Below are 144,179 nucleotides of genomic sequence, written 5' to 3' on the forward strand. Positions count from 1 at the left end.
AGTCTCAACAAAAAGCAAAATGTTTTATTTTCAAGACTTCACAGTAAATCAAAATTAATTCTCTTAAAGCAGAATACAAAAATAGCATAACACCATTGGTGAGTTAAATCCCTAGTTTTTTTCTCTTGCAACCACAACAACACATCACACACAAGTCCGCTGCGATGAGAATTATTTTGGGTTTTTTTTGACCAAAGAAAAAAAAATGCCAAAAGACAGAATTTACTTGAGAAATAATTTCTCCCAGAGAGCCACTTCCAATTGAAAATTTAATATTTTCAGTGGAAACCTAATTGTCTGAAAATAGAAACAGCTCTGTTGGGAAATCCTGCTGTATAGTAAAGACAGCTTAGCTCCCAGTTCTCTGTTCTCCAGAGGCAAGATACCCAGCATGACTGCGTATCTCATGATGCAGCCTGAGGCTGAAGTTGATCATCTGCTGTGTGGGAATTCTCTGTCACAGTAGAAGGTGCTATGGGAGATACAGTCTAGCCATGGAATTAGTCTGGCACTGCAAAAATATCAAATAATGAAGTTTTCTTTAGTGCCTATGAAGTGATCATTGCTGGGGAGTGCTGGCAAATGTTTTTGTCTAGACAGAGCTATTTTACAAGTGCCATGTTTCTAGTCAGTGGCAGAAAGGGAGTAACTGTGGGACACAGCTGGCCTCTTGCCTCTGTGGCACATAGGGCAGGAAGAAATGTTACTTCTGTAAATTTACCAAAACCTTAACAGTGTTTGTGTATATGAGATGTCATTTGCTCGCCAGTCAGCTGAAGTCTTTAGACTCTCTCCCCCAGTAAATGGATTAATTTTGTGTGCAGCACTAATTACAATATTATTAATTGCTAACAATGACAGTAATGTCTTTATTGCTGTAAATCCTTTATTTATACACCTGAAGTAAGTATTTTAACCTTTGAGGACCCCAAACACTCCTAAGCTTTCAGAAAACATGATTTGCTTGAGTCTTCACTGCTGCAGTGCCTGTTCTTTCATTTATTCATTTGCCTGTGTTCTCATGAATGAATTATTTCTTCAAGTCAGCTTTGTGAGGGGAAACTGCAGCCTGTCTTTTCAAACCATGTATACATTGCTTAGTGTGAGCAACATTCCTGGATGCAAATTAGCTGCTGTTCAGCTACTACCGCTGAAACCTTATTGGAAGTGTGACTCCAAGGTGCACTCAAGTATCAATAGGGCTGCTCAGCAGCAGAACGCATCAGGTAGCAAACTCTACAAAACATATACAAAGCACAATGAGAAGATCCAATTTTAAGGCAGAGGGTCAGAACCCCCCTGCTATAGGCTGGCAAGGTATTACAGCAGTCTTCCTGAAGTGACTTAGTCCCTTAAGTAACCAACAGCTCCTGTAGAGACTATACAGCCCATATGTGTCAGACCATACATGTTTCCTTCCCCTAAATATCAGGACATGGGGGAAGCAAGGAAGGGGATAGTACATATCCTTCTTATATCACTGTTGGGGTGGCTGGGACAATCCCGGTTCACCCAGTTTAAAAGACAGAAGGATGAAACCACGGTCCCCGTTATCTAAAGAGGAATTAGGCACTTAAGAGGACTTCTTCATTAGGTACTCACATAAACCTGAGTGCTTACAGTAATCTGAGATGAAAGACATCTGTTCTAAAGATATTTCATATTCACAACCTGCAGGTGGATACCAGTTTGCCGCTCCTGCTGAAAAATGGCTATCATTGCAATGGAAAAGGGCAGCTCTTTAACATCTTACAGTAATTCTATTTAGCAGGAGAGAGGGCAAGGCAGGGGATAAGGTCCTTTGGTGTATCCACCAGAAATTCCAGTTGGACTTTAGGTTGGTGAAATGGAGTCGCTTGGACTGGAGCTGTGACAAGACTCCCAGATTAGCATGCTGAGCCGGATTGAAGGATCATATTTCCCACAAGGAACTGGCATTTCAGTCAACACTTTGGAGGCAGAGCCGCTATGTTCTGTGCTCAGATCTGCTATCAGGAGTAAATACTTAATGATGACATTGCCAGGTCCAAGAAAAAAGCTTGCCTGTCTCAGCTTGCCAGTACCAGCAGGTCTGTTCCCTTTGCTAACATGTCCATCAGAAAGATAAAGTGGGCATGGAGGACGGTGTAAATCAGATTCTTTTTACCCCCAGGGCCAACTGGCTGCTTTAGGCGAGCTTATATTCTTGCTATACTTAAAATTGATTCATTAGAGGGCGAGCTCTCTTTGGCAGTCCTTGATTCTGGTATAATTTTGATATAAGCAGCAAGACAGGGAGACAGGATGCTGCAACTGTCATCCCATCACCACAGGCACATTCCTGCTCTACCCAGGGCAGCTAGTGAAGGGCAAACGAACTATACTCTCCAAAGGTCCCAGCAGTAAAGCAGCCAGCAGATAATACACCATGAGACTAAGTGTTATAGTTTGCTTTCCTAATAAAAAACTATTTTATAAGGTATTAGGAATTGGATATTTCACATACTTTGTTCAGAGAAAGTTCGACAAAAAGAAAAACACAGAAAGGACTGAAAGAAGATCTGAGTTTTGAAAAGACCTGAGCAGGACTGAAAAAAAAAATCCTTTAACTCTGTATCCCCCTTTCTTCTACCTAAGCTTCTTAGAACTTCATCTGAATCCCTAACAAAGATGTGTTTCTAACAAAAGCTACGGGTTCAGTGGGCTGCTTTTCATTTATGTTGTCTCCCCCTGATGATTTGGTTCTGTCAACTTTGCTCATACATCCATTGCTGTGAGGGAAGAAATACGTGTGAAGCCACAGATATCAGAACTTCAGTGAAATAGCAGGTGACAGAACTTTGTTCTTGTCAGGCCCCCATCAAACATTAAACACCTTCCCCTTCCTTCACTCACTGATCTCCTCAAGTGCTGCACGTGGCTGAGATTAAAGCCATTTCCCTGGATTAATGTGCTCCGCACACAGCGTTGCACAAAGGACTTACCCAAAGAACAATTAAAGCGCCTGGTCATTATCCCCCACATTCAAAATTTTTCAGAACAAAACAATTGAAAGCAAGTAAGAGCAAAGAGAACCACTCAATTACATTTCTGAGTGAGCAGAGGAACTCCAGCTGGTACGTAGCAATCAGAGGAACTGTAATGATTGTTGTTACCTACTTGCAGGAATGCAGAGAAAGGAAAATGTAGAAATGCATCTGTTAACAACTAACTTTCTGGGCATTTATCAAATATTCTGGGTGGAGGGACTGATAGATTAGTTAGGAAAGATCAGGAGTCTGAGAATGGAAATCTGAAAGTTTCTGCTTACTCTAGTGATCACTGCGAAATGAGAGTGGAACAGGGAAGTGGAAACTCCTTGTTTTCATAGCTAACCTTGACATGTCATCTTTATTCATTGAGTAGTTTTATTGGTAAATGCCCCATTGTTTAAGAATACATGCAGTGCACCTTCTAGAAACATACTATGCCTGGGGACAGCAGCAACTTTGCTAACTCCTGCAACATGGAATTTCACATGCAAGACAGACAGTAATACTGTGTTTATTTGGGCCCAACAGGAAACATACCCTGGTAAATATTAGCTAAGACATAGTCGGGTTACCTTCGCTGATTTAAACTGAAAGGACTTTAAGTGCTGTATTATATAACTCACTTTATATAATGTCCTCTAGACAGTCTGTGATATACTCACAGCATGCTTATACAGGAGGGAATTTTTCTCCTGCCGAAGCAAATCAACACACTTCAGTTGTGTGTGGGAGCAAGAAAGATTTGTTGAAGAGAGAATTCCTTTGTCATCCTGCCTGAAGAAGGGTGTAATTCTTCTACTGCTTTGATCTGCTTGGGGGTAGCTTAATCAGGGCTTGTAAAACAGTCTCTGAAGAGGGCATGTAAGATTTAAAGAGGCAGGAAAAGAATGGTACAGTTGGGGATCTATTTTCAAGGTTCCAGTCTGATGACCATGCTGATTAGCTTGCTGTCATCTCTTCTGTGATTATTATCTGTTGAACTGTATGTCCAGATCCTTGGTCAAATTTCCAAAAGTTCCAGTGAAGGCTGAATCAGACCTACCGCAATTGTGATAGCAATTTATCATGACCCCTAGCATGAGAAGACGGGCAGCTTAGAAACCAGACGTTTTCTTCAGTTTTCTCCCCTTCACATCTGTTCAGTAGGTTAGGAGCACATCTGCTGTAGCTCACCTATGCCAAAGGTATGCACGTGCAGCTTATGATGGACAGGGTGAGGCATCCAGCATTTCACACACTATTCTGGTAATGACAGTCAATGTTCACATTATTGCAGAAAAGGACAAAATGAAAGCTGATGACAGCCAAAGCTGCATGGTTTTGCACAACAGGGGTGTTAGAAGTTAAATACTGGAAAACTTCTTTGAATAGTGTGTTGCACAGCAATATTTTATTTTTGCTCAAACTATGCATTAACATGAATATATTAAAAGTGCACCAGGAAAATAAAATTTGAGGATTGTTTAGAAAGTGACCTAATTCCTGCCTTCCTCGGATACGTGCTTAAAGTTTAACCTTTGTCAGCTACATTTCCAACCAATATATTCATCAGCAAAAGTTTAAAACAGTGAAAAGCTACATTACAACAAAAGTGACCTTCATTTTTTTCATTGTAATTTTAATGAGCAGGGAGAAAGGTGATTTCTGTCTAAGTGCAGAAAGAAGGCAACTGTATGAGACATAGAAACAAATTCCTTCTCAGGGCTGTTGCTACAAATAAGGACATCAAATAATAGAATTTACTTCTGGCTTTACAAAATGTCATTCATTTTTCCTTAGGCTCCATCACTGATAATTTAGTATTTTCCCTTTGCTATTGATTATCATATCTAAAGGTATTCTCTGGCCCCTGTAACTACGTCTAATGGAAGGATTTCTGTTTTAGCCAATTAAAAGATTAGGCAGCTTCTCTAAGTTAATCTAGATGCCCACAGAGTAAAGGAAAGACTTTGCTAAACAGTTCTTTCCTTCATAAAACAATTGTGGTGACAAGTGGACCCTCAGAGGGTGCATATGCTTCCTTTAGTGTCAGTTAGGAGTCAGCTGCACAACTGTCATAGGCAATTATCTAACATTTAAATGGCTGAAGTTAAATGAGACAGATTTCACACTAAGTAACTCACATCAGTATGTCTAATCCACTACATGCCTATGGATTATCCCCATTTTAGATATATGAAATTAGGGCCTAAGGGAGCTAAACAACTCTTGCCACAGATATTTAAGCACATTATTACCCCCTGCAATCAAGCAAAATTTGGGCAGTCCATTTGACAACCATTTGAGCCTAAGCATTTTGCTCCTAGACAAAAAGGGAAGCCAGGGTGGGACAGTGATATGATACAGGGTTTCAGGTAAGTGTTGTAGCGTCTTTAGCTTGCCTCTCGAAAAATCATTCCTAAGCATTGCTTTAGGGTCACCTTCTATTGGGAAGGGTAATGCAGCAGTAAAGTAACAGTAGCAAACAATTACAATGGCCCCAGTATCTCCTGCTCAGAGATGCACTCTCCAAGTCCAGGTCCTTCTAAAGAAAACATCATCCATAGCAGCTGCAGGTCCCCAGAACCTGCAGTTCAGGTCTCCGTGTGGCTGGGGACACTATGTCCTCAGAGACACAGTTAACTCTGAACATCCTTTGTGTGAGTCAGCATTGAGAATATTTTCCCCTCAAGTTCTTAATTTTTTTCAGTTGCTTTTAAGCTGAAGCATTTTGCCCCCAAGAAATATTATCACAGTACACAGTTAAACTCAGCTACATGAGATGAATTTTGTCTAACAAAGGCTAAATAAATAGGCACACAAGGGTATGCTTTCAGGGTGGGTTAGCACTGTTCACTAATCTAACACATCCTCTCTGGCAACAAAACACATTTTATGCTTGAAGGGTGATCAATTCTGAAATCAATTATTTCTAAGAACATTCCTAAGTTTTGGGTCAAAATCAGAGCCTAGATCTGTCTATGAACATAACAGGCAAGCTCTAACTCTACAATGGATCAACTGCCTCCCACATTCGCATGTCTGAATAACTCCAAGACTGGGAATTTTCCAAATGTAGGTTGATCCAAATTCCAGTCTGAACACATCTGTAGTATTTTCTCCATCAATGACTCTTGTTGCCTGGGTCTCTTGTTAACACAGCCAATCATAAAGGACAAAATTAACAGGGAAGCAGAGCCACCCTTTCCTTTAAGAATGGATTTCTGAACCTGATCCTTTAGTATTAGTATTACCTTTGTGGTGAGCAAGCATCCAATTCTCCTGCTGCTGAAATTTAATCTTTTCTTTTATTCTCACCTAAGAGTCCTATTTGAGATGCTTTTGGGATTCCAGAGTTTGAAACTAACACCCTCAAACCCAGCCTATAACTATGCTAAAATAACTGCATATCTGGCTTAACTATGCCTTTTGCATCTACTCTCATTTCTTCCTAAATTCACTATCCACATCACACCCGGGTTCTCCTAATGCTGATGTACACACACACACATTTGCATAGACAGGCCGCACTTTATCTTCTAAAAGGCAGAAAAACCTCCTCAAAACCCAACCACTCCCCACCAGTTTTCCCAGCGTATGTCCACGATGAAGTTACCTGCTTCTCTATGCCTCCACTCGTTCAACTAAGCAGAGGACAATATTAACAGTTGACTGATTCAAAGTTTACTGAGCAAGCCAAAATGATTATTTTTTGCTGGAATGCTCCTTAGGCAAGAATCTGTTAGTTTCCTCATATACTTACTGGAACTTTTCCCCACCAGCTGAGGGAAAATATGCAAATTATATAACTTTTTCCTAAACAAGTGTCTTGAGACTTCGTCAGAATTTACTTCTCGCCTGCAGGTATAAACAAAACCTGCATTACCCATAATGTTTATTATTTCTTACTCTCCAGAACACTATCAGCAGAGGGAATGTTCAACTACCTCCGGAAACGCTTTACCAGCCACATCAGAGAACGTAGCCGGCGAAGAGCAAGGCTTGTCTCTAAAGATGGAAGGTGTAACATAGAGTTTGGCAATGTAGAACAGTCAAGGTTTGTCTTTTTGATTGATATATGGACAACTATCCTGGATCTCAGATGGAGATACAAAATGACTATCTTCATTTCAGCATTCTTAGGCAGCTGGTTTCTCTTTGGTCTCCTCTGGTATGTTGTGGCATATATACACAAAGATCTTCCAGAATTCAATCCTTCCATAAATCACACTCCCTGTGTTGAGAATATCAACGGCCTGACTTCAGCTTTCCTGTTCTCCTTGGAGACCCAGGTAACCATCGGTTATGGCTTCAGATGTGTCACAGAACAATGTGCCACTGCCATTTTCCTGCTCATCTTCCAGTCCATCTTGGGGGTAATCATCAATTCTTTTATGTGTGGTGCCATCTTGGCCAAGATATCAAGGTCCAAAAACCGGGCTAAGACCATCACCTTCAGCAAGAATGCTGTCATCAGCAAACGTGGTGGGAAGCTCTGCCTCCTCATTCGGGTGGCAAACCTGAGGAAGAGTCTGCTGATTGGGAGTCATATCTATGGAAAACTTCTGAAGACCACCATCACCCCAGAAGGAGAGACAATCATTTTGGACCAGGTCAACATAGAATTTGTAGTTGATGCTGGCAATGAGAATCTCTTCTTCATTTCCCCATTAACTATTTATCATATCATAGATAAGAACAGCCCATTCTTCCACATGGCAGCAGAAACCATTCTGCAGCAAGATTTTGAATTGGTGGTGTTTTTAGATGGCACTGTTGAAGCCACTAGCGCTACTTGTCAAGTGAGGACATCCTACATCCCAGAAGAGGTGCTCTGGGGTTATCGCTTTGCTCCCATTGTGTCCAAGACCAAAGAAGGGAAATACAGAGTAGACTTCCAGAATTTCAGCAAGACAGTGGCTGTGGAGACTCCCCACTGTGCCTTCTGCCTCTGCAATGAGAAAGAAGCTAAAGCCAAAGAGAAGAAAGGTTATGACAATCCTGGTTTTGTCTTGTCAGAAGTTAGTGAAACCAGTGACACAAAAATGTAGCTCCAGGTATTCATGGGACTGTATCTTTTTTCATAATTAATTCAATCTTGAGAGGATTAATAACTTAGTAAAACAAAAAAAGAAACACAGGTTTGTTTTAACTCTGAAACAGCATTTATCTTCTCAAAAGCCTCAAATCAAAGAGGAACAGAATATCAGTGATCTCCAGAACACTATTTAACTACACTCTATATATATTTCATAGAAGTTATATTTTTATACCTATGGGACATTTTATGAAGCTGCTATGTTGGAACGTCCAACTCACTTAAGTTCCCAGAGGCATGCAAGTCTGTTAAAAAGCCTGAAAAGATGGAGAAAAACTTTAGGACATGTTGAAGATACAAAGCTGTTGGAATGAGAACATGAAAAGGGGAGACAGAAGGCAAAGCTAAAGAAACCTTAGGAGCCAAAACCTCAGGAGCCAAAACCTCAAAAAAAAAAGTATGTTTCTGGTTGCCAAAGTCCTCTATGAAAGCAGACGCTCTGGCTCTGGAACACTTGAGCACTTCTGAACATTTTGCAACAATTCTTTCTTTCTTTGAGGCTGGTACTTCTACAGAAATGGAGCATTAAGGGATGGTACGTGCTTAGGAAGCTAGAAAAGACAAGGCTTGGGCCATCCTGCTGCACCTAGAACTCTAAAATACGACTCCTCTGCTGTGAAAGCCTTTGATTCCTTTCAGGGAAAAGTAGCCAAATGGGAATGAGAAGTGAAAAACCAAGGAGAAGCAGAGACCCACTGTGTGAGAAGAGGAATTTTGCAGCTTATTCTTAACTGTCTCACCCTTCAGATACTCTTCCACTTCCCCAGGAGCTGGCTAACTGTGAAATTAGGAAACATCTGAAGACAACTGTCCAGAAAGGTGAGCCACAGTGGGGAGATGAAGAACACATTGATTGCTTCACGCCTGGCAGAAAAGCAATCCACTGGGAGAGGAAATTCCCAGCTCTAGATGTATCCTTCAAAAAAATCCAATGCAAACACAGATTATCTTTTCCTTTGAAGCATGAAGGTCTTTTTAAAACAAAAACACAGCATAGGAGCCTCCCACCAACAGTGGACTTCAGATTCAGTTCCAAACCGTTCATCTCACCACAGCAAAATGTGCATCCCTACAGGAAACAAGTTCTGCTCAGTGGTAGCTAAGTAGTGGTGAACATTTTCCGGGTATGATTTTTGACATTTAAGTTTCAAATGCAACAAGAACTTTCAATAACTTTTTGATGAATTTCCACTTTCTCACAGCCTGCCATCCCCCTCCCCCCCCAGTTCTTTTGCTGAGAGTTCAAGTGGCAGACCAAAGAGAGAGGTTTTTGGGGAACTCTTCCCAGTGATGTAATACAGCTCATCAATTTTCAACTCTGGTAAAATGGAAGCATCTTTTTAAAAGCTGCTGGACTGAGCAGTTTTAAAAGAAGGGGAGAATTAAGCAGGTCAAATGATGACATGACAAAGTTATTTTCCAAATGAACATAATGTCAGTATGGAAATCAAACTCTGGGAATCAAGAGTGTTCAGGTCTCAGTCCCAGTGTAGTATCAACCCCTTTGTTGGTTCAGAACAAATCACTTTAGTATGTATCTCAGATTTGCCATCTGTAACACGGGACATAAAGTACTTACACTGTACAAAGAACAATGTTATGAACAATTATGTCACTAAAGCACTTTAAAAGCCAGTTCTCAACTGTCTCAATCTTTCCGCTCTTCAACGCACCACTGTTACACCCTTCTTCACTTCTAGATGGAAAGGTCAGCACAGAAAGTTCTGTTCTCATCACACGTCACAATTACTAAAAATGGCTGCACTGTGGCTAGAACTATGGAATGCTAGAACCACCAGCCAAAACCTTCAAGGTAAAACACTGGGCAATATCTGTGAATTAAGTGCAATGTTTTTGCAACCTTGCAAAATAACATTGTCAATTGTAAAAACATTTTTACGGTCCCAATCAGCACAGCATCTGAGCCCCTCCAACCACTAGTGTGTCTCAGATTGTCTGCTTGGAAGGACAGCTGTTTTATCCTCCACTCCAAATGGCAGACCAAAGCACAAACAGCGAATGATTAGTGGTCATCCGCAGAAATCCAGGAGGGAGCAGGGAAGTGAAATGAAGTCTCAAGAGTCCCAGGCTTGTCTGAACCAAAAAGCTACTGTGCTGCTCAGCCCTTCCGTAGTTGCTTCTACATTTCCTTTATAGGCTTCCTGGACAGTTGCCCTGTGTGTCATTTCCCTAGAAAGCGGTACTGTCGGTATCCAAGGCTTACAAGTTATACCTCTTACCCCTGGGAGAAGAGATGCACCAAGATGCCCTTAATAGAAGTAGAAAGATAGTCTTCGCTGTACAAAAAAAGCAAGTCAATAGGAAATCCATTTAAAAGGTCAAACCCAGCTATGCAATGAGGAGACAGGAAAGATTTCTATTTTGAGTAAAGCTGGTTTGGGATGTTAGTGCTAGGGGGGGAAAAAAAAACAATCAAATACTACACCAGTGCCTGTCCAAGAGGTGGTGTTCATCCTCCAAAGTTTAAAGGGTCCCTAAACAATGCACTTTCAGGCAGGCACTGCTCTTGGGAAGCCAACTCAAAATCCTAAACCTCTACGTTCTTCATGACACAGCTTTTTAACCTTTTGCCCTATGTCTCTACAGCACAAGCGTAAGGAGGCGTTATTCCACGTCTAGAAGTATTAAGTGCTACCACAGATCAAAGACACTTGATCTCACTGCAAGGATGATTACCTATTGTTCACTCTATTCTGACAGTTACACCTGCCTCAAAAGCTAGCTATGCTGCCTACAGTAAGAGAAGGGTGATTGTATTCTTCTGCATGCTTTGGTATCAGAGGGGGGACTGGCTACTGCATGAACAGCGAAGATATGAGGGGGACATAGCCAAAGTTGACAGGGCCATGGCTGAGCTATCAAGCTTACTTAGAGGGGGACCATACTGGGACCTAAATGGGAATCTTGGGCTGAAACCCTCCTCCCACGAGCCTTCTGCTGATTGTCACTTCAGGAAACACCTGCCAGTCCCCGCCTGCCAGCCCTGCACCAAGCAGGAGATAGAGCGCTGTAGTCAGAGCCCAGCAGCAGGAGAACAATGAGTGGAATTTCCTCTTTCTGTCCGGAGAGGGCTGTTTGTCACCAGAGAGATAAAGGCCCAGGGCAGGGAAAAAAGGGTTATCGGGAGACATGCCACGCACAGTGCCACTCAGGACAGACTCCATAGGAAATCTATTTTGGGGGCTGTCACCCCTACTGCCATTAAAAGAAAGTTCAGTTAAGAGGATGAAAATAAATTTAATCTTGCTGAGCAGAAGTGGCCAGAGGGAACCACAGACCTGATACTGGAAAACAAAGACTGGTTTCTTAACCCATGACACTTTCATTTTTACATCTCCATAGCACTCTTCTCAAGCTTTATGGTTCTCTTCTCTCTCCTCATCTGTCCATCCAGTCTGCAGGCTGCCCATACTGCTGCAGCAACAATTAGTCCTTACCACAAAGTGGAACATGCAACTGACGCCAACAGCCTAATCGATACAAAGCAAAGGACTGAAGAGAAAGTCTTGTCTCTTCAGGAGAAGGGATCAGACCACGTACTTACTGCTGGATTAAGGCCTAAAGGATTTAGCTGTGAAAGTGTTAGCCAAGCAGCTAGGCTTGGGAATAATATGTCTGCACTAAACTTAATTTATCTTCTCATTTCACAAACAACATGTTTCTTCTACTGTATTTATTTTAAACATTCATTCAAGCTGTGCATAATATTTCAATCATTTTGAAATAGATTTACCCTCCTGCTGGCAAATGAATAAGGCATCCTGCTGACTGCCGGAGAAAGGGCCATGAATTAAAATAACTGCTTTTAGTAAACTGACATGTGCTAGTTAGCTGTCTCCACACACTCTTTGGTAGTAACTGGTGAAAAGAGACCCCTAAATAACAATAATAATAATAATAATAAAAAAAACCCAAACGCTGGCAAACTGTTTAGATACTTGTACTGACTTGCATTGTTGGAATGTGGCAGACCACTGCTAACTAGCTCACAGCAACTGCCTGGATAACTTCTGCATGTACACGCTTCCTTGTAAACTCAACTACTCACCCATAAACAAGTCAGCAGTGTGCAAAGCCCCGACACAAGTGAGAGCAGCTGAGGTGTCATATCCTCTTTCCTCTCCCCAGGCAGCAAACTGATGTGGTTAGACTCATGCGAATTCAGCTGGGAAGAGCCTTTATTTCCCCTTCCCTTTTATTTTGCCCCTTTCAATTCACCCCCGCCTTGAACTGTCACGGTGCTGGCCCAATTCCTGTTCCCCAAACAAGCAGGGAGAAACCACAGCACAACGCACGGAATGTGAGCAGAGCCCCTGCTGCGCCAGGGACGGGGAAAGCTGAGCAAGTTCCTAAAGCCTCTGGTGAATCTGTGTCTGCAGCTTCTTGCTGCAGCCTGGGGAACCTCTACGGCAACACCGCCACTGGCCCTAAATCACATATAACCCTGTGATGGTGTCACTGGAACAAGAGGGAGGAAGGCTAGAGCCCTCTCTCCATGGCTGCTAGAATACACAATATGTTTCCTGAGGCCAAGTTGACATTCCTGTGGTGGAAGCATCTGCCTGGGGAGGCTTACGACTTGCACAAACTCACTGCTGCACAAGACAGACATAAATTCTCCCTGCTCCAGGGAGGTGGACAAGCAAGGGGAGGCTGGAAATGAGACAATCTCACTTTGCGTCTCGATTTGCATACTGCTGGCCAAAATTAAGTGCGGAAAGTATCAAAGCCCTTGCTCTCCCGGGTGACCGCCTCCCAGGCAAGCTCTGCAGAGGCAAAGTTACCGCATTATTCTGTTATGACAACCCACCACAGAGGCAGGCTAAGATGCTAGAGACCACGCAGGGGTGCTGTCGCAGGGATCCGAGCGATCCCCTAAGTGTCTTCTGTCTTGCTGCCGCTGGATGGCACCCCTTACCTCCAGATCAACTGCACAGCCAGCTCCGATCTCCGTACAGGCAGCAACCCTAAACTTCGCATTGGCAGTGCAGCAAACTTAACAGCGCGAACTATGGCAATCTTGAAAGCGCAAAGCAAGATTTTATTGGGACTGTTCCTTATTTTATTACACGAAGTTTAATGCATTTAGTGACTTATTTTTGGCATGAGCTCTGCTAGCTGGATATATTTAGCCACTTCACAGAAGTGTTGGGAGACTTAATTCACTGCAATGAATTCAGAGGTGATGTGTAAGTGGAGGGTTGGGGGCTGTAAACATCACGTCTGCAGTGGCATCTAAAGCACCCTTAACAGAGTCTACAGTAGGTGGGGTGGGTTAGTAACAGCGGGGCTGGGTCCGGGGAGACCTATATTCCATATGCAACTCTGTTCTGTAACTTCAAGCAAGTCACTGCTCGCCGCTTGAGCCTCAGTTTCCCCAGCTGTTAAAAAAAGAAAAAAGCAACAACACAGGCCACCTCGGGAAAGCTTTGAGTTCTAGCTCTTTGTTAGTTTTGCAACAGTGCCCAAAAGTGTCTGTTCAGCTGAAGCCCCCCTCTGATTTGGAAGTGTTCCTGGTACATTACAGTGCTTACAGAAACTCACGCAAAGGATTCACTGCCACCGTAGCAGTGTTTGTAAAACCGTTGTATCACTCGACAGCGTCTAGAAGTCCAAATTACGGCCCTTTGTGCTCCTGTGCCAGGAGCTCTGCGACCACCACCAAAGGCTCCTTATAGCCCATTAATCCCTACAGGGCTACTCCTCCAAAACACTAAGAGGGCAGACCCCCGGCCCAGCGCCTTTTCCACCCACGCCCAAGCCCAGGCACGCTCGGCCGTGCCGGCACCTTGGCCGCCCTCCACCAGCGCCTCCAGCACCCACGCACCGCTTCAGGCACCCGAGACCCGGCGCACGGCCGCAAATTCATCGCGCCCCACGCCGTCCGCAAGCCACCGGCCTGCGGCAGGGCGGCGGGGTGGCAGACCCGGGGCAGGGCTACCTCACCCCGGGGCGGGTGAGGGGAAGCTCGGGGGGGGTGGCTAGAAGGGACCGGTCACCCTCCACGGTGCCTGGGGGGGGGGCAAAGGGGAGTGGAACGGGGGGCCAAATCCTTCTGGCCGGGGCGGTGCAGTACCTACTCACCGGGGGCGGCGGCGCCTCAGCTCTGAGGGGAGGGCGACCGTTAACGGCGCGCGGGCGACCGTTAACGGCGCGCGGGCGACCGTTAACGGCGCGCGGGCGACCGTTAACGGCGGCGCGCCGGCCCATGGCGGCCGCAGCGAGGGCCGCTCCCTCCTCTTCTCCCTCCCCGGGGACGAAGGCTGCAGCTCCCGCGGCCTCCAGCCCCACGCTGCTCCCCAAATTCCCAATCCCCCACCCCAGCAAGGCGGGGGGCTGCCGATGCCCCTGCGTCCGCAGAGCTGGCTGGGAGGTTGTCGACCGCTGCTGCTGTTCAGCTCCGCGTCAGCCCTGAGCTTCGAGAAACGGAGCTTTAGGGAAAGTTTCAAACCCCTCACAGTAACATCCACCCTAAAGAGAAACCTGACTTATTTAACTTAACGCTGTGGTGTATCAGCCCTACAGGTCTTGAGGGTGACGGAAAAACCCAAGGCTGGGGTTCGGGTTATTACAGGTACCATCTGCCACCGCTCGCAGCACAACCTCCTCCAAGCAGGCACACGGGGAGACTTGGAAAACCGACCTTGCCCTCCCCAAGGGCTGGAGATGCCATTCATCCCCGCGCGTGACCTGCCAGCAGCAGCCAGCACGGGCCCGTAGCAGAGGAGACTCCTTTGGCTTGTGCGCAGGGCTTTGCAGCAGCGGGGAAGGTAAAGTAGATCCAGCATCGGACTTTACAGCTCCAGGAGACAGAAAGTTAAGGAAAAGCCAAAGCAAATAACAAGTTTTCAGCAGTTCCTGGAAAGGAAGAAGCAAGCTCTTGTGTTGAAATAGCTGTGCATCAAACTGCCAGAGTCCCTGGGTCGTTCCTCCTCCTCCAGCAACTACAACTTCAAATAAGAAATACAGATCTTCATCCTTTTCTGCCTGCTCCCAGATAAGGAGCAGCTAGGCTCCCCACTCCCCCAAGAAAACCTCCCCTACCCAAAAAACCTTCCTACTTGTTTGCTGCAGCTATTTATACTGGTTGAAGTGGCTGCTCAGCTGCAAACACCCCTGGCCATCAGTGACACACCTGCTTGCATGGCACCCTGTTAGAAGCAGCTCATTCCCTGCTGTGGAGGCACAGTGTTGATGGGGGATATTGCTGTGGTGGCCTCAAAACTGCTTTTCTTTCTTTTTAGTGGGTTTAGTGTCAGGGTCTGTTTGCTACTCTGGGAGCCTGAAGAGCAGAATATTACCAAGGATCTCTAATTCTCTTCTGATATGATAGAAGAATCCGAGCACGATGTGCAGGGATTTCTACCTCCGTAGAGGAAAAAACCGTAACATACAAGCTAAATTATGTGTTATGTGTCATTCTTAGCATGACCTTAGTTGGAGGTCTCTTAATTCTTTTCTAATAGGATGGAAAAGTCTGCGCTTTATTTGCAACGAGTTCTGCTTTTACAGATGAAAATCATAATATATATGTTATGCTAGGTATTGTGCAAAAGTATACAAATAGGGTCTTTGAAGTGAATTTATAAACCCCAGCCCCCGATGTGCCTCTAGACTACAGCTCTAATTAACACCAAATGCAGCAACACTCAGTCTAATGTGGGAGAACCTACTTTGCTAGGAAGCAGGCTGAAGTCTAACAAACTAATTTCACAGAGGTCATTAAAAATACTGTATCAGAACAGCAAAGCAGCCTGTAAAAAATCTATTATTGTAATAGTATAATAAAGTGAAGCTGGCTCCTTTAACCCAGAATTTACAGACCAATGGCTCTTTTCTTCTGACAGTAGGGGTGGGAAACAGCAGCTGGGTTCATCAGTGCTTTTAATATGAAGCTTCAGGCATAGTCATTTACTGTCATTGTGAACAGTTAAGAAGGCATATGAAATATTACCGGGTAAGTCCAGCTTCACAGCAAATATTCGCACCAACAGGAGTTATGGCAAATTTCCCACGTAGTTAATGTCTCATTAGGACTGGAATACACTTGTTGGGCGGTAGTGTGAGAAATACTTCCTTCTCTTTACTAACGGGAAGGTCTTAGCATGGGGAAATCCCTCTCCCTTGCAATACTATTAGGTGCATGTTAAGAGTCTGCAGTTGTTTAGAATTTCATCCTCGGGGTGGAAATACAATTCTTAGGTATATTAAAGCAGTAAGACGCTTGTGTATACAGAGGATGGGTTCTGGCATATGAGGATTATAGATAGGAGTAATCTCAGTTGCTAAAAGGATTTGCCATCTCCTAATTTAGAGCATCTAACAAGTGCTTCAGCTGGGAGGTCCTTCCTCTAGACTCTAAGCAGTGATTTGGTAGGGATAAAAAGCCTTCTTCAAAATATAGTTAAAAGCAGGTTCTAAACCTGACATCTGTAATTAAGCAGTAAGAATACCTTCTTGTTCTCCCTTTCTCTGATATGCAGACACTGAGGCAGGTACATCTCAAATAGAGAAAAATGTCACAAAGACCCCAGCTAAAGGAGCTGGAGCTCTGAGACTGTAAAGCCATCACTGATTCTACTTAATAGACAAGCTGAGTATCTGTTTATAGAAGGTGAAATGTGCAGCTAATTCTAGTTTGGCATATTTAAGCTAAAGCTCATTCAGTGTTTGAACTGGGGAGTAGAACAGAAATACTGGGTGAATACTAGATCACTAGAAATTAATAGCTAAATTACCACTGATTTCAATGGGAGCTGGGTTTCCTCGTGAGATTTGAATTCTGAACTTTGATGCAGAGAAGATTTTCTGCTGTCCCTGTTGACTCACAACTCACAACCATGTGATCCCAACCATCTGTTTGGTAACCTTTCCGATTTCAGCCTGAAATACTTGACTTCCATCTGCCTGGTCCTCCTGGGAAAAGCAAAAAGTAGCATTAGTACTGTCAAATTCCTTGTTTATTTTCTTTCAGTGTGTCCCAGAAACTTGGACTGGGAGGGGAGATCCCCCTGTTATCACCCCTAGAGCTTCCAACATGGCAAAGTCAGGCTGATATTGGGGGGTACAAATGAGCTACTCTGATTTGTATGTTATTACTTGTTCTTTAGCAGAGGAATGTAAACTAGTAAGATCTTACGAAAATGCTAAAAGGTGCCTGGGAAGTGCCTCACCAGTCCGAGGCTGTCTGACACACTGGTGTGAGATCCCTTTACTCCGAGATCTCTTTATTCCATGGGAATGCAGCCTGCAGTGGGCGGCAAACTATCTAAAGCTAAATATTAGCAAATACTAGCAAAGGTTAATATCAGCATGTACCCCGAAGAGAAGGATGAAAGGAGACAGAAAGGACCTGAGCTGTGGATGCTGCTGATCACCTTCCATCTCAATCTGGGCTCCTTCATGTTGTTGCAAGTTGGACAGCCAGAAACAGATGCTTCTTAAATCGTTGGTTGTTTTCAAAAGCCTTTTTTTCACCAAGGATCCTGCTGGCCGAATTTTGCTATCAAAGACACCTTTGCATTTTGATAACCTTCAGATTCTGCCTTTAGACGTTTTTGTGCAATCTCAGTCTTCAGATTTTCCTATGACTGGCAACTGCGTAGGCACACTCTATTAAATAAAATACTTGATATTTCTATTGATGATGCATAGCCAGAATGAATCTGGATAGCGCTAAAGCGAACAACAATAGAGATAAGCAACAAAACACTCACTCTTATGACTAAATTGAGCAATTATGGTTGAACACACAAAGGGAACAGCCCTGTGGTGGTTGAACACACTAACATCGCTCTTTTTCAGAGCCCAGGCTTGCTAATCAAGCCAGTGAAAGCTATTGTACTAGAAACTTTGCAACAAAAGGTTGTGTGTGGAGGAAGGAAATGGTGTACTTGTGCAGTTATGTATTTCTAAGGGTTTATCAAATCGGCAGAAAGATCAAGCTATCTCTGAGGACCACCGTGTGTCTGCAAAAATACAGGAAGTGCCTTTGCCTGACCTTTATACACAATCAGAAGATTCCTTGGCAGCGCTTGTTTTTGCAGCCTCTTACTCCATCTCAGGAATGCTTTGGAGCACTGGCTTTCCCTGGGGTTTGGGGATAGGTGAGAAACATGAGCAGGCAGGCAGGCTGGTAATACATACAGCATTGCACATATACATTCTGTCAATGACTTCTTGAGTACCCTAAAGAGCAAACAGACGGCGATGCCTGTTGGGTCAGTTATGGCTCTCGCGGGGAGGCTGCGTGTCCTGGCACTCGGCATGGTGCTGTGACCCCATCGCTGGGGCACCAGACCAGGGTCTGCTCCCAGCTCGGCCAGCACCCTCATGTGAGACACTTCACCTCCTCAAGCTTTGGCTACTCTACCACTTTCTCTCTCTCTCTCTCTCTCCATGGACAAAAGACAGAGCCTAGGTTTCTGATTCAGACACTTCAATAACTAAATTAGGTCTGATAAACACCGGCTCCAGAGACACCAATTTTCTGGAATAAGAGGTCAATATTGTTTTGTAGTGATAAGGATTGATTGCCACTACTGTGGAGCTGCTTTGTTTTCCTTTTTAGCTAAATTTAATTTAGAGGCAAAGTTCATGCTTTATCTGCAGGTATGAGAGGGGAGGGAGAGAGTGGGACAATATGATGCCTTAGAGAAGAAAACCACCATTTATTTTGTCACATTTTTTTACATCATTCTCTTCATACAACAGTTTCATTGTAACACTTAATACATTTTTTAAAAAACACCAAGATAGCTTGCAAAATTATATATATTTTAATATCCAAAAAGTACATTGCATATATATAGTAGCAAAAGCCCCATTTCCATGGGTAATTTCTTCATACTTAAATTTTGCGATTATTGCAGTAATGTTACTTATAAACATCCCAAAAGCACTAAGACCTAAACTGATTAGCTTGATCTTGTTTTTCCATTTTGTTAAATAATGGCATCAGTGCTTCTGTTTAAAGTTATGAGCAGACTATAATGTTCTGGTTTCAGGCTCTCATCCTGCAATCAGATGCACATGGACCAAATCTTGCACCCACACAGAGTCCCAGAGGTTATGTCTAGACTAGATATTTGTGATCCTGTTAATTGGTTGCCAGTTAATACAAGTTAGCTAATAGGTTGTACATGTAAGTCTCACCCCCCCCAGACATCTGTTCTAAAATATAAATGCTTGTGGTTTACCCTTCTGTTTATGGCACCAAACCACCATTTGTGGATCATCAAATTAACATGTGCAAAATTAGAGATGGCTGAGAATTTTTGGACGTTTAAAATTTAAATGAAACTCCCCAGCGAAAGTTTTCAAAAAGATGTTATGAGAAGTGTTTGATAATTTTATCTATGAAGTGGTTAAGATCTTTCTAAAGTTCAAGATTTTGGTGAAAAATAATCACAAAATATTTAAATAGTTGCTTTAAAATGCTGGTGCATGTTTTCAATCAGCTTCAATGCAAACATGTTAGCTAAGTGGAGTTAATTTGCAGACAACTATGACAGGCTTATAGAAGCAAAAACTCTACTCTAGACAAACCCAGGGAAATCGGGAAGGTTCCTGGCTACTTTGGGGTTCAATTATGGATCCAATTGCAGGACCAAGGCTACCTCCAACAGATACATTACTCATGTCTTATTTTTTATTTTTTTCTAGCAAAAAGTACAAAGCTACAGCCCAAATGTACAGATTGAAAAGATGTACAAATTATATTAAAAAAACAAAAACAACCCACAAACAACTGAGCTGATAGTAAAAAACAAACCTGCATTTGTGACCGAGGTCAACTCGTTTTATTTAATCTTTCTTTTAAAACTGTGAGATATAGGGAAAAATAACTCTGCATAATTTATACAGTAATTTGCCTTCTGATTTGTTGACCCTTTGGATGACGGTCTGACAAACGCACAGCGTTCGCGAATCGGTAGCATTTAGAGATCCCTAAGACTCTGGCAGAGCTCAGGGGCCTGCTGTCATTTATTTTACTTCACTTTTGCTTTCAAGGAATGTCTGTGCTTGACATTAGGTTACTTTTTGTTCTGGTTTCTGATGTTTCTGGAGTTAATACACAGTCTAATGAAGTTGTACACTCTAGAAAAGTTCCTTCAATGCCCTTTACTTCTTAAAATATACAAGTACATATATATATATGAATATATATATATATATATATATATATTTAATTTCCAGTTGGGTGAAAATCCTCATCTGCCTTAAAGCTAAGATTCCAGTTGCGGTCCCCTGCAGCCCAACGTCCTCCACTTAATGGTCAAATTGCCTACCCTCTCCACAGCAAAAAAAAAAAACCCATGTCATTTTTTCCTACGACCCACAGTTGGATCTATGTCTTGTTAAAAGCCTTTGAATCCTTAAAAATTTCTCTCATCAAAAAGCTAATAATCATTCCAGGTAACGGTGAACAATCTTCATAGTCAATTCCTACAGAGGACATAAGCGTTAAAAACCAAAGAAAATGCAGAGTACTGGCCCAAAGAAGCATCCATCTCTCAGTTCAAGACACAAGAGGCAAAGTTACAAAAGTAAAAGGTTTGATCCAGGAATAGCCAATATCCAGTTTTAATTCTTCCCCAGAAAGGCCACAATTATCCATTAAGGGTCCCCCAAAAAACCATAAAAATCCCAGAAGTAAAGAAAAAGTCCAACCAGACTGATAAAGGCCACTTGAAGATAAAAGCATCTAGTAATAGCTGCCCAAGTGTGGTGATACATGGGCGTTGGGATGGCGAGGGACATTGGGGTTTGGGTAAATGCTTCCTGCAGGGGAGGTCCAATAAGGTGAGGCTGCTCCAAAGAAACTGGATGATGTGACAGGCATAGAAGAAGGGTGCGGGGGTACAAAGTTCACCTTCTGCTGATGGGCATGGTAAGACGGCATGTAGGAGAGATCTGATGGATACTTGTACATTGATGATTCAGTGGGATGAGGTTGAAGAGCCTGGGCAATGCCATGAAAGTCAAATTTGTAGGCATACCTTTTGCCATGCACTTTGGTCATAATGTTCTTATCATAGTAGTATCGGAGGGCTCGGCTCAGCTTGTCATAATTCATGTTGGGCTTGCTTTTGCGTTCTCCCCAGCGCCGTGCCACTTCATCAGGGTCCGTCATCTTGAATTCCCCATTGGTCCCTTCCCACGTGATACAGCTGGCGTTGGAACTGTCCGACAGCAACTCGAGGAGGAACTGCCACAGTTGGATCTGCCCGCTCCCTGCGAGAAGCAAGCCAAAGAGGAAAGGAAATGACATTGTGTTTCCTGCTTAAAAGCAAAGACAAAGGCAGGAAACAGAAGGACTATCTCGATCTTTACTGGGAACTGCTCCTTCAAGCCTTAGAAAGTCTTATGTAGGAATGGATAAACTGTTCCCAGCAAACAAGTTAGTCAACCCTTTGTTCTGTTCATGAGTTTGAGGTCAGATTAGATTTCATAATGGTCGCCTTTGGCCTTAAAATCTTCGGGCTATTCATAAACAGGCTTTTCCCTGAGCATACTGTTCTGCAAAATTTTTCACTGCATAGTTAACACAGTATATTTCAACTCTCATTTCCTTACTGTTTACCATGGATATTGTTTTGGATACCTACAGTTTTCTTTCCAGTTGGTGATCTGAGTTACATAAGATTATTTCTTCACCAGACTAGATGACTCCTAGTTTTATTCGGTGTGGTTATACTAATGGTGAAGAGCCTTATGAGGATGTTTCCTTACAAGCTTTCAATGTACACAAGTTTGTTTAGTTCAAGCAAGATTTACTCCCGGTCTTATTCCCCAAAGTCAGGGATTGTTTTCTGCAGGTGACACGCTAGGGACAGTTATTAGGTGGTGACTTTCAGAGAAGTTTTATGCCTTTCATTTAGCTAATCCATAGCAGACAGTGAAAAATCAACCCATACCGCAAATCTGAGAGACCAGCATTTAAGTCCCCTATAAAACTCTTCTTAGGGAATTCTGGTTTTGGGTAAGAACATTCAGGATGGTGATTTTGTCCTGGCAAAGATGATGTTGCACCACTTCCCTCACTTTCCGGTATCCATTTTTGCAAAAGCACTTGTGAGAGCACAGCTGCTACGGTCAATGGCTCTTACAGCCTACCCCAATGGTAGAGGACAGCAACTACTCATCCAGTACAGACTGGAGCAGCAGATCGGAAGGAAAGCTAACCCCTTTGATAATGGCGGTCAGAAATTTAAAGATGAACTCACCTGGATTGGCAAGACGGCTACTAGTGGGCCCCAGGATTTGATAGGGATCTAAAAAAAACAAACCACCCAACAAAAGATATTTTAAAAAATGTTTCATCAAAAAAGAAACAACAGTTCATTATTGTTTATTCTAGAAACCAGTTCAGATCTTCATTTTGTTTCTTTACTGCCTCTTCTCCTAGGGCCTGGAACAGACGTGATGTGTTTCTTATTTCTTTTTTAGCAAACAACCACCAATTATTTATGGAATCCAAAATGGCACAGTGTTTCTGGCATTGGTTTCAGACTTGCCTGCTTTCACAGTCTGTAATCTCTTTGGACATACCCTACACTTATGTGTCAACTAGAAAACATGAGACATGAAAAAAAGCAGTGTGGGATAGTAGACCAGTAACAAATCAGGAGCAAATATATTTCTCCTAATAAAAAGAGCTGGACAGCAGATGACATTTTCAAATTCACTTGTTAGCAGTTGAGCTTGCTTCCCTCTGAGGTCAATGAAATGTTCACCCAACTCTCCCTTACTGAAGCAAACAGAGCATTAGACAAATGAGAGTAACAGGAGTTTTGTCACTGGCTCCAATGAGGCTGAATGTTTCTTGAAAACTCCGCGATGTATTTATTAGGAATGAATTCCTTCCCTTTTTGTGGGGCCTCCTCAGCCCTAATCTCTACTCTTCTCCTTTGCTTCTCTCTGGTTTTGGTGATTTGGATCTATAGCATTTGCTTGTGGATTGAATCGATGCCAAAAGAACCAAACCCTTAAAAAAAAGGGGGGGGGGGGGGGGATAGAAAGCAGCTGTGCAAAGCAGAAAAGGTGGTATTTAGCTTTTCAAAGGCCCCTTGGGAAACTAGCAGGAAACACTACTGCTTGCTGCCCAACAGGGTTTGCCTTTCTTATTTGGTTTTCTCTGACGCAGGGGAAGCCCTGTTGATTCTGTTTGGAGATACATCCATTGAACATCACTGCAGCAGAGGTGAAGAGGTAACAAGCAGACACTCCACTGCTGCAGCATAAACAGCTCCGTGCCCCTAACTGCTTCAAGACCTATTACATGGCATGTCATGATGCTTCAAAGGAGATGTAACTGATGCTAGGCACTGCATGTGACTCAGCTGAAACAAGGATGTTTCTTTTGAATGGGGAAGGACAATGCAGTAAAATAGAAACAGTTTGGAACAATTAATGTCACTGCTCGGTCACAGTTGACTCATTATTCTGAGACTCTCCTGTAAGGCTCTGCCTGTTTGTCCTGTGCCCGTGGTTGGTGCTGCTCAACGCATTTATTCACCCAATCTAGTACAAATCTAATTACTTAGCAAACGCAGCAGTGACAAAATCAACAGTTACCTGGCTGGGGACGTTGCTGTTCTGTTGTCTTATTCACATTTTGCGTGCTTGCAACAGGAGGGCCTGTAAAGACAGAGAAAGATCTTATATGTACTAGAACAGAAGAGGAGGAATGAACAGAGAACAAGGCAAATACAAGACACATTGAACAGGAACAATAGCAACTGGGGTGGGAGAAGTTTTCTGATCCTAAGAGCTGATATTTTTGAAATTGCACTATAAAATTAAAAGATCTCACTAGAAATTAAAACTTTCACTGTAAAATGAAAATATGCAGATGAGGCAAGAAAAAAATGTCATGTAGATTCTTTATTAATTTTCTGTCTTTTATTGCAACTTAACTTCCATTCTAGTTTACATCCATGTTTTGAACAGAGAATTGGATTATTTAAAATGTATAAATTCTGACCTTCTTCCATGTTGGAACTATTTTCAATATTTTTTGGAAATGTAAATTCTTTTCTAAAGCATCCTTTTTATGCAAAAACTTTTGCATTTATCAAATCAAACATTTTGTTGAAAATATCATGGCCATTTCTCTGAATCACTTCAACATTAACATCTGTTCCTCCTCTTCATATCATTTCTCATAACAGAAAACTATAACTCAAAGAATTGTCTTCACATTTAGAGTGCGCATAGCTCAGAAAGCTCCAAAGCAAAGGAAGTGTAATCTGACAGCCAGGTTCTGCCACATTTATTTGCACCCAGTAGTATCGTTTTGAGAGTCAAATGTGCCCACCTTGCACGGCTGCACAGGGATATGCCCCAGCAGTGGAAGCAGGGGAGAGTGGGGCTCAGTATCAGCTGGTTATGTTAGCCAGAATACAGTCTTTAGGGACAGGGAACTGATATTTTTAATGAGATGTCACCCAGAGTGTACTGTGAATTCAAGGACACTATAAAACCAGTAAAAAACAAGAACAGTTGCACGAGTAGGGCTCGTGCAGTAGGGGCCCTATCTGCCTGCTAGACTTTGTGTAGAATCTTACTTTCTGAAAAGTAGCAAGAAACTCTCAAAATCTGCCCAAGCTGTCTATATCTGTCCCTAAAAAAATGACACTAGACTAGGACTCCAGGCAGGTGGTTAACATGGAGTCTATGTTTGTATGGAGAATCTGCTCCTGGCCCCTTAATCAAATCCTGAAAGTATTAGAGGTTTGTGCTATCATCTTTAATACATGATTCAATAATAAAAATATTTGTGTCAATTTCTATTTATTTTCATAACATAATTCTAGCTCTTATCTTACTGACTATCCCCGAATCTTCCACCCTTCTGATGCTCATAACACAAGCCAGCCATGCCTGTCTTCTCCCACAGTCTCATTTTGATCTTCCTTTGCAGAATTTGTGATTCCCATTGGGAAAACTTACTTCTGGTGAGGCCAGAATTCATATTACTGCCCCATCCTGTTCTCCTGACTGCATCATAGGAGGAATCTAATGACAAAAGACAACAGGCACAGAGGGGTTGAAATCAACTCTTCCCAGAAAAAACTTGCAAGAATCTAGCTTTGTATCTTGGTCTCAGCTAGCTTGGTATTATGCAGATCTATTATTTTTCCTCTCCCATATCTCCTATGCTCTCTTGGCCCTCTCACAAAGGCAAGAGTGTGTAAATACAGCAGTTGGGACTAGCTGTTTGGGCAACGCTTGAGCCTGACACATTCTGATCATGAAGTATAGTCATTGCACTCAATGGGGTTTAGAGTGCAACTCATCCCATCCAAAAGGAGACCCCCTTTCTCTTATCCCAAGATGACAGAAGACCATGGGCAGAAAAGGAGGATGAGATGAACCCTTTTGTTATTTCACAGAAAATAAATGGCGACTTTAAAACCCAGGGAGGCCAAGGACTTGACACGCACAATAAGGAGGCTATTTTAAGGAGGGGGAAAAGGGGAAAAAGCATCCTCTCAAGTGAAATTCAGAATGCTCCTCTGACCATGCCGCTGGAAAGGAGTGAGCACTGCCTCGTGCCCCATTGGGCTGCACAGCACAGTGGGGCTGCGCAGCTCCCTGCGGAAACATCCCAGGCACTTGCACATTCCTCCCGGTGCTGGGAAAGCCGCTGCAGCTTTGAAATTACAGCCTTCTAGTTATTGGCATGAAAAGGAAAACAGAGAAGGGACGGGAGAGGGAAGGGGAGGGGAAGAGAGGGAGAGAAAGAGGAGGAGGGAAGAGAGGGGAATGGGGGGAAAACAGAGCTCATGTAATCTGCCTGTTTTTATTTTTATTTTACTTATTTGTTTTTTCCCTTTTTACTAGAAACCGCAAACCCCACTGCAAATAGATCAGACTGGAAAACAAACTGCTACGGTTTCAGCCTGGTACAAAGAGTGCGAGGGGACATCTCTGAAAGAGGGAGGTGGCAGCCCCAGCCGTGCTGTCCCCAGAAGGGAGCCCTGTCCCCACTCCCGTGGCCGGGCAAGGAGCAGCAGAGCTGGAAACTGGCTTGCAACCTGGTGCTGCCAGGGAACTTTATTCCCAAGCTCAGTCCTCAGCAGTTGTCATCGTTGTAAATAAGATGCTATTTGCACGGGTGGCATTTTCCTTGCTGGAAACCTATCATGCAAATCCTAACTTCATCTGAGTGCACCCAGAGCTTGGGCTGCTGCTCTATGAGTGACTGAAATCAGGAGAGCAGAGATGAGGTCTGAAGTAACCACTGGCTTTTCCCATGTCCTCTTTGCAGCCAGGCTCTGACTTTCATTTCTCCCCTGGGATATCCTTCAGAAGTATTACAACTAGAGCTAGAGCAATGTTTTGAGAAATATTTTGAAAAAAACATGAGAGTTCTGCACTAAGAGAGAAAGGCAGAACCTCAGAAATTTCCACCGATGGAGATGCTAATGTACATTTTGGTTAGCTCAATCAGAAACAGTTTTGCCATTATGTAATTTTAATGGAAATGTCATTTACATGTTGAGCCTGTTAAAAAGAAAGGTAGCAATTAATTTTCCAACAGAAAAATTATTTTCAAATTAGAGAAAAAATTCCTTTACAAAAAGTAGCAGAACTCATTGAAAATTTTCAATTTTCTCTGATTCTTTTGGATCAGATAATTGACCAAAGTGAATCAACTGCTACAAATGGGTTGGTTGATTCAGATGCATCAGCATGTTTTGAGTAAACAAATAGGCCATCATCTGGATAGATGATCATCCTCCTCCTCCAGATGGAGAAACTTTGTCACAGAGGAGGAGCCTGCTCTTCTCACAGTGTCACAGAAAGAGTGTAAAATGCATCTCCTGAGGGTTTTTTTAACCAATAAGTGATACTATTACAATCACATGTGCTGACCAGGCGTGTATTGCTATGGCTGCTTGGGCTTTACAGGATCAAAGCTTGGTTCTCCAGATAACTTTGGCTAAGCCTGGTCAAAATTATTGTTCAAACCCTCTCTGAATGGACTTCCTTGTAGCGTACATTTTAGGATGTAAAACATCAGCTTGGAAGGGCAGTGTGCATGTGACAGCCCAGGTTTAATCCAGGTTTAGCGTACCTCAGATGAGTCCCTTTGCCTCAGTTTTCCCTATATAGTATGGATTATGGAGTAAAGTGTGGGCATATATAGAGGCAGCCATACTTGTGTTTAGGATGAGACTTAGCTCTGAGCGTGACTTTGCAATGGTAAGAAGGGTTAAATATGATAGTTAGCAATACAGGCATTGCTATTGAAATGTGTTCACTCAGCTAGTGCAAATTTCCAACTCTTTCTCTCCCTCTCAAAAAAACCCCAAAAGTCCAAATCCACTAAGCTATTTTTGTTTTGTTTTCACAAAAATCCGTGCAACGTGAAAGAACCACACCAGCCCTCCCAGCTTACAGGCCCAGACTCTAAAGCTGAATGTGTTTAAAACAAAATGGAAAATGCAGAGCCAGGGAACCTATCCAGAGACTCGAGTTTCTGCAAAAACAATATCATTCCCAGGACCTGACGCCCAGTGGCTCGAAGAGATCCTACAGAACTCCAGCCAGACGGTTAGTTACAGGGAGAGTCTTATCTGTCATTAAAACCACTTGGATTTTACACCCAAACTTGCCATGCTATGGAAATTCAATTAAAAAACTTGGACTGAGGTCCTATTCTGGCGTAAATCAGCAAATAGCTACAGTGAAGTTAGGGGCAAATTTATACCAGGTAAGGATCAGGTCCCCAAGTCTGTATTAGACTTAAAAGGCCCAGTGGAACAACAGTCCTATGACAAATGTGTGTTCAATACAAAATGGAATTAAAGAGCAGAAAATAAATCATAGATGCTTTCAAGAAATGTCATTCTGCAGCTGTCTGGTTTATGTCCAGAAATTCCCCAGAATGAATGCATACTCTATTATGAGTAAGGTAAAGGATATTAATAATGCTTTGCACTTTCACAGCACCTTTCAACTAAGGATCTCACAGCTTTGCAAACATTCACACTCACAGCACGCCTGGGAAGAAGGTTAAATATAATTTTATTTATTTACATGCATAAACACATTTTCCTCAGGCTTTAGCTGCCTTTTCCAGATGAAGTGGCTTTCCCAGAAATCAGGCTGTGTGGAACAGACTGCATAGCATTGGTCTCTGCACCCTTTCTATCCTCGGTCTATACTTTCTCACCTCAAAACTCCCTCAGCTCCTACCTCTCCACCCTCTGTGTCATTTGGAAGTTCTCATTCTCTGCTGTGCAACTCCCCTTTCAAAGTCTATTGATTCCTCTGGAATGAGATGTAAATCAGAATTAACACAGTAATAAAACAACCTGCTAGGCTATGTAGAAGGCTGAGAAAAGGCTTAGAACATGGCAAAATTAGCAAGATCAAGACTGGGCATTAGGCAGGCTGTCCCGTAAAGTTCAAGAGATGAGCTAAGTTATCCAAACCTCTGCAGTTTCTTCTGGTCAGACTGTCTGGTGCAACAAAGGAAGGACTTGTTGTGAGGAAGAAACAGAGGAGTGTGTCCCAGGGATCCCCTGAATGAGACTATGTGACATGGAGGAGGAGAACGGCTGCACGTTGTACTTTGTAAGTGTAGGAGGCATGGCATTACAGTCAGGAAGATAAGGCAGGCTCTGCTAAACCACCAGCCCACCTTTACAGACAGCCCCCCCCTCATCTCACAGCTTGAGTGCTACTTCACTCCTGTTCCTCATACCTCTGGATCACATTTAGTCTAAACAGACTAATAGGCTCAAGTATTGCTATGGGCTAGGGGCAGATGGACGGACACGCACAGACTCATTTCCCTAGGAAATCAGGCTTAAAATCCCCAAGCAGATTTCCACACCAAGACGATCCCAGATGCCTCACAGTCCTTTCAGCTTGAATGCAGTCCAATGAACAAGCCATTAGGGAATCTGTGTTTAAAGTATGATGTATTAGAGAGCAAACCCTCTCTGATAAGCTTTAAAAAGTTCTTAAAAAAATTTTTTTTAAATGGTGTTTTATAAATCTGAGAGCTTGGGACAGAGGGGAGAAGCAAAGGGGGGGGATTTCAACTGAACAATAGGCTCACAGTCCCTGTGCTTCCTGAGCCGCTCGGTGAGTGCTGACAGCCCCTTCATCCTGCTCTCTCTGTAGGAGCTTTTTCAGTCAAACCAGATTCAGGCACAGTTTTGTGCTACCAGCCTTGATAAGGCTTTCCAGGAGAAGGATGGGCACTGGGCCTGCAATATCCTCATTTTTCAGGCCTTTTGGTTCTAGGATGGATACAGCGGGGCTGGGTCATTTATGGACTAAATCCTTTATAGGCACTATGGGGGAATCTTACCTGAAATGCCGTCTATGCTGGCATAGTGTTCTTAATTGCAAGCAAGGCTGGGAAGGAATAGCATGGCATATTTATTGTATTCATGGCATCATTGGCAGCAGTAGCAGCTCTTTTCCAGCCAGGCACTGTCTGCTTTATGAACTGTTGGGGCTCACTGTCAAGGTGCAGAGTGACGTTAGCTCTCTCTGTCAGACCCGTGGGCAGTGTCATGCCTGGGTTAACACAATAGCCATGGGACTGCGTGTCCGAATTGAACAGCATCCTGAAATGTAATTCTATACATAACACAGAAGCATCCAAACGCTGAGCTCTGCCTGAGCGAATCGCTATCCCCACCACATTTCCCTTGTGAGGAGCCCTGTCGCAGAGCTAAGCGTGGCTTGAAACCTCCCAAGAAGCTTTCATCCCCTGAGATGGGATTTCTTGCTGCAGTCAGCTTTTGTAGAAGATGTCTGGAGAAACGTATGTGCAGCAAACTTGTGGAGCCATCTAGATTCCCCAGCATGGTAGGTGCTAAGCAATAGAAAGAGCCCGCCAATCTCTGCCTACTGGAGCTGATACCTCCAAGGAGATTAGGCAGCCAGAGGATGGAAAGTGGCTTGTCCTAAGGCTATGGGCTATGAGATCCATGGGATTCTCCACGCAGAACATAGTCTGGTTTTTGCAATGAGTCCTTCCGCTTCAGTAGGAAGAAAGGATCCTGGCTTGGTGGCTGGAATTTAAATTAGCTTCTCTAAATGGGGAAAGCAGAACCAGGTGTCCTAGGGGATCCAGACATGTGATTAATCTAAGTGGTCACTTGGGGTCTATTTTGTGGCAACTACTCTATAGGGAGAGAGAGAAAGGAGGGCACAGGACCTCACCGCTTTTCCTCCCAAAGTGAGGTATGTGTGGTGGCACTATTCTGGTATCTTGGAAAAGTCCCAACGTAGGCGCATGGGAACAAAAAACACTGCTGCTGCAAACCAAACATGTAAGCAAGGCCTGCCAAGCGGCTGAGTGTCCAGCCCTCACACTCCCGTCATTTAACCTCCTGGAGATCGCATTGAAGAGGTGGGGTTGTGTTTAAAGCCAGTTGGAGAGAAGAAACCTAGACTGTGGGTTTCTGGAGGAGCAAGGAAGCCAAAAACACCTCCAACTCCTCCTAGAAACATTAGATGCATTGTTTTAAATGATGGCAGCAAACATAAAGGTTGTAGAGTCTGTAAGGTTCTTCCCAGGCCCACTCTGGCTCCAAGTATACATACTAAATGCTCAATATATACAGTGTAAAACCTTACAATGTCAGCAGCAAGAGATTTGCTTAGATACAGTTTTTCTTAGCACAAAGCTGTGAAGGCTCTGGATGCTATCATTTGTCTGCAGGAGGATTTACAGTGTGTGGCAGAGATAGTGGAATGGGACTAGGAAGCAGAGCAGAGTATGAGGAGTCCTCCGGCCTTTTCAAACCGCTACAAGAGGTGGTTCATGCTAGTTGGCAATTAGCTTCCCTTAACATTTAGCCCTATGGCACACGCCCAGGTATGACTTACATGGGTGTCATAACTGTGTACACTGAGGCCTCGAAATCTCACCCACAGTATCATTTGGTTTGCAACGAATTACTTTTCAATTTACTATTTCTGCAAATTAAAACAATTACTTAGCATGTATGCCATATGTCATGCTGTACGTCATTCATGGCCAGTATTACTATGACCATTCTCATGATTATGTAAGACTTTCCAGTGCCTTCAAGCACTAAACTCATTCATTTCTGCTTCAAGACCACAGTGTCCTGCTCCTTGCACTAAAAAATCACCAGTACAGGGATCATATGTGGAATTAAGTAATTCTAAGTCTCTCCACTAAAAGGAAGCAATCAGCTGAGCGCAGAGTAATTTCAAAGTAACTTCTACTCTACATTATCAGACTATTTGATTATTTCACAATATAAAAAAAAAAAGAATTGTCAAACATCTCTGCATTGCTATTAACCTGTTTTACAGATGAGGAACTGACACAAAGAGCAAAGTCCAGGCTTGGAACAACATTGGTTTTTGACTTGAAGTCAGCACAAACCAAGTGAGAAGGGACTGACTGCTGGGTTCACATAAGAAATCTGTTGCAGAACATGGACATGAAGAACAGGTTTAACTTGGGAAATCTCTGAAAGTAGCTGAGAGCCCTGTTATGCATTGCTATCCTTATGGACACACAGATCAGAGCAATCAAACATTTCCGATTTAACTCCTACTCTAGATCCAGTGTTGGATTAAAGTACTGTGGCCAAAGCCCACTTATTTTCAGCACCAGACACGATGTGGAGCTTAACATAGTGCATGCACAGAACTAGGATTCAGGATTTTAAAAGGGGACTCATTCAGTTTGCACAGACGGGGCGTGCTTAGGGTAGTCCTGGTCCCTTCCGAAGCAGGTCACTCCAGCTTGAGATCTGCGTTCCCTCTCCCTCATTAGACTTAGCCTGGCAGTGTGAGATGAGGGAGCTCCTATGCTCCACAGCTCTAGAGCCTGGAGCTCTGCTCCCCGACTCAGAGGGGGCTCTGGCCCTCAAAATTTGGAGTCACTCCGTGTTTGCTTTGAGCCATAGGCGACAGCCCCCAGTTGTGCGAGCGTGGCTGGAAAAACATCCCAGAGCCATGCAGCGGTGGAACTTCCTGATTCATGTCTGAGTTACCCTGTGCAACGCTTACAAAGACACATTATGAAGAAAAGGAGGAAGTAATGAGAATTTTTTTTGTTGTTGCTTTTTTTAATATCAGCAGCAGAAGTCCCAATGCACAGTGCATGAAGAGTGAAGTATGTGTCCTAAGAATCCCTCGCAGAGCCAGCTTTGAAAAGTAGTCACTTTCCAGTCAACATACATGTTACTGAGCTACGCAGGGCTGCAGACACAAACAGCCACATGCAGACAGGCACGCTACTGAGCAAAAAAGCAGACATACAATTGCATACTCCAAAAGGCACGTTTCTGAGCACCCTTTGCACACATATATCACATTCATCCAAAGCACATATACGAGTGTGCACAAATATGCAAACAGCACTGTGCATATTTTACCCCCCAGCACACAAGGGGGTAAAACCAAACAGTAATGTGCTTGCAGTTTGCACTTATTGAAAAATACGCAAATGCAGAAGTAAAGAAAAAGAAACGCATATTCACGGAGAAAAAAGCTAGACGCAGCAATATACACATATGAGAAAAGGGAAGGGAAGACACACATGCGCAGACATTGCAGCTAGCATTTTTAGAGCATTTGCCCATTTAACACATTACTAGGAAACAAATTTACTCTTGTCTTAGGAAACGGCCAAAGTGCTTCCAAGAGCTTTTCACAGGAGGGACTGCACCCCGGCAAATGTGTAACCCCCCCACATGTGCAATAACATTGCTTGCAGTGCACCCTAGGAAAAAAAATAATAGCTCTTTTGCTGGGAGAAAAGGAAGGATAATGGTTACTTAGAAAGTGCTCCAGACAAGCTGTCAGGTTGAATTCAGAGAACTGGAGTCTACTCTGGGACAGCGCTGGCTCAGGGTGATCCCTTGTGAGTTGGGTTTCCTGCCTGCTACAGCTTAAAGACAACGATTCTTTGTTTCCAGTTTTTCTGGTGAAAAAACACGCGCCTGCCTCCGAAGAGGGTCAGGGAGAAAGCAGACAAAACACTAACTCTGGAATTTCAAAGGAAAACAATTAAAAAAAAAGAAAGAAAAAAAGAAAAATCCAAGAGCGCTAGCTACTGTCTCTCCTGAAATCGTAAATCCCTGGTTTGGCCACACAGTTGAAATAAAAGCAGCACCAAAAAAGCCTCCCCTTTTTCTGCTACAGAGCTAAAAATGGGATATTTCATCACCAGGCACACAAATATCTTCGACAAATGTTTTAGCATGTACAGACAATTAAGAGGGCATAAAGCTGCAACTGCTTTTTCTCTGACACGACTAAGACTGGAGGGTTTATAACCTTTGCTGTGAACAAGGGGCCTTACTGACACACTCAAAAGAAGAGTTGACTGAAACTGGTCAATATTTTTCACATGACAACCTTTTAGACCTGAAAAATAGCCTTTTCAAGAGAAGAATTTTATGCAGGAATTGGAGACCATTTTCCTGTAGGAACCATGCTTATGCAGCCACGCTGCCTGTGGTCTCTTTGCCCCCCTCTCTCCAGTCCCCCAAAACTTTTGAACCCGTCACCCAAAATTGTCACCGAATTTGACAAGTGGGAGACATGAGTTTTAAAGTGTTTCTACCAATTTAAAGGAAACCGCTAGGGAAAGAGGAGAGAGATTGCAGCCCTGATGGCAAGAAAAGCAGCTGCACGGACTCGTATTTTGTTAGGTACCAGGCATCTGTGTGAGAGAGATCTTATTAATGCTCCAAAATCAGGTAACTCTTCCTTAGGGGCTCACAATGAACATGGGTACAAACCCACGGGAAACCACGCTGTGTGCGTTTCAGAGCCCACTGATTTGCTTATCTTCTTAAATTTGCCAACAACTGAACAAAACATAAAGGCAAACACACCTTATACCCAAACATCCTTATTGTTCACACAAACACTTCTATAATGTAAACATAAAAATGGGATGGCCACTGACTACATTCTTAAAATTCACCTCCTATATCCATATTCATGTATTCACATACAAATTTATTCCCCCTTTGAAAATGCAGGTAGCACATCAGTTTTTCCTGTGTTCTGCTTGAATTTACGTTGGATTTATGAGACTTTGGGCTAGTGCTGGTTTACCACTATTCTAAGCTAACTATATTGCCTTAGGCTGAGCCTGACATATGCAGAGGACAGTGCTGGAGGATAAAAACCCGTGCTGAATCCAGCCTTTTAGTCAAGATCATACATAACCTGTAACGTGGAGGCAAACAGCCACACAAAATTGCTCCACTAAATTCTCAGGCGTGATGTGCGGGTGTAGCCCTTATCAGCTGACCCTTCCTTCATCCCACTCTGCCACCTCACTGCACAAATACCCACTTTACTGTGTATCGGCACATACTGCAAAGCACGACATATACCACACCAGACACTCCTACATGCCTGTTTAGACACATGTAATTTTACACATCAACACATCCCGATTCTGCCTCTTTGGAAACTGCCAGCACTATCCTGCTTGGGTTCAAATCCTTCACAGCATTCAGGCCTGTATATTAAACATGAGAGTTATGCAGACCCCAACATACTTAAAAGTAAGCATGGACTTCAAAAATGTGTTGGATTGAGGCCAGGATGCTCACAACCACACGGGACACAGCCCTTTGGCCTCCTAAATGTTGTTGTATGTGAATATACTTTCCATTTCCCTATGGAAACCTACTTAAATGACAACATTCTGAAGGCGAGCAATTTAAAATCTCCATGGACTTGGGCAGATAATGTGGTCTCAGATTCTTCTCCCATGTCTCCGGTACCTACAGTAGGTCAGTCATTGCTCCAAACAGTCACGGAAAATGAAACAGACCGTCTCTCCAGCGGAGCGCTGGGAGTGGGACACAAATCTTTCCATTCAGCAATGAGAGCAACCTCGTTTCATTTTCCAGAAAATTGTTCTCTAGCCAAAAAATACTGGTGATTTTCATTAGAGCAATTTATTTCTCAAAGGCAGCTGAAGACAATTTGTACCAATGACGCTAAATACCATACTTTTGAGTGTTTATGAGGCTGAGAAGCAAAGAAGCTCAGGCAACAAGAGTCCTTTGAACACGACAAGGTTTCTACCTATCTCGTCTGAGAACAAAACGCATATGCTTTGTGCACCAGCTGTATAAGTTTACAGTATCTGTTTCTCCTATGAAAGCAGTTTAACTCTCCTAAAGCAGTGCTACAGGTTCTTCTGTGTGCAGAGCTGGCATTGCAGAAGAGAAGTGAGAGGGCAGAAAATAGAAGGGGAAAAAGGGAGTAAAGTCTGCAGCTGCAACCAGCCAAGGCAGTTCTGTCTCCAGAGCCATGGCGCGAAACCCAGTCCTGTGACAGCAGTGTTGCCCTTGCCAGCGTGGGCCACAGGTCAAGTGGTGCCCTGCGCTCCTGCGTGACATCGTCCTTGCTGTGGCTACAGAGCATGCCCTGCTATGTCTGTAAAGGTTCGGGACAGAGCAGAGCCGTATGCTGCATCTGAAACATCTGCATCTTGCTGTGTTGCAGCTGTACCTTTTTTTGCCATGTAGGTTCTTTTTTACAGTATGTGGATGGAATACATTGTATTAAGCATGGTGTAAGCGTATACAAAGAGCATGCATTTCTCCCTGGAATTTGCATAAGCAGGTTATTTGCATTAGCTATGTGATCTTAGAGAACGTGCAAGAAAAAATACAGGAGGAGTGAAGAAAATAGTGTTTTTTTCCTATCTCTGACATGTATTGTACTATTTCATCACCTCCTCCTGCTTTTGAATCCTCAAGGGAAGGTGGTTAGAAAAATTTGTTTGTATGTTTTTATTCACAGGCATAGAGAGAATAAATGTTTACAGGATTAGTAGGTTCAAGATGCATTAACATAAAGAAAAATGTTTCATCTTTTGAGAAGTTAAGGAAACAAGAAAATACTTATAAAAAATCATTATTTTTAACCTGAAATTCCTTTTCCAAAAGAATATCATCATCTTGAAGCGAGCCCATTAAAAAGCCTTAAAAGGAAGCAAGGAAAATCTTGTTGCCTAACAGGCTAGACCGAGGCTGAGGAATTCCAAGTCCAGTTTTATGTCCATCACGAGTTTCTTCTGTGATATTGGACAAGACACTTCACTCTACTCCTCCAATTCCTTATCAGTCAGCCTGTCATGTTCACATGTCTCTTATCCTGTCATCTTATCTCACGAATAATATTTGGCGCATGAATCAGTTACATTAGGTTGAAGTGGGTCGGTTTATCCTAGAACAGTATTCAGATATCAAATGCATGCAGAGGAAATTTATGCATTGTAGGAAGAAATGTAAGGGGAATAGATGGGATTTCAACATTTCTATGCTAGCTCTTAATTTTTATTTGACTATCCCATGGGTGTGTTTAGTCCTTTATTGACACATGATGAAAGTACCATGTAAAATTAAAAACGCCTAGCTGACAGAAATCAAAGCAAACTTCTGTCAGCTGCACTAAAGAAACACACTCGAGGGCAGTAAAAATGGAGGGGGAGGAACATTTTTTCCCTCAAATTTCTTTCTGCCTGAGTGACTCTAGGCCCAACTTGCAAAGATAAAGGGTATAAAAAATTCAGAGGAGTTCAATTTTACACAGAGCATTTCTCTTTAATAAAAAAAATTGCAGCTTTCTTCCCTTTATTTTTAGCAACCACCTGGCCTGAGACAGAAAGAGCACAGTCTTGGATGCGCATGTACGTTTATGGGGGAAATTGTGGAGGAACACGTGTATGTGTGTCTGCTTTATTCAAATAGGAGCAAGCCTAGCTTTTATTAATTTTAAATAGATGGCTGTTAGTGTCAAAGTAGTCAGTCACAGAAAAGCCTGAATGGCTTTGTCTCTGTAATGTACCATGTTTTATCAACTAATGCCTGTCTCATAAAGAGAGAGCAGCATGCTAGGGAACAGACAGCTCAAATAGATAGTTATATGCTGGACAAAAGAAGCTGCTGTAAAAAACAGCACCGATATTGTGTCCAGGGTCCAAGACAGATGTTGGAGATGAAATGCAGCGTGGTACAATGAGAAAGAAGTGCTGGCTCTAAGAGCAGTGCTAGTCAATGAAGCAGCCAGACGCACCATGCAGAAGCTTGTTAAATGTGTGATCTCAGTTTGCTGTAGCCTTTCAGTGAAATGGGGGGTTTTGTCTCTCTCTCCCCAGCTGCTTAAATAAAAGACTTTCTGCCTTTCCCCACTATTCTTTGAAATGCAAACTTGTGGCTCATCAATGAAGCCATGTTCTCCTGAAAAGCATAGAAATGTTTATATATGAGGTGAGGAAACTGCCTCAGCATGAGAGCAGGCTGCTTCTAGGTGTGTTATCTCATATGGCAGACATGAGATTTCACACTTTTCCTGGAAGTTTTTCAAGTGGAGGAGCTGAACATAGTTCGCTGAACGAAACCAAAGTTCCTGCAGTTACACAAAGGGAAAGGAAGACCAAACTCAAGGCTACTAGTCCTACACAGTAAGTTATAGAGCACTTCAAGGTTTCTAAGCTCTGTATACATGACTAGAATTTCTAATAGATTAAAAATTTGGGGTTATTTGAAAAAGAAAATCAAAATGTTCCAAAATGAAAGTGTCAAAAACATGCAGTTGGTCTTCCTTGTTGGTTGAAACTAGCTAAAAGATTCATGAATGCTTTTGGAAGACCTGACCGGCCTTTATTCAGTAATGGAATTTATTGTGAGAAAATTTTATCTTTCAACTATGAACTAACTCAGAGAGAAATAGTGTCTCAGTCCTTGCTATATATCTGAGATTTCAAACTGTTTCACATAAAGAACAGAAAATATGCCATCAGTTCATCAACTCAGTAATACACAAGTGTGAAAAGGACAGATATACATTTTATGCCACAATGTTGGCTGGACAAGTGGAGATGTGATTTTCAGCATGGATGGGGCTGCAGATTGTGAATTATTCTATTTTAACCATGCTGTGCATGCATAGCAGATCAGAACATTTTCATTCCAAAGATATTACATAAAAGGTTGAGTTTTAACCCAATCAAAAACATTGTGAGAGCACTGGAAGCCAGGACATTTATATGCAAAAGACTGACCTTCTTTGGTGGCAAGACGTGAGGAAGCTTCTGTGTGGGATGGAGTATTGTAGACCAGCAGTGAGCTACCTATAATGAAAAGAAAAGGAGTTATTGCAGTTTGAATTTGCTCTGCCAGTGGGGAACCATGCAGGCAGGTAGAAAACGCTATCGCTAGGATCTAAAGACCAAATTTTTCAGACAATTAGGCACACATGTTCTATGATGGATATGAAATTCTTTTAAAAGCTTGGTAGCTGTATGTCACACATGTGCTACTGTTTCTCCGCTTGCAAACCAAAATAAAGACATTTGCTTCCTTCACTGAGTGCCTTGATGTCCTCCATTGAAAACTGTGATAAAAGGCTGAGGTTGTATAGTACATTTATACAGGTACAATATCTACCACAGCAAAGCCTCTAGAAGTTATTACGGCACAGATTGTATTACAGGATAAGGAAGAAGCTTTTCTCTCTTGCTGTAATAGAGAAATTTCCTGTTTGAGGAACAACATACAGTAGAAGTGACATGAATTGCACTGTCAGGATCTGAACATTTTTAGAGTGTCACATGCTTGGTTTTGGGCCAACAGCTGCAAAAATCTCACTGGTATTCCAGCATCTCCCATGCTTTGTGGAGTTTGAAAGTGGCTTTCTTGGTTCGGAGCGGCCTTTCCATCCAGCCCCACTTGAAACAAAACTATTCAAGAGGAGCACGAAAAAGACCCCATTGGAAGGGTCTTTGTTTTGCACAGTCTACAGTGGAAATGTGCCTTTCTAAGCATTTTACCTTGGTTCTCCTGTAAACTCTTCTGGAAAGGGAGGAAGAGGCCCTGTGAACTCTTGGAAGCCAGCATGTAATACACATTTCATGGTTGTCTAGTTATATGTGTTTATCCTACATAATCTTCCAGGCTCACCTTTCCGATAGCTCTTTGAAAAAGTTTCTACTGCATCAGGTGGTGACATTCCTAACAAAGTAGAGGGTCCTTCTTCGTAGGGACCGATGATGTGAACTGGAGCAGGGCACCAAGCTTGCCATGGATGGGTATGGATGAAAAGTGCTTTTACAGACACTTTCTGCTATTCATACCTACACAGCCCTCTATTCAGTGAGATTCTGTCCCATTTAAGGTACTTGGTCCTAAGCAACACACAGCAAACAGTATAGATTTCTGCATATGCTATGCTGCCCCTGAGCAACCCCAGATTCTTTGGCAGGGCTAAGAATACCTCTTTTGCAGGTACTATAATACTAACTGATTAGGATCTTGTGACTAAGCCATGCAGTCTCCACATTCCTCTAATCCACATGATCCCAAATAACACTGACCTCACTTGCCCCTCAGTAGTACTCATAGTATGTCTCGCTTTCCTGTGAGAGCTGAGGATTAGGCAGTTCACTGCCAGAAGTAATAGCCATTGCAGGTGCTGGATGTTATTGGCCCTGTGTTCCTATGGATTTCTTTTCTTCCCCAAATGCAAACAAAGCCAAAGACGTGCACAAGCCAGCATGTACACAGAGGTAGAAGGTGTTGGAAAACAAAGCCTGCTCACAGGGAGTGGAGTATGGATGCTACCAGATGCTACAAGACAGGGGATGTTTCAAAAGACCAGGATGGATAATGTGGTAAACTAGGAGGCAAAGAGTTCAAAGGGATCCCAAGGGTACCTTGACTGTGAAAGCTGCAGATAGCCAAAGTGATTGGCTCGAATATTTAAAGATTGGCTGGTCTTTTGCTGCTGCTGGAGGAGGAATTACTACAGCTTTGTCCACCTAACTCATGTTTTCATCAGATGGTTTCTGGCTTTGGCTTTTCTCTCTTGAATATCTGTGGGGAAACTCCTGTCCGCCACTCTCTCCTTTTCAGGTTATTTGAAGTAGATCCTGAATGCAACGCCCAGCCTAGCTTGCCCCTGCCAGACAGGGAAGTGCTGGGGAATTCAGAAACACAGTTTTCTATGACTAAATAGGCTGCAAATGCCTGTTTGCACTGACTGGCTGAGGAGGTGGGGGTGGGGTGATGAATAGCACTGAACAAGCCTGTATGATCAACCTATAGCTACTTGATGCTAAAAAATGCAGCCCAAGCCACTGGAAAGGGACGGCGCCTCCCCCGGTTTAATTGCTAAAAGTTCTCACCTTTGCCCGACAGTCTGAGGTTTCTGGTGGGAACACCACAGAAAAGGAAATGTGTTTCCTATTAAGGGTTTTCAATGAAGGAGGAAAAGAGAGAAAGCCAGAGACACAGATCAGGACAGAGAGAAGCAGACAGACAGAGGCCAGGCTGCTCCCTCCCTTACTTGTTCTTGGGCAAAACTTTGGCTGCGATGAATTTTCATTTTGTTTTTATTCCCCCTACCCCTCACAGGGTCAGTGACACCTTAGATTAAATCAGCTTTTTCTGGAAACGCTGGTATTATTAATAAAGTGCAGGGCTATTCTCCTATAATTAATATTAAACATGTTATCTTATGGTTCCCCCCACCTTTTCCTTTCTTCTTTTATTTCCCTTGCATTAACTAGAGGAAGATGGAAAAGGACTGAAAAACAGACCAGGAGAGTTTTTTCCCCATAAAGCCTTCCTTTTCACAAGGCAGCTCATCCTTCTGAGATGCAGGAACATCTTGATTTCACAATCTTGAAGTCTATTTAATCTGGAAGCCTTTTTTTATCCTCACCTTCTGAAGGCCATGTAGCCTTCCCTCCACATCTCCTGGTAGAGTCAGAGTTCTGCTGCTTTTAGCAGTATAGTTTTGTTTGGCATTAATATATGGCCTGAAACCACAAAGCAGTTTTCTGCTTCTCACCACAGTCTCATTCTTTCCCCTTCAGGCTCTTTTCGTTTGTACACGCCACACACAACTGACCCCCCATAACTAGAGAGAAAAAGGACAGGAGGTGACAGTTCAGGCTTCTTTTGATGTTCATCCCAAACATAGCATGAAAACAATTAAAATCTTCCTTCGCACTGCCCATTGGCTGACTGGAGAAGATTCACCAGGCAGACTGTGTTTGAAAAAGGTACTGGCACAGCAGTCATTCAGTCTGGAGTCCGAAGGTGCAGGGCGATGAATGAGAAGAAGAAAAAGCCAAGGCATGGCTTCACAATTTTGGAGAGGAAACTGGAAGAAACACTTAAAGACAGACGATTGTTTGAACAGGATGGACAGTAAGTTCCCTGAAAAAACTACTGGGGAGTGTTTTGAGAGACTCCAAAGGATAGAGTGTGCTGCAGAGCTGGGTTCTGCAAGTCTGAAATCTAAAGATCAGAGACGTCTGAATTCCTGACTGCTTCAATAGGTTACGGAAACAGGAAACAACTGCATGATTCTGATCCAGACCTAAGTTTTGCCTGAAGACTAAAGGTGCTGTGATATGAGTTTGGTTTAGTCTTGACTATATTAAATAGCTCACCTGAACCTTCTGTCTCCAAAACTAAGATTGAGTTTTTGTAGAGGTCTTGCAGATGTTACCAGTTTATTTTTTCAATCTGGACTCAGATGTGCCAAAATAACATACTTTATCAGCAGTTTTAAGAATGCTTTTACCCTGATCAGGGGTGTAAGAAGTTGAAAACCTTCTCAGGCAGCTAATTTTCAGGGGGTCTTCTTGCCTGCCTAGCAAACAGGCTCAGAAAGTTCAGACCACCTTTATTTCTTGGAAAACAAACACCAAAGTTGAGGATTCGCTAGTCATCACATATCCAGTTTAACATCCTGAGAGGACGAATATCTTTCAAGAGAGAGACTGGGCAGATGTAATCTAGCCTATAGATCTGCGATTCCCCAAAGTTCTCCTGTGTTTTGTTGCCATCACGTATTCTCCACTCTAAGCAGGAGCAGAGCTGGATGTCTCTGAAACAAACAACCTTACAAGAGAGGAAAAATCATGAAAAAAGCCCATCTCCCCATGGCACTGAGCTCAGAGGCTCAGCACTAAACATCCGCTGGAAATCAGTCTGGAAAAACAATAAGCTCCTTTCGAAGGCGTTACTCCGTGAGGGAGTTAACCAGCAATCCAGAAACCAGACTGTCATTAGGCAGCGCTAGGAACAGCTGCACAGAAAGGAATGCTCTTCAGAGGCTTCCTGACCTCCACTCAGACAGGAGCTTGCTTTAATAAGGACAGCACTTGCATGACGTCTTAGAACAACCCAAGGGGCTGAACAGAGAAATTTATAATCATAAAAGCTGGGGATGGACTGGGATTGAATTCTCCTTTCGTATGCATCCACGTAAAATAGGAATAACTAATTTGTCTGAATCCAGCAAAGTTGCTTGGGTTTTTTTGCTTAATAGCATAGAAATCATTGTAGGCGTTCCCTGTGCAGAACATTATATGTTTATGATTATTATTCAGCATGCATTGCAGCAGCACTTAAATGTTGCAACTGCATTAGGACTCCATTGTGCTGGATCTTGAGAGACATTAGACACAATCCCTGTTCCACAGATTGGCCATCTCAACAGACAAGACCAACAAGAAGGCAGGATTACTAGCTCCATTTTACAGAAAGTAAAACTGAAGCACAGAGGAACTGAGGAAAAGGTTTATCCCTCCTATTTTCAGGCATTTAAATGCCATGTGTGAACTAAGGGACTACTACCCTGAATTTCAACATGCCCTGTTGCTTTTTTTCTATAAACAGAGACCAGTGTGACCAGACTTCTAATTTAGGGACTTCAGGTATCTAAAGGTAGGTAAGATCAATCAGGAATTTGCTTCTGAACAATTGAATCCAGGGCTTCAGGCTTACACCGTGAGAGCAAGAATGAAATTCCTCTGGTACTCTCTTTGAACACCCCAACTAATGGGACACCTAACACTTGAGACTATCACTGGAGATGCTGTCTGGAGCTAAAGCAACAGAAGAATTCAACTCTTCTGCCAACCTTTTCAAATTCAGCCTGGTTCTTTGATTCAAAAAACATACAACTCCTTCTTCGTCTCTTTCTGTCAATTCTCAAGTCTTATCAATAAGACAATTCAAGAGTCTCACTTGAGTATTTATCTTGTGGGAATTCAAAAACATTTCCGGTTACAAAGCATCTGATTTGCCCAGCCAAAGTCAGCAGGTTTGGCCAAAGCAGCACTGGCTTCACAAAACTGCCTTACGATTTCCTGTAAAAGTGTGTAATTCTGCATGCAAACCTTAGTTAGAAAGTTATTTTGCATCTGCAATAATCTTGAAGTGTTCTGTGAACCAGCAGCTCTTTGCTGATGAAACAGAATGAAATTTGCAAATTATTTTGGATGGGAAATTATTTTATTGTGAAGTGGCAAGGGACAAAAACTGTTCAAATCCAACAGTTCGGTTATTTGTTGTGAATCATTTCCTTGGCTCAACTTCTCAAAAAAACATAAAGGTGGGGCTTACAGAGGCACCCATCTGTGATCTAACTCTTGTCCCACTGTAATCTGTAAAACTCCCACTGATTTTAGCAGAGGCAGGGAGAGACCAGCACCGAACAGCTTTGAAGAAACACCCTAAATAAATGCTGTCTCGCTGCTTTATTGCACTGGCCAGATGGAGACATCTTAAGCTGCCTTTACATCACAATTTGATTTCCCAGTGGAGGAAATATACTTTTTTCTTTCTCTCCCTGCCCTCCCACCTCGCTTTATGGCACCTTCTCCTGATTTTTTCAGTCCTCAATAATTATACTCCTATAAAAGGTGTTCCACTTGAAAAAATATTGGAGCATGTGAGATTTAGCTCCACTTCTCTGGCCTCGTCATAATGCAATTATCCTGAGCGCACCTTTGTGAAGAAAAGAAATGCTTTAACCTCCATTTTATAGCTGAAGAGGAGACATTCAGAAGCTATGGACATGCTCATGGTTGTACATGAAGCCTTAGGAAGGTCTGAATCTAACACTCCCAGCCTCAAGAGTGTGTGCTAACTGTAAGGTGATCATTCCTGTTTGGGCTGCTGCAGTATGCTTCTCTAGAAGTAGCTCAGAAGACTGCTCACAGCTTCTGTCTTAGGGGCTTAATACAGCAAAAAGGAGTATTGGATCCATCACATACTCTAGTGTGGGACAGAGAGTAGCAATGAAGAGGTTCAGGAAAACTTGTTCTTTGAGTACTAGGTCATTTGCACGATGTTTGCTTCAGCACACTTACATTTGGGGAATTAATCTTCTATTTTTTCCTCTTTCCAACAAATCTGGGCTTCCACGAACGTAGAAAATCTCCAACTCTGGCCAGTTGACGGTCCTATTTTGAAGCAGTCTTTACCAGAAGCCTTAGGGGAAAGTGCACAGCCCTCTAACTGCAAAGTTATGGAATAATTTGCCCATGACCCATCAGTTAATGTTTGGTTTAATCTCCACAGCAAATTTATGTATTTTTATCATGTACCCACAGATGTTTTTATTATCTGGAAGACTATCTAATCTTCTTAAGAGTCTTGCTCAGTTCTTCACCTCCCTGATAGCACCACTAACTCCATCTAAGCTAAAATTAACTTTCCAACCCACTTTTTATTCCTCCCTTCCTTGTTTGCTCTCTCTGCTTGCCTTCCCCTGTTCTTTTTCCTTCATCTTTGCTGCTATTTATCCTGCAAGAAGAGCCCTAGAAGTTCAATGCTCATGGCAGCTTATCCTATCAGCATGTCATGCTAGGGCTGGGATGAGTCAGGGCAATACTTACTTTCCCTGAGGTAACTGAGGTGAGACAACAGAACTTCTGTGTTGTAGACGGAGGTGGTTCGGAGGAAGTCTTCCTTGTTCATTTTGCAGAGCTCCTTGCCATCCATATTCTGGAAGATGGTGGTGTCAATCTCCATTAATCCATATTCCTTTATAGCCCATTCCAGCCACTGGCGCACATGTTCCTGGGTCCATAGGGTGGGATCTGGCAGGAAAGCACAAAAGATGGTAACTATATGCAAGCCTCAAGCCTCTAGCACTCACTTTAGCCTAGTCAAAGCATTAACCATTGTTTCCACAACCAAATGTATTTAATTTACTGATTCCAATGCATTTTGCCAAGATGAACAAGTACTCTGCTATAACAAGAGTCAAGGCTCATAAACTGATCACACTGACCCTCTGGCTGGGTGAGTTCTCTTGACTGTCTCCCACCTGCCTGAATCTTATACCTGTGCTTGGGAACAGTATTAGTGACATTTGACTGTGACTTTTCTCCCTCTGGAAAAAAGCTTCCAAAAGCAAACTCATCCCTTTGAAAGAGTATGCTTGTCACAGCTTTGGTTCTGCAATGCTATGTAATTACATCAGTGCTGTATAAGTCACACCATCCCTCACAAGTGCATTACAAAGTTCCAACAGATGGCATTTTAAAGTCTGAGGATGGTGGTATTTATGGTCAGCAAAGGGACTCTGAAAAAAAATATTATTGCTTAAACAGAACAGCTTGCCATGTATCTCTGAGTCACATTTGTTCACCCCGCTGACAAGAACACAATTCTACCTCCGCTAGCCCTGTAAAACCAACACAGCTATTGGAGGGCAATGTGGATTTTATACTGTCTCATGCATCATTATCAACTGTCAGCAAAGCTCCAGCTGTGGAATCTTTATTACTGGCGATGACGTAAGAGAGAGATTGAACCCGGCTGGAGTTTCAGACCCCATGGTGATGGTTTGCTGCATCAGTAGTTAAAAAAAGAAATCATCCTTTGAGTTTTGAAAAGAGCATTAGATCAGAAAGTCCCAGCAAGAATTTGTGCCACGATACCATTTTTACGGAGTCATTTTCAGAGCATATCTGCATTTTCAGATGTTTCCTGTGCTGCTTCTCCCCATGTATCCCATTTGAAAATTTAAGCTGCAAATTCATGTTCCATTGCAGCTGGAGAGGATTGTGAAGGCAAGCCTTAGCTTTGGAGACGTTTGATCTGTCCATCACAGCTGGTACATTCCTCTAAGATAAACCTCAAACACTTCAGGTCCTGAGGCAGTTGAGAAGATGGATCAGAAACATGTAGCCATCGCACAGCTGGTAGCTTGTGCTTTGGGTGGGGACAAGAAATGCCTCTGCCACACATTTTATAGTGTATAATATAATGCCTTGGCCCAGAGCTGTAAACTGTGTGTGCTTGGGCTGCAGGGACCCCTTGACACAAAAGGTCAGGTTGTGGCTGTACCTGGTACATTCCTGGGCAGCTGAGTTGCAGAAAAACAGCATGAAATGGAGAAGTAAGACCAAGGAATACTGAAATTATAACTGTGACATTTCCTCACTGAATTTCTAGTAGGACCAGGTTGCTTAAAGTTGAATTTTAAACGTGGAACTTACAACCCCATATCTTTGCAAGTCTGCTTTGGGAAACAAAGATGGATTTCCTTTAAATTTTGGCAATAGCCAATTTAAAATCTGCTTTCTAAGCACTGGCAAAAGACTGCAAATTTTACAATGCAAGTATTCAGGGGAGGATTCTTTTTTTTTTTTAATTGAAAGAGTTATTTGTCTTGAGTTTTGAAAAAAAACCCCTACATTTAGAGAGCATAGTGAATTTGTGGTCTCCCTTTAAACAAACACTTTTGAATTTCAGATATTCGTTCAGCCTATTTATCACTGCCAAAGACATTGAATGGTCTCTGAAAAACTGCCTTCTTGAAACATGGCTTAGAGTTCGTTATTATTACTATTGCAAGCCTAATGTGACATTATTCTTGCCTATCTTCACCCTAATGCGCTATAAATCTTTACTCTGGATTATATTAAAATTTCCAAATGCCTTTCTTGGATGAATTCGGCCTCATATCCTGCAGCCAGAGATCTGGGATGATGTTCATTATTGTCTTCCAAAGTCTGGTAAATCACTGCTATTTCACAAGTATCTCAAGGTTTTGATTTGTGGATGCTCATGAGGGGAAAAAAGTCCTTTTTTCCACTTTCCTTCAAAGAGGAGATTTTAAACCTTCTCTTCCACTGAGGGCACTAAAAGTCATTTCCCCTATGTCTACAACAACGCTAAATTTTAGCCCACCCTTGGTCTTTTTGAATATGCATAAATAGCATGGTAAAGAGCAGGATAAATGTTTCCTCTTGAATATCTTCAATAATATAATGACTAGCTGGTATCAGCTAACACCTTTCTAGGCAACGTTGACGCTGAAAACATATCTGATGCTGTCACCAATTAGGTTAGCCAGTCTCTCTAAGCAGATCCTAACAACAGCTTTAATGGTACTTTGAGATTTGCTGTCAATCTCTTATTGGCTTTCCTTCACTACATTCAGTTCAAGCTTTTGCTTTTCATCCTAAATGGCAAACAAATGCTTGGGAATTGTCATCTGTTCGTGGTCAAGCCATGATCAGAAAACAGAGCTAAATTCCACGAGTACATTTCTTTCTGCCAACAGTTCATCTGCTTGAATCAGCTACAACCGTTGGTGAAACCCTCACAACACTGGGTGAAAAGCTGCACCCCTTGAAATCAGTGGAAGTTTCGGTACGTAAATTGGGCCAGGGCTTGGCTCATAATATCTCTGCTGCTGGGAAGTTCCTGGACTAGCCTGTTTATATCTATGGTGTTTATAAACTTTGCAGGGAAAAGACTCCCTCTCATTCCAGATTCAGACTTCACCAGTTCACTTGCCTGCCACAGCAGCTCTCATCCTTGACTGTCCAAATGCATCTAATGCATCCTGCCAATTTCAGACAGCAGATGTGGATATCAAATACAAACAGAGAACTGGACAGGAATGTTTCTGTGTAACAGTTTTTGGAAGGATTATGTAGTTCCTGCAAAATATAATTTTTCTGGTTTTCTACTTCTAACAAAAAAATGAAAACAAAATAGCTCATTTTGAATCAATATGACATGAAAGTGCATCTGGATCCTGCAGAACATCATGGGAGTTATAATTTGGGTCCACTTCATGCTTATTCTTGCCTATGAACTGCACTCTTTGATCATACTATGCGTGTCCCAGGAAGCACTGCAGATTCTCCTCTAACACATGACGGGAGATGGATTTGGTTCAACAAACTAAAACAACATTTCATTCCAGAAAAAAAAAAAAAAAAAAAGAGGAAGAAGAAGAACTAATTTTCCACTCCTTATTCTGATTCAAGGTAGAACATACACTGGGACACGGGAAATTCCCACTAGCCAGAAACTCTGATGTTTTCCTTACTTTTTACATGGTTTGTAAGAAAGAAAATTCCTCAGAGAGTGGTTAAACAAGCCTTATCTGTTCAGCTGGATATTTAAGACAGTGCAAGGAAATACGGCACAAAGAATTCGACGGTGGTGGTACCTGCTGGGACAATGACTCTCCTCTCATTGGTGGTCATGTTGGGAGGAGGCCCGTTCTTCTCATCCATGTAGGTGCTGTAACTCATTGGGTTGGACTCTGTGCCTGTTCCGACGAGTTTGCTGCATTTGTTCACACTACAGTCTACAGGGGACTCCCTGAAATGCAAAAGGAAACAGATGACTTGTCATTATTATGCACCTTTCATCCCTGCTGTAGCAGAAGGAGGTTTGGGTTACAGAAATGGCAAATATCCCAAAGGTGAAAAGTTAAGGGGAGTTTCTTTACATGTGGGAGAGGCCAGTCCTGGCCTGTCACATGAATGTCATAAGGTGATCTATGAATCACAAGTCTCATGGAGAGGATCTCTGATAATGAAACCAGTTGGGGGAAAGAGAGTTGGAGGTTCAAAAAAGAGTGACTTTCAGACAAAGGCAATGGTAGCTGTAAGGTCATACTCAATACCTCTGAAATATCAAAACTCAAGAACCAGGTAAAAAGCAAGTGCCTATCACATAGGTCTATTGGTTACACCCCTCACTCCCCTTTCATCTGTTATGGCTCAATTGCATTTTAGCAATCCTTCAGACACAGCTTGATGGTCTAGGAGCCCTTGTTGGACTGTTTCACTCTTGAATTGTGTTAAAAACAACCCTGCACACCATCTTTCTGTTGCAGTGGAGTCTGTTAATTGACAGAAAGGCTGTACTTCTCACCTCATGACCTAAGGCATTTCTGCAGAGCTAATCAGAAATAGATACACCTCCTTTCATTTCATTAACAAAGAACACAAAATTCCCATGCCAAAATGACAGGATAGTCACAAGAGAATACGACAATATTAGCATGGTATCTAAAGAGTCTTATTTATATAGGGCTGAATGTAACTGATCTTGTCTGTTCTTAACAGTTAAAACAGTCCCAGGCTTGTCTACTACTTGGATAGGAAATCTAGAAATCTTAGGTGCCTTAGGCGTGAGTCAAGAACTTCAGACCACAGAAACTGTGTGTGAAAAAGTCTCTGGCTCCAGTTTTACTTCTGAGGTGATGGAGTGATGAGGAGGGAACATTTAGCAACTCAGGTGGCACTGTGCTAAGACCTGGACTACATGCAGACCCTTGGCAAGCAATAGGCTTTCTCTGTCCTGCTCTGGGAGAATTACGAGCCTCCAAACCACAGATAGGGAGCACAGATTTTGTTTTTCTCCAGCTGCAGTAGGAAGTCATGCTTTTAGCTCTAGAGTTCACTTAAAACACCAGTCCAGAGCCTGCCACAGGCACACAGCACATCCCAGCTCCGAAGAATGTACCAGGGAAGGGCAGCATTATTGCCCTCACCTTTACAAGGGTGCGTTAGTGTGCAATCTCTATGCAAAGTGAGCACAGAGCCCATACCCAGCGCAGTTCAGTCCACTGCTTTTAGTTGCGCAGCTGTCCTTCTTCCCTGCAAGAAGCAAAGTCGTCTGGGAGGAAACCGTTCACTGAAGGGTAAGAGCTATGACAGTGCACCAAAGCCCACCCTCCGAGTCCAGCTGGCAAGACTTCCAAGTTTGGACACTAAACAAATTTGTTTCTTAATCTGAATGGTGGGGGAGGGAGAAATTACTGAAATTCAGTTATCATGGCTGGGAGATAAATGCTCCACCGAGATATTCTAAGGCAGATGGTAATTTTTTCCTCATGTCTTACTGAGGGAATGTTACTTGAAAATGGAAATAAGATGTATAACTTACACATGTTCGAATTTAAGGTTTTACTATTTCGCCTACTGTTTTTCCAGGCAGGGAACCAAAATCCGCCTTCAGAGAGGCAAACTGCTGAAGGTTTAATGTCCCCGTGGCAGTCAGAGGAGAGTCTGAGCAACTGCAGGGACACCAGGGTTTTCACAGGGAATGTGATCATTTCTAACTTTCTGTTGAAATACTCTGTGTCAGGTGTTAAATGCTGCCTTTACTGGCAGAGAAAAAGCCCTGAAGCAGCACAAAGGATCTTATTCTTTCCTGAGGTACGGGCTGTCCTGAGAAGACTCGGTGAAACAGCGAGAGCATCCACGCTTCAGGGTGTCAGACTCTGTTCAGCTTAGTGCTCACCGTCCCTGGGAGGTGACCAACCTCCTCGCTCGCCTGGCCTGGAGACCAGGTGCTGACTTTAAATGGTGTGAGCAGCCCAGCTGGTGTGGCAGACCTGAACACACACATCCCCACGTATGGTTTGGGATTAAGTTCTCCCTCCTTCAGACACAACAGTAAAATTTTCTTTGCGTTCCCTGCAGTCAGCAGGTCCCAGGTGCTAGCGGTGCTGGCACAACTACCTGCTGCCTAAGGTCCTTCTTAGGGGTTCACTCCCAGCCCCCTGCTCGGTTGTTAAATTTCCCTGGAAAATAACCCCCACAGCTGAGATACGCGCTATCTGTGGTAAAATAGTTACATATATACTACTCGTACAGAACTATAGGATATATCCAGACTCTCAGATCATAACATCTTCTAAAAAGCTTATCTGCCTAGGAGTATACGTGCTTTCTACTGGCATGAAATGACACCAGTGAAAAGACCACAGGGTCCCTGGCTGTCTCTATTCTCTCTGCTAAGTATCACACACATTCACATGACCGATACAGCAAAGTAACAAAAATAACACCAACACTGTAAGATATCTCCTCGGCGGTTTTGTGATGATTTTTCACTTTGCAGACTCTTGGCTTGGCAGTTAGGACCCTGCCTATCCTCTCTGCCTTGCTCTGTATGTCTCCGCAGTCAAAACTAGACAACCAAGTCTAAGAGACAGATCAGAAAAGAAGTTTAAGTGACTGAGGTGCCCTTACCAACCACTGATTTACCACTGTGGGAAGAGAAGCCACTCTCTTAACCCTGCAGGACGTTAAATGTGCTCCGTGTACCTGACAGGGTTGTGTCCGTGTGGCTGTATAGACACCTCCCTTCCCTCTGAGGAAGTTTTCAGGATGGTTGGATCCAGAGCTAAGCCCAGTGGAAATCTGATAGCGGAAGGACAGACATAACTGGGAATAGCATTACCAAAACTTAGCTGGGCAGGAGACCGAACCGTCCTTATGAAAAACACCACAAAATTTTTAGTGACGGCAAGCAGGAAGATCCTTACTTTTGTGTCCTCTGTAAGCCAGCATTTCCTACCAGATCCAAATGGAGCCTTTTACCGGGAAATGAGACAGCACTACCAGACTGAATTGTCTTCGCAGCTTCTGGATGCCCATTACTGTACTGCCCCAGCCTAAGATGAGGGATTTAACAGTATCCCAGGAGAAGGTAGGTGTAGCTGTGGGCAACACAGAGAAGAATTCAGTGTGGGGAACAACTACAGTATCAAATGAGAACAGGGAGCTGTGAGCCATGAATAGTGTATTCATTGAATATAGCTCCTTTCTTAGTTCATGCATTACCCGCAAGCAGACTTAGATTTATATAAAGATTTCCTCATTATTTGAAATGGTTTGTGCGAGGTGATTTCAGATGCCAGATTAAATCCTTGACTTTTCACAGAGACTTCAGACATTCAAGTGGCCATACATGTTGGACTTGCTCAGGTTCTGGGGCAGAAAACGTTGTAGATCTACTAAGGTAAATGGATATAGGCTGCTTTCACAAGATCTCTTAAGTGTATTCACTGTGGCAGTGACAGAGTCCAAGGAGTATGAAGCAGTACTCATTCCCACTGTCCGTCCAAAGACTCTTCGTTCCAGCAGCTCCAGTAGCAGTCTCTGGGGATGCCAAGAGCTTGGTGTTTTGGGAAAGTTTATGCTAGACTGGCCAAAATGGACAAGCAGCTAGCCTGGCATTGACTAATAAATCCTCTGTACAGCTTCAGCCTGTGTTCCAGATACCTGAAAATAAAGCAATTACTGTCCCAGGGCCTCTGTCTAGGAATCACCTTTGGCTTTCATTGGAAAGAGCAAAATAAGGGATTTCAGTGATTTCTGAACCTGACTCAGCTGCGGTCAGTGTGATATTTCCTCCTTCTTTCTACTCCTTTCTTCCTATCTTTTCATTCCTCCTCTCTTCCCATCTTCTTTTCTTTTTAAATTTGCCACTTTTTGGTTTAAGTCCCCATTTGGTCTTCTCAACTTTAATCTTTACACTTGAAATTAGATATTAATTTTTTTTTTGTTCAGTGAAGGAAATAACAACAGACATACTGTGACTCTGCTTGTGGTTCCCTCTCACAGGCAGGTAACAGAGCTATCAGGGCAGAATCACAGCTCCTCGAAACTCACATCTAACTGCCCTTTAATGCTGCCTCTCCCCCTGCTCTCAGGAATGCCTCAAGAAGAGGTTCACACTGAAAAAGACTAAGTCTGCAGAAAGAAGGGACAGCTGTAAAAAGGATGGAAAAAGACATAGAGGTTACAAAACTCAAACTGCATGAGGAAAGCACAGAGGCTCAGTAGGGTCTAAAAGAATTGTGTATATCACATACAGGTAAATGCAAACAGTAGGTAATTAATTGCACAGTCTGCTGCTCTGGCTGGGGACTAGAACAACACAGCGAATCCCACTAGAGGGCTCACACGCTACTTAAAGGGGCTTTTTATTCTAGACATCATAGATGGTCTCTTTGTTTTGTTTTGAGAAAATTATTGTGGCATAAAAATGTTCTGAGATCCCTGAACCTTGGCATTATTTTAATATTCTGAAGCAAGAGAACATCTCCAAAGCATTTTCAAAGCACTGGCTTCATTATTTCAGCTAGACAAAATTCGTAACATCAGCTGGAATTACATAGTGAAGTTTGCCTGCAATCATGCACACATCCAGCCCATTAGAATATTCTTTCACATTTGAAGATCATACAAATTTTGTAACGTCTTTTTAAAAATCACTCTCTGAGTTTAGCTACGAATGCAGATCTGTAGTAACTCAGTAAATACAGTCAAAATTTGGAACATCTGTTGTTTGGTTTGTTCTTTGCATTTGGAATTTATGTAAAATATAAGGAAAAATCAATTATTAAAATGGACTGTAAATTGGGTTAAACTTTACCCAGCATTTTTCTAAATAATCCTCCTCCTTTATTCATTGGAATTTAAATGTGAAAGATTTTTTTTTTTTTTTAAATATAGATGATTGTATTTATATCACAAAAGCATCTAAAGGTCCCAACAGAAATCCAGGCCTAGTATGTTGGGAACTGTACAAGCACTTTGTAGGAGACAGATCTTTCCGTGAATGGGCTATAAATGAAATAAACAAGAGATACAAACTCAGCAAAGAACAAAGACTGCAAGCCACGCTTCCAGTCCCCAAATGGATGCAGAAAGATGAATGGTACACAGAACATCTTGCAGTAAAACCATGGAAAAGCTGGACTTCTATTTTTTGTGTGTAACAGGTCAGTGCTACATATACAAGACCATTTCCCTTTCCCAATGCCTAAGGGGGTATAAGAAGCACAAGGATTTTAATTTTTCTATGTTGGATTTTAACTACCTTGTGTTTGGACACTAATCACTGCGAAACACAAATGTAGCACTGGGTTTTGTCCTAAGCAAGCAGCTGTCTGTGAAGGCAAGCACAGATTTTGAGGCCATATACTGCCAGGTCTGATAATACTAGAAACTTTCACAAAATTTCTACTTCTGAATCTTGCAGTAATAAGGAAGTCCCATCTTCTCCCCTAAAACACAGATCTCTGCCATTGCCTGAATATCCCCTATACACAGTTAGCATGCTGTTATCTGGGAAACTCTTTCCAGTTTGGGAGTAAACCAGGAAAACCTGCCATGGGGTAGAAGGCTGGTCAGGGTTTCCATGTTGTTTAGCACTTGGAGGGATGGCTCTGCAAAACAGGCTTGGAGAGGTTCTTCAAAGACCCCTTCTCCCACTCTGCTGAGGACCAAACCAACTCATCATGCTATACCTCATGGCAGTCAGACCTGCTTCTGGTTGCTAAGAAAAAGAAGAAAAGCTGGACACTGTCTCTTGCCGTCATCCAGCTCCCTCCACTGTCAGGTTTCCTATAGCTTTATCACTCCCCAGAGTACATAAACCATTCTCTTGACAAGCAGAAAATGCTAGCGCTTCAAGTACAGGTGAAGCACAGAATAAAGGCTGCTCCCTCTAATGAGGCAGCTGGAACCCGGTAAGAGAGTGTGCTTGAAAAACAAGAGAGAGAAGGAGAGGCAGAGAGAGAGGGAGGGGGAATAGGTTTTGTTATTCAGTCCGCAGTTCAAGTTAATTTGTATTGAGATTGGCGTTTGCCGCTCAGATGGTGTGTCAGTTTTGCCAGGCAGCTGATGAGCAGAGGGACAAGCAACTGGAGTGGCCCAACCCGCAACAATGAACTGTGATGGACATATGGGGAAAGGGCAAATTTTTAGCCATGAATAGGAGGAGATGGGTAACTCAGATGAATGTTCCCATTTCTTGGGTGGATTGGATCTCTTGTGCTAATAACTTATCAAAAGGCAAGGCTAGAAGCTATTTCAGAGCTTAGTTTTGACATTCAAAAGAGTGGTTTTTTCCTAACAGGTTGGGAAGTTGTTATGCCTCTTCTAGAGAGACTGAGGACACTTAGTTTCTGCCTAAGAATCTTGTAGTCTTGAGCAAGCCCATAAAGAAGGACTTCCTTTTTGTGCAGAATAAACACTTCTGGAGGGTTTTTTTCTGTGGCTATCAGAGCACTTACAGTTGTTAATGAATCAGTTTGTCAAAGCAGTATTATTTCCCTTTTTTTCTGAGCAGATGAGGAAATTGTAACACAAAGATCACAATGGAAGGACAGCCTGATACAGTTCATTCCAAGTCCATGCAATACACATACAATGAGAATGTTACATAGACTTTTGGACATAGAAGTACAACACATATGCGGAATTCATACAGAACATGTGCTTACAGGATCTGAAAAGCACAAATATGTGCTGCCTGTGGTAGCTCAGCGGGTGCGACAGGACTACTTGCTCCCTTGCCCCTCCAAAATTTGCTAGAGTGAGACAGACAAGTAGCATAATGGGAGGAAACATTCTGTGTTGGTCTGACACTATGGGTGTGAGCAACTGATGCAATGCTACAAAGGGAGTCCTCACATGATCGTGGGAGCGTGTTGCCTGTGCCATATGTGAGGCTGATGCAGCCACCTCAGTTCTCATGACTGGTTCACCTCTCCGCAGGATGGAGAGGTCAGACCTGCACAGCACCATGCACAAGCCTTGCTCGTTCACTCAGGATCCCACTCCGCATTGCCCTCTTGAAGATTTTAGGGATAGCTTAAGAAGACTAGCCTTGGTAGCCAAAGGTAGTCCTTGTGACTATCAAAAAAGCCAAACCTGCTGGTACTTTCAAGATCCATCCTTTTGCCTGTGTTATCCAGGGATGGTGTTTTTCAGGAAATAACTAATTTTCCCATGTTTCAGGCTCAACTCTGAGACTGGAAGCACTAGTGCAAAAATCTGTGTAGTTCTTATGAAGTCCAGAAATGATACCAAGGTACAACTGGGGCAAGATCAAATTCAGTCTACAAATGATCACCATCAAAGACCAACTGACGCAAAGACCTTTATCTTATAGTAAAATCAGCATCTACTGTATACTTACGAGGAAAAAAAACATGCTGCTGTTTGAAGTCTTTAACACCATCATCTCACTACAGAAGTCTGAAAGTGCGAGGCTGCTTTCTGTTTCAAACTCTACACTTTGCTAGGTTCTCAGAAACCAGGAAAATAGGCTGTTACAGAAGCCCTAAACTAATCCTAAAGAAGAACCCCCCTTGATTGTTTAACTGTCCTGTATTAACGTTGTACAAATGTTAGAGATGTTTGTGACTTTGAAATTAAAATCAAATTTAAAATTAATATGAACTCTAAAATGTAATGCTAAAAAATAAAATAGTTTTTCTTTATTGTATATATTTAGAACTGAAAAAAATTGTAATTTCTACACCTAAAGATTTTCTCCAAGAGGTGAAATTTTTTCCTAGGCTTTGGACTTGTAGAAAAGTTTTTCAAAGTGGCAACCTGAGCGGCGATAATAAAAAGTTTTCAAGTCTTTGAATTTCTCATTGAACAGGGAAATGATCCATCTGCCCCAGCTCTAACTACAAATGATGGGGAGCAGGCCTCCTACCTCTTTGGCTAAAAGCTGTAGAGGACACATCACAACCAGTGTCCTTCTGATGGTTAACATCACTGCTCAAATCTACTCCTGAACTCTCTTTTTCACCAGTGGTCGCATATATTCACACAGAAGACCTGGGTATATGCCTTTTGTTTTGTTACACCTCATAGACTGCCAAAAAGGACCTCAGTCTCCTCTTTTTCCCTTCTCCATCAAGCAGCTCTCCAGTTTCATATGGTCGCTTCTGCCTTGATGGAGCACGAATCTAGTTACAGATGCAGTAAGAAGTGCCCTCCAGTGAAGCGCATACAGTCCATTAGTGCAGCTTTCACTAGCTTCACTCCGGAGCACTGGTATAAACACCAACTATTACTGCATGACCGACTCCATCTTCAGGAGCTCCTTGAACCATGGCACATTTGTGGGATGCTGAACTAAGTGATGAAATGTGTAATTTACAACAGTGTTTGCAGCATGAACGCTGTCCTGGCAGTCTCATGTCCCAGTCTGCACAGCGTTCATGGATACTGGTAGATATGAATACCGCAGAACTGCTAGAACAAGATCCTCAGGCCATTGAAAAATGAGTGACAAAGGAACTCCAGGGGCAGCTGGATGGGGTCCTACACAAAGAGTGGAGTTTGTTAATAGGCAGGACAAGAGCACGAATGGAGGATACAGGCTTTGCTTTTATTTAAGATTCAGTAGATGTGGAAAGGGTCTTTCCTTACCTTGATCCATTCATGTGGTCATATTCCCTTTTTACATTGACCCGGACGGGCTGATTAATCCACTCCTGCTGAGGAGGCAAAGGGTTGATTTTGTGCGGCTGGCCATAGTCAGGGTTCCCTGAGGCTGTCATATCTGCCTTGGGGAGGTGAGTGGCAGCGCCGTACGTGGAGTCAAAGAGGGACTGGTCGTCGCTCACCACCGACAGAGCCTCCTGAGGAGAAAAAAAAACAAGTGCTCAGAGTCATGACTAAACTAGTAACTCCACTTTTATTCTCTCTTTGAGCTGGTGAGCACCTGCAAGGGCCCCACAGCTGCCCAGCGCTGTCTGAAATTGCCATCTGCCAGGATTGCAGATTGAATCAGATTCTTTGGGGTCCATTAACCCGTATGCAAAACCAGTGGGTTACTTTGCTAGCTGCTGTGTTGCTCTGGGTGGGGCAAGAATTAAGGTTAACTTGACTTCTGCAAACAGTAAAGGTGGCTGTTGGGTGCTATATCCTTCTTGTTGCTTGCTGTAAGCAGCTTCATCTGGAATTTCATAGTTATCTGCCCACCTGCCTGCACTTGCTGGTCCAAAAACAACCAAAGAGATATGTAGTATGTAACATTTCTGGAGTGTCATTTGAAGGTCTATACATCTTCTTTCAAAGGGTTTTGTGTGGTGTTTATATTTTGAGGTTACTAGTGAAGGAGAAGCAGTCAGTACAGGTCAGAGTTATGGGTGTTAGTGGTGGGATAAAAAATGCATTACTTTACACTTTTTGTTTATTTTGTGGGAAGTGTAGGACTGGTGAGTTACCAAACTGTGCATTTCTAGAAATGCTTAAAAACAGGAAATTGTTATCCTTTTTTTTTTCCTGCTGAAACTCCAAATGTTGACAAAAAGTTTTGACTATCAATTTCCTTGCGTTGATGCGCTTGGGTTTTCTAAATGAAGCATGCCAGGCTCATAAAGGCTTTGGCACAGTCCTGCCTTATTCAAAGTGCATCTGACAAGGTCTGCATGTTCTTTATGGAGCTAAGTTAACCGCACATAACACAGCTGCCATTATGGCTGGCAAGCCAGAAACTGAATGAGGAACCTCCCAAACTAAAAGCACACACTACTTTAACGTGAGTTAATGGAGCAGACCTCTGAAACAAAGGCAGCAACAGACTCACCCACTCTGTGGACCGAGCATTCGAAAGACCCGTAACATTGATGTGTATGCAGCAGTGGGTTACCTGTGAACGTACAGACACTGTCTTTGCTTTGAAAGCTGGTGTGTTGCTAAACCCTCAGTGCTCAAAATACACAGGAGACAGTCCACATCACAAGCTTTGCAATGTAATAAATTACTGCTCTCTCCCTGCCTCCCCCCAGTAGTCGTTTCTGAGGTTAGTTTTGCAAATTCTTCCATAACCAGGGAGAGAAACAGAAATTCTGAAAACTTAGAAAAGTGCAGCTGCTGGAATCCTCCAATTACTCGAGAATCTAAGTGCAAATCAGATATGACCAGGCTCATGATATCATCACAAAAAATGTCAATACTTAGAGTCTACTGGGTAAACATGAGAGTCCCTCTCAGCTTGAAATTAACCCACTTACTTAGAAAGAGTCAGGTCAGTGCTCTGCATTTACAAATATCAGCAATTTTCTATCTCTCATCTCAGATCACGTAACAAAACCAAAGAAGCCTGAGTAGCCTGGAATTTAAGTGGGCCTGACTCAGCTTGAATTCGGAGGAACCCTCAAACATCTGCATAAGTCCTGCTGAAGTTACGGTATTTGCTGTAAAAATTTTGTGAGCAACCTCTCACACTGATCAGCAGAGATGGCTACAGCCTTTCAACAACAAAAATGAGAGCTTTTACCCCACACTGCCTAATGCTGTGTGTTGCAAGGAGCTCAGATTGTGTTCATCCTTTCCAACAGCTTTTTTGTGGTGGATGCACAACCTTTCAAAAATACCCCCTCCCTTTTTCTGCTTTAATTAGAGTAAGCTAGGGAGTGGAAGGTGCCCCTCGGAAGAATTTCCTTGTGGTGCAACCCTGTGTGATCACAGCCTTGTGTCAGAAACTCCTTAAAGGGTTTGAGACTACCTCCAGGCTATAAACTTTGCCTGTGTCGAAAGGTACAAGAACACGAGATCTTCTGGTGACAGCTCTTAGAAGGGAGCAAGCTTTTCCATCACAGGTAAGGATATAGTGACTTGCTGCTTCTCTGATTTACTGAAGTCAGAATGACAGGCAGGGGTTCCTAAATGACACATCTTCTGTAAGTCTCTGCTTCCTCTCAATACAAAAAATGTGGGGTTCCCTACATTATGGCATGAGGTGGTAGGTGAACCGCAAATACCTGGGGTGCTGGACTAATTTATGACTCTCTAGACCCAGTCTCAGCTATGCATCTTACTGGTCAGAGGCAAGGAAACCATGAGTATCACTGCAAATTCATGAAATAAAATTTTTAAATGTTTGGTTTTTGAGATTTCCAGTCTAAAAACATACACAAAGTTGGGATTTTTTAAGGAAACAATATCTGAGGTAATGCTTTTTCTGCCTAAAGCCATTTTTCTTCCAAAGAAAGGTTCTGATGGAAAAAAATTGGAAAGCAGGGATCTTTCTGGCTAACTGCCCCCCCCCCCCCCCCAAAAAAAAAACCCCAAACAAACCCAACAAAAACCCCACCCCAAAGAACTGTGCTAGACTAGGATCAATGATTAGGGCTGCATCCAAGTACAACTATCTTTACATACACAGGCAAGTACACACTTTTCTCTGATATACAGAATATCTGATGGAGAAGCCTGCCTCCTCAGATAAGGATCTTCCTTGAAAGACAAAGCGGCTGCTAGGCCCTGCCTACAGCAGCAACTGGTCTTAACGGGGATCATGATAATCTCACAGGCAGGCAGCAGTTGCACCGAGAAGCTCTGCATTTTGCTGCTTGAATGCATACAAACTGCAAACTCTACCATCTTTAAAACCGTGTCGCACACAGGAAAAGAAATTCAAATGCGATGGCTGCCATCATGGCAGGCCCAAGCAGTTGCTGAACCAGGAATCGTTTGAGCTAAACCCCTGAGTTAGTGACAGCCACAAAAGCTACAGACTCAAGGCTCTGGGGGAACTGAAGACACACAGACCAGATCAGGCAGAGATAGTGGCTTGTAACACCTGCTTACGATCCAGGTCGTGCATGCAAATAGCAAACAAGTATTGCTGATTGCATGCAAGGGAAGTTGGGTGGCATGCTGCCAACCCCTGCTGCAATCAGCTTCTCCCTGGTGTGTACATCTATAGCTTAAGAGAAAAACAAAGGGGTGGCAAGCAACAGGTAGCCCTTAGCTGACAGTGTCAAAGTACAGGGACCACTCAGATAACGTCCAAGCAGCGAGGACTACCTGGGACTCAGTTTAACTCTCTTGGAAGAGGACAGGGCTTGGCTGGCCCTGCCGGAGTTTCAGGCTAGAGAGCCAGATGGGGAATGTGTACAACCTTCCTTGTACTCACTACCAGAGGCTCTGCTTGGCTAGATTCAATTTTGAAGGACTAGTCTGTTCAGGAAGTGTTTGCTTCAGTTCTGGCTGAGGAAGAGATCAACAGCTAAATTGAATACCAGAGGGCAAATTTCTATCCCCTGGAATTGAGAGCTACTTAGCGTTTGGTGACGGGCAACTGGGAAAACACACTGACGCATTAAAGGTGCTAACATAACCTAACCAGACAGGCCGCAGCTCGTCAGGGTTCCCCCCAATGTTGTTGCCTCCTGGGCTGCGTACTTGAGCTGGCCAGACTGAGTCTGAGACAGGGGTCTTGTGTGTATTATTCTGGCATATATGTTACATTATATTGCCTCTGGGAGTAGGCTAGCTTCAGTTTTTCCAGTTTTTAATCACATTCCTGGCATAAATGTGGCAAATCCCATCTACGGCAGCTTGCAGCGCAGTGATAGGCAAATTCAACTCCCTGTGAAGCACAGCCGCAGCCTTTGCAGGGCAGCCCACCGCCGAACTGCCACAAATGAAAGGCTCCCATTGCTATGACTGCTGAAACAGCTCTGCATAGAGCTGGCACACACTTCTGGATCCCTTAGACATGAATATGTGATATGGCTATTATTAATAACCAACCGTTTATAGTTGTAGGAGGTCGAATTTGCAGTTTTTCCTTTTTTTAGATGAGCCATCTAGACCCAGGTCTAAGGGCTACAGTAAGGTGAGGTACACTTTGATTTTGTCCCTACGAGCTGCAGGAAAGCCAGTCTGTTCTTCTGGTCACACAGGTAGCACAGTGGGGAGGGCTGACAGTCCACTTCAAGTTATCCTGATTCCTTACTGCGAAATGGAGATGGCATGCAAGCTTTAGAAAAGTTTTCACTTAGTTAATGAATTGAGCAGGACATTTGAGCCAATATATGGAAGGAATGGGTCTGAGAAACAGCCCCTAGGTAAAAAACAGGGGCAACTGTGCAATGCAGACATATGATGTGAAACATCATCATTTACCTCGATGTTCTTCCGTTCACAGTCGCTGACACAGTCTTTGTTGCACTGATGATTGCACTAATAATAGAGCTAGCCCCAGGATATCCTAATGTCCTCGCTAACCTCTAGAGGTTTGCCTTGGACGAGGCCCCTAAAAGTTCAGGTTTTTAACCTTATCCAAAGTTCACTGGCAAGGAAAGCTCGCTAGAAGTTCCCACTTCCCTGGGTTCAGCTCTAGGAGAAAGGTCATGAAAACAAGAGCTGGTGAGGTGACAGTAGTCAGAGCTTTCATACCAGGTATAACCCAATGTCTACAATAATGGCTCTTTCCAGGTGCATGCAATGAATTTTCACTGAATAATGTCTTTGAGCTCTTTATATTCACTTTTCTGGCCATAACCACATTTAAAAAGCATTGCTAAAGATCAAAGGTTCATCCTCCTCCACGAAGTCTGACTTAGAAGAAAATGCTGAGTACTTGAACCATTATGCCATGCATGGAAAGATTACTTCCACCTCTAGAGGGGTGACTTTTTTCTTTTCATTTTTTTTTCTCCCATAATATACTTTTGCCACTCTTAGTCCTGTGAGAAAATCACTCCTGAAATATTTTTGTAAAGAGAATGTTACCAACACAAACCCACCGTCTGAAGAACCCAGATGTATGATGCGAAGCACCAAAATACAAGGTACCAGCAGCAACTAGCCTTACACATGGCTTGAGGTTAGCACAGAGGATCTATTCCTTGAATAGAAATGACTTTGGCAGTGCAGTTTTACAAGTCAGCACTTCTGCTGCCAACATCTCATACAAGCAGAAAAGAGATAACATCAGACTTACAAGAAAATGAGTCAAATATAAAATTTAAAAAGGAGCAGAGCCTGTGTTGATCTTGGGGCAGCAAATTCGGATGGATTGAGCACTGAATTAGGAGGCAGGAAGGCAGACTATTATTCTCATCCCTGTCCTTGATCTTTGGCATAACCTTTAGCGAAGCATTCCCCTGTCCGTGCCTTTTTTCTCCCTCCAGTCCTCTGTTGCCCTGATCTGTGCACACTGTAAGCTCTGTGGGGCATAGAGCCTCATCCAGTGCTGTTACTGGAACATAAACAGGAATCTTTTGAATAGTTCAAAGCAAGGCCTGGACTGCAATCCCACACTCTAATATATCCAGTCTTCACAATACACCTAAGCAAAACAAAAAGACAGACCTCTGCAGCTTTTTCAGCATACTTTTCTGGAGGCTTGCTCACTCTATCTCACCTTCCTTACAGGATATTACGTGATTGGTGCAGGGAGTCCACATAACTCCCCCTGGAAAATTATAGTCACAGGCATTTTATTGCTAACAACCACAATCCAATCTCGTGCCCTTCACAATCAATTTAAGGCCTGCTTCTACAGATTTGCGGGCTGCAGCTAGCACCAGAGATCCATCACAACGCTGTAGTGAAAACAGCAGGCTGAGAGCCGTCACCACCAAAATGCACTGCTCTTTACCTCTTCTATCTACTTGCAGCATTGCACAGTGACCAACAAACTGTTCTGTTCACAGCATTTTCCAGCTGAGCTGGTGGCATTCGGGTTGTGGCAACCCAAATGCTGGTGATCTGTGCCACAGAGCTGTCCCTGCCCTGAGGAGGAGGGATGGGAGGAGATGCAGTCTTCCTTTCCCTGCTGCAACAGGACTAAAGATGAAGAAGGCAGCAGCATACCTTTAAGACTGTGTCGAAATTTCTGCAGATTTGAGGCTTTCTTGGTGTATAAAGGAGGGCTTTCATTTAATTATTTTGATGATGTCCCACAGTGCAATAAGTTTGCTCTTACTCTGCACTGGAGACTTGCTCAAAACTACAAAGCAGGTCAGCTACCCGGACAAATTGAGACGCAAGCTTTCCTCTGCAGCTCAGACTGCCTTTCTTTCAGTTTCCACTCAGAGTACTACATCCGAGCCTAACTTGGCAGTCTTAGAATACAGCATCATTTCTTCACAATTCAAATAAATGGGAAACCACAACTTAGTAACTCATGCTAGGAGGAAACAAAGCAGGAATAAGATAGGCATAAATAGCAAAAACACACTGAAATTAGCCAGCTTAAAAATGGGGCAATATGGTTTTGAAGAATTCCTCATAAGGAAATATGTCCTTTTTTTATTTTTACATTCACTATTTCTATGAAATTTCATGTCAAATGGATAAAAGAAGGCTGCTAAAATGAATGCTTTATTGTTTTGATATCAAGATCCCTAAAATCTGATACAAAAAGGAAACAAAAATTAAATCATACTTCTGTACTTCACTTTTCAGAAGAGCACTTGACTTCATGCACACATTTATAGGATCTGGACCAATGACTTTTTTCTCAGTCTGGACTTCACATAAATCAGTTCAGAGCCTATTTTGGTTTGTTTCCAACAGGCTAAATACTGAGTGGGAATAACAGGAACACAGTACTCCTCCCCAGCAAGTTGCTGCATTAGGGCTGATGATAAGGAGGCTTACGGGCACCAGCCCCAGACCCATGGGAAATCTCCAGGAGATGCCTCTGTGCGGTCTCAGCACAGGACCAGGAGAGGAAGTGAAAAAAAAAAAAGAACCTGCCCAGATGACTGCTGTGGCCTCTTGACCTCTTAAAAGTAATATGGTGACATCTGAGGCTAGAGAGACTGGACATGTCTGATAGACTCATGTAAGTTCCTAAATCCTGGAGGTGTGCTGCAGCTCTTCCTTTAAAAAGAACGGGAGCTGTGCTTTGGAGCATGCAATATCCCCGCCAGTTTCCAGCTGGCTTACCCGCATCCCTGGGCCTATAGATAGGGATTTCCCTAAGCACTCCTATCCGTCTCAGATGCTTCACACCCTGCTGTACTGATACATGCTGGGAATAGCGGATGAGGTGTCTGCCCATTAGCAGATGAGGGACAAATCACAGCTTCTGGCTTCTGTTCCCAGAAGGCTTGGGAGAATTCCTGCCCAGTTCTGCCAACCAAGACACATGAGATTATTTAGGATGAGTACTGAACCTTGCAGGTAAAACGTTAAGTCTGTTAAGAGTGCTGGAAGCTTTGCCATTGGCATGGCTTGAGCCAGGTTTCATTTTCTGGCAGCTAATTTCACTACAAAAGGATTTGCCTCTGTCAATTAATCAGTATAATTCTGCTGAGGTGGGAGGACTATATGATCTCTCAAGACCTTTTCCAAGCCATGTCATGTTTCCAGAAAATCAATCAGCCTTTGCCATGTATTAACACTCTCCTCAGCCAGTTTACTGTGCTTGTATCACCACTGACCTCTGCACACAGCTTTTCTGCTCCAAAGTTGCCCATGCTCACTAAGAATAATTTGATGCTGCGTGGGTGGTTGCTTTCCAGAGCTGGGCAGTCAAATCCACCTAGTTCTTGTTCACCTTCCTGTTAATTTTTTTTCCTCACCCTTGTAAAATAATTGACTTGCACTGAGCAGATGTGTTTGTAAACAGAGACACATGGATATAACTGTGAACATACACACTTCAGTAAATATTATTGTAGCATTTTTATGGTTTTTTCTGCTGAAGACACATGGAGGGAAACTGCAAGATGGTTTCAGAGTCTGGCTTCCTGACAAACCCAAACTATCCCAAAGAATAAATGCAGTCTACTGCTATGCAGAAATTCTATGCTGACCTCAGCTTTGTCCTGAAGCACCCACTGCCCAACTCCACTCCTTGATGTAGTGCCAAAGGCTGCTTTACAGTGGCAAATATTTCATCAGGAGTTTGCAGACTGACCAAGCACTTTGTTTCAGAAAACTTGAGCTCACTTTAAACTGCATTTGCCTGTTGCAGTAGTGCCACAATTTCTCTGAAAGGAGAGCTTTTTGGTGGCATTTTTACTCATACCAGAAACTGAGACTATACAACGATCCTGCTGTTTTTGTTTTCCACATGCAAAGAGCAATCGAATCTTTTCAATATAAATGATTCACCCTAGAAAGGAAAACAATAAAATGAGAAACCCAAAAGTATTGGAGGTGGGGGTGTGTCTTGAGAGAGAGTATGTCACATCTATGTGCTTCCTCTTTAACAGGCTGCCTTGGAAAAGGACATAAAGTGGAGTCTTAAAAGCTTGAAGGAATAGATGCAAACCACAAAATCTTATCTTTTCAGTTTGGGTTCCTACTGCCAAAGCACTGGAAACTGTAAAAAGAGTGTTCTCCCAGGAATTCAAGATCTGGGAGGTGGCAGTTTAGAGACACAAATATTTCAGGTTCCTCTGAGCTCTGACTCACCGCTACACCAATGCCCATTCATTATTTTTTATTTCACTTTGATACCATTGTCCCAGTTACATTCACAAACACCGCAATCGTATCCTGTTTTGTTCTCTGACACCATTCCCTTCACAATCGCAGGAAGCCCATCAGGAAACATTCATCGGGTGCTGTTATGTTTCCATCCGCAGAGAACAAAACATGCACTTTCAGCCCAAGATGACTTATTCCAGACTAAGGAAAAACAACAGCATGAAAGAATCAAAGCAGAGTCTCCAGGAGAGAGCGCAGTATGTGCTTCTCCCCTGAAACGGGGGTAGGAGTCTTGAGCAATGCTCAACGTCTCTTACCTAGGGAATGCTTAGCAATGGAAAGGTTCGGCCAAAAGGAAATAAAAGGCATAATCCATCACTGACATCTACAGTGCATGTTGCAAGGTCTGGACACTATATCAGAGGGGGCAAATACAAGTCCAATGCAGTCCTGCAGCTGAATCCTAAACCAGATGTGGCCTGAGATTTCAAGCATTAGGGATTGAGTCTATTTGCGTTCTGGGTTTGGCCCCGGGCCCTGAGCTACGTTTGGACTAAATCTATGTTCAGGGTCTCAGTGCTCATGATGTTCAGAGCATAAATTCAGTGTTTCAGCCCAGAGCTTGTTACTTAGGCTTGTTGTCAAGTGTGCATCACACAAAGTATGGCGATAAGAGGAAATCGGGGTGGTGGTTTAGGAACCTACTTCTTCCCTAAGAAGCATGTGCATATGCTCGATAGAGCACTGTGAAACTGTTATCTGCCTCTTAACCAGAAAAAATGGCATTTACTGGGATGGACAAGTCCCAAGGTCGAGATTTTCAAAAGAGCCTAAAGTTACACAAACCGCACTCACATTTACCAGAAGTTGGGAGCCACAGTCCCTTGAATCCCTCGAAAATATTGTTTAAACTTCATGAGACAGACAGCCAAAAGAGGAGCAGTTAGAAACAATACTCAGACCAGGTTTTCCATTTCCTTTGCCCACTGATCCTGGCTGCAAACACAGGTGCCATCACTGCCCAGCTGAGTGCTTAATAAAGCCGTGCATTGATGCCTTCTGCAGAATACCCAGCCTCTGCTGGCTCCTTATCCAGTTCCCAACTGGTCTCCTCCGCTTGGCAGCGGAACTGACGGCTGCCACCCTGCTGGGATGGCATGGATCTATGTTTTTCTTGTGCACCGAGCCCAGCCCCTGTGGCTCCAGTGACGAGATTGTTTCTGCATACGCCTATAGGAAAAGCAGAGATTTTGTGAACAAGCCTGCTTGTGGCATTCCAAGCAAAACAGCTCAGCAGGATTACACTGAGATATTTTCTTTGTCAATCTCAATCGAGATATTTGAACAGGAAAACCCAGTTTACACCACTGGAAGTTCCCAGGGGCTTTCATTTCTTTACAAAGAAACACTGATGTTTTAATTTCAGTGCAAGATAAAGGCCCCAGAAGGATTCAGGGATAGCCATCACTCTTACCTCTTGGACAAAAAGTTGTGGGTCCAAATCCCATACTGGCACCTGGGCTGGAACCCAAAGTTAACGTTACAATACAAAAAGGAGTTGACAAGGTGCTATTCTTCCTAGTGATATCAAACATCACAGAGAAAAGACTAACCTACCAACACTCATGTTTCAGGAAACTGCAATAGTAAAATAGCTTCTGATGCCTAATGCTATAGCAAAGCTATTGCTGAAGACAAACATACAGACTAAATATATACATCTAACTCCAACTCTGGTGTCCCATGTACTAGAATCACCAGTGAATGCTGCCTGCTGGCTAGCTCAACAGCAGATGTGAGAGTAAAAATAAAAAAAACGGCTCTTTTACAGCTGTGTTAATGTCCCCATGTCTCAGTTTCCTAATCCATATGATGCCTGTCCCCGAAAGGGCGCAGATTTTGTAGAGTGCTCCAATGTCCTTGGAAGAAGGAGGTCACAAGTGTTATCCTAGGGCTAAAACTGCTAGACAAAAGCAAAACTTATTCTCCTCTGAGGCTGAGCAAAAAACTTACCAAAACCTCTTATCAGTAACCATTAACAGAAAGTCTGTTGGTTTTATCAGCGCAGTACTGAGAAGGGCTCTGAGCCTTGCTTAGATAAATGAAGTCTCTTGCTACTGCCACCTCAAGAAGTCTGTGCTCAGGGATAGTTTTCCACACCTGTGAGAACTAACGGCTTCTTTTTCCCAGCTCCCCTCGGCTTTGGTGAAGCAGACCAGGGAGGCAGAGGCCGTGAATGAGTTCATGGCAGGGAGTTTCGAATATTTTGCTGCAGGGAAAGCAGGCAAGATGCAGAGCACAGGCACATAGTGTGTTTGGGAGAGGGAGCTGGGAGCCAAGGCTGCCAGCAGTCAAATCCCAGCACTGAGACTGATTTAGTGCTATGGCTTTAGGTAGGTCGCTTAGCTCTGCATCCCAGTGTTCTCCTCCGCTGGAGGCGATGCTAAAAACATGTATACCCGGGATCAGTTTGGGGCTGATTCTGTCAGGTTTCTGTCATCTCTAGGACCTTTGCTCAGACCTCCACATGATCCACGCTATCCCTTAGCAAATCCCCACCTGTAGCAATTAATGTCATGGGGGTTTTTTGTTTTGTTTTGCTTTGTTGTTTGTTTGGGGGTTTTTTAAATGCAAATCATTAGCTCTGGCTTGATAACTGTGAAGTACGGAGCTGTCAGGCTCCTACTTTCATGGCAATGTGCCTAATAGACAAAGCCAGTGTCTCAAGGGTGCCACGCAGACAGACATGAGGTTGTTACATTAATTTTACAGCATGGGAACCAATGCAAAGCAATCAAACACTATCCTCAAAGCCCTTTGGTAGAGTGTAGCTAAACTAAGATTAAAACCTAGGCCCCCCTAAAAAAGCTCACTTTCCTGTAGAAAAGAGGACTGCCTGTACATGCAACACTTTGTGACGTTTTCTGAGATGACTGCAGTATGTTTTCCTTTTGCTGAAGAGTTTTTTACATTCAAATCATGCTAACATAAATAAGAAGCAGGCCTCTCGGCACATCTCCATGTTCTCAGCAGAGCTGATACGACTGGTCTTATCTGTAACAGGGCAAGTCCCCTGAGCTGTGTTGAAAAGCCTTTTATCAGATGCAATTTAAAGAGTGTTCTTTCTGAGATGTAGTTTTGCAGCTCTGGCAGGAAAGTGGGGCTTCTGACTAAATCTCCTCTGGTTTTGTTTAGCATTGGGGTGAGGGAGTAGGACAAGGTCCTATTTGTGGGGCCAGCAAGACAGGGCTGCTCCTTGCGCCTTCCCTGAAACAACGCTTTACTCCCTCAGTCAGAGGAAAACCCTGTCAAAAATGGCTTAACAATCTTCTAATATTTCCATGCAATTAAAGGCCACATCTGTCTCACAGACCCCGTCCTCCTTTGCTAATGTACAGACATGAACTAAACAGTCTGTCTTGTCGATTCGCAGAGTAACAAAGGGGCCTATTCATAACACAGGCACTTTGGCTATTTTGTGTGTGTGAAATGAAATAGAGTTTGCATTTGGAGAATAACCTGTGTTGGAGCTAGCAAGAGATTTCTGCTCTAATAAATCAATCAGCTTTACCGGCTAATAAAATAGCCCCCCTCCTAATTCTGACTGTGCTAACCAGACAGCCACCCTACAGAGAGGCAACTACGGTTTCTGTGCAAAATTGAGAACCTACGCTAGCTTGCTATTAAAACTCTTAGGAGGATTATAAAAAAAAAAAAGGTATCAGCTTGGCTGGAATTTTTCAAGCCACTTAAGGGAAGGAGTTATCCCTGGGCCCAGGAATTTGTGTGTCATCTCTGTGGCCTCAGCTGTGCTAGTCAGTGGGTACATGTTTTACTACTGTCTTTAGCTGGCTCAGAGCCAGGTACGGTTCTGCTCTTGTCTTTGCTCAGTTCTTTCTGAAGAAAACGGGAGCATTGCAGAAAAAAAGACTTCCAACAACCCTTCAAAGACCCATTTTGATTTGTTAGTGAAATTGAGGGCTTAAAAAAGGAAAACAAATTGATGCACACGTTGGCATAGTCCCAAACCAATACCAACATTATGTTTTGCCCTGACTAAGAGTTTCAGGCAATACCTGCACATATATCCAGATGGATAGGGCACTGCAAGGAATATATTACTGTTTGTTTAACATTTTGCTTGTAAATGCCTTGGGGGAATGGGCTGTTGGGTTTTTTTCTTTTCTGAGCTCAGTACCTTGGCACGCTGGTCTATATTTGGTCATGGTCTGTATCTCTGCCATCTTAGTGCTTTCACAATACAGACATATACACTAATAATGTTCACACCTCAACATACCTTATTTCCTCAGGTTTTAAGTGAGCAGGAAGTGTACAGGAAGCACAGAACGGATGGTCCTGTGGTTTCAGTACTACAGTGATATTTGGGAGATGTGGGTTCATTTACCATCTAGGCAGCAAAATTGTTTGTTGAACTCAAGTGAAAGTTCTCTGTGTAAAATGAGAGGCAAAAGTGGGTGTCAAGGCCACAGGGTAAGAGATGGACAAACCTAGAATGTGGTGAGAAACCATTTTCATATTCTGAGAAAATGATGGAGGCTGTGAGAAATTTTCCAGTCCTGATGTTGGACAGAAAGTCAGAATTATTATCCAGACAAGTCCAACTCAAGTTAACGGAAATATTTTGTTTCAGATATTCTGAATATTTCATTGGAGTTTTAACCTTTTCAGTTTTCTTAAAATATTGCAATTGGCTTATGTTTCTAAATAAAGAGTAGTTTCAAAACAAAACTTAGAAAACTTGAGAAAGCACCAAGTAGGGCTTTCAGCAAACTGTCAAAAATCAACCTGTCCAGTGAATAGGTAGGGCCTTGATAAATTTGCATCTTTCTGATGAAAAGACACTAAGTTGGAAAAGGTCAGCCCCTATCTACAATGAATCTTCTTGTATACGTCTCTGTTACAGCTTTTGGAGGTAGGGCCAAATTAAGCCTTTTTAGGTTTGCTACCATGCCAGCAAAGCCAGTGGAAGTTTTGCCTTTGTCTTTGGGGTGATGTATGATCGAGTCTTCCATGTAGCTGTTTGCATATTTGTGCACTTAAATGTGAATGCGTGAATGACTCCGACCCAAATGCACACCGTATGCACTATCTGTCCTGGCAAAATTTCAGTATCTAAGCAGTTATAGCCTGTAGGCTTTTAATGGTATTTTTAAGACTTTACATAGACACTTAAAGAAGCAACTAGATGCTTAGATATATTTAAGAATATCTATGTAGTTCTTAACCCTGGCTGATTTAATTTGCCTGCGCAGGTATCTCAGTATCTTTAACATTTGGCATTTTGATATCACGGCGACTAAAACTATGCCAGATTCCTATCCGAGAGGGAAGTGGAGATCTTCAAGAGACACACATCAGGACCAAATAAAAACTGCAGCCCCCCTCTGGGATACCTGACACAGACTGGGCTGACCAGCTCTTGCAAACCTGAGCTGCGTTCTCTGGGGGTCTGATTTTCCTCCCAGTCCCCAGCACTCGGGGAGTCCAGGCACAACAGTGCTCCCTATTAATGCACACTTATTCTTACTGGTTTGGAAAGATAGCACATGAACATCCAAGGGAAGAAGCGTGTTTTCCTCATGGCAGGTCTAACAGTCACTTTCCTCATCAGCATCCTCTTAAGAGCAAGACTTTTGCCAGCCAGTGCTCAGTAATTCAGCAGTGCCTCTTTGTTAGTTGCCCTGTCTGTTCCTGTTAGTTTGTGATGATGATGAAGACAATTGCTCTTCAATGGGGACAACAAAGAGATTTGAAACATTGCTTCAGATGATGTTTATAGGATGAAGAGTATGAAAGAAAATCAGCTTCTCACACACAATATAGCTTTGAGGGGACCTGGGGTCTGTTGGGTGACTTGGTGACAAAACACCTTATAGAGCTGCAACAACATAGGGGTAATAGTGAAAGTGACCTTTTGGGTAAAGCACTTCAAAATTAATGGATGCAAAACACTGCATGAGAGCTAGGTATGAACAATCCAGAGTACACAGGAAGAAAGAGCTCATATTAGCGTGCCACACACTTACTCACGCAGCAATTGCAGTTCTCAGAAGAAAGCTATGAAGTGGAGATGGTGGTATTACGGCAGCACTTCAAGAGATTTGAGAGATATTAGGACCTCTCTTGTGCCTTGGACCTGTACACATTCAAGTCTTCCCCCAAACTCATTCCTTTTGGTTGGGAATGAGAAAGTTACACAGGCAGAAAACCCAGAGGATGGCTTGCAATATTCACTGACTGAAGACATGGGCACCCACTATTTGGCTACACCATAAAAGCTGACAGAAAAATTATTGCTTCAGAGGTACCTGTTAATAAACCACAAAAGGCTACATGATTGAAAGTCTGGCATGCACCAGTTAATACAGCTAATGGAGGATAAAAAATAAATATTAATGTTGCCAAACCCCTGCCTGCAGGTGTGAGAATAGATTGGCCTACTTGGAAATATGAGTAATCTCCCAGCAAGAGCTGGTGGGGCAAAAGCTTATATGTGGTAATGTGCTAATGACCCAGATAAATGTAGGTGTGGGGAAGCAGAGGCCATGGAGCACCCTCTTCTGTTTTCACAGGATAGCTGTCTAGTCTCAATTAGCTTCCAAGGGCTACAGATCAGATCAGACCATCAGACCATGTCCCTGACTTTAGAAAAACAATGAACTGTAGTGGAAGCAGCTGAAAAAATGAAATGGCAATGGTTTAATCTCCCTCTTCGGTTGTCCTTTCCAAGCACTTGGTGCCCAAGTGGTCTCTCACCCTCCAAGAGTGGCATGCCTGGAGCGTGGCCCACAGCTCTGCTGCCACAGGTATCTAGGTTGGAAAGGACTTCTGGAGATCACGGCAAGACATGTTTTACATATCTTACACTGATGTAATTATAGATGCTCTACTCTCCCCTGATACTTCTTCATGTCACAGTAGACGTAACATGTTGAGGAATGCAAGAGGACCTCAGGGTTAATCACCAGGGAAGCAATTTTTTCAGTATCATTAAAAAAAAAAGTTAGATGGGTGTCAAGTTAGATTGCCTTGCTTTATCTCACATACTAAAGGTCATGTTTAAGGGTAGATTTCACACCACTTTTCTCATCTGTGAAAAACTTTTCTTTAACATGCAATCAAATGACACAAAGACAGCACTCACTGAAAGTCAAACAGCACAACTGCAGAAAAATCAGGCTGAGAGCCCAATTATTTGGATTCTCACAACACTGCCTTAGGTGCTGAGCCACAGTGTGATATGTAAGGAAGGTGTTTTCTTCAGGGACATCTTCAAAGGCATAAATATGAATCAGGCAAGCAAAATACATTTTATCCTTCATTTAAAGCTTTTGAAAATCCCACTCTCTGCCTTAACTCAGTTAATATAAAAATTGCATGGAGGTAAAATCCCAATAAGCAAGAGCAGGAACAGAGCATTCTGTCTCTGTTTCATTCATCAGGCCTTTTTTCCCCCATACTTGCCTGCTATTCCCATTTCCTTCCTTGCCTTTCACATGAAACATATCCATTGCACACACCCACTCTGCCTCATTTGTTCACATTGTTTTACAATGATCTTTTAAAAAAATACTCTGCTTCTGAGCAGTTTTTTCTTTTCTCACAGACAGCAGCAAATGGATTAGCTATTGGGTCCTGGTTCCTTTCACAAACGGGGCAGTTTCTCTTCAGTTTGTCCATCTCATGCTATCTTGGCAAAACTCTCTTCTTTAACCATTTTCTCTTATAAACTGAAGGAACAATTTATAATTGCTTTTGTTGAATGAAGATGGGATTGACTATCTGATTAAAACTCACCACATACTTAAATGACAGATGCAAGCTTAGTAAGTGTGGGTAATGTAAATCTGAGTTTGTTTTTCATTTCAGGACCGAAATTTTTAAGACTTAAGCAGTACAGTATCTCCTTTGGAGGTGCCCACATTCTTTTTTTATATATGGCCCTATGTTTTGGCTTAATTTAGATGGAAAGTCTAAGCCATTTAGCAAGAATTCATAATCCAGGCTTTTAGTTTGTTCTGTGTAGTAAAAGGCACATTGCCAACACTATTTAAAAAAATTATCAGTTTGAATGAAATTGCTGAGTTAAAAATTATATAGTTACAGGAACTTTCAGTCTAGTCATCTAAAGACTTAATTCATACATTAGAAGTCAGGGGCCTCTCTCTGCATTTTGTTTGCTTTCTTCTCATTGTATTTATGTAATTAACAAGCAGATGTAAGTGTAACTTTTGCTTCTGTTTTCACTAAAATAACAAATCCACTTAAACAAAATATACAATTCAGTAAATATCAAGCATAAAACATTCAGGGAAGAGTTTATCTTTTTGCTCATCTCAATTCATATTTTAAGGTGTGCTCAATTTCCTTTAAGTATGACGGTCAAAATTAAGAATGTGCATAAACTGCAATAACCTGGGATGAGAAATGTATATGACCATGACTCATTATATTCAGGTCTACTCATCTGTTCACTAGCACTTGAGTTTACCATTTTGCTGCCATAAATTCTTTACATAAAAAAAAGAATATTGCTCGATTGATCAATGATGAATGCTATGCTCAGTGGAAAAAAGCACAGGTTAACTGACAAATAATGCATTTGTTTAGAAACAAACCCACGTTTTTACTCAAGTCCCTAACACAATCAGCAAGAGACGCAGAGAAGAAGGTTAATGTATGTGTTGCTATGTGGATTATAGTCACACCCTCACCCAGACACAAACCCTGTGCAAGCTGCAGTAAGAACAACAGGAAATGGCCTGGGGTATTTATAGCATTATTGTGTTTATCCTGAAGTGATGTTCTGCACAGATTATTATGAAGTTTTTCGTGGGAGAGGATAGAGCTTGTGTCAGCTGGAGATTTGCATGCACTTCACCCAGTATGGCCTCTGCTAAACTTGCACAGTCCTCCCTTTACCTTTCTTTGGTTTTTAAAGGTTTGCTGTATACCAGGACTTCTTTGCAGCTGACATGATGGGCCAACCCCCTGCAGTGCAAACAGCAACGCTGGTAATCAGTATGTTTGGCCTAAACCTATTTGCTTCACCAGATTTACAAACCCACAGTGAGATGTCATGAGAAAAAAACAAACCCACACATGTCAGTGGTCCCAAATTTCTGAAAAATGCAGTCCGTGATACCCCAAGACAAAAGTTCTGTGCATTTTGGGTCCTATTAACAAAGAAATTGGTGACCCCCAAAACCTTTTATCAGAACCCGGGGCTCGCTCTTCAGGACAGATTAGTCCACTCCTGGGATTGTCTTTGTTTGGAGAATCATTTCCATGATTTTTTTTTTTTTCAGGGAGGGTAATGAAACACCTTCCCATTTATCCCTTTCTCCTGGGGAGGCATCCAGCAAAAAGTAGTAATTTTCATGGAAAGATCATCTACATATTCCCAGCCTGAGCCTTGCCATCTTTCTGCTGATCTGAACGTTGTAAAGAGACTTCTTCTAATTCATTCCCATCATCTAAATTCGGCCTGAAGTTTGATAAACACACACACACAAAAAAAAACCAAACCCCAAAAAACCAACACATATGGGAGATTAAACAGATAGTATAACAAATTAATATCTCTGTAGGGTAAAAAACCCTCCACCCACTCACAAAACCTATGCAAGCATATATCCATCTATGCAGACCAGTTTATCTCAGTGACAGATACAGAATAAGGAACATTAAAATAATAATGAGAAAAAAGTGTAACTCAGGAAGCAAAGAACCTGTTATTACTTCATTGTCAGAACAGTTTTTTCTTATCTTAGTCACATCTCCTGAGGTTTGTTCAACTCATGAACGGCTCATGAACGTTCAGCTCATTTCTTTGTTTACACCCCATGATCTCTAAAAACCTCGATTAAAAGCAATCAGAAAAATCCATCACATGACACTTAGGCCATTTACAGCCTGTGACAGTTATTAGCAAATGTTAACCTTTCCTTTGAGAAAACAGAAGGAAATCCTGCTTTAATTTAAGCTTTCAAATATCATCCCTCTCTATCTCTGCAGTAAATCAGAGCATCTCCATGATGCCATTGTTTGCAAATATAATAAGTACCGGTCTTCTCTGTTTAAAAAACAAACAGCAACAGAAAAGCATCAGGAAGTCCCTATGAATGGGAGCAATGCTGCATTTCTGTATGTACCGCATTAATTAATGCAATTGAGCCAATAGCCAAGCAAAGCTTGTTCCTATGAATACTGTTCAAATCATTATCAGTTCTATTAGTGCTTCATTATGGTTACACTGATCAAGACCAGATTTTCTGGGCTAATTTGCATCATATTCTGACAGGTGCTAGTCCAGGTGTCCTATTGTCAATCTGAATTAATAAACATGATTCAACCCCCTCCTCGTTTTATCATTTGTGTGACAGAGGGAATAATAGAAATGGAACGGGCCTGGGGGGGTGGCAAAACAACTTATCTGATGACTTCTCCCCAAAAGGCCTTTCCTGGGGTTTTGCCAGGTTTAATTTTAAAATGGCAAGCTCACACACCACTTCCACTGCATCACCTACTTGCCAAATTACTTCCATGCCCTTCCCTCACTGGCTTGTGTCTTAACCTTTAGGCAGGGCTGCCCGCAGCACAAGTTTGCACAGTGCACCATATTAAGATTTCTTTTTCCATCAAGTAAACTGATAGAGCACAAGCCAGCCCCCAGCTGTTTCTGATTTGGACAGCCTTGTTCTAAGGTATAAACCTACTTGGATCTTCTTGTAGCCCTTAAAGTCATCATTGCGCATCCCTGGCATTTAGATCCTGTCAGCATCTACAGATTATACCTGTCTCCTTCCTTGCCAATTCATCACTCATAGCCTAAAATTAGAAACCCCCTTTTTTTTTTCTTTACTTTTTCTTCTTTTAAAGATGATGATGATCATGAGGAAGATGTATACAGCAAGCAATGAAGGGCTTTGGTTTACAGCCACAAGCTTCGCAGTTGTGCCATCCCAACTTCCCACCTTAGGTCTGTAAGCAGCACAATCCCTGTTCATGCAGTTTTCCTGCTTTGTAATAGACCCAGCACAAGTGTCTCTGCATCGTGCTTCGCACTTTTCTGGTTCAGAGCCAGCTGGGAGTGCCCGTGTAGACATGCACCAAGAGCCTTTTAATTGCACATAATCTTCATTAAAAGCCTAATTTTATTTATAACTGGGGTTTTATTCTTTTTAGGACATAATTTCTAGCTTTTCCCTGCGATTCTAAGAAACACACTTTTATTAAATAACTGCTGAGATTCTTATGTAATTAGAATGCAATTCAGGCTTTCCAGATGAAACCAAATACCAGAAGAGCTGGCAACAGCATTGCCATGTCATCCAGCATTTCTCTTTCAGTCCTACAGAAGTCAATTAGCCCCGACATTGTCCTGTTTCTTGCTTCCCCTTCATACACTCTTATTTCTCAAAGCCTCTCTGGCCATGTGGTATCCAGAACCAAATGCCTTCTGACACGTGCACTTGTATCATCCAGAGTGTTTATTATGAGCCCAGCTTGGTGACATAAGAGTATTAATGCAGAGGTAGCTCACAACTGCACTGGCCTTGTTTGCTGTTTTCACCTGCCTGATAACTCTCGTCAGCTGAATTGCTCCTCAGATTTCTTAGGTCTTTTCTGGCAAAGAGGAAATGCATTTAAGCCTAATACCAGGGATGCCCTCTTCGCCTCTGGGTGGGTGCAGTAGCTTCCCTTACGCTTTCTGCAGAGGCATCTCACTTGTTTCTTTGCTTTACTCAAGTCATATGCCTCTTTCCCCACGTTTAATTTACCGCAGATCTCCATTGCTCATCTAATCTGTAATATAATTGTCCATCTAAAAATACAGGAGGCAAAACCCAGGCTTTCTTCATTACCTTCACTAGAATGGGTTTACAACAATTGAAGCTCCAGCTGTTTGTGTGCAAGGAATACATCTGAATTTCCCAATATTTCTAGAAATTCATTCCACCCTGTCTCACTCCACTAAGGTATGACTAGAGAGAGAAAACCCAGACTTCACGGTACATTTCTCAGCTCCTGCACTAACTAAGGTCCCGTGTGCCTTATCTTACAATAAGGAGCACTCGTCTAAAATGCCCAGGAGAGCAGGTGAATGACCGTATCAGGAGACCAGACCTTCTATGTCTCAGGTTGCCTGTCTGGCTTACCTTGTGCATCTTTTTTTTTACCTTGTGCATCTTTTTTATTAAGATGAGTAAAGAACCAGCCTCTCTAAGTGAAATGTTTGCATCTGCGATCAGGGTTTCCACTCCTGCAACGCCCCCGCACCCAACCGCACTCTAGAGTTCCATGAAGTGGGGGAAGGCTCTGAGCTTGCTCAAAAGGCAAAACTCATTTTAACTGCATTTTCTCTCCCCTTTGTTTTTTAAGAATCAGCTTGCAACAAATGGGACTTGCTAAATTACTAAAGGACAAGGCAAAATGGTGCAAACAGCCCAGCGTGCGCTCCCCTAGCTGGAAAGCACTCGTCCTTAGCAAGCCAGGCACTGCGTCCCTGCTCACAACCGCTGTCAGGTGCATGCAGAAGAGGTTCCCAGTTCTATAGAGCATTGAGAGACAAGAGCCGTTTCTTGTTATTGCAGCCTCTAATGAAAATTTGCCTGCCACGTATCCAAATGTGATCTGGAAGCAGATTTGCACCTGTCTCAGCAAGCCGAAATCAAACAATAACAGCGCTGAGAGAGCAAGTTGGTCAGCAAACAGCAAGGGCAAAGTGAGCAGGCGAGAGCCCCCTTGGTACGCCTCTGCTCTATGGCTGCTCATCAGATTCTTTAATCAGATCATCAGAGCAAGGATTTTTTGTGCTTTACATGCACGTTATATACCTTTCTGCTCAGGAAAAGCAACCCACAGCTAACATGACCTTTGCATCTTTGATTATCAGGGCTGGAAAGAAAAAAGTGCCCATGAGAGCGTGTAGTACTGAGCGAACGATAGCCACTGCTCTCCCATAGGCTTCTAGAAATGCGGTGGTGGGGTGCAGCTACCACCCTTCCTGTTCATGCTGAGGGGCTGCGACTATACAAGCTCAATACAATGTGTGTTGCATGAGATTTCTGTTAATGCAATTGGTTTAGGTTATACGGGCTTCAGAGCAGAGACTGTTTTTTTCTGTGTTTCAAAAGTGACTAGAACATTTTATGTCCTATAAATAGTGTCTTTCCTTTCCTAGTTGCAAAAAAACCATCTCTTACATCCAGCTGCTTTGAACTTTATTTCACAGAGGATTTTCTATTGACATTTTAGGCACCTACAGCATTCTTTATCCAGGGCTTACAAAGCTCCTTGTGAAGATTTGTCAGTTTTCAGCCTTACCTCAGAAGAGCATTACCCATTATTATTTCACAATTAGGAAAATCAAGGCACAGAAACCTCTAATGATTTGCTCAGGGTTTCTGGGTAAGAGAGAGGAATAAAGCCAAGGAGACTCCACTTGCAGGCTTTTGCTCTAATGACTGAACAGCATTCTTCAAAAAGTCTAGCTTTTTTGAAAGAAGGGACATGTGAGCGTGATTGTTATCTGCTGAGCAGAGTAGATACCAGATGAGAGATCTTTCCTCTTTATCTTTTTACAAAATAATAGATGACTGATTATGATCTTAGATGCTAAGAAAACTTTGTTACAGATAATTTCAGGTTTCTGAACATGTTTCCCTTCTAGAAGTATCCTTATCTTATATAACCCATTAAGTTAGTCATAACAAAGAGTGAATAACCAAGTGCATGCCTTGGACACAATTCCTGGTGAAATAGTCTACTGCCTGACTCAGAATGAGTAAACCTCAAGTTGCCCCTGTGCTAGTGCTGGGTGAATATACACACTCTGGAGAATAGTTCCTATTCCAAAGAGCTCAAGGTCTGGGTAGGCAAGATAGATAAACAGGGACTGACCAGTCCTGCCTAAGCATTCAGTGGCTTCCTGTGGTTGTACAGAAAGTCACTGGCAGAGCCAAGAATGGAATTCAAGTGTCCTGGATCATAATCTCATGTTTTAAGCACAAAACGTCGTGGTGTTGGGTTTTTTTCTAACATATTTGTTACTCTTACAACAAAGCTACCTTTCAGAGCTCCTTTGTAGGATTTCCCCAGGGTGTGGGAGCTGGCCATCCTGCCCCACTTCAACACCTTATCAGCTCCAGATGAAATATTCTGCACGTAAGCAGGTATGTAGCTGCATGAATCCATATCGCTGCAGTACTGGGTTCAGTAACGGATTCAAATGAAAGACTAGAGCCAAGGACTTGTCCTGCAAAATTACTTTTGAAGCGCTTTATGTGTACAATGCTGCAGAAATCAACAGTGATACTCATTTAGACCTGCTCACCCCCCTCACCCTAGCTTGAATCCAGGTCAGTTTTGATGGAGTCAATGGAACAGCGAAGGTGTAAAAGATGCATATTTACATATATATATATATAAAATTAGCATTGCCTGAGATCCATTTTTCAGCTGTTTGCTTAACTTCACCAGTTTAACCGGCAATTTATACTGAGTAAGAGAAGAACCATGCTCCTTTTATCCACTGTAGCTGATGATACTCAACAGCACTTTGTTTACTTAGTATATTGCACATTCATTGAGCCTTGTATCAATAAACACTGCATGTGCTGACACCATCTGTACCACATACTGCTTCATGGACAAAGCTCATTTGCAGGTACACCTAACACTCAGGTACAGCCCATTTCACACAGTTAAATTCCTTACACCTTTTTGACTTGCTACCTGAATTAAAACTATGGCAGGCCTGCTAACCACTGTTAAAAAAATCACATACACACACTTGTACTTGCTATTAAAGACTTAAGTTCACAGAGGTAGAGAAGAGTGTCTATGAGCACTTGTGTATTTGTGAATGCATGCATATGCAATGTAGAGGAGGGCTTGGAAAGACGCAGCTTGAAGCAGTGATGTAAATGTGAGTGAACCAGAGGGTGGTTCTTGTGTGGTAGAAGAGGCCGTGAAAAGAGCATGCACCTTCCTACCATGGAGGTTCATCTCAAGAAGGGAGGGCTGTCCCTGCAGAGCTGAGCCCTCGGCACCTGAAAATAGCTGGTGTCACTGGTGTCGTGACCTGGGCAAGACCTGGGTAAAGAAAGGCCTGGGCAGCATTTGGGAGAATGGTCTGTCAGGACGCGGAGGGATTTCTTTTCACAGCCTGCTCTGTTTCTTCTCCTTTGCTACACACACCTGTTACATACACGTTTCACCTCTCTGCTGGTGTACACACACCTTCCACATCACACATTTCCAAACACGTTTGCATGGTACGTCAGCTAACCTCCTCCAGGCTGGCACAGAACAGCGAGTGGTGAGAAAACTGCTGCTCACAAGATAGGGTTTCTGTGGTTTAGGGTTATGTTAATTAATTAATTCTTTTTTATTTTTGTAAGTCTGCAGCGGCTAGTTTTGAAACGACCAATCCTAGAGCTGCAGAAGTATGAAAGAAAGGGTAAGAAATCAATGGAAGAAATAGACAATCTCAGTGGGGTCCTGACCGTGTACTGGCTGCTATTTTTTAAAACACATAAAAATTTGGCTTATGTAAGGAACCATCTGGTATTTAGGCCTAGTTGAAATTTTAGCTGTGTGCGTGTGCTCTCTGTATGAATCAATGGAGCCGCTTCGCAGGCGCATGCACGTACTCTGCTGGACTCCTTCACCAGGCAGTCCAGGGCACTGGCTGCAAAAATCTGGAAAACCTATTGGACTTCACACCCTTCTTACTCCTTCTGGACAGCTCGTAATGGTCTCTGAATCTAAAGGAAAACATGCCTGCCCGTCACAGCTGCAATGCTACAAACCCACATTACAAGTAAGTGCACGACCCCAAAGATTACTAGCTATAGCCATGCCTCAGGAACATGGTAGAAGGTTGTTGAACGTTAATAAAGAACATAATGGCAAGAACCACTGGGTTTCTTTCTGTTCATTACATTGCATTGCAGGATGTGACTGCACTGAGATCACTGAAGCTGCTGCTTGTGAATAGAACTGAAGTCAGTCCCCCTTTTTAAGAGCATCTACTCCAAATCGACCAGACAAGGCAGAGAGGAAAGGAAGCATTTGCTTACTTCTACAGATGAGAAACTGAGATACAGAGAGATGAAGTGAAATGCCTGAACTCATACAGGAAACCTGTGGCAGAGCAACTAACTGAACCAGGTTGGGCACTGCTGAGGACAAAGACTGGAGTGAATTAACTGCTCACAGATTTTTCTGACTCACCAGAATGAAAAAAAAAAAAAAAAAAGCGTTGCAATCCCAGAATTGCATCAGGGAGGGTTCTTCCAGTGTGTGTTAATGCCAAGCACTAGGAACAGCATGTGCCACTCCAGTGACTCATGCTGGGAAAAGACAAATTCAAACAGGAACAGGTGCAGCTGAGGGCTAAAGAATAACTGGGAGAAGGGGGGTTTATGAAAGAGATTAGAAGATTTTGTTTTTCACAGCAAAACAGAGAGAGGTATGGCAGTGGTCTGTAAATACACTGGGGGCATAACGTCAGGGAAAGGAAAGTGCTGTTTAAGCTAGTAGTGCTGGCATGAGAAAGGTGTGAATCAGTCATGACCAAATGCCAGTCCAAAATCAGAAGAAAGTATTCAAACCTCAGAATGAAGAAGTTACAGAAATCCTTTTCAATGGGGAGCAGTGGTGCTGGAAAGAAAATCCATCCATCCTTTACAGAAACCTTGAAGAGTTTGGGGAAGGAATGATAGAGCATGGTCATGTCTGACAGCAGAGTGGAGCTCAAGAATTGCTTCCACTCTGGAGTTCAAATTAAGTGCCTTAACTTTTCTTCACTCCTAAGGAATTTAGAAGAAGAATCTTGTTACAACGGTGCTTAGCACAACAGAGACCACTCTGGTCTCTAGGCACTGCTGTAGCACAAATAATTCATAACACTAATGATCAACCATAATTACATCCTTCCTGAAGTAGAGATGACATATGAGAATACCAAAAGTGAAGAGCAGGGAACTAACTGCAAGCTTATTCCATCCGTTAATGACCACCCCATATTCTGTGAGAATGAGAAAACCTCTGCTCTCAAATACAGTGGTGCAAATCCAGAGGATTCATTGCAAACAAGCTTGAACTTCAGTGCATTGCTTTCTCTTTCTAAAGGGGGTGACCTCTATCCATTTGTTAAAACCTTTGCCGACTGCTCTGGAAGTGCTGTGAAGACAAAGGATCCTATAACTGTAAAGCTGGGTTTCGGATGCCCTGCAGAAACCAGCAAGTGGACAGAGACTAGTGTCATCTTTAATACTGATGTGCAGAAACTGTGTGTCCCAGGCATGAGTCTGTTGGGGCTCAGAGTTAAAAGTGGATTTACCCTTTTCCTACCAAAAAAGCATCATGTGGTGATGCGTATTGGGTAAGTTTTTTACACAGCCTTCCATATAACACTACTCAAAATCCAGAGGAGCCAGTATAATTGTCAAGGGGAGGACAGAGCTGCTTTTCAGAAGAAATGGACTAGAAGGTACTGTGGCAAAGCCCTGTTCCAGATCTTCCTCTGTAAAATTTCTGCATGGGTGAGAATTATTATTTTTCAGTCTGGACCTGTCTGTGCTCCTTCTTCCACTTTACGCAACGCAGAAGGCAAATTACAGCACAAAAACAATGTACTGTGAGATTCTGCACAGATGCTCGATCTGCGGCAGGACGGCGAGGAGCTGGAGTTTGGGCCACATGCCATTGCAATGGTAGCAGTTTCCCTTCGGCTTACTAGAGATGTCTCAGATTTCAAGTACAATCTTAGTGTCACAAGGGAATTCACAATCACTCGGATAAAATGTAGCACACACAAAATTTGCACGCACACTTGTCTGGTAGAAAATGGGATTCAGAAGAAATATGTGCAATTAAAAACACCCCAGATCCTGATAAGACACACTGGTTTTCTCTGTGCGTCAGTTCCTCGCTTAACACAGGATCATTCTTTCTCTTGTCACAGTGGAGCTGTTACAGACAATTTTGGTAATATTTGCGGGATGATACTTGAGAGTTCTTGCCTAACAAATCACTTCAGTACGTGCTTATTTTAAAGCCTGGTTGGTTCTAATGAACTAAGTTGTATTAGTTTATGGCTCTTAGAACCAGAATATAAATATTTGTGCTGTGGAAAGATATACATGTGCATATTAGATCTAATTAAGGAAGGATGTTACCACGCATGTTGCATGAATTCAGCGAGCAAGTTCGGGTTAGGAGTGTCATCATCAGAAAAATTATTCTTGCTGCAGCAAACCATCTCTGAAAGACCACGAGTTACACAGGCTGTAGTCTAGATCCTCAGTATGCCTCAAAGACACCCACAGCAACTGTGATACCTACTCAAAATAACTTTCAGTCTTTTAGGATCAATTTATAAGTGGTGATTTATCCTGCTTTTGAGCTTGTACATGTATTGATAATTTCTGGCTCTAGTGATTTTTCTGCGTATCAGTGATAAAACTCATGTAAGGGTGTTTAAGGTCCACCCTCTGCTACAAATCCCTGGGCAATTCTAGTGCCAGGGACTTGTGAATGGCCAGCAGGACTCTGCATCTCTGATGGTGACTTGCTGAGTGACCAGTTGCTTCCTGCATTTCATTTCCTAGTTGTTTTTTTTTTTTTTTCTTTGCCTGCTTAGATTATGGGCTCTTATTCCATCTACGTGCCATGCTTCGTCTTGGTAGGAGCCTCTGGGGACAACTACTATATAATACAAGGAATTAATCATACGAGTCACAACTTCTGGTTCTAATCAGGAGTCAGTCCTAAAGGCTGATCTGCAACATGACCCTCATGGACAAATCCTCAGAATTTAATAGGGATTAAATCAATACAGTTTTTATGGAAATTGAATTATACTGTATAGAAATTGTTCCATAAACAGAACACAGCAGAAGAGGTGAAACTTCCTTGATTTTCCCCTGGATTTTACAGAAGGGATATAATTTTCTGATACCTTTCCCTATGTAATCCAAAGTTATTTGATTAAAAATTACATTTTTCAATGTAAAATCATAGGATTTTGGTATTACATGAGAAAACCTAAAATCAGTACATTGAAACCCGGAGAAAGGCAATTCTGTAGGAGGGCGATGATGTTAATTCTTTTCCTTGCTTAAAGCAACATAGATCCTGCTCTTCCCTCAGGCTTGGGTGAGCAGGGCTCCCTGGAAACTCTGCCTTCTTGTTAGCTGATGTGGTGCAGGAATCCCCTGCTGCTTCAGTCTGTCTTAACCACTGCCTATCTGGCCACCCTTTCAAGTTTACACACCACACACATACATTAAGGCATATATAGAAAACAGGCCAAGTCCAGAATCTTTTATGCTATTCCATATTCTGCCATTCCTGAATGTTGATTGTTTGGATAAATGAACCTTGGTTATAAGCTACCTATTTCGGAGAGGCTGAACTTGCAAATTCATATGCAGATGGCCAATAGGCAGCGCAGCTTGCAGTTTCCCCTCTCCTTTCTAAGCCTCCTGAGCTCTGGTGGTTTGGATAAATGGGTAAACTCTAAGCATGAACAAATTGCACTGATTTCAGTGGGAATTTGCAGATATCCAGTGTATATTTCTCAGAATCAGGCCCATGTTTGCACTTAACTCTGTGCTAACATATAACTCCATACTTCTGTAGTTGCTTTTAGTTGTGTTCAGAAGCACTTTTACATGCATCTACTCAGTCCTGATCCGAGAACAAGTGATTCTTGTCATTCAAGTGAACAAGAATTTGGGATTCTTTTAAAGAAAAAGCATCAGCTCTGACATGCGGAGATCATGAAGGGATGGTGCACCTCAGCAAAACAGCGTGCTTGTCAGCTGGGTGGGAGGCAGTAGCTGGGGGAAAGTGATGCTTTCCCAAGGGACAGGCTCCTTACTTCATGGCAAAATTTGGATTTTGCATTGAATCTTTCATATCCATAGCGTGTTCCTAATGTGACTGGCAGGACTGAAATAGAACTGCAGCCCCATAACTGCTAAGGGAAACAGTTGTTAGAAGAGAGCAACTGCCATTCAGCATGGTGGTTTAAGAGAATCATTCCCGTTAAAATGCATAGGGCTGCCAGTTCCGGTATGTATTAGGGCAATGCCATTTGTACTGTATATGTGTAGCTGTTTTGGGGAACATCTCTGCCAGTGGCCTACATATTTCAGGACACAAAGTTCCAGCCCCAAGTTCAAATACCAAATGAGTTCACGCATACAAGCCTGTGCAAATCAGTGAGATCTCAACACCTGATTATTTGCTTTAGCAGAACATTAAAGATCCTGTATCTCTAGTAACATGCAGAGTCTTTAGCCAAGATTTTCCTTTTCTGCTTTACTTGGGTAGACTAGAGCATGGTGGCTGCCCACTGCTCTGAAAGTGGCTTCGTTTCAACAGCAACACGGTTCTTGCCCCTCTGCAGTTGGCAATGCAAAACTCAAGTAGATATGAAGAGGGCACTATGACTCTAGGCAGCCTGACTCAGAGACTGGGCAGAAAAAAAATAAAAGGCAAATGTTCGATGCTAACATTATATGAAGTCCCAAGGAGATTTGGAACAGGAGCAGCAGAGGAGTTACAGTTTCCTTTGTTCTGTTAAAAGGAAAAAGGAAACACATCAGGAAACCAGACTGTGGAGTACAGGAAGTCTCACTTTGGCTGATAAAAAGGAACTGATGTGAGGTTGGTTCAGATGCAGTTATAAGTCAATCAAGCTTGGAACAACAAGAAGAGCTATTCAGAAGAAACCAGAGAGCCAAATTTCTGCTTTTAGCTGTAAAAAGGGTATTTTAACTTCTCCTAATCTTTTCCTTATCTTCTTTTTTAAAAGAAAGCTGCTATAAAAAATGTTCTAATCAGAATTTTCTCATCGTACAAAAATCAGTTTCCCGAACTCACCACACCTTCCACTGACCCCACCATACCTTACTCCAGTTTCTTTTTTTCACTCATCGACCAACTTAAAAAACTGTATTCTTGCTGATTTATCTCCTCCCCTCAGATCAAAACCAGCATTAGTTAGGAAGGGCAGGTTTTTTGCTGAGTGAGAAATCAGCAAATGACTAATTAAAGGCTCTCCTGCCCGTTATGTTATTTTCACTCCCTCTGCATGATTGACAAGCATGGGCCAGTATGCTAACGTTCAATTCCTGGGCATGCAGCTTTGTCAGGCTGGGGTGTGGGTGTTTTATAATTTTTTTTTTTTTTAATTGTTTCTTACTCCTTTACAGCCCTGTGGTCGGTTGAGCTCTGGGTTAGTATCTGCTGGAAGAACAGGAACAAGATATATGCCAATAAACCACTTAGCTTAGCTGTATCCATGACATTTACTGCAGGAGCCTCTACTGAGCTGTGTTTCTGACTGTATTTTAAAAAGATCTGGAAAAGTAAGAATGCTTGGTACACATGAAGAGCCAGGGTCATTTTCTTTACAGCATCATACCAATGCTGAAAAGAAGCAAAGGCTGAGATTTTGCAAGACGCCTGTGGGATTTAGCCTTACTTCTCCCATCTATTTCCAGTGATAATTGTATATTCAATGCCCCTTAGCCAGTTTTGCAAATCTTAATGAACAGGTTTCTACACAGAATCAAAGTACTTTGTTAAGCACCTAGAAAGCAGCCTGGTTTTCAGAGGGAACAGTCTCCTTCAAAAGCTAATGTTACAGGCTGCCAGTACCTTTACAAATCAAGCTTCTTGCTTAGTTACATAAATATGCACTTACATACCTATTTTTAGGGTTCTGGCTTCAAAACATGGAAGCAAAACAGAATTAGATATATTAAAGTGTCTCTGGTATCAAATACTGATGGTCCCTGTCAGGTTATTATTTCAAAGTTTTGCCTTTGGTGCTGTTTGTCACTGGAGAAACAGAAGGTTTATCAGGACATACTTAAATGTCTTCAACAGTAACATACAGTAACATACATCTCTTTTGTTTAGGTCTCTGTCTTACAGCTAAAAGAAAAGCTTTTCGTAGCGGAGGTGGGGGAGGAGGGAGGTAACGTTTGTGGCTTTACTACAAGAGACAGGTTTCTAGATCAGTGTTACTAGCTGTGTAGATATGCATCAGTAATTATGTGGCCTGGGTAATGAGAGGAAGAAAGAAAATAAGTAGTAGGTGCATTAATATTTTGAAGGCTTTGATATTTGGAACTCAGCAGAGTAGATTATACATCGTCCTGTACCATACGTTGCTGTTTATGCAATTTAGGTTGGTGATAAGTTGCTTGATCGGCACCCTGGCTGCCTGGGTGCTTGTGATCATGCAGCACCCACGTTAGCAAAGACTTGGGTCCGCCATCAGGCGAATTATTTCCAGAAGGAGGCAGAAAACCACATTTGCGTGGTGATATTTTAGTCTGTATTTTCAAAACCAGCTATAAATATGCACTCGCAGCCTTGTAAGAAAACATTTGTTCACTCAGAAAGTGTTCTTAGGCATCACCCAGGGAAGTGTGACAGGGCTTTGTATAACTGAGAAGTACACTGCAAGCAGCTCTTTTTTTTACATACCAGTGCTACATATGCATTGGACGCTCATGTTCACATGTGCACGAGAGCACATGAGAGGCACAGACACTGGAAATAGATCTGTTGTTCAATTCAGAACAAAAGATCTAAAGAGAATTTTACATTTGGGGGGAAAATTGGCTTCAAACCAAGTTGTAGAGCTGAGCTTAATGTATTAGACCTGTTTTTTCTAGGCAAGCCATGCACACATTCATGCATGCTCTAGTACTAACACCATGCTTCTGCAGCATTAGGTGTTTAGCAAACCCACAAATATCTGAAAATCTGAAGTTAAGGGTCCCTTGGCTCCTTTAATTCTCCTGCTTGTGCATGTTTGCACTGAGATAGGACCTAGGGTCTTTCTTTAAGTGGTCACGTAAACTCAGGCAGAATGAGAAAATTTCATTTTTCAAAGGCAGCTTATGAGGTGCTGTAGAAGAACTTCACATGCTGATGTTTTACAGGGGGGAAAAGAATAGAAGATGCTCTGCTTATATGTTCATAAGTTCTAGGCCTGATCCTTCTGAGAAGATGTGAACTGAAATCAAGAGGAAAGCCTTCCGTAAGACCAAGAAGAAGAGACCTGAAGAAAATAAACTCTGCTTCCTGCAAAAATTGCTATAAATGCCCTTCCCCCAACACATCTCACCTTATCAGCATGTCATCTAAGACCTCACTTCAAGGTGCAACCTTACCCTTTGCTTCTCTTGGTTTCTGTCCCTTTCTCGTACTACTCCAATGAATACTCTTACACACCAAAACTCCAGCAAAACTCTCCTTAGAAGAAACGCTGCAAGGAGTGACAGAAACCGGGCCTCCCCTCACTACCATCTTACAGCAGGAATATCACAAAATTAAAATAAATAACTATAATAAAAGCATGAAATTCTCAAGACATGCATGCTACTACTTAAAGTGACCACATCCTGTCAGGGTAAAATCCACAGTGGTAGAGAGAAACTATACAAGGCTCTCAGCACCTCTTCAAAGCCTCTGAGTGAAACCCCAAGTGCCTAAATTCTAAGCAGTTGGTACTGTTTTGTTGTGTATTAGGTTTGCTTCAGACTAATCTTCCTTCTTAGAGCAGGAACAATTCTACTACAGAGCAGCAGAGCTACTCAGTTTACCGACTCTAAAAAGACTTTCCAAGTGTTTTACTTGCGTAGCAAATGGGAGTTAGTACTGAACACCTCGAGTCGACAGCACCCAGTACTACGGCGTGATTGTAAGCTCATAGTAAGGCAAAATGCATTTGCATACAGATATTTGAGGGAAAATGAAGTAGCATTATAAAAATATCCCAATTACAAAATGCTTCTAACAGGTTTTTGCTGTGGTATATTAGAAAGCCATGATGCAATATAAATATTACCTAAATAGAGACCAGGGTATCAGGGAATATCATCATTTATGCCTTGGAAATTTCAGATGGTTTTGTTCAAAATTGCTTTTGAGGGACAGCAACATGGAAAGTCTCCAGTGAACAAGCATCTTTGTGATTTTTTTTTTTTTTTAATCTGGAGATGAAGAGTCTTGCCCTAAGAGTCAATGCCTTTTTGCCAGGAAAGGCGATCTCTAAAAGGCCAAAGCCAGGGCAATTTAAAAATGGCAAAACAGACATTTAAACTTACTCAAAAAGGAAACATGTTCTTAGTTCAAGATCTTGATGGCCAAGTTTCAGGACGAGAGGCGAACGCCTACAGTTCACAAATGACAAGAAACAGTGATTGCAATAGAAACCCTACTCCACCCTTTGCTATAGCAACACCAACATACAAGTTGTCTTCTCATGGAAGGAGACAACTGTGGTTGTCATCTACTCGAGTAATGCAAAATTTTCATTGAATGCCCTTCAGATGGTCAATCTCTTATGTCCAGAACATAAGGTTAAACATCTTTTCACAGAATGAAGGCAGCAGTTACACAAAAAGTGCTTTTTTTATTAACAGTCAGGCTTTGGCAAGTGTATTTAATTATTGTCCACATGTAAAGTGGAACTGAAACAACTAAACCAGTTTGAAACCACACCATTTGTTATTGTGAGGAAGTCCATGCATGGGCATCTTGCTGAGATTAGATGTACCCTTTTTTGATTTAATTTGAGGCAATGAAAACCAAACCCCCCAAACACAATGTAAATTAAGTCAAAGCGGGATGTTAACCCAAAGAAGATGTGATCTGAAGTATCTGGATGCATACAGTAAAAATGTTATTGACTATTTAAAATTAGTGCAAACACAAGCCATCCTGAGTTTCACTGGCTCCCAATCATCTTCTGCAAGTGTTGTTCACAGAATATGAACTGAATATGGGAATGAACTAATAAAGATTTGCTGCACTTCTTTCTCCATAAAAGACATTGCTCTAGAGGTCACTTTTCAGGCCAGCCAGTCCACCTCCCCTGTCAGGTATTAAACAGATTATTTGAAGAATGCAGCAAAAATTGCCTCCCACCACCTCAGTAAGTGATCTAATTCCCCTCAAGATAAATAATTATTTGTGAAGAAATAAAAACGCATTCTAGACCCGGTGCATTGGCTCAGCAACATCATATGTGATGTAAGTCACTGCATGATGGGGAAAGATGACTTACAGTCCCGAGTTGATCCCATAATATATGTTTATATCCGTGGAATTCCCTGAGCTTTGGGTTAAAAAACTCTGACAACAACTTCAATTCACACTTGCACGCCATGTCCACAAAGGATGCAAATGTAGCCCAGGATCATCATGTGATTGTGAGCCCTTAGGACAGCTCAAGGTTACAGTGGATTTACCCTTTTACTGCAAACTTACCCAGCAGTTGGGCAGGTTTGCAGTTAAATTATTCCACATAGGCAAAACCAGCCATGAGAGAGTCTGTCATCAAAACTCTTTCTGAATGGCATAAAAACATTAAGAGGAAAATACAGGCACAATATTGGGGATCACATGGTGAAGGGAGAGATTTTTATAGTAGACTGGACTCAGACTCCTGCATCTGCCAAGTGTGCAGTTAAAAGTCTTTGGCTCAATTAAAACAATTTGTCCATGGAATAGTTTTGCATAGACTTGAAAAAACAGTCACTTGTTTTGTTTAAATTGAAGACAACCACCTGGAATGCGTAGCCCTCTCCCATATCTATTCTGCGCTGCGTAGCATTTATCTCCTACACAGACAGGTATATTTCTGAGTTTACGGAGGGAAGCGCTTCTTAACCGTGCCGGTACACAGATTTCATCTGGTCCCTCACCGTGCTCTTGCTCTAGATAATGAAAGCTTTTTTCTGTGTTTTTCTTGCTCTGTAGTCACTCATGTGCATCTTTCTGCCATATTATTTCCCAACACAAATGCACAGCTTTGAGAGAAAACAGTGCATACAGCCTACAAGAGAGCAGATCTCACAATACGATTGCTTTTAAATTGCTTTCCTCTGGATACAGTACGGGTTTGCTTTACTATGTCCTAGAATATAGAAAACCTACCCTGAAGCACAGGTTATATATAGAGCTCAGCACATTAAAAACATTTAAGCATCTGAAGCCACATCCTCTCCCCTTGCCCTTCACCTGAGACAAACTAGGCAAGGTGGCCTAACCCCTTCCTTTTAGTGGTGAGCTGCAGCAAATCTGTTGATGTGTGGGTCTGATAGTCCTTGGAAACCTGCTCTTTTTCTCCCCACCAAGAAAAGTTGCAAGAAATCTCAGGTAATCCTAAGGGCACTACAGGAGCACTGATCTAAATGCATGGTCCAGAAAAGGGGTAAATTACAGGAGGCGGCAAACAGGACATGGGGACCTGCAGCAACTTGCTGATGAGCCTGGAACTGCTCAGTAAATGAACCCAAGAGGAGACCCTGGTATGTCTGGATGCCGTCTCTCTTAGCTCGAACAGCCAAGTTATTTTTGGACTACAAGTGAGGCAGGACAATATAAGAAAAGGCTGCAGAGCAGTCAGCGGGCAGATCCAGGAGCCGGGACAGTGACCTGGGATGGGGCCGAGTTCCTCCTTTCGCCACAGCGTCCCCAACGTGACTGTAGGCCTAGCTGCTAAGTGTCGCAGTTCCTCATCTCCAAACGGGGGGGGGGGGAGACACACACACTGAAGGGGGGTTAGCAATAATGCTTTGTAACACAGGGTGACTGGGGAGAGGAGGAGCTACCAGTAGGCACCACAAGCTACGTGGGTCATGGAAATACTTCAGCACCTTTCAGAGGATGGTGCGGGGGGGGGGCTCGTGGCCTGTGCAGAAAAGCAAGTCCATGTGTGCACCGCAGCAAACGTACAGATGGGAAATTTCTGCACTTTCACTGCACAATATTTAGGGCTCCACAAATCAAAGAAGGTTGTGGTGCACTAAAAGTATCCTGAATGAGGCCCGGGTTACTTTTGCTACAGATCTGAGGAGGTGATGGGGGAAATGTGTCTTATTCCTGCCATACCTCCCAAATTTTGTGCTTTCAACGCTCCTGCTTTCTCTCCTCCTTTCTGACATTCACCCTTTCGTTCCCTCCTTCTTTCCTCTTTCCATTTTCTCTTCCTGCCCATCTCCTTCCCTCCCCCTTCTTTTGAGACCCTTCCAAACAGTGCACTTGTCGCAAGCTGCAATCTAAGGGAGAAGGTTTCAGTTCCTGCCAGTTTGCAGCCTCTTTCTCCCCAGGTCAGCAAAAAAAAAAAACAACAAAAAAGAAAAAGAAGACTTTTAAGAAGAGATCAACACCCCACCCAGGCGATAGGCATCTTTCGAAATCCTCCAACTCAAACACACCCACAGCGTCTCTCGCTTCAAGGCTCTTCTGTTCGAGCTGCTTCTGTACTACAGTGCTCCCTCAAGAAGAGCCCGTAAGAACTGCACAAGGGTCCCCCCCCCAGCAAGAAAGCCAGCCCTCTGCTGCCTGGGCTTTGAGAAACAGCGTGAGCCACCTCTAGGTGCTTGGAAAAGGCTTGGTTTAGCTTTGCAGAGGCTGACGGACCGGCCGGTTGGATGGGGGTAAAGGAGGGGGAACCGCTCTCCAAGTCGCAGCAGCGTTCTCGGTTGCTCAAGGCCACCAGAGGTTGGTTGGTCCGCGGTTTTTTGCCACACTCTTTGCTTCCCCTTCCCCCTGCCTCGCCCCAAGTTAGGGTGAAGTTTCTCCTCCAAACCGCCCCGTCCCTCGCCCCCCCCCCCCCCCAAATAATAATTAAAAAAACCCGCTGGAGGAAACGCACGGGCGACCACCAGCACCAGCAGTGCCTTTCGAGCAGGGCCGGGCGAGGAAATCGGAGCCAGGGGCACACATCCGAGGCCAAGCTCGGAGCCGCTCTCGCCGCCGGCCCCAGCCTCCCCCCCCCCCCGGCACCCTGGCTCTCTCCGAAGCGCCTCGCAGCCCCGGGGGCAGGAGCTGTCACTGCCTTTCCGCCGAGCCAGGCGGGTCCCCGGGGCCCCCTCCTCGGTCCGGTCCCGTCCCGCCCCCCCCCCCCCCCCCCCACCTCCGCGGGGGGCAGGCAGGCAGGCGGCTGGCCCCGCACAGCCCCGCAGAGCGGGGGTACGAGCCGGCTCCCTGTCGGCTGCGAAGCCCCCCGGGCAGCGGGGAGGCGAAGGGGAGAGCCCCGACACGCTGCGAGCAGCGGAGGAAGAGGAGGAGGAGGAGGAGAGACCAGCCGCTCCGGGGCGGAGGGACGGAGCCGGACCCCGACCCCGGCGCCCCATCCCAACCCCCCCCCCCCCCAAAGGCTGGAGGGGTCCCCCAGCCCCTCCTGCCCCCCCCTTACCTTAATAGTGCCGTCCATCTAGAATAACTTCCAGCCGGTACCAGCAATATTCCACACATTGACCCGGTTTAGCCTGCAACCGAAGCCTCCTGAAGTTTTTAATCCTTCTCTCTCTTTTTGCTTTTCTCCCTGCCCTTCCAGCGGTTTTGCTTTTCTCTCTGTATCCCCTCTCCTCCTCTCTCCCTCCCTCCCTCCCTCTCTCTCTGTCTCTCTCTTTTTTTAACTTTGGTTGTTGCAGCAGAGCGAAAAAGAGACAGTTAACCGGATGAAACGTTTTTTTTCTGCTAATTTTGGGAAGTGAAGTCACTCGAGAAGGAAACTTTCGTCTCTCCGCTGGTCCTGCCTTCTTGATGAAAATATATATATTTTACATACAGGATATTTGCTCCATTTAGATAAGAAGGGGCAGAACAATAGCTACCTCTGTCAGCTCTTGTTTGTCGCTAAGGCAGCCAGTCCAACGCAGACCTTGCCTTGCACCCCAAACCGTATTAGCGAGCGCCGTGTGTCATCCCACAGTTCAGTTTAACATGTTTTTTGCAATTTTTTTTTTTTTCTTTTGGCTGGAGCAGCTTTAGCCTGACTCACTGAATTTCCGTCTCTTCCCACAGATTTTTTTATTAATGCGTTTTCCAGTCACAGGCAAAAATTAAGGGGAGAAAACCGTAAATACATTTCGGTCGCGGCAGGCAGAGAGAGAAAAATAAAAAAGTCTGGCGATTAAAACGTATTTAAAACATACTCCGGCCCCTCTCCTTCACGCCTCCCAGCAAGGAGCATGAGACGAGGGTCCAGTCCCTGCCAGAAATGAGCGGTAAGTGCAATAATGCAAGACAGACAAACGACTCCAGCAATTAAACAGGGGCTGGAAATGGGGCTGCAGGGAAGTGGAGGGTCTTTTCCACTTTCACCCCTTCCCTTCACTCCCAGTCGTCTGGAGGGTTGGGATATCGGGCTCTGAAGCAAAGATGCTGAGATGGATGAATGGATGGAAGTCCATCCATTTCATTTCAGGGGCGGGGAGTGCTTTCCCCAGCCTCCTCTCACAGTGCAAGTTTCTCGCTAAGCTGTTAAAACCCCACTCAGACGGGGGGGGGGGGGGGGGGAACCCAAACAAACCCAACCCCAAAACACTTTATAAGCTAAAAATGACAAAAAATTACAATAATTGTCAGAACAGCTGAATTTTCCGTTCCCGGATGCCGTGTCAGTATGGGCACTGCAAAAACACCCAGCCACCAGCCTTTAAATCTCATTTTAGATCTGACGAACCCCTGACGTGCAATACTCTCTTTCATTCAAACGGGAGCGATCACCAGAAGAGAAACGCGCTTTCCTTTTTCCGGGAAAAGCTGAAACCCTCCAAAGGACCCGAGGAAAGGAGAGAATACCCGCCTGTCCACTCACTCGCTTCCCCCCCCCCCCCCCCCCCACTTGCAAAAATAACAAGCAGCTAACAGCGGAACACATCATGCAACACTTTGGGCGTCCTTTATTCCCCACTTCTGCAAACTGCTGCAGCCCGAGGAAGAGAGCAGAGGGTGGAATAAAAGGAGGGTGAAGCCAAGAAAGAAAAGTGTCAAGGCAGGAGGACACTCCTGCACGTCAGATCTCTCGGTGGAGAGGATTACCTTGTCCAGTGCCAGTTGTGTCCAGTCTTTTTGTTTCCCCCTGTCTTTAGTCCAACCACGGGGGGGGGGGGGGGGGGGGGGGGGGGATCAAAATTATATCCAAAGTTATTCTGCACCCGCCCCTTCCAAAAGGGAAATGCAATAATGCCACTAGTGTTTCTACTCGGCTGCGGCAGAGATGCCTTATTAATACTTTATTTCTCCAAGACCGAAGCTGGCAGGAGAGAGCTGTAGATCCCCCTTGCCCCTCCCTCCCCTCCCTCCCCCCTCCTCTGAAATTAGCCTCATCAATTCAGCTACAATTTTTTAGTTCAGATGCAGACACGGGACTGAACGTGACCAGACCTGGAGGTTTTGGCTTGCTGCTTGCCAGCGATTGAGGCCGTCTGCAGCCAGGAGGTGAAGGCGGGGGGGGGGGAGCAGAGGGGACAGCCCGACCGCCTTCCCTCTCCCCCCACCCCCGTCCTCCCCCTGTCTGCTTTACAATCCAGGGGTCTGCGCTGGGGTCCCCGGAGAGCAGCACATCTGGATGCTGCTAGCGGGGTCAGGTCCCCCCTTGCCTAGGGCCACAAGAACTGGAGTTCAATTAAAAGAAATCACGGTTAACCCTTTGCTTTCCTCATTACTCTCTCTTTTTCCCTGCCCTCTGTCCCGTCCCCCCCCGCCTCCCGCCCCGCAAATACTCTCTTCCCCACTCCCCCTTCAGCGTTACCACATGGCAGGCTGCAGCAACCAGAAAAGCAAGAGGTTAAAGGGAAGAGTGAAACGCATCCTTTCAAAACCCAAATGGTTTCCTCTCTAGACAACACTCTCTACCAGCCTCGAAAAACAACGGGGGTGGGGGGTGAGGGAGAGGACAGGCTGAGGATCTTAACCGCGAAAGGAAGGGGGAAAAAAAAAAAAAAAAAAAAAACCTGGAAGGAACCTCTGTCATCCACGGACCTCACAGAGACTTTTGGTTTTAGGCTGCGTGACCGACAGGTCTTGGACGGGCTGGCGGTGGGGGAGAGGCGGGAAGCTGAGAGCGGCAGGGAGAAACCACCTGAAAACGTGCCCAGCTTATGGGAGAGGAGCCCAACATTTGCAGAACACCCTTTCCCCAGCTCCGGGCTGAAAAGCCAAACAAGTCCGGCACCCGCAGCGGATCCCCAGTGCTCCCAAAGGCTGGAAGGTGTCAAACAGACACCCTCCCTCCATCCCACCTTGAGATATTTTAGGAGCCCAGCTCCGCATTTTATTGCCAGACGGGCACCGTGACCCCCAGGGGCTTTTTTTGCATGTCTGAGGATGGCTCGAAATGAAGCCTCTTCGGGTCACTCGTTAGATCGGGTCCATTAGGGTTGATCCCTCCTTTACCTCTTGTGTTTAGTCTAAAATAAGATTTGCGAAAAGTCCAAGAGATAAGGTAATGAGCGAAGTTGTTAAACATTGTAACAGACAAGTCGAACAATCTACTATTTTCGTCCCAAATAATGTAACAATAGAACCTTTGCTTCATCTTTTCTTTTTTTTTTTTTTTTTCTCCCGCCTGAAAAAAAAAAACAACCCCAAAACAAAAAAACACCCTTGAAGTTATCTCAAACTTTTTGGAAAAGGCTGGAATATTCATAAACTCCGTGCGCCAAGCTCTGAATCATCCTAGGTGATTGTTCAGTGACTTTGGGTATTTAACTGTTTGAGAGGAAGGGAGCAAAGACAGGCAGGGGAAAGCAAAGACATCGCCGGGCACGGTGGTGATCCATGTGCGCAATTTTTAATCTGATGCTCAGCTTTTGGATGCATATGTATATACAGTAAAGGAATTATGATCTGTTTAATGTGGTTACCACCAGACATCTGGAAAATCATTTGATCTTGGCAACCACGGAAGATTTCAAATGCTTACATTGGGACAGGCTGGTAGAAATCAGTTACTCCTCAATTATTATTTTTTTTTTCACTCCCCTTATGAATGAAACGAAATTCTCGACCCAAGTTTTTAATTAGTTCAATATTGATCTCAAGCACTTGGCATGTCCCCACCTCCTCTCTTCGTCCTTATAATTGGATTACAACGACCGCAGCCTCACACAGAGAAGGTGAAAACGCCGGGTTTTGACGTGATCCGATTGAAATTAATAAGGAGATACTGGGGGAAGTTTGGCCCAGGACTATTTCACGTCCAGTATCAAAGGAGTTAACCCCTCGGTGTAGTTCAATGCCGGTCCTTCGCGGGACTACATAACCTCAAAGATATGGATTTTCTGTCTGTAATTCAGGCGGGATTAGCGGTCATCGCTTCATAATTAAAACCGTCTAGTTATTCTGTAGGAATAAACATAACGAAAACCTTCCCGGGCCTCAGCTGCAGGTTAGAAATATTATTTTCGGAGGATGGGAAAGGGGTTTGGCTTATATCACCCTCTCTTACCCGAACAACATCAGCTGAGCTCTCCTTAACCCCCAGCCTGGGACTGTGGCTTTGAACTAGCGCGGTAAATAGGGGAGGGGAGCCCCAGAAACCAGCAGCCACGCCTTGACTTTGTCGCTAGAAAGTGGCTCGTTTCCCACTAACTACCCGCTAACTGTGACAAAATGTCCTCTTTTTTTAAACTAACTTTTTGTATCTATATACACACACACCTTGCGCTAGGTATATTGTGTGTGTATATATTATATATATATATATGAAACCTCCTATATATTCTATCCTCTATAAACGTATTTACAATATTTACCATCATTCTTTGCCCGGAGCTGTATGAGCAGAATGCCAGCGTCTATTCTGCTCCGGTCTTTACTAGAGGGAAAATCTCCATCAACTTCAGTGAATGTTTAAAATTTCCGGGTCTGAGTCTCCTCTGGCACCGACTCCGTTGCAGAATGAAAAACGCAACGTGTTTTGTTTATTTTCTAAACCCACATTCTTACAAGCAAAAAGCCCAAACTACAGCCCTGGGATTTGATCCCCAGAAACGAATCCCAATTCTAAACTAAACTAATTGGGCAAACCTCTGCTTTTCAGCTACAGCAATAAAAAGGAATCAGTAGAGTTTTCCAGCCCCACAACTGAAGGATCGGGTCCCTCCTACCTCTTGGTCTACAGGAACAACCCATGGGATTTGGGAACTTGAAGCCGGAAAGTTATTCACTGCTAATCGGTACTAAGTAAAACATAATGTCTTAAAAGTGGTGTGGAGAAGATCCAGTAGCTTTGAAGCTGCATCGCAATTAGGCGAAGAGTGGGGTAAGCAGTGTCCTGGCTAGTTTTATTTGAGCTCCATGTCCCAATAAACCAGCCCCCGCCCTCCCTTCCTCCCCCATCCCGCAATTATTGAAAAGCTAAGGCACAAAAAAACAAAAATACTGAAGGCCAAAAAAACAGACTGCAGTGCACTAGCTCCAAACGTCTGGCCCCTCGCTTGAGGCCATAATTAATTTGAGATTTATTTTTATTGGAGAACCCAGTCTCGTCTGACCTTAGCCAAACAAGACTTCAGCGAGACCCTTGATGCGCTTGAATGGAACAGAATATTTCTCTCTAACTTCTCTTCAGGCGTCCGTGCCTGCTTTGAATTTGTTCCTCAGACTTCATATATTTGGAGATTTGCAGGAAAGATTTAAAGCATTTTTCCCCCTCAGCATTCACTTTCTTTTTCTTCCCTTCTTGCTCCCCTCTCCCTCCACACCCGCTCTCTTTCTAAACACAGGGCTGGGAGAGCATAGGAAAGCCTGGAATACAAAATTCCCTGGATCCAGCGTATTGGTGGGGGGCGTTTTTCCTGTAAATTGTGAAAGAACGGAGCCATTAGAAGGTCGCAGAGTTGGGGAAGGAAGGGGGGTTGGTTGCTTGAATGCTGCTGTCTAAAAGCGGGAGTCACTGTAAAAGCGTGTCCCTTGTGCCCAAGAGCCTGGTTTCTTTCAGAAAGCTCCAACGTGCTACATTTCCACGAGAGGAACAACGTTTCTCTCACCTTCTCGACCTAAATTCAAACCGTGTCTTGAAGGTAAAGAGGGGAAGAAACAATGCCAGCCCTTCCCCACGCAGCGCTGGGGTTGAGCACGGGAAAAAAGTCAGGCAGGCTTCGCTGGACACCGGGAAGTGGAAAGGGATTTTTCTATTTAAAATAGAGAGGTAAGTGCAAATAAGAACTAAATCCTTAAGCACCGAGTTGTCATGAGGCATTAATCAACGACTTGCTAAAGTCTAACAATTTAGCAGCGTTTCTGCCTCAAGAAATGAGCTTGGGGGAGAAAAAATAAATAGAAAAAAGGAGAACGATTCGGTATATATGTAGATTAATCATCACGAAGTGTGAGAATGATGTAAGAGTTCACAGCAGCTTCTGCCCACTTTACACCTGCCGACAAAGCTACTGCAATTCCCACCTTCTCTGGAGGTGTCTGGTCCCGTCTTCCCCAACCCAGTTGGGAGGAACTGAAATTCTGAGGTACGCCAGGAATTGCAAAAAAAAAATTAAAAAAAAAAATGCAGAAACGGATAATGCGCAAGAAGATGCTCCCAGCAGGAGCAACTCTACCTGAACTGGGGAAAAACCAGTCCACGAAGGCTTTGATTTTCCCTTTTCTGCCAGGCTAAGGCTCTCTAGCTGTTCTTAAGAGCGTGGGGCAGGTTTCTGTCTGTTCCACACAGCCGCATTTCCAGCATCCCTGCATCTCTGAGCACCTGTGGGACGGATGACCCGTGCACAGGTCCCTCGGCAGCTTCTTCCCCTCGGCTGATTCATCAGGCACCATCTCTGCTGCGAGATTTCTGTTGCAAAACCCCCCAAGAAATAACAGGATATTCTTTCCTTGCAACCTGTCCCCGAGCAGCCTCTGGCTGCTACTGCTCAGCGGGAAAGATAACGTCAAGGTTTGTCAGTAGCCTTCGTAGTGCCCGCTCCAAAGAAAAATCTCACTGTTTTGTCCTTCAAGAAATATAAAATATTTTAAAAAATCCCCTCTCTCTTTAGGGCTTCTGTAAACTTTCCAGGCAGAGTGAAAGCAAGAACAAACCAAATATTGTTTCCAGCCACCCAGACTATTTTGCCTCCATGAATATACTTCTTTGTACGGTCCCACAAACGTTATGGCTGCATGAAATCCATTTTTTTTTTTAAAGCGAGAAGTCCCGCCCTTGCACGGTGGTTCCTTCCCGGAGGAAAGTCCATCTTCGTGCCCTTTCAAAGGTCTGGGCTGGAGACAATTTTCCGCACCAGCTCGCAAAGGGGAGCACGCAAGTGGCCGGTCCCCAAAACCCCCAGGGGGTCGGAGTGGGGGGCGAGCACGCTGCCTCCCCCAAGCCCACTGGGCTTGCGGGGGTCCAGCGCCTTACCCGAGCTGTTTCTGGGGAACTGCCTTAATTATTCCCCCCCTCAGGAGACTGTTTTAAATATTATCCCCAGGCGTGGCAGAGGAAAGGAGGGGAAAAGCAGGGGTGATGCCAGGATACCCACTCCCGTGTGATGGGGAGAATCGCTGCCCTCTCCTTTGACTTCTCCTGCGAAGGCCAAGGGACTTTTCCCAGCCGGTCCTGCCTCAAGCTGGCAGGGCTGGTACCTGGAAAAGGGGCTCCAGAAGAAGGGAGGTTCATCCGGGCCCCGGGATGCTCTGCAGAGCCCCGAGAGCTTCAGGCGCTGCCTTGGGGAGGGAAGGTCAGGAGCTGTGTTTACGGGCTGGGGAACCGAAAGCAGAAGCAATGACTTTCCCTGTGCGAGGAGGGGAGTGATAGAAGAGGAGATAAGCGTTTGGATGTTGCCGAAGGGCAGGAGAAAAGCGCGGGTGAATAACACACCCCCAAAATTATTCTTGTACCGCCTGCCTTTACACACATTTTAAACCACAAACTGGCTGTGCAGAAGGGGAGCGAAGACTCCTGTGGCCCGGAATAGTTTGTGGCAATGGTAATAATTAAAAATTCAGTACTCAGAGGTCATGTTGCTTTGCTTATAGCCCTAATTCTTTCCATATCCCTACAGTCAGGATTCCAGTGCTGTCTTTTAAAATTTAATTTCCCAATTATATTACACGTTTCATTCTCTAAAGTCAAGTACTCGTGTTTAGATGAGATTAGCACCCTCTGATATAATGTAAATGATTAAGTACTTGCAGATCAGCAAGTCCCATAATGGTGTAAGGAATAGAAATACTTTATCAGTTATGTAGAATAAACCAGTAAGGATCAAAATGATTTTTTATATTTGAGTTTTCCTACCCCTCTATTGCGTTAAGGCCCATACAAAAAGTGTGTATGAGAGAAGATTGGGTAGTCCTGTCACGAGGTTATATAGGATCTTTTAACAGTGCTTTAGATACAGATCCATACGTCCTATGTGGTTGTGATGTAAACCAAGATTACAACACTGAGAAGCTGAACTTCGCCAGTATGACTCAACATAAACCACCCTTGTTAAAACAAGCCATTTTAAAAATGAAATCCTCCTCTTCCTCCTCCGGTCCCACCCCTCTCTTGCATTTTGAAAGCCATGACAAGAAAAACAGTGTGGCCTGAAGGTGGTCCTAGGCTATTTTGTACCCCAGGGGTATGACAGTGAATTTGTTGCTCCTGGGAGCTCCTGTGGAACAGGCTGCTAGCAACCCCCTCTCGGTCACAGCAGATAGAGTTGAGGTGGTTTTCTGTACAAGGCACACAATAAATATAAAGTTTATATACGTGGTGCCTTTGTTGAAGAGGATTTATAGAAGACATTGATCCCAATTTTGCTTTTTCTGCTGTGTAATGGGGGTAGTGTACACATCATCAACTGAGATCCCACAAAAGTAATAAATAAAATACTTCTCCCTCCCACAAGACAAGCAAATATGTTTTTCTGGAGAAGGAATGACATGAAAATAAAATAATAAAAAAAAAGACCTGGGAAGAGAGAGCAATTGGAACTCAACCTCCTGCTTTTCAAACTTCTTGCTCACCACAACTTGGGAAGTCCTCGAAGATCAGTGTGGGGAAGCAGGAAAGAGAAGGCAGGTGCTGTCTAAACCTGAACAGCGCCTTGTTCTTGCACAGCACTTCCATCCACACTTTAAAGATGGAGAAATGGAGGAACAGAGAGTTGAAGTGTCTTGCTCAGGAACACCAAGCCCGCTCTGTCAGGGCTTGGATCTGTACCCATGTTTCCTGACTATCTGCCTAGATCATTAGTCAGTCCCACCTCTTCTACAAATAAGCCAGTCATCGTCAGAATCTCTCTGTTGGCTCTGGATGCGTTCAAGACAGTAGAAGACGTCACCAAACGCAGAGGGGCCAGAGACTGACCTATCCCATGTGTTTAAGGTTCTAATTCTCCTGAATTTAACCATGTTCCTACTTCTATGAACAGCCTCGCTGGTCTGAATGTGCTACCCAGGTACCATTTTGCACCACTGGTACTGAGCTGCCCAACTTAAAACTTTTAAGGGTCAACGGGAGATATTTCCTTTGTCTTCAGAAGACTTTGGGTCAGTCTTAAGAGACTTCTGTCAAAATCCTGTTGAGTTTTTTAAGCACAGGAACAAGTCATTTCCCCAATGACATTGGTGTGAATGAAGCTTTACAGACAAAATACCAAAGACAAGGTCCTTGCCCAAAATAATGGCAGCTGATGATGAAGGGTTGTAATAAAAGGCAGAGTTCAGCATCACACAGCTCACTTAACCCTCCACTGCTGAAACACTGGATATAAGTCCAGCCTGAGGAGTTCTTCCTGGTGGATAAAACACATGCTTATGTGAAGGGAACTTTGTCCAAGCACTTTGCCTGCAGGATTGTACTTAATGAGAAGGCTATCCCGACACAGTTGCAGACAGACTCACTCAATCCTGCTGGAATGTTAAATTATTTAGGCCTGGATCTTGGTTCCACTTAATTCAAAAGGAATTTTGCTACTAACTGGAGCAGCGGCTGGATCTAGCCTCACAACAAAAGGCAATGATACCATACTATAGGATGTCAAAGGGCCTTCATCTCTTCATTGTAAACAGAACACATCTCAGATCATTTCCCACATACAGGAACTCCAAAGAGAAATTAATGCTAAAGCTGTGCACAGACTGCATAATGTGTTTCTTTTCTTGAACTTTGAGTGAATTTGCTTTCATGAGACTTGGATTTCATTTGTTTTCCACAGAGTTTCTATTCTTCCAGAATCTGGTCCAAAGCTATAAGAATTTAATAAGCAAAATTAAATCACCAACATTCCCTGAATCGCTGAGCTAGGAGTGTGATTTTGGGGGATATCAACTGAATATGGAATCTTGACTATTCCTGGTTGGATTTGCTCTAGAAACCTGGTCCAGAGAACCGCCCAAGTTCACCCAATCAGGGAATACAAGTAATGCCACATGACCCGGGAGTCATCCCACCAACCTTGCATTTCAAATACTAATACTCCTAACAAACTGCCTGCAAAATGAGCCATAGCTTAGGGATTATATACAGAAATCATTCAGTGAATCATTTCCAATAATGTGTATGTACCTGAAAGTCACAATTGGCACATGGATCATTGACTAAGGTGGTGGGGGGGAGGAGACTAAATTCCTGTAATAAATTATTCATTACAAATTATCCACCCAGCTCTAGTTAACACCCTTCTGTGTTTCTTCAGCCTGGGAGAGAAGAGGCTTGTGTTTTAGATTTTCCCTAAGTGCTGTTGCATGCAGGGTTTGCCTTAAACGTGTAACCCAGATGTCCCAGGCTTGGTTTATTTACATTCTTGGGAACTGTTGTGGAAAAAAACCTGTATAATGTCAAATATAATATAGTACTCAATTGAGTTATAAAGGGACAAGGCTGTGCCAACCCTTCTTTGGTATTTGGTTTAATCTTATGAAGAAGAAAGAGGCAGAATTGGCCCATCAAAATACATTCCAAGATCCATATTTTTTGCTTAAAAAGAAGATATACAAACAACTATTTAGAGTACAAGATCTAGCAGTATCTGGCATTAGCCATTATCAGTAAAACCAACTGAAGTCTGTTTGCCTACTAAATTGTATGGAAGCATTGCTCAAGGAAAACCATCAGTAACACTGTGAAAGAAATCCCAGTGTTATGTAGCATTTCCTGGTGTGACAATCCATTTCTGGTAACTGAAAGAGATGTTTTGGTTTAGCTCATTAAATATTTTTTCCCCTCTAAATCCATTTTGAAATGTACCTTTCAAAAAACATAACTTCACATATCATCTTGCATATTGAATTCAGTAGCTGGCACAGCAGAGAAGTAGAGTGATATTAAATGAAATTCAGCTCTGGTTCAAGACTAAATGGTATCTAGGAAATCAGAAAATTGGAAGCCAATTTAAGAAAACCACTATGATATAACATTGGTAGCACACCACCACTATCATATTGGTTTCAGAGCAACAAACCACTACTATAATGTAATTCAGGACACCCTCATTATAATACTAGTTATAGTATAACCCATCAAACCAAGCATCAATGCATTATAAAAGAAAAGACCACTTTAACATATTGTTGGTCCCTGATGATATAACTTTTGACTCAATGCTACGTATTTCCAGAATGATAACTCTGATACTTGAGACTCTAACCCCTCTCCTACCAGAGGTAGAGGGATTTTTTTCTGCTAAATTCAGTGAGAACGGGAATGAGATTTTCAACTAATACAAATGATTGCGAATTTTGGAGGATTGTAATTTTTGACATTACCTGTTTAAAGATGCTGTCATGTCTTACCTTGACGTAAGACGAAGTGTCTGGTACAGTCTGAAACATCCTTACTTGTTTAATAGATATATTTAAAGGTCCTAAAATTGACCTGAAATTAAAAAAAAAAAAAATCAGGTCATATATAGTATGTAGAAAAGTAAAGAAACAAAACATTGCTTGAAAAGTAAGTTTAGTAATAACATTCAAAGAGAAGTGATCAAGCATTTAAGTGTAGTGTTTAAAGGACACAGAAAAACGTCCACCACAGTAACTAAAAGTCAAGTAATAGAGAGGACTTCATAAAGCAGGGTTTTATTTCTGTGCTTTAACAACAGTTTGGTTTTGCTTTTGGATTCCTTCCCTCTCCTCAGGAAAAGAGCCTTCTTCACTTTTGACCAGAGCAGAGGGAAATGTTTGACATTTGATTAACTGAATTTCTTAGCCAACAATTAAAAACCAGCTGAAATACTCATGTTTTCATGTCGAGACTAGTTAACCCTATTGACTTGTATCCAAGGGTTTCACTTGGCTAAATGAAGGGCAGTTGCCTTTCGTGACTCATTGAAACCATTCCGAGCCATTAACCTGCCGGCCTCTATTGATTTAAAGAACCTTTCTCACCAATAATAATTAAACAATAAATTAAAAAAAAAATATAACGAACGGAAGCATCATTCCAAATAGCAATTAAAAAAACCCCAGGATTGTCAATCTCTGCCCTTCTATTTGGGATAGTGCCGTTACTCAGTCAAACATAGCGGTGCTTTATCTCAGGCTTGCATCAACGCAGTACATCTGTTTTTCTGTACTTCTAAGACTTGATGATCTCCTGATGAACAGGTTTTTTTGCCTCCCCCCCCAAGTCATCACTACGGAGATGCAGAGATTAACAACGATAGTGAAAAATGTAATGGTGTGTGGGAAAATAAATCTGCAGTCACTAAACTATCCGACAACTGTTTTTTCCTACCCGCTCCTCTCAGGATTTTTAGTCCCCTTGGAAAGCGCCAGAAAGCGATTAGCTTACTGTAATTAGTGCATCGTTAAGAAGCACGAGCCCTCCCCCTTAGTATGCAGCTCCTAAGTGCTGCTATTCTGACGGTCCCATCTTCGCGGGGTGGGAAGGGAAAAGTTAGAAATCTAACCAGAATTTACTATAGAAAAATTCTACTACAGAATTAGAAAGAGGCATAAAGGAGTGCGCACGAGCGGTCAATACTCCTGGGTTTGGTTTGTTGTTTTTTTTTTTTTTGCAAGCTCTTCAGGAAAAGCTGTGGGGTCCTAACTTCGCAGCTAGTTCAGTTTGCCCGCATCTAATACAACCCAGACACCGCTGGTTAATCACGAAATAGCCTTCGTTTGATTAATGAAGAAACCCGCGCCGCGCTGGAGCTGCCTGTTCCCTCATCTCAGGAGCTGCCTCCCCCCCCCCCCCCCCCGCGGTGAGAGCCCGTCCTCGCCCCCAGCAATGCCAAAGAGCCAGGGAAACACCTCCGTGTCCCCAAAGCCAGCTTTGAAACATCTGCTGATTTAAAAAAAAAAAAAAGGAGAGACAAAGCAAAAAAAAAAAAAAAAAAAAAAAAAAATCCCACAGCCCAACAACTCTGGAAAATAAAAGTTCGCTATCTGCACGTAACTCTCCCCCCCCCCCCCCCCCCCGCCTTTTATTGATTTTTTAAAGCATTTATTACGCAGCCAGCTGGCACAGAAGGGCAACTGATTATAAAATCGACAATGTGTTTCTGATAAGTACAATTCTTTTTTCTGTCGTCCTCCCTCCTAACACATTCCAGTTTCTTTTGCTTCTGAACTTGCAACGGGGGGTGGGGGTAGACAGTTGAGGGACAAGGTAATTTTGCTTAGCCAGTAAATTTTCTAGGGTCAAGGATTCACATATCAGTTTCCCCTGCTCCCCTCTTTACCCCTGATTAGCGGTCCCCCCACCCCCGATTACCTCCCTCTTATAATTACACATGTTCATATAAATAAATACGTCTGCATATTTGGAGCCAGTCTTAAGAAGTCTGCTGTGGATTATTTATCAATCGTATTGCCCTGCCAGCATCAGCCGCAATATAAAAGGGCCTCTTAAACTACTCTTAGATTCGCCTCTTGCTTATTCTTATTACTATTATTTAAATGACTCACCTTTTATACCCTTTCCCCTCAACCAGTGGCAGACCAGTTTGTAAAGATCCAGGTTGAGACCAAAAATAAGACTCCCCACCAGTTCTGGATTACTACCCTGCCGCTGCAGTTTTGCAAAGAGGAGAGATTAAACTTGTTAGATCCAAAGCAGCGCTGAAGTTAAAATTCCCAGCCCATCCAGACAGGCTGCATCAACCAGGCATTTCCTCAGGGGGCTTCTGTAATGCTCGCAGCTCCAGGACGTGCTTTCCTTTCCCTCTCTTCTGTGCCCTCTACTTTTCATTTGATTTCCGCTTTCCCCCTTATCAATATTTCAGCTACTCCCTCAGATTAATCATGGCTATGTGGCATCTTCGCCCAATGAGCCCGCCTGGCGCTACTCGCCACTTTAAAGAACAACCAGAAAAAAAAAAAAAAAAAAAAAAAAGAGAGAGAGAGAAAATTCACAACTTTCTTTAAAAAAATATTGCTGAGGAGTCAAGCCGAAAAGAGACGCTGAGTGGAGCTCAAGTGCTACTTTAAATCCCCTTTTTAAATAAGGAAGTTTCAAATATCCGTTTTTAAATCATCGTTCCTTACTTTGAGCTTTTTTTCCTGACTCTTACCTTGAAAATAGTTAACCCATTTCCCCCTGAAGCAGAACCGAAAATATGACAGACGACGCTGCAGATGCACACGGCTGGAAAAGAAACTATTCTCTCTATTGGATCAAGAATTCAGCCTTTCTCTCTGCAAGCTGAAACCTCCAGATCCTTTTAGCTATTTAATAATACCCTATGAAATAGTAACACATTTAGGGAGAGAAAGGAAACACATCTTCAGTTCAGGGATATATTTTTTCCCGAACGGGGTCACGTTTCTGGTGCATATTGTCATCTCGGAAAGGTTCGCAGATAATATTTCGCACTAACCTGGGAAAGAAACTTCCAGGGATTTTAGGACGACATCAATTTTAAATGTAACCCTCAGAAGGGTTACCAAAACTATTTGGAAAATGTCCTTCCACTCTCTATTCTCTTTCTCTCCTTCCCGGCTTTGCCCCAAATTCCAACATATTGAAACATTTTTCTCCTTAATAAGAGGAACATATAAAGTGAAGGGGTGAAAGGGCAACTTGGGAGCCGTGCCTAGAGCTCCGCACACAATTTACTCTCTGGTAGACGAGGCGTTTAGCATTCCTCCCAATTTCCAAGGAAAACAGACTCAGACCTGTACCCAGTGACCAGGGACCTCGCCAGAGCCACTTTTTAATATAGAAATTCTTCGGATTCTTTGATATTATTATAATTGTTGTTGTTGTTTGTGTTAAGAGAAACAGTTTCCTAGGCAAGGTAAAGCGATGGGGTTTTTAGGAGAAGATAACTTCCGATGGAAGGAAAAATCAAAGTGACAGGAGGGACTTGCGACGTGCGTAGGAGAGAAAGGGAATTGAAAAAAACCCTGATCAGCCTTGTCATTTTTAAATGGCTTTTTAAAAAACCCGCGTGCATCGGGGTTAAAAATGCCGTTTGCAAGCCTTAATCTCATTATTCTGTGGGGATGTGAACAACTCTTTCTGCACACTCACAACCGAGCTAGCTAGTGACCAAATCGGATCACATTTCAAAGTCATTTTTCATTCTTTTCTCACGTTTCCACGTGTGAATTACACAAAACACGTAGCTGAAGAGGAACCCCGAGGGCTTACTATTGTGTTAACAAACGCCTCTTCCTCTTATTTGCGTTGAGGGGCAGCTAACAGGCGTTCGCATCTCTTCCCCCCCCGCGCATTTTCCCCGCGAGTTTCCTTTATTTTTTAAGCAAACGTGCCCAAAATCTCAGCCTAGCTCTGACAAGGACCACTGAGCACACGCACCTAATAAGCTGCAATGAAATAAACTTTAAAGGCTGGCGTTAACAAAAACTTAGGATGTAAAGCACTTACAAGTTCAGGGGAAATGCTTGCCCTGAATCTTGAGCTGGGTTTGCTAGCCCTTGTAATCAAACCCCACAGTCGAGTCAAGAAACCCATGTGGCTAGTTGCAGTCATCTTGGGAGCTTTACTAGCCCAAAAGAAAATTGCTGGCAAATTGGAAACAGCTGTAGCATTGGAGACGAAAAAAAAAAAGAAATCACCCCCCCGCCCCCAACACACTCCCGAGCAGAGAAAGTTAGAGAACTTTTGTTTACACAAATAGCTCCAACGCAGACATGACATTTCAAGTTTTCATCAACAAACTGTAGGTGACTTGTATGTAAGCAACATTTCAACATTCGTCACTGGCAGTGATTTTTTAAAGATGCCTACGAAATCTCTCCCTCTTGCACATAGGCGCTTCCAGCTCGCTCCCGTGGCAGCTGCTCTTGCCTGTGCCTATGCCCCCTTTAACAGGGTGCTAGCAACACAGTGACTTAAAACCCACAAAGAATTTTATCCAAGGGGGTGGGGGGGAGCCTGACAAGTGCTCGATTCTCATAAGCCTGTCAGACAATTGCTAGAACAAATGAAACAGTGGAAAAGCTCGGAGTCCTGCAAAATGTGCTCTTTTCATGTTTTCTATTTATTAGATACGCTAAGAGAAAACAGACTCATATGAGTCCCAAATGTAGGCAGAGTATTAAAAGAGGCATGTGTATGCTCCAGCAATTACAGCTGAATTTGATTAAAAACGTCATGAGGACTGCAAAAGCAGGAGTTACCTGATACACTAACCCTGAGGTTGCTTTAGGATGAATTATAACACAATTCATTTTATTTTAATAGGTCACTATAAGATTAACTGTTTAAGGATGGAGCTGTGCTATAAATGTTTACATCAAACCAGAAATAAGCAAGCTTTACTTTCTGGTTGTTTAGAAATAATGTTTATTACATTTTAAAATTCCTCAACATGTTAATTAGAAATAAGGGGAAAGTATGTGAAGTCAAAAGGAGTTCCAGTGCTTGACATGTAACCACACACACACTTCTGTGCTTCAGTTTCTCTTTCCTAGGAGGAAAATGTGGTGATTTTTAACTGGTCATCATCATTTCCACATGCTATGGGAAAATAATGACAACAACTTTTTTTCCCCCTGCTCCTCTCACAGTCTTGGTCCAAAATTTGAAGGCACTTTGTAGCCTGGGCCCATGGTCAAGAAGACCAGCCAAACCCTGGGGTCACGACTCTGTCCGGCTAAGCCCAGTGAAATCAGCCACCACAACAGCCAAATCTGTGTGTTTGGGAGGGCAAAATCTTGAAGACCCGTCTGTGACCTAGGGGCAAAATCTCACAGGCATGAAGGACTTCAACACACCTTGCCACTTTCTGTTCCCAAAGCAGGGACTGTATCTTTGAACTTGCTTTAGCTGGTACAAACGCATCTCGCAGATAGGTCCGAGAGACTGAATAAAAATAGCCTTATAAATTTCCCCCTCAAGAAAGAAAGGGTGAAACAGAGAACTACCATGGAGAGATATTCATCTGATTTTTCATCTGGTGTACTGCTGGGTAGTTTTTGGATGAGATAAGAAGCCCTCTGTGGCTGCAATTTTTTTTTTCCCTGTGCTATCTTTAAGCAACATCTAATACAATAGGTACTTGTGCACAGCTGGAACTCCAAGGAGCAGTTGAATTTAATTATCATTAGTCATAATAGTACCATATTTCTGAAATTAAAATCTTAATTCTATAGGAAATTCCTACCTGTTAAAATTTATTTTCATTTAGAATTGACAAGAAGGGCAAATTTAGAATTTTAGCATGAAAAGAAATTTCTGTAATGTTTACTTCAAGGAAAACTGAAGCGATCATCTCAAAAAGGTTTCATTCAGAGGAATCAGAAAGACCTATTTCAGTGAAGATAGGCTGTTTCATTTTCACTAGTCAATGTAACTAAAAGCACTTTGATAAATTCCACTGAAAATCAGCAAAACCGCTGCAAATGTTTTTGGGAAAAGCATTTAAGCTTTGCTAAATCACTCTCTACCATGAAAAACACCTTTGAAATAGAATATGTTTCACCCTGGTCTAATATTAAAGATGAATGTCATTAGTATATTAAAATAAATAATCATAAATTATTGATAAAATCATTATCACAACAAAAGAAAAGCTTTAGTTACAGAGATAAAATGAGGGGATAGGAAAAAGGAATTGCTGTAATTGTCAGATTCCATATTATTCTTGAAAAAGGAATGTTAGGTGATGGTTCATATATGTCCCAGGAATTATAAATCCTGCTTAATGGGAACAAGAATCTTTCACTTTTGCTGAACTGTCTTGATTTGAGGACATGTTACTGTTTAGACTATTTATTTTGACTAGTGTTCATTGTGAAGTTAGAAGAAGTGTGGGTTTTGGTTTTGTTTTTAAAGACATGATCATTTACAAAACATTGGTGTTTCCACTCCCCTTTGTTTGTAAACATTTGAGGAAATTATTTACTATCCATAGGATGTCATGTAACTCTCCTGTTAAACCAGTTTTAGTTTGTGACTGGACTCATGTGTTTCTCAGTTCATGTGTTCTGTTTTTCCTTAGTTCTCTTACTAGACCTTAGAGAGATCCTCCTGCAGGGTAGGTTAGACAGAATATGAATGTTATAATGAAAGACGTTTCCTGACCCAAATATAGCTTAACAGACAAAAGGGCAGGAAGGAAAGTTTAAGGACGGGGTGGTAAGACCTTAGGCCCCATGAGAGCATCTTGGTGGCAGAAGCAGGACAGAAATCATTGCAAACCACGCAAGCTCTGATCCTCCCGAGTGCTCCCCAGCGGCTTTTACATGGAGCCTCTGCTCTCCTGGCACCTCACTGCTGTAGATGTGTCCCCGGTGATGCCTTTTTTTACCGGCGTTCTTGCGTTCAGTCCTTTCAACGTTCGTTTGGTGACAAAACACCTGTCGGCCATGCCACCCCTTGCAGCTGCACCTGCAGAGGCTTACCTGAGCCTTGAGAAGAGAGGGGTCTGTGCTGCGGGGGACCCTGCAGCCCCTGGGGGGGCGAGGGGAGAGGGAATGGGGCTGTGAGGGGCGGATTTCTGGGGCCCTCTCCACGCCAGGCAAAATGGCGGGATGTGTCATGAGGAGAATCCCGCCCTGTCAGTCTCAGCCGGTCAGGGGAGAGCGCCCACTGCGATTGGCTGTTCTCCCCCAGAGGGCGGGACAAGGGCCACGGGAAGCCAATAGAAAGTGCGGGGCACCTCACACCTCTCCACAGGGGCAGTGAAATGGCCGTCGTGCCGTTCCCCTCAGCCGCCATGGTGGCCGTGGCGCTCAGCACGTTCCTCCCCCAAATCCCTGTGCTCCCACCTCTGTCTTCCTCCTGTCTTGCCCCCCTTTTTTCCAGAAGAGGGTCCCTCTTCCGCACATTTTTTGCCCTGTATGTCTACTGCGCCCCTGTAAATAAATAATACCAATATTTATCATCCCAAATGAGACCCTAGCACTCTCTTTCACTTTCACGCACCAGCATAAACACCTGCCTAGCTGACACTTACTAGAAAAATAGGAGAAAAAAGTAAAAGAAATTAAAAGCAAGCCTCTTCCTCTGGCAGAGTTTTGCCTCTTAAGAAAAGAGAAGTAGCGGTGATGCCAAGTTCACTGCAAGATTCACTGTTACTTTACTTTTTCGTCATCGATTTTGCATGAGGCACCTCTTCTAGGAGAAGAGCAGATCAAAACCTTTTTTTGAAGTATGAAACTCGAGGACGCCCTTGCCTCCTGCACAGGTCTCCCTCCTTGTATAGTCCAGCTCCACAGCTTGATCCCTGTGCATCTGCTCACTCTGGGATTTCTTCTTTGCTTTTTTTAAGGAAAACCCTAAAGTCTTGCACCGTGCTGATGGGAATCTGCTGCTCACTTAGAGCCTCCCTGGCCATTTTTGGCTCTTGCTCCTGGAGTAGCTGCTGCTTGGGAGAGACCAGGCAGCCCGCGAAGACACATCTGGAGCTCTAAAGGGGCTCCATCTGCTCTGGTGTCCACAGAAAAACAAACAACCAAGCAAACACATCAATTATTTCTTTCCAGAAGTTAATTTCTTGAAAACATCTCATCTTGTATTTGAGCCTGTGTGGATGGTAAAAGAGGTGAGCAGGAGGGAAGAGAGCAAGAAGGAAGTCGGCTCCATCAAAAGGCAACATAAACAGCTGAATGCATGAAAAAGAAAAAAAAAACCAAAAGCAAACCCCCAACCCCAAGGTGAATTAAAGAAAAATAAATGGCTAAAACAGGAGCTTGATGCGATTCCAAGTGTTTTGACATGGAAGCATGTTTCCCATTCCACTTCTCTGCAGCGAAGGTTTCTCTTCGAATTAGATGAACCATAAAATAAAAAGGAAATTTAGAACAACACTGTAAAATGGTGTTTTACAGCCCTTTCCACAAAAGGCTTTCCCTTGAAGAGCTCTTATACCTTGGGCCTTGTCTACGCACTATCATCAGACAGCTCGCAGTATACCAGTCAAATTAAAGCATTTCAGTGCCCGCTCCTCCTGAGCAAGGCTGCAGCCTTTTCAGAATAAAGGTGCTTTATGTGAGAATAACTATTCCCATATGGAAAGGAGCGATGATTTGGGAAATCTCTCTGGTTAATATTATGAAGTGCTTGCTGTGAGCGTTTGCTGTATCATGAAATGGCTCAATGTCAGGGCATATCCCTGTTCGCTGACAGGGCCTCCGGGACATCCCTACCAGAACAGAGACAACAGAAAGTACTGAGTTCAATAGACATGATTTTGAACAGCTGTTTAAGAGCCAAAGAAATTGTCTGGGACGAGAAGAAAGTAATGTTCCCTATGCAAGGAAAGGAGATGGGAGGAATGCAGATTTGCCTCAGACAACAAAAGTGTGGAGGGTATGAAACAGGGATTTGAAAGAAATTCACATGGAAAGGTGTGTGGGTGAAAGAGGAATCTGTGTGAAGGGGAAGGGAAGGCTTGGTTTCTTTTTGTGCCAGTGACGGGGAGCACTTGAGGAATATGCTCAGAGGTGCCTGGACCAGGGACACCGCCTGGTTAGCCTCTGGTGGTCTGAGCACACGAACCCTGGGACATTGGAGCTCACTACTGAAGCTGGACGTGTGCTAGGACTGTGACAGCAAGGGGAGGAAAATTGAAGATGCTGGAGCAAGTTAACTACAGAATAGCTGCATCTAAATGAAAGGCTGTACCAGTACATGAGAAAAAACACAAACGAACAAATAAATGAGAATATTGTTAACTCAGTTAGCTAAATCAGTACATAATCTGTGGTGGTCCAGGCTTCTGCAGCTGATGGCTGCTGGAAATCCAATGTGACTATGGTCTCCATAAGGGTCTCTTTCCACTCAGTAGCTAAGATATGAAAGGTATGTAACAAATTACAGATTTTAAGGTAAAACCAGACTATGTCTCCTGAAGGACATGGATTGCTAAATTTTTCTTGTTTAGAAACAACCCTTAGAGCATGAAGACTTCATCCAGTTGGACTTTCAGAGGAAGAGTATGCAACCTCACTTTTTCATTCCACAGGCATGCGTAGAGACAGTTTTTTGAGCTGTCTAGAACAATGTGAATTACTGTTCTCTGATATAACTAGCCCAGATATTTTTGTCTTTGAAATACATTGCAGATGAAGCCTACACACTTTTCCAGTTACTCTCAAAAACCTTGTCCACGTGGGGATAAAAGGTGATTATAAAAATATCCTAGTGACTACGTGAACAGCTACTACCTTGTCCTGTTGGTACTAAGCCACATTGCTCTAGGTGGCATATGAACAAAGACCAGATGATGCTCTGGGCCCCAGAGAGCTTCTAGATTTACACAGCACATTATAAAACCCTGTAGTGTGATAGACTGACCTGTGAGCTGCTGTTGAAGCCAGCATGTGCTCTGCAATCCTTGAAAATCAAGCAGTTTATTTTAAGGAGCCTGCCTATGGATTGAGGAGCTTAAATTTGGGCTCCTAATTGGAAAATATTCCAAGCCTATAAAGAGATCAAGATGTTTCCCTTTTCCATCCCAGCCACCCCCCCCCCCAACACCCGCCCCCCCAACAATTACAAGCGAATCCCCTCTAAGCACTCCTGTTTGCTGCGGGAACTGAAGTCGTGACACTGAGTCACACATCCTTGGGTCTTTAGAGGTGTCCGGTTGCTCGCTCAACTTGTTGACTCTGCTCCAGTCACTAGCCCTATTTCCTGGACTTATCTCACAGACCAGATTTCCCCTCCTCTCTCTCCCTCCTGTGGCTCATAAACACTTGAAATCTACTGTAAACCCAATCTAGGCTCACAGCTTGTTGTGAATACAAGCAGCGCAGATAGCAGGAGATAAGGAGCGAGGCCACATTGTCTTTTTCCAACCTGCACTGAGAATTCACTTTTAAATCTGAAAATTGTTTGCTTAAGGAAAAGGAAATGTGCATGTGTGCATTGGGGGGCAGCGAGAGAGGGGAGGAAAAAGAGGAAGGGAGCTGTTTTAGAGACCAAATTGGGGCGTACGAAAGGGAGGATTGATGGAGATTGATGAAGGAAGTTCAGTGAAGGTCCTGGTGCAACAGGCACTTGTAAACCCTGTGCTCCTGTTATCCTGCCCTGTTCCTAAACATCAGACCGTTCCCAAAGGGGAGGTGGCGTTTCCGCAGCAGAGCCCTTGGATGACCATCTCCCTCCAGGCACTCCAAGGCCAAGTTTTGCTGGAGTGACACCCAGTGGGAAGTTGCTCAAGCCTTGGGGAAGGGCTCCAGGCTGTGTGCACATGAGAGAAGTTCTGCCAAGCTACCGTGCTAATGGTGTGACTTAATCGCTAAACTGATAAAAAATCCCAGTGTAAACACGCTTATACCCAGTGCTCAAACTGGAACAGCAGAAGGGTAGGAAATCTCTAGCTCCCCTCTCCTGCAGGCATGAAGTGTGCTCTATGTTTCATGTCCCAGCAGCGCCAGATGACATATTGTCACTTGTCCATATCAGCTACTGCTCACATCAGCAGAACTAACTTATTTCACTTCCCAGATCAAGAGGAGGTCAGGTCTAACTGCAGGCTTTGGTAAGCACAGCTCTGTTGATGCCTGTGAAGCAGCGTGATTCCTGCTTGACAGCACTCTGCTGGCAGCGTTATGGTGCTGGGGTGGTTATAGTGACAAAAAATGTACTTTTACAGGTGCAGCTGACGTTGCTCATGTGGTGGTTTTATTGCACAGCTACAATGCATAGCTGGAGCAGCTCCGTCTGTGCTAGGGGTGTTGTGGGGTACGTGAATACTCTCCTGTGCTGGTAAAAGGCTCAGGGTGAAGGAAAACTCTGGAGCTACATGGCTATAAACACTTTTATACAACTGTTTCTGTACAAGGCAGGGATAGTCCCTTTAGCTGTATCACTACAGTTAATGCAGCAAAGGTTTCCAGCACAGATTTTGATCACAGTGACAAAGCTCCCACTGACTCCTACAGGAAAAGAAATCTGCTCAAAGTAAGCACATCCAGCAGCCCCAGAACGCTTCTCTCTGAACCGTGCAAAATTTCCTTTTGATCTTTGAGGTACCAAGATATCCCAGCTTCCATGGATCAGATAATGACTCAGGGCCCGAGGCAGCCGAGGTCTGAAGGGAATGATAAAGAGAGTTTGTGATCCCTGCATGGAAAGTGCTATGTAAATTTAGGAATTGATCTGATGGTGCTGAAGTCAATAAAACCCGCTGTTGACTCCACTGGGTGCAAGATTCAGACCTTCTTTTGTGATAAATTTGGAGTCCTTAGTATGTGTTCCTTGAGAAGCTGGGATACAGCAGGGATACAACTAACACAGGGAAATTTGAGGGGCTAATCCTCCTCTCTGTGCACACTTAAGATCCAGGCAGCTTTAAGGTGCATGTGCAGGAAGCACCCACATTCTTACAACAGCTTTCAGACCAGCTACCTCTCAAGAATTGTCTTTGGGAACAAACGTATTGGAAACAACCAGAAACAAGGAGGAATTATGAGGCATAAGAAAGTAAAGAAGAAAATTGACATTTCTTGGCAAAGACAAGGCCATTGGTGCCTTCTTTATTAATGGACCAGGCATACCTCATTTGGAAAACTCAACTCATTTCCCGGGATCAGAGAGGCTCTGATGAAGCTCCAGGAGCTGAAAGAGGAATATGAGCCACTGATTCAGCTGGTGACTAAGTGCTCCATGGAGGCAGCTCCTTGACTTGCAGCAAGTCAACTGCAAAAAATTGTCTGTACTTATAGATGTGAGTGGGTCCTAGTGGGACTAACAAAACTCTCTGGCCCCAGGAAATGGTAGTGGGAACTAAGTACTAATGTGCTTTGTCAGATGCAGTTTTAAGAGTCTACTTTGCAGACCTGTCCTTCATTTTTTCCATGTTTTGGTTCCCCATCTGCAAAATAGAGATAATAGCATGGCTCCATTACACAAAGTCATTGCAGAGATAACTATGCTCAGATGCTCTGGCAACAAGGGCTGTGTAATACTGAAGATAGCAAGGGATGCTAAGGGCAGAGAGGGAGAGGATTTCGCTGGGAAAGGATGGAGCAAACCAGCAGAGCCTCCCTTCATCAGTCCTTTCCCAGAGAAACTGTGTGCAGGTCTCACACGCAGGGAGTGGCTGAAGTATGAGTTTATTTTAGGAAGGAAAAGCAGTCTCAATCCATGTGGATTCTCTGCTGCACCACATCTCACCGCCTCACACCACTGTCTCTGACCTCCCTCAGCAAAGTCCTTAATCTCGTTCGTGTTTACGCATTGCCACTGAAGTAGAAGGGCAATGAAAGCAGATAGCAGCTGCAAACCCCTGGCTTTTATGGCCAAACCATCAAAAAAAGGCCTCAAAAAATATGGGGTGGAAATCTGAGGGCCTGGGGAGCTGCTAAAATACTAGCCCCGAGTCTCTGGCTGAAGTCAGGTAAGGTCTTTTTGGTCTTTCCCTCGCCTGGACCCTTTGTGGTAGAGTGGTTTCAGCTCCTGTTCTCCATCCTTGCCCATTTCCTGGCTCCTGCTGCGACACTTTGATTCATAGGGCCCAACCACCCGTGACCACCCAGGGAAATAGAAGCTGAGCCAGGCAGCTACAGTCATTCATTTTCCCCTCAGGGGGAGGAAAAGAGGCCAAAGATAAGATCGCTTCATTTAAGCCAGAATCCATTTTTCACTGGCCAGTTCTTGCAAGTGTGATCCCTCCAAGAGCAACAGCATGGCTGCCACTGTCTTCAGTAGAGTCAAGACCTAAACTATCTGGAAGAAGATTCTTTGTCCTCAAAGCCACCTTTCCTTGGCTGGCTCCCCCTCTACACAATGCAGACACTTCCTGGGAATCAGGAAGTGATTTAGCTCTGCCACAGATACACCAAATGACTCTGTGCCTCAGTTTCCCCATCCCTGTTCATCAGGACTTTTGAGATACAAAACCGTTGGGCATTTCCACTTGTCTGAAGAGCCCTGGTGACAGCTCCCTGCCTGAAGAGCCCTGGTGACAGTTCCTCATCAGCTTGGGAGGAGACAGGCTCTCTCCCATTTCCCATTCCATTATCCTCTTCATAAGAATGAACTTTCATCAGGCCTATTTTAAAATGTTTGGGTTTTGTTTGCTACTGTAATCATTAGCTAGCCGCCAGATGGCAAGGCAACACAAGCCAGCAAGCTTTCCAAGTTTCTGGTTAAGACAATGACACAATTGAGGACAAATAAACAGAAACAGAAGAGCAGAACGTAAGCGAGCGCCGAGCACCAGGACGTGGGAGCAGGAGGGGGCCAGCCTTGGAGAAAGGATCAAAGAGGCACCCACCCCAGTGGGACAGTCCGGCTCGTGGCTGCAGCCTTGCCCTGGTCCTCATCTGCCCTGGCACCCAGCAGCAAATTCTTCAGCAGAAGGTGCAAGGAATGTCCCAGAGAAGGATGCAACAGCATTGCATGGCGATTGCTATTTTTTTAATTTTTTTTTTCCTTTCTCCATTACAAGATGTTCTGTGCACAGCAAAATTAATAAAGCCTGGTTTCCTGTGAGCTCATGTTCCTTGTCCCCTAAGTCATCACATTCTTCCCACCGTGTCCTCTCCAACAGGCGAAGATTAGGCCGGGGCTGGGCTGGTGCTGATTAGCGCTGGTCACCAAGCAGAAGGTGTAACATCAGAGCCCTGCCTGCCTCTTCCTTGGTGGGGGACTAATCTGGGTCTCTCTCCTCCACCCAGCTGCTGATTTTTGCAAAATCTGTAGAAATTTAATTAGGCTTGGGACATCTAGCCTTTTAGAGGCTGTTTGGTTGGAGTTGGTCAAGGACGTAGAGATGAGAGGGGAGTTAGAGCAGATGGGTGAGTGGGGAGATTGCTCAAGCTCCCTTTTGTTAGGAGCCCGGCTAACCCTCCCTGCTGCTTGGGTTCAGCAGTGCTGAGATGCTTCACAACTGCCTCTTGAATTGAGACTTTCTTTTGAGTGTTTTCAAATTTGAAGTGCCCTGTTTTGGTAGTTGTCAAATGCTTGTATTTTTTTTCCATCCTGAGAAACATTTGGTTAGAAAGAGCCCTTTGATTCTATTTCAAACAGCACAAAAGCTCAATATTTAGGTGTTTTGATTCTTTAAAAAATAAATATTCCTATTTTCATGATTCCTTCCCCCCTTTCTTTTTTTTTAACATATTTTAGCTGGAATAGTCAAAGCTTCAAAATCACCGATGAATCAGAAAGTGCATTTTTTGCACTGCTTGGTGGAGTTGCCTGTCCTGGGGGATCTGGCTCATCACTGGCTGTTCCTCGTCCTGCTCTCGCTGTGATGTTGCTGTTGACTTCAGCGGGACCAAGATATAATCAGCTGTCAGGCAATGGGAAACTTAGTCTGGTTTTATGTCTGAAAGCTAAAAGGTGCTTAAACTGCTCCCATAAATAAAATGATTTGCCAAACGTAGGCTTGTTCCTAATGCATCTTTAGCATCAGCACACTTGGCAAGTGTTGGGATGAAGGATGAAGAACACCGCAACCCCGAGGCTGAGCTGCAGGCAGGGCAGAGCGGAGCGTATAGGCTTCCTGCACAGGCTATACCTGCCTGGTAATTATAGAGATGGCCGTGATGTCACCCAGGGTGGAGATTTACATTCACCAGCATGAAATTTCACATGAGCACCCTGTAAAGCAACGCTGCAATCATCTCTCTCCAGCACACGTGCAGATTAATGGGTCAGTGAAGGAAACCATCACCCTCCTGCCTTCTGCCCTGCACCTCTCTGGCAAGTGGAAAGCTGCTTTTTTGCCTCAGGAGGGGGTGACACCGCGAAACACCGCAGCTTTGCCTCCAAGGGAGGAATTCTTTCCATTCCTTTCCAAAGCCGTGCCCCAGATTTTGTCCTGGAATAAAATCAGATCCTCTGAGGATTTACTGTGGTGCTTATTAAAGTTTCCAGCATGCTCTGTGTGTCTCCTAAACACCTGAGAAAGACGAGCCTTCCCCTAGAAAGCTCGCCATACAAAACATCTCCTCACCCAGCAGAAACGTTGTCTCTGGGCAGATGGCCACGTCACGAGCTAAGTAGCTGGGGGAGGGTGAATTATTCCTATTACTTAATATACTGCGAAAGTAACAGCCAGACCACTTACTCCAGAGCTCCTGTGGGAGTCTGGGCACAAGTTGAGTCAGGAGCGGGTGCCACCACCCACCATGGGTAGACCACTGTGAAGTGACTTGCATACCACGAGTGGTATGTGTTCCCGTGAAGTGGCTCCTGACACTAAAAAGTCCCTTGTGCTGGGTGTTGTGATTGCCGGCCGATTTGGAAAGTGATAATTTCAGCTACCCCACAAACTTGTGGAGCCTGGACGTCCTCGTTCCCTGTCTGCATCAGAAAAATGGCCCTAGCTTCCAGCTGAGCTGGCTCAAATGACTGCAACAGTTGAAACAGCAACACTTTGGAAAAAAAGTATCTGCCCCCAGCACCCCCAATCTGGAGCTACCTGAAATATTTCAAAATCCCAGATTTCCCAGTGTACAAGTGTAAATCACAGCTCTTTTGTTTTGAAGTTTTCCCGCCCCGTGTACGCACTTTTTATCTGCTAAATTCAGATCGCCTGCCAAGGTCACAATGATCATCCTGGCTCCAGAGACGGTCCTGTCCCTGCACAAGGGCACAGCCAGTTCCTCTATAATTAGTGAGATTTTTCTTCATATTGAAGAAAATCAAATGTCACCCAGAGAAAGTTGCTGCACTTGGTGGCATGTGGAAATACCGGCAAATATTTTCACCGAGGCCAGGACCTCACTGTTCTCTGCTTTAGTCAGGCTCCTTCTTTCACTCACAGTAGTTTCACAAGGCACAGAAAGATTTCCAGTTTTCAAGTCTTGAGATTATTCACTGCCCTGATGCATCTCAAAATTGCCAAGGAAAGATATACATCATGGTATTTTCCACTTGGCTGGGCAACATGAGATGGACCCGGTTGGAGGCAAGCAACCTTGGCAGACAAGGAGAAGGATGCTGAAGCTTCCCATGCTGGCCAGAGACGGGACAGCACCACCCAGAGAAAGAAATGTTATTTGTGCAAAGAAGCCAGTTTCTGCTCCCTGAGCTTTAGAGCTCTTATTTTCCTTATTTATTTTACTTAACCCCTTGCTCCAGGGGAATTAAATGATGCAGAGGGTAGAGCTCAAACCTGGGCAGAGTGGCAAGTAAATCAGGTTTGCTGATGTAGAGAAATCTCTCTGCATTTCTGCCTGGGCCTTTTTTAAATGACTGCGGAGGAATGAGCATAGGCAAGCTCCAGAAAGGGTGGTTGAAAGGCACTGAGTGGAGTATCTGTCTTTATTTAACTTGGAAGCAACACTGCTATTGCCTTTCTATTGCCTACTGAGGTCACCGCTGCAGCCCGTCGTGCTTGCTGGCTCCCGGCTGCTGGGACGCGCCGCCCAAAACCCGCCGGCTTCTCTATCCGACAGCCGGCCACCGTCAAAGGTGTTTTTCTTTGCACCACCGGTTCCCGGTCTCGCCAGGAGACCTGCTTGCAAGCCAGCGCCTGTCACCAAACCAGAGCTCCACCTCTGCCAAATGATTCATTTCTCCTGACTTCAGACTTTATATATATACACGTACATATTTACATATGTTAAAACCTACCGCAGCGGTGTCTGGGAGGTGAAAGTGCCCTCTTGTGGCATGCTGTCCCCTGGCTTTGCTCCCAGGGATCCTTGTCCCCAGCCGGGAGGAATGGGATGGGGGTCACGCTCTTGGTGAGACAGCTGCTTTGAGCAGGGTTGCAGAATTGGGTTCAACTCCCAGCTGCAGCAAGGATCAGACCAAGCAAGACAAAATATCCTGCTGTCAGCCTCCAGCATCGCGGCACAGTGCACAGAGGAGCAGATCTGAAAGCTCAACCAAGGTATGAACGTCATGCAAGATGATCCAGACTCAGTCCCAACCTTTCAGCTGTGATTACTGTGCTTTCTTTAAGCAACCACATCTCCTGACATGAAAACTGTAAGCGGAATCGGGCCTATTGGGTGGCCAGGGCTGCTGTGAGCGCTTGGAGACATGGGCCAGGTCAGGGTCTAATGTCCTTGGACGTGTCATTGATTTGCAAAGTCAGGCTAGGGAAAAGATGGGTGGTTTTGCCTGGTTTTACACCTGGAGGGCTCAGTGTCTGACCTTAAATCAATGACATTAAGGCAGTGCAGAAGGTGGGCTGGGGCACGAGGTGTAAGCTGAGAACTGGCCCCACTTCGGTACAGCTGAGGTTAACTGGAGCAGAAAACCAGATCAGGATGTCCCCACACAGGATTGCACCAGCGCAGGGGCACTGGTGTAACCCAGCGAGCTTCCCTTTCTGCAGGGACGTGTCCTCCTGCTCTCACAAATGGGCATTTGTCCTTTTTAGGTATGCTAACTCAGCAGCACTTCGGGGCCGGGCTGTCTGCAGGTGCAAGGACACCCCATGACATTGGCTTATGCTCAGACTACCAAGCGAAGATCATCCGAGCAAGGACTCGGGTCTTGGCTTGAGAGACTTGGGATTCCGTTCCCGTGTGCTCTTCGTGGGTGATCTTGGGCAAGGTGCTGCACCGGGAGCCGTGAAGGCCCTGCGGTGCCTTGCTCCTGTTGACTTCCCAAATTTCATCTCCGTGGAGCTGCGGAGTCCTGACCGCAGCCCGTCGCGGTGCCTGTTTGCACTTTGGGATGAGTTTGCAGCAGGGGAATGAGAACACTTCCTTACCACCCAGGGATGCTATAAATACAGTAAAGATTATGTCATGTGCAGATGAAACAGGCCATAAATGTCCATCAGAGACACCCATACAGCAGGACGCCTAGACCTGCATGGGGTTACCCTTGGGAGGCAGATATCCAAATCCCCCCGGCTTTTATTGCTTGGTGACTAGGGATGCAAGTGCTTTTCCCCGGGAGCAAGGATGTTGCTCATACCCGTGTTGTCGAAGTGCCGTGAGGCTTTTGTGGAAAATCCCATCACGTCATGCCAAAGAGAAAGCTGCAACCTGCAGGCTTCATGAATATGCCTTCTTTCCTTTTTTTTTTTTTTCACAGTTATTTTTTGTTGTTGTTTTTGCTTTATTGGTCTGACCAGATGTTCTAAACATCTGGCGACAGCATGTTTATTTTTTTAGGCTCTTCTGTGCTTTGTTAGTGACATAGCAGCAGAGAAAGGAGCAGGAATGTCTCTGTCACATCTTTTGCCGCCCGACCCAGATGTTTCGGCATCTTTGCTGCTGGTCCGCTGGTGCCCAGTGGCACCCTGTGGCTGGAGGGTGGCTGGCAGCACGTCATCCCCTGGCCCTCCTGCTGTGGCTCCAGTTAAACTGGGTGACCTCCAGTATTCCCCGGTGCTGGGAAGCCTAGTTTTGAGGTGTGGTACAGAAGGAGATGAATAATCAACAGGGCTAGGTCTGAGGTTTGGCCTTGGTAGGGCTCTGCTTCGTGACCTAGGGGAAGTGCCTCTCTAACGTGCTTTAAGTACCATGTAATAAGTCACACATAAAATTCTGGCTGGAAATTTTCCTTGAAGAAAGGTAATGATAAAATGCTATTTTATTTTCTAAGTGAAAAGGTTTCACAGACTTGCCTCAACTGTAGAATGGAAATATTATTAGGAAACTACAAATCACTATTTTTTAGTTATTTAAAGAAAAGAGATAATCTGTTCTTTAACAAAAATAAATTGGGGGCACAAGGTAAAACATTTGTTTTTCCACTTGTGAGCTGAGAAGTCCATTTTATATGTGTGTGGGGAAAAAAGCCGTGCACGCGTTCTGGACAAGCTCCATTTATGAGCATCTCCCGTCTGTCGCAAGAGAGCACACACTGTCAGCTCTCCAGCTGTGGTTTTGAACTGCCGGCCTGCGGTGAGCAGGAAAGTAATTACTCTATAGCGCCGTTTTCACAGCTCTCTTTTATGGAGACGGTATTGTCTGGAAGCAGGGTCTGTCTCGCTAAATATTCACTGATAAAGCTGTGGCTCGCTGCTCCAGAAGCGAAACAGGAAATTTATCCAACACCTCTGCGGAGCCACAGAAAGCAGAATGCTGGAAGACTGGAAAGCGTAAAAATTATTTCAAGGTACAGAAGTCCTTGGCCTGGGCTTTGGGTTGTGAAAATTGAGGTTGCTCTGCTGACATCAATACAGATTTGCTGCAGCGAGGTGAGGAATTTCATGACTGCAAAGGCGTATTCCCAAGCAAAATTGTCCTCCCGTGTTGTGGTCTTAATAATAAAGCTCCAAACCAGCTGGCTGCTCTGTCTTACCTCAAACCAAAAGGGGATTTGTGTTTTTACCATATTACCCATCAACTTCAATTATCTTCTTTTTCCCTCTGTGTGGGAAAGAAGATCCATGAAATGAGCCAGAAGGGAAAGAAATACATTTTTATGGAAACAAAGGTGTTAATTCTCCCATCTCCCCATCTCCAGGGGAATGGTGAGAGAAGGAAGGGCTGTGAATCAGGACTGCTGAATCTTATTTTAGAGAGAGCTTTTGAGCGATGCCGAGGGGATGCCTTGTGGCTCATTGGCCACTGTGGATGGTGCTTTTAAGGAGTTACAGAAGAAACATGGAGCCACCGAGGGTTTCAGCTGCCGTGGCAGGTTGCTGCGTCCCAGCTCCCAGGTGTCTCAGCTCTGTGCAGAAGGGATGGACTATGTTAGTGCCTATCTGGGGATCGGGATGTATCGAGGATTAGAGGAATTACCAAAGGCTTGCAGGGGACTGCCAGCAACCTAGCAGAGGGTCAGAAGGTTATCAGCATGATGGAGAAGCTATATTTCTTGTATGTCTTTCCATGAGAGGAAGAAACTTCAACTGAGTCAGAAAAGCCCCATCAACTGCTCCTTCTTGGTGGCAATATCATCTAAGGTTTAGGGGACATCGAAGAGGCTCTGTGTCCCCCAGGGCAGCGACTCCTGAAGGAGGACTGGGTCCACAAAGTCATTCTTCTCATGCTGGGACCTGATAGAGGGCACAGGGTGGAGGGCGGTCGGTCAGATGGGGCACAAACAGAACTGAAAGAGAGCTGCGAGCTCCCCAGGGCTGGCCTGGGGAACGTCCGCCGGCAGCAGCGATAACTGATACGAGAAAATGGAGAACTGCCTCATCTTTCTCTCTCTCGGTTTGGGGAAGTGAGAGGGAAATCTCCTACTGCAAAGTGCCTGCAGATGCTGATGAAGGGGTCCAGCAGCAGTGTTTGCACAGTCCTGGAGAAGGGTGATGTTTCCTTCGAGTGTGGAAAGAGGCAGCCCTCAGCCCAGCTGGAGAAGCCGTGGTCCTCATGGGCACAGGGTGCCCTTTCTTGCATCAGTGAACACCAGGATGTGCCTCAACAGGGTAGCGATAGGTCGATCACCACGCTGCAGCCCCAAATCCGGTGAACCAACTGTTGTCCGCAGCCTAGACAGCTATGATTTCCACCTCCCCGTGAAGATGCTTTCTTCCACCTTCCCCATCTTTGCCCTCTAAGAGACATAACCCATGGGGAGATAGAGGGGCTCCATGACAGCCTGGGCAGGGCTGGAGGGGAGCTGGTGGAGCAGAGTGGGCTTCAACCAGTGCTGCAGGTCCTCCCCCAGCTGAGCTCCCCCACCGTCTGGCTCCCAGCACGGTAACACTCTGAAATGCTGGCACCTTGTGGCAGCTTGGAAAAATAGCATTTATAGCGAGGCCAAACCTGCTTTTTGAAATCCCTCGCTATTTCAGATCCGGTTGGATGGGGAGGAAATTCTGATAAGCAGAGAGAGAAATTGGGCACATTTATTTGGGGAGAAGGTACGAGGCTGCCAAGAAGGGATGTGGAAGTCCTGCTCCTCCCACCGTGCTATTTCTGCAGCAGCCCTGTCCCGGCTGCGCGAGCCTTTCATAGGATGTGGTCTTTCAAACAACAAACTCCCCAGATGGATTTTGATCTTGATTCTTCCTCCATGCCATATTTTGCCCTCCCTGTGGTATCTGGGCTGGGAGTCTATGTCAATCAGCTGGGGAACTGAGACCACATGAGACATTTTCCCTCATCCTGGAGATCTCTCTCATCTGATTTTGGAAGATCTAAGAGACCTGAGATTTGATGGCAGCTCTGTCCCCACTGGCCAGCAGTGCTAGATATATTGTAGGGGTGAAAAATATCTGTGGGTTTGGCTCAGATCTTGTCCAACTCTTTTTGCCAGATGGACTATCGGCTGAGCTCAGTTGCAATGCTGGGGATCCTTATCCGGCAAAGGAAGGGTTATTTAAACCATATGAACAAGTGAGTTCCCACAGATGCAGTTTGAGGTTGATTCATACAGGTGCTCAGCGGGTGCCAAATCTCTTCACTAAGAGTCTGGACAGCCGTCCTATAGAAGCACAAATTTTTATCTCAGTGCATTAAATTGTCAAGATACTACAGAGCAACTCCCATCCCTCCCTCCAGCTCCTGCACTGCTCTCCCAGCGCTGCTTTTCCTCACATGCTGCTCCTGGCCTGGAGACACTGTCTAAGATGCTCCAGGAGCTCCTATGACCATCGTTGCTTTACTGCTTTGAAAATGTTTTGGGGACCTGCAGCCCTTTAACAGAACAGGAAACGTCAAATATTACATGGATATAAATAACTCAGTAAAAGCGGGTTACAAGAACATCTGGTTTTGCACACTCCCATACAGTCTGATGGCACTGGGAGAGAAACAGAGAGATAACTCACAATTTTGTCCATAGCAAGACACTTTTGGGTGTCAGCAGGGCCATGCCTTGGTCATCTGAGTCTGCCCAAGAACAAGTCCCCTGTCAGCTGTGATGGGAATCCAGGATCAAGGATAGAGTCCAAGTCAGTAGCGTAGTGAGTGGACATATGTCCTACCTCCAAGGCACAGTCCTACTTGTCATCAGCCCTCCCAAATACTTCCTCCTGCTTACCCGTGTTGACTGTCCTGTCCGGGTTAAGGCTCAGCCCAGCTGGCCTGTGGCCAAGGGCCGTCTCGCTCAGGCGCTGGGAGACGTGAACTCAAAAAACCCGGAAAAAGATGACGTAGACCCAGGTGTCCATATAACTGTCCTGATAACCTGGCGGTGCTGCGAGCAGCGGTCTCTTCCCTGCTCCCCATGGCTTCATGCCTTAGCTTACAGGCGGGAGGATGGGAAGGTGACATGGAGATTGAGGGAGCTGTGGAGGTGTTTTCTGCAGAGCATCTGCTTGTCTCACAGCCTGTGGAGGCTGGAAGGACCAGAGTGGCTACACGCTCCGAGGGAGGACTTCTTGTGAAATGTGTGCATTTGCAAAATGTGCTGCGTTGCTTCTGAGAAAGATAACCAACTTACAACGAATGTGCAGACTTGCTGAAGCAATGTTTTTACAGCCATGACGGACTACGGAAGATGATGCTTGTAGAGAAAAGACCGACTTAAGATAGATCAACTGCAATGGTGGGAAAGAACAGACGCACTTTGGGGGGCAAGATGCTTCTTCAGTGACTGCTTTGTGCTTTTATTTTACTGGTGAGACAGCCTGTGAGCATTTCTTTACCGGGGAAGGCTTCTGACATATAAGCCCAGCTCTAAATAGCTTCCTCCTTTATTAGAAATAACCATTGGCACAAGCTGCCACGGGAAGTGATGGATTCTCCATCTCTTGAAGTCTTTAAATCAAGACCGGATGCCTTTTTGGAAGAGATGTATAGCCAAACAGAAATTATTGGGCTCACTGTAGGAATAAGGGGATGGACTCATATGGCCTGCGTTAGACAGGAAGTCAGCCTGGATAATCTATGGTCCTTTCTGGCTTTAAGATCTATGAAAGTTCAGATCTGCAGCCAAAGTATGGGACTCTTCACGTGTCTTTAAAACAAAAGCGCCCTGGGGTATGGGAAAGCCTCTGAACTGCTTGGAAAGCTACCAGTACCTACAGATTTATTTTCACTGGTACCTGAAGCAATGCCATTTCCCAGTAAATTTTCTCTTCTCTAGACTGTAGATGGGGAGAAGAGCTCAGAGGGCCAGATGGGGACCTGGGAGGCAGGCAGGACACTGTAGGATTTTGGGTTGCACCCCTACTTGGGGACATAACTGCTGCTAGAGGGACCATGTACCACACGGAGATGCCATCATGAAGAAATGCTCTGGCATAGCTGGTCCAGGCTGCTGAGTTTGGCTACCCAGCTCTGCTGCTATGGCATAACCCCGTGGAGAGTGAAAGATGGGCTGGGGAAGATTTGGGGCATCGCCCCAAGTGTCAACTTACATCGGGCTCTGGTCCTTTGCACTTACGGGCTTGCCGTGAAGCAACCCCCACCTCGAGGGGACCCCTTCCCCAGGAGGAAAATGAGAGACGCGGCTGCTCAGTCTGATGCACTAAAATAGTAAGTAAACCAAGGTTTCATCGATCAGAAAAAGGAAAGGAGACAGGCAGGTTTGGAGTTCAGGAATGAGTCAGTGTGAGCCAAGTTTCCCTGTGCATGTTGGCCGGCGCCTACGGCGTGCAGTCGGGTATGTCACCGCGCAGGGAGGCTTCATCTCACCAGCTGAGACCCCCCTCCCTGCAGCTTTCGTTGCCCCACACCTGCCTCTTTAGCCCAGGTGGTGGTTGTGGTGGTTTGAGCTGGGAGCAGACTGAGCCTCTGCCAAGCTTGTTTCATGCTACCCACCAAAAAAACCCCCAAACGATGGTGGCTTTTGGCTCCCAGGGATGGTTGGGCACTCAAGCCGTGACTGTAAATGCACCTTCTCCACCATCCATCCCCTTCCCAGTTCTTCAGCATTTCACCCTCTCTCATCCCAGGTAAACTCATCTCACAGTAAGTACAGCAGCAGGGAAAGCTGGTGCAAACTCCCTGGCCCTGCAAGCAGAGCGGCCAGAACAAGTGGAGCTTGGAGAATATATTTTTGGCTCCATCTCCTCTTTTCAGCACTCGGGAGATGAATGTGGAAAGCAAGCCAGAAACGCCAGTAGTGAATGAATCCACTGGGTGCAAAATTAAGATGAAAAGCACGATCCAGATCTGTTAACAGCGATGTTGTGCTCCAGATCTTACAAAGGTGAACCGAAAAGAACGGAGACCAAAGACGAGTTTATGAGTTTATAACCCTCGTGCACATTTTCCAGCTGATCTAATAAGAAAAGAGCGTGTTGCCTATGACTTTTGCCTCCCTGCAGGAGAAAAGGGGACAGAAAAGGAGTCTTTCTTCAGCTACGAGCCTGTCTGCACCTGCCAGATCTTGTGACCTCGGTCTAGAGGAAGGCGGGTTTGTGCTACACTTCGCTGGGGCTCACTCATCTCTAACCCTTCTCGGTGTTTGCTGGCTCCAGCCCAGGGCTTGCAGTGCCGGACGGACGGCGCCAGGCGGCTCCCAGTGATGCTTTTCAGGCCACAGCTTGCTGCAGGGTTAAAACAATTCCAGAAATACAGGGATGCTGAGTGTGTCACTTCAGAGGAAAGCAAAATGTAAAGTATATGCATATGTTTAGTCCTGCAGAAAAAAAAAAAAAAAAACCCAAACCAAACAACCCAAGCCAAAAATAATGAGAAGTACCAGGAAATGTGTGCAAGTCTTCGGTGGTGAGATGCATGCACAGCGCACCCAGCTTTTGCTGCGGCTCAGATGCTTTTTCATGTAGCCTTAACTCTTTTAAGTGAAGTTGACAGTTTAGAAACTGTCTTACAGAGTTCAGATTCACCTTAACCTTCAAAACAAGCTTCTTCATTACTGGAGAAATGCCTCTGCATTTCCTCCTCTTCTTAATTTAAATGAAAATATTGTAATGTTGCAGCCCAAACACTTGTGCTAATAGACGAGAATTTATAAGTGGCATTGACTTGCTGCTGATAGTAAAAGGAAGTGAAACTGGTTAAAATGTTTTCTTTCATTACCCAAGCAGAAAGCAGAAAGCAAGCAAGCAAGACGACTAATGCATTATGATTTTTTAGTTGCAGGAATGGAAGGCCTTCACTGTAAGACCAGTGAGGATTTTATTTGTTCTTGCTTTAAGTTGGAAAACGTGCTTTTAATGCAACTAAAATAAATATCAGAAATGTGTGTGCGCTTGCTGAAGTGGGAGCACTAGAAGCCTATTGCACTGAGCCCTGGTAGGTTTGTTGAGCCTGGGGGACTCAGCAGCAGCTGTGCCAAGGAGTGGGTTTCTGCTCAGTGATGGTGGGCAAATCCTCCCTTTCCTTGTGCTTCGGTTTCCAGCTGTATAATCAAGATAACAAAATCTTCCTCATCTGTAAGGAGCACTGAAATGTGCTGAGGACGAGCGCCGCAGCAGAAATGGGGCTTTGCCCTGCGGGTACCATGTTGCCCCCGTGGACATACGTTCTGCTCTCTCTGGATGCCCTGTGTGGACCTCACCACGTTAGTTAATCCTGCTGCAGGGTCGGATCCCTTGATGCATCGCTATGCTCCGAAATTGCTCCATAGGGGTGCCTGCACTGGCACCGCTGTTTTAGAAGCCAAGTCACTTGACCTCTCGCTATAGCTCAGCTCCCGACCGCTTTGAAAGTAAATACACTCCTTTCCTACGGTGGGGGTGATGTACAGATGTACAGCAAAGATAAACAGCCTGAAGTCTGTGAGCTTCTCCAGATGCTGAGACAGGGCAGAAATAACCCAGAAAAGCAGGATAACACCCCATCTGGGTGCTCCGGACCTGATCTCCATGAGCACAAACCTTACAACAGCAAAACGATTTTTGCCAAAGCAAGGATTTGCTTGTGCACAATAACCCTCTTTTATCAGAGGACCGTGGATCCCTTTGCTTTGCCCCCCCGGGGAGTTTGTGGGCTCCGGTGGGGGGGGGGGGACCCCGGGTGAGGATTGCCTTCAGGAGGCGTGCTTGTGCTTTCTTAGCCACCCTAGAGGGGAGAGATGAAGCAGAGATGTATGTAATCCCTCCTGTTTATAGCAAACCGTCTCTCGAAAACGAAGCGCCTTTGCTGCAGGAGGTGAGGCTTTCTGGGAAGGTGCTGCCCACCACCGCCGTGAATTAAAAAAAAAAAAAAGAAAAAAAATGCTTTTAATGGTGAACTACAAAGGTTTGGGGTTTTGAAGAAGCAAAAACAACTTCTAGGATGTTGGGGTGGGAGCAAACTACGGGCGTCAGCGTTACAAATAATTGCATCGCGGAAGAAAAGAGCTTGTTGCCTGTAAGATGTGGAGATACTCCAAAGCCCAATGCGGGTCTTACGTGGGAAGGTGTGCCTAAATGGGTGCTCCTTTCTCATCCAGGTGGGGGCTGTGGTCATCTCCACTTCCCATGCGGGGTGGTTTGCCAAAGCCCTTAGTCACGCTGTGTGTGCCGCAGAAGTGGCTGCCCTCTCCTAACCTGCACCGTGAACTCCGGAGGGGAAGAAATACAGTGGTCTGAGCGGTGGGAAGGGGAATCAGGAGTTCCTGAGTAGGACTGGAAGAAAAATAAAAATAATTTGGAGAAAAATAAAGCCTCAGCCCCAAATCCCCTTATTTCTTCCCCCGGGGCTGCATCCCCTCTTTGCATTCCCTTCTCCAGTTTGGGAAATGGCTCTGGCAGCACTTGCTCTCTGCTTGAGCCTTGCAAATCTGCAATGTTTCTGAGCAGGATCACTGTAAAAGCACCCAGGTGAAGCCGGGGGGGGACACGGCTGCTTGTTGAGACTCTCCTCTTGATGAAAGCCAGTGGGGTTTTCCACCAATAAGGCAGGAGTGAAAGCAGGGCCTCAGCATTCAGCTCTTTGTTATTAAATTGCTTGTAATTCTAGGCAATGTCCCAAGGCCTGCCAAAAGGGCTGTGTTCATCATACAACAAAATAATAGCCATCACAATTAATAAACTCTAATGGGAAAACACAGAAGGCAGAGCGCAGGTAAATGACAGGGACAGAGGATCCTTTTAACGTCTACAGGACTAACCCTTCACACATCCCTCAAAGCTGAATGCACTTCAAGTATTTTCCAATCATTTACACATTCTTGGCTTATAACTTGCGTTGTATCCCTTCGCAAACACGGTAGCTGAGATTTCCAGGGCTGTGATGCTTGGAGCACCCGTGGGTTTGCTGTCCCCGGCTAGCTTGGAGTGGGCTAGATCCCGCTGTGGTCCCTGGTTGTCTTCTCCTTTCCTGCCAGCCCCATCCCCGAGCACATCTGGCCTGTGTGCGAGCACGGCTGGGGAAGAAGGAGAGGATGGGAGGGATGGCAGTCGCTGGGCCTGGGAGAAAAACGGGGAGCGGGGGTGCTTAAAATAAACCCAATGCGCACATGAGTGTTATTGCAGCCGTGCCGGGTAAGGCTAGGGCTGTGTCCTCCCAAGAGGAGAGTTGACCGCCAGCAAAAATCCTCTTAACAACAATTAATGGCATCTAATTACTCTTTCTTTTGTCTTTTATTTAGCAACGAGGCTCAGCCCAGGAAGTCCTGGCTTCCACTGTTGGAGTGTTTTGACTCTGGGACTGCAAATGGCCTCGTTTCTTGGACAAACATGACCATGAATGTTCCCAAGCTCCTGCTGGTCCTCTCCTGCCCACTACATAAGTCCAAAGGCACCAGGTGTCATGGGAAGTTACCCTGCACCATCAGCATCCCCTCTGCCACATTGTGTCTCAGCATGGTCCGCAGTGGAAAAATTTCCCTGCTTCCCTCCCGAGGTCCCTTTTTCCCCAGTGTCCCCTTGGGGGCTGTGTCTGTCCCAGGAAAGAAAGCCACCAGCTCAGAGGTGTGTGATGAAATGGTTGCATTAAGCCAAACCAGTGGCCCCACTGTCAGCTTATAGTGGGAGCCAGAGGGGGAAGTAGAAGAAAAGGGCCTGATCCTTCCATGGTATCCTCTCTGAGCGCTGATAGCCGCAGCTCTGGGATTTCCTGACCCCAAAATGGTTTCTTTAATAGCCCTCAGTGGATTTTTCTTCCTTGAATTTCTTGAGCTGGTTCTTGACCCTGTGTCAGCCTTTCATCTCCTCTGGCAGTTTCTGATAGCATCCGTTTCGTTGTCCTCCTGCAGCGGACAAATGGTCTTGAAGGTGGGATGCTGCAGGATTCGTCTCCTGGCTCCTGGCACAGCAGACGCAGGAGATGAAGGAGCGGGACCATCTCCATGGGATGACTTGCCAGGACAGAGGACCACAAGGATCGATTTTAACTGCTTGGAAAGAGCACCCTGATGCTGAGCGCCAGCGTAGCTGGCACGAGCAGCCATAGGTGTCTGGGATGCAGAAGCAGCTCATTGCAGACAGGGTTTTTTGGGGAAATGGTGGGGGATAACCACAAGCCAGTCTCTGCCGGAGTAAAAGGCTGCAGGGATGCCCCGTGCTCTGCAGCGTGCATGGAAAGGGGGCAGGAGGTCCCACTCCTGAGCAGGGATGGGGAGGTGAAGCCACGTTTGGGGAGGATGGGTGTGCAGCAGGGTGGCGGGATGGGGATTTACCTTGATGGTTCGGAAAGCATGAAAATGGGGCAAAATTCTCTCCTTGAGTTGAGGGCAGGGGAATGACCCCTTTTCTGCCACGGAGGGGGCATGGGAGGAGACCGTCGCAGGGCAGGGCAGCAGCCACACGTGCAGGCAGGAAGAAGCAGCTAAAATAAGCAGATGGGTGGAAAAGGGAGGAGAGAGTATTAAGGAGATAACATAAAGGTTAGAGGGGAAAGTCAGAGGAAGTGAGCCAAAACCAGCCTGAATGTCACGAAAAGGTGAAGCTGAGCCTCACGACCAGCACAGAGCGCCGAGATTAGCAAAGCCGTGTCGTGATGCACGAGGCTGCGTCGAGATACACCGCAAGCTGCCCCCCGGCATCCTCCTCCCTCCGGCATCCACCCAGGGGGTCACTTGGAAATCATCCCTAATGTCACACGTGGGGTCCCGAGGGCAGCTCCCAAGCAGGCAGCGGCACTGCCTGTGCCGGCAGCATCCTGGCCAGGCTGCCTCCTCCCTTGTGGGATTATTTTTTTATTCTCTCCAGAAGACAGTCCGCCGTTTTGTAGCATGCAATATGTCATTGGCATTTGGGAACGAAGCCCAAATCAATGATTGGCTCTGATCATTTCTAACGTGGGATGGTTTTTATTTCAATGGCTCATCCACGTGTGGGAACAGAGCCCGTGTAACACTTTGCTGCTGCTTCAACCATATCGTGAGCCAGACTGAAATACTCAGGGGCTTTGTGTTTTCCAAATGCAGAACAAGCTTACGACTAAGCCCCCAGGTGCCATTACCTCATGTTTGTTTGCACGGGCTGGGAATAACACCAGCAGCATTTGGTGTCAAAGCCCTGCCAGACACCTTTTCGCTTGATGTAATTCTTGCGGCAGCCACCCCAGCACCGAGGATGCTCTTTGGCCCTTACGGTTTACTCCCATTTCCTGACTGCCAATCTTCATTTAACTCATTGAGCTCTGCATCACGACACAGCCAAGGGGATGAGCCTCGTGGCCTCGGTGGAGGAGCTGGGGCTGCAGCAGCTGGAGAAAAAGGAAGAGGAGAGGACCGGGGAGATAAAGCCCCCTCCCCAACAAGCCTGTGCTGCAGCTGATAAGAGCCCTCACGGGTTGTAATGGGAGCCCTGGCTGCCTGTTTCCTCACAAAGTCATGACTCAGGGATAATGTTCACATCCTCCGAATGGCGAGGGAGCTAAAAATACAGCCAGGAAAATGAGAATGAGCGAGCGAGCATGAATGAGAGCGTGAGTGAGAAATGCACTGGGGAAAAGAGAGAGGAAGCATGAATGAAAGAGCCTGGGAGAGAGAGAGTGAAAATAGCTGGACCCTTCCAAGTTTCCAAGCTGCAAACCTTTGCTTGCAATCAACACTCTGGCAAAGGCATGCTTGCGAGAATATAAACCCGTCCCCTGAATTTGTCTTCGCAAGCAACCCTCCTGGCATCACCCACCGAGAGCAGGAGGGCAGGACACCCCGCTCCGGGGGGGCTGCATCCCCCGGGGACACTTCGGGGGCTTCCCCCATGCCACTCGTGCCTCAGCATTGTCCTCAAAGGAGGGTGTCCTGCCTACTTGGGTGCACCTGAAGATAGGAAGACATGCTTATTCCTGCCCACGCGCGGACACAAACGCACAAGCAAGTTTTCCCATGGATGCACACGTCATAGGTAGTCTCTCCTAGAAGGATGGATGTGCCTCTGCCCTCGGCGTGGGTCCTCACCAGGGTGGGGTGGGCTTGGGGAGCCCCACTGTTCCCCAGACCCTGTTTCTCCAGCCTAGGAATAGTGTTTTTTTTTTAATGAGCCTGTTGCTGTGAGTTACTGCCTTCCCCCTCTCCGAGCCCCAGGCACCTGCACACACACAAGAGCTCATTCTCCTGGAAGGAGAAATGGTTTTGCCCTCCGCCGTAGCCCCCTTGCATCACAAATAGCCCCTTGGAGCTGAAATATGTTTTACACATTTATCGCAGCGCTGAGGTTTCACCCGCAGCCCCCTTGGCACTGGGCACCGTACCAGCACAGTGGAAAGGATGCTCCCCGTCCCCCATCCTCTACAGCTCCCCTCCTGCAAAGCCAGGGTGCATAAATGGGCCTTAGAGCAGGTCTTTAAGATCAGGAGACCCTCTTTGCCCTGCGTAGAAGCTATATTTCAGAGCAGGATTCTAAGAAGTGGCTCTGGGTTCTTGGGAAGCACCTGTGACACAGTTTTCCCTCTGGCTTTGGCAGGATTGAGGGGAACCTCCTGCGGAAAGCAAAGCCCCTTTCATGCAGACTGCAGGAGTTCAATTACAGAGAGGTTTTTCTACCAAAATGCCTTATTCTGATGTCTCCTTTCCCTCGCCATCTCGGCCGGCAGTGCCGAACACGTGGGCTGAGGCAGGCGAGCGGCTGGTCCCTGCCCGCAGCGCCCAGAGAGGGCTGGCAGGGAGCAATCTCCCCGACACATCCCATCTCCCAGCACATGCCGGAGCCTTGTTTCAATTATTTCCTCCTGGGCAATCCGGCCGATCTGACAAAGGCCCTCGCCTGCCACTTCCCCGCTCCTGGATTTTGTTCCGAGTTTCTTTTGTCCGTGGTTTCCTCCAAGGTGTTGGGCTGGGAGAGGGATGCTGGAGGGATGCTGCTGTGTGGGGCAGGGAGAAGTGAGTCTGCACAGCCCAGGGGGGAGTCCACGGGTCTGTAAGAGCCATTAGACATGGACTGACCATGTTTAATACATCCTTGGGAGCAGCTCTGGAGCACGCAAGTATTGCAAAGGTGCTGGGAGCAGGAGGATGCCGGGGCCAAGCCACGGGACAAAAGATGGAGAAAGAGGTTCATGGCTGGATGGGGACATGTTACCATCCTAACCCCGGTCCCCGGTGCTGATGGCAGGGGCTTTGTGGCAGAAGACCCTCATGCCAAGGACCAAAGGTGCTAAAAAACCCCTACGAACCAGAGGGTCTCTACCACTGCCTAACTGGGATTTACCTAAAAAGAGCAAATCCAGCCCAACATGTGCTAAAGCGGTAAAAAAGTGCAATCCTTGTCCACCACCCTCCAGACCTGCAGGGGAATTGGGCTATGGAGGGGAAGCCGGTTCCTAAGCAACGTTTTTGGGGAAATAAATAAAAAAGGATTGCTGAGTCCTGAGTCATATAGGTCGTATAGGCGCTGCTGGGTTTCTGAGAGCGGGAAGTCACTCCTGGCCCCGCTGCTGTGGCCAGTCGCTGTCTGGGTGCCTGGATGCCAGCGGGTCATGGAGGGACGAGAACAGCCGGCGAAGCCGGGCTAAATTTGACCGATATCACAGATAGGAAGCGAGATTAGGTCCTTCTCCGTCATCACTGCTGAGCCCAGCTCTCCTGACAAAGGCCCCAGGGGTGAGCCTGCTGCTAATCCAAGGAGCCAATTTTAGAGCCCGCTCTCTGCAGACAATCTCCGATTGTTTGGGCTGTTTTGAAGTTTTTCCCAGCCGCACCGTCATCGCATCCTGTGACTTGGCAGGAAAGGCTTTTGCGCAGGCACTGCTGCCAAGAAGCCCAAGAGGTGTGACAGCGTGGGCTGCACGTCCCCCCAGCCGTGTCCCCTCCCTGGGTGTCGGGGAAGGGGCTCGGTGGCCTCGGTGAAGGCGGAGGGGAAAAGCGGGTGGCTCCGGGCAGTGGATTGCCTGCGATGTGACGGCTGTGCCAAGGGGACCAGACACAGATGTGGCAGCTCGGGGCCACCCACCCTGGGTGTAGGGGACCCCTCCGGCTGCTGCAGGTGGGTGGAGGCGGCTGCAGCTCAGATGGGGCCATGAGATGCTGAAAGGAGCAGAGGATTTTCTCCTGGGCTGGGGAAAAAGCCATTAAAACTGCAACAGAGCTCCTCCCCTTCTTTCTCCTGCTAAATAATGTATTTTTCCCTCCAAGCAAACTACTAGCACCACTCGCCTTCCTGTGCTCCCCCAGCACTGTTGCACCCCATTTCCAGGTCCCTCTTCACCCGCAGCCCATCAGCTGCAGGGCAGGATCCAGCTCTGCCCGTGGGTTTTCCCTTTAGGCTGTCAGCAGTTTTGCCAGGTCTTTCTTGAAATGGGAAGCAGCCAAAGCAAGCCGAGATACCTGAACCTGCCATCCATCCCCTTCTTGTCTGGACTCAAGATGTTTCAAAGCTCTCCCCTTTCTATTTCTATCCTTATTGTCATCCTGCTTTGAGAGGAAGGTCTATTATTCCCCCCCTCCTTTTCTCTCTACAAAAATGGGACATTGTTTCTTCTTTCTTTGATTTAAAAGCCAAAAACAGTTATAGGAAACTGTTCAGCAGATGTTTTACAGTATGAACCTAGGGAAAAAAAAAAAAATAAAAGCTCTCCGATTTTGCTTGAGGATCTATATTTAGCCTAATGCTTCCTCCGATTCAGGGTTTGTGTTGGCATAGACGAGGCGTAGGTTTAAGCACTTTGATTGTAGCATTTATTTTATTTCTCCCATTTGCTGCATCCATTAAAATCTGGAGCTGACTGCACGAGCTAATGAAGCTCATTCAGGGAGGAGGTAAATTCAGCTTGCTCTGTGTTTCAGCAAGGTCCCTTTCAGCCCACAGATGCTCAGGGTGGGATTTAAAAAAATAATTTCTCATCCTATTTGCATTAGGGTAAGCAAGGCTGCGTCCGTGCTCACGGCAGTGCCCTGCGCTTGTGCCCAGGGTGGCCAAAATAAAATGAAACTCCCGGCTGAGATTTATAAAGTCTCAGAGGGAGATTTATAGGCACTAAATGAACTGACGCTGTGAGCCTCAGTTCCTTGCGATGCACTGAAAATGGCATTCGCTGATTTTTGGAAACAGTTTCCATCAGGACAGCCAAAACTCATCCCGTAAACTTTCCCCAGGCCAGACTCCTGCTGACTTCAAAAACCCAAGGACTCAGTACCAGCTGAGTGAGACCTTCCAGATAAGGACGACGGTTAACATCGCCAGCCGTGTGTGCTCTTCCCTCAATCAGAAGCAACAGGAGAAACCTCATCTTTGCACTGTGAGATTATACCGCAGGTGGGAAATAAAAAAGCCATCTGCTACCTGCAGGTCTGGGAAAGGCTGGGCAACGATGGCATCTCACCCTCTGTGAAATCCATCCCCTGTTGCCATGTGTACCCTGGTCCCAAATGCTTGCGGTGCCACTCGAAAAGGCAGACCGAGGAGAGGTTTGCCAGTGGAAAATTGAGGCTTGGAGCTTGCCCAAGAGACTGAGAGGAAGCCAATGCCACGTTATCACTGCCCGGTGACACTCCGCCACGGCACTCTCCATCAGCCCTTCCTGCGAGCCTGGCTCCTCTTCTTGCCCGCTCTCAGCCCGAGCCAAAATTTCCGTACCCTGCTGCAGGGCATCGGGCTGGAGCTGCCAACTGTGCCCCGGGAACATCGAGGAAAAAGCTTAGGGAAAACCTGCTGGGATGCAGGTTCCCCCAGGCTGGCACTCTGGATAAGTGAGCAGGCGGCTGCATTTGGGTCCCCAGCGATGGGAGCAGGAGCAAGAGGCTCAGACATATCTTTGGGATGCAGTTTCTTCTGGAGTTTGTGCTAAAAATACATATGTTTGCAGCTTATGGAGGGTGAGGATACCAGGACTTCATGCTGGGCCTCCTAAGGAGCATCTGCAGTGGGACAAGACTGTGCTGATACCCTGTAGATAGTAAAAGGTGGAAAATCAGCAGCAGAAGAAATCGGGTGTTATTCAAGTGCACAGAAGATGTGTGTTAATGAAGATACAGCTTGTTTGCTACACCTGATCTAGCGACTAGCCCAGAGATCCTTTGCAGACCTCCTTATCCTAATGGAGAGCCAAATCTAGGACCAAAAGTAAAGCCTGTACTTGCTTACTATTGGAAGTTTTCAATCAGAAAGAGCCACGCTGTGGTCTTATTTCCAGAATAAAATCCAGAGCATCTCCACTGAGGTGGGAGGTGCACGTGGGCACCCAGGTATAAGGGCAGGGAGGAATTCACCAGTGCTGGGACATGGGCTGGCCTTAAACATGACACTGGGCATCACTGGCAGTGATCTGGGCTGTGGTTTCGAAGTTGAAATCAAAGCTGTGTTTCCAGACATTAATGGCGTGTTTGTTGTCTAAGATGGTGGAAAACCAGATAAAAGCTGTAGCCCAAATGACCTGTTTGATTTCCTATAGGGCATTGTTCGTGCAGCTTCTAAATAGCCTGCATTAGAAAGACAGAGCAATTAAAAAGGCAAACTCACCCAAATTCATAGGCTGAGCTCTGGGATGCTGGAAGGATAAAGGTCTAATTCATAGAAACATCTTTGGCTCCTTTATTTAGGATTTCTGTATATTATATATGCAGACAACCAGGAATGTCATTTTTTCCAGACTGCTTTTTGCATAAATTAAGATTGTTTGCTGTTCACCAGCTAACCCCGCCATGACCTCCCCTCCCCTCCACCCCCCCGGCTCTGCTTAAAACCCGTGGGCCCATGCTGGCTCCCGCAGACTTCTGTGAGTGCTGGGAAGGGGGAAGGCGAGCTGGGACATCCCGAGCTGCCCGGGGTGGCTTTTTTGGAGAGCTGTGGAGCTGCAATAAGGACGGCCAGGTTAATGAAGCACCTAAAGCAGGTCGTAGGACAAGAGTGAGGGTCCCCCCTCTCCCGGGTAGGTGTGCCCGCCTCAACCATCCTTGGAGGATGGATGGTGGGACGTGGTCATGCTCTTGGGGTCAGGTAGTGCCGCATGTGCTGAGGAAACGCCTTGGGAGACGCGAAGAGCTCCTTAACGCAGCCTGGATCCGGGTGGAAACCTGCTCGGCCCCGGGAGCGCTGATAAATGAGACGCTGCTGCTTCCCCTCCCACCCACATACTTCCACTTTCACTTCACATGTGGGACCCAGCACTGCGATCCCCAGCCTGGCCATAAATAACCCCTCCATCACCAGGCAGTCATGGTGACAGCGTGTATTAAGGCTGCCAGTACAAGTGTTATTTTTCTTCTTTCTTCCTCCTGGAGCCCTTGGCGTCCTTCACGGAGGGGAACATCACACCTCTCAGGGGATGTCACCTGTGTCCTGTTATCCCGCCTGAGCTCCCCCGATAATCGACGGAGGATACAAAAGACAGTCTGTCCAAATGTGCTTGGTGGAGCTCAGGAATTAAATATGAAAAGACACAGCTGTTCCAAAAGCCTAATCTTTGTCACAGACAAACTTTCCTTGACCTGGAACCATGTGGAAAATAAACAGAGAGGTAAAGGACATGTTAATAACTCATTTCCACAAACCCAAGCCTTGCATTTCTGCTACTGTATTTTTTTTCCCCTCCTGCTCGCTCTCATAGCATAAAGTATTTTGTAAGATACATACATTTTTGCATTGGTTTAGACGTCCAATTAGAGCACTGTGCTGAAATATCTCCAGTCACCGGCAACTTCCCTGCCCTATGGTTCCTCATACAGAAACACGGGATAATAATATTTTCTTTGCCGAACATGTAACTCAGGTTTCTGTCTGGATGGTGGTACCCAGGAGGGCACAGATTTCAGCTCGGACCTCCTGAGATTATTGTAAAAACCACCAAATCCTGTTGTCCTCTGTTGTGTGTCTGTCAGCTGAGGGAGAACAAAAAGGTCAGTTTGATGTTGGAAAAAAGGCCTCAAGAAAAAGAGAGTTTCCCAGGTTTATCAGCTAGCCGTATAACCCAAATACAATGAAATTGCTTAATTCTTACGTCATTCGAGTTCTTTCTCCTCCTCACCCCCAGCACAGTGGCATTTCTGACACTGAAAAGATGTGAACCATGAAAGGAGAAGCCCAGCGACTTCAAAGGATGTGCTGTGTTGGGTTAGAGTCAAGTGGTGAGTCACGAAACGATGGTGATGGAAAGCTAACGGCTCCTTTCTGCAGGCCTGGGATCACGCATGGGGACCACGAGCTGATTTATGGATGCAGTTGAGATGCTGTGCTCGGCACTGCTGCTGAGGTGTCCCTCTCTCGCGGGGGGAAAACAGACCTCCGGAGGTCTGCAGGACCACCTTGAGTGGAGCCAAATGGAAAACTTGGGCTCTCCCTGTTCTCCAGATGCTGCTTCAGCCTCGCTGACAGTCCTTAGCGGCAGAGCAGGAGCTTTTTCACCGCTCAACCCTTCCCCAACATTTTTGGAGGCACCGCTTGCCAGGAGGGAGGTCTTCCAAGCCCAGGACACCAAAGCCACCGCACCCTGCTCTCCAGGCAAGGCCACCTACACTACAGAAACCAGTATCTAAAGAGAGCAGGCGGCACAAGGGGACCCAGCTTTCGGATTTCGGCTGGTGTCCTCAGACAACAGCAACAGCAGTAATGATAATTACAGTTTCCCATTCATTATCCTCATAGTTTAACCATAATAAGCTGCTTATTATTTTCAGAATGCGTTTTATATGACATTTTCACTGCGGTGCTAATCTTATTTTTTTAAAAGAGGATGCAAAGGGAAGCAGTTAAATGGTCTCAATTAATTTTCTTTATTTTTATACTGGCTTGGGAAGCAGTTGACTTTTTAAAAATGTCAAGATTTTTATCAACGTTTTGAATTTCACTACAGCAAGATGCAGGGAATATTTTAACAGATAAAAGAAAATAAAAATATCTCTCTTTTTTTACCCCCATGCTAATAGTAAGTTAAGTAATAAAGAGCAAGTGATTAACTGGCTGCTGAATTCATTTTGAAATCTGGCCAGATGTGTTCGAGCAGGAATTGTTAGTTGATAGCATTTTTGTAAATCTGATCTTTATTTATACGCTTGCCTGGGAAAAGAGCACTTCTGAAATCTGGCTTTATAGTCTTAGATTAAATGATTTTGGATGAGGATTTTAATTTACAGATTTGAAGAGGGTATGTGTGATGGAATCTTATCTGTTTTTTTTCTGAGTGTATCAGATAGTCTAATAAAAGATCCCCCTCCCAACGAACAGGCCTAATTTTTCTTGAAATGACAGAACTGGTAAATGATGACTGATTTTCCAGTTAACATTTTCATAAATGAGAACTGATTTACCTTTTTCTTACAGCTTCCAGGAGTTCCTGTGCATCCTTCCCCTATGTTGTTAATGGTGTGAGTGGGGCAGGCACCTGCACAAAGGAGGTTGCAAAGATAATATTTATGTTGGCTTTTAGAAAAGTGATTATTTTTTGTGCTTACAAGGCAAAATTCACAAATTTGCATCTTAAGGGCTCAGACTGGTGATGTTATGGCTAGAACTTCCCTAGAGATGTTGCTTAACATCAGAGTTAGAGCTGAGTGGAAATTTCTCACTTCCTCTTCCAGAATGAAAATATGGATGGGACTTGGTGTTATTCTGGGGTTTATCATATATATACACATATATGTATTTATAGTGATGTGTATAGACTAAAAATGAAAACTCAAAGCCGAAGGAAAGGATTTTTCTGCACGTTGTATCACATCCAAGCCAGTCTAACATCTTCAGGCACAGTTATTTAAAGCCCGTTTCTGCATGGTTCTCGTACCCCTTGTAGAAGCGAGATAAACCATGTATGAGCAAGTTTATAGCAATTAACTCAATCCGTATGAAGGAGATTTAACTGTAGCAGCTTCTAACCTAATATAGCCTCACAAAAGTCATGTGTGGACCCCTTTTAAGCATTCAGGATGCTCCCATACACCCTGAACTGCTTCTCTTTTAGTGTATATTCTGTATCCACCACATCATACCCAAGACGATGGATCTGAGCTCCTGCCTGACCCAAAGATGGA

At 44.4% G+C, this 144,179-nt stretch overlaps 2 protein-coding genes across 10 annotated transcripts in view; one reads left to right on the forward strand and one right to left on the reverse strand.

Moving 5' to 3' along the window:
* Positions 1–12,458, forward strand: part of KCNJ1 (potassium inwardly rectifying channel subfamily J member 1) — a 21,343-nt gene extending 8,885 nt beyond the window's left edge. For 4 of the 5 annotated variants that reach the window (XM_041125499.1, XM_041125498.1, XM_030023682.2 and 1 more), the window contains one exon: positions 6,907–12,458. In XM_041125499.1, the coding sequence (XP_040981433.1) occupies positions 6,926–8,041 (1,116 nt within the window). In that variant the 5' untranslated portion in view covers positions 6,907–6,925 and the 3' untranslated portion in view covers positions 8,042–12,458. Of the gene's footprint in view, positions 1–2,727; positions 3,096–6,906 lie in introns of those variants that run through there. The other variant, XM_030023681.2, reaches the window with a different exon arrangement.
* A 6,297-nt stretch (positions 12,459–18,755) lies between these two features.
* FLI1 (Fli-1 proto-oncogene, ETS transcription factor) lies at positions 18,756–108,056 on the reverse strand. 5 transcript variants are annotated; one of them, XM_041125126.1, is made up of 10 exons: positions 107,669–108,056; positions 105,548–105,629; positions 57,206–57,417; positions 48,391–48,545; positions 44,810–45,013; positions 38,174–38,242; positions 25,066–25,131; positions 23,689–23,751; positions 22,338–22,385; positions 18,756–21,345 (listed from the first exon to the last, which is right to left on the reverse strand). In XM_041125126.1, exons 2-10 carry the CDS (start codon positions 105,584–105,586, stop codon positions 20,816–20,818), a joined length of 1,386 nt encoding a protein of 461 aa, XP_040981060.1. In that variant the 5' UTR covers positions 105,587–105,629; positions 107,669–108,056; the 3' UTR covers positions 18,756–20,815. The 5 variants fall into 5 exon arrangements, with proteins under 5 accessions (XP_040981060.1, XP_029878803.1, XP_029878800.1 ...); XM_030022943.2 differs by having other exon boundaries at positions 105,521–105,629; XM_030022940.2 differs by lacking the exon at positions 25,066–25,131 and having other exon boundaries at positions 105,521–105,629; positions 107,669–108,049.
* Between the last annotated feature and the right edge of the window lie 36,123 nt (positions 108,057–144,179).

Source organism: Aquila chrysaetos, chromosome 8, assembly GCF_900496995.4.
Source record: "Aquila chrysaetos chrysaetos chromosome 8, bAquChr1.4, whole genome shotgun sequence".
NCBI lineage: Eukaryota > Metazoa > Chordata > Aves > Accipitriformes > Accipitridae > Aquila > Aquila chrysaetos.

What these genes read in the sequence shown, in the direction of transcription:
- FLI1 (XM_030022943.2), bottom strand. Translation starts at nt 105,586, where the DNA reads ATGTTTCAGACTGTACCAGACACTTCGTCTTACGTCAAGGTAAGACAT. An exon ending in GACCACATGAATGGATCAAG is followed by an intron (nt 48,546 to 57,205) that starts GTAAGGAAAGAC and finishes TTTGCATTTCAG; the next exon opens with GGAGTCCCCTGTAGACTGTA. An exon ending in GAGAGTCATTGTCCCAGCAG is followed by an intron (nt 45,014 to 48,390) that starts GTACCACCACCG and finishes CTTTCCTGCCAG; the next exon opens with ATCCCACCCTATGGACCCAG.